The following is a 144,179-nucleotide window of genomic DNA, read 5'->3' as shown; positions in this document are numbered from 1 at the left end:
AATATTTTGATAAAAATATGCCTCTTTTGCTGGGATATAGTACATTTTCTGGGCATACCGAAAACATGCACAAGTGAAAATTGTCGAGTTTCGATTTATGACGTTCTTGAAAGGAGTGAGCGATATGTTTCAAGGCGACACAGATAATGATTATCTAATAAATGGAGAAATGACGGTCCACTGTGTCTGGACCTAGCTATACGAGATAAAGTTAATACTACCAGGAGATAAGGAGCGTCGGGAAGGCAGGATTACTGGCGCTGGGTCTTTGAAAATTACTTCTTAAAAGGAATTCTTACTTTAATACTATCATAAATCTTACGACAATCTCGACTAAGGACTCACTCGTATTTATGACTCCTTTCCCAAATGGATGTGATGTTTCTATGTTTCTCTGCTTAAATGGGACATTTTCTTATCTCAAAGATCCACACTTCTCCACATACAAAAAAATGCTTGTGGAGGTCCTCACCAAAAAGTCACAATTCCAATATTGCACAATATAATCGTTTTAATGTAAATCTGTTATGTTTACTGTATTATATTCGAAATTTTAATTAATGTTTCGACAAAACGTGACCAATCCTGTGTTAAACCAATATGAAATCATTAAATCGCACCAATATTTTATTTATTGTTTCAGCATTAACTTTGTGGTAAGACATGTTACAATGATGAAAGAAAACACTTCGTTTTTTACCACTTGAGTTTTATTATAGACTACATGTTTCAGAAGTTAAACTTCCATCATTCAGGTCTGTACAGACCTGAATGATGGAAGTTTAACTTCTGAAACATGTAGTCTATAATAAAACTCAAGTGGAAAAAAACGAAGTGTTTTCTTTCATCATTGTAAATCGCACCAAAACGTAACAATTTTACAAGCTAGAATTCCTGATAACTTAAAATCATTTATAATGGAAATGTAACGTTTCGGTGAGGACCTCCACATTTAGAAGCTTTGTGTTTTAAAATGACTTTTGAATCCTTTTTATTTCTATTGAAATTTCAATAAGAATACTTACTACCAATTGCCTTATATATTTTTTGTAATATAATGTATTTGTCTCTTCTTCATCCTTGCTCTATCTCAATTTATCGTCTTTGTAGACTGCTGGGGTCAGCTCTCCTCGTCCTCAGGTTGTAGGTCCTTCTGTCATAGACAACGTCACCTAGGCCATGCATCCAAATCATGTTATCTTACTGCAGCATCCATGAATTATTTGATCTTCCTCTAGATGTATTTCGAGGAAGATCCATCTAGCTCGCAGTATGATCAGATTCTCGAAATAAAAATCCACAAGTAAATTAGAAATTATTTTATATTTCGAATGGTACACAAAGTAAACGATTAATGATAAGAAAAGTGTCAAGGCTAAAGTGATTACAGTCATTAGAGATGTGACTCTAACTTTACCTCTCAGTTTTTCTTTATATTTTTTATTGGTTAAGTCGTAACATAATTTTCCCTAAATCCAGGAAACATTTTAAGTATTAAGAATTAACAATAAATATGGGAGTCGAACACTGCAAACACTCTAATAATGTCTTAATAAGACGAAACGCGTCACGTATTAACATATAAATGAAACCCTTATCCGCACCCCAATGGTGCATAGGGCACTGCGTCATATTAACGCAGTGTTATCTTAATCGTTTACACATGAAGGAAAGGTGATCAGCCCTCCGCTTCAGGTACCAGTCCATGGTAATATTGAATAAATGTGACAGTGAAAATATCACTTATATTTATATTACCCCCCTTGGAAATCGAACCCGGGACCTCCAGAACGGTAGCCGAGCGTGCTGACCATTACACTACGGTGGTGGACATTAACAAATACATAAATAAATGTAGAATTCAAATCCAATAAACCTTGTTTAATTTTGGATATATTACCCAACAAGGAATTATTCAAACAGGGATTTTAGAGTTGACGTTTTTTGCCAGTATACCCACGATATAATACTACTTCCAGTCTACAGCCTTCTTAAACCTCTTCTTCTTCTTAATATTCTTAAAATTCTAAACGCCATCCTCCTTAGTCTTCGGAAATGTCCAAGTATTGGGACAACTCCACGTCTATCCAGATTTCTTCCGTTTAAAAGACCGTGGTTGATATAACGACCGCGCAAAATACCCTAAAATACAAAAGAGGTAAAACACTCGTTTGAAAATGCCATAACTAGGCGAAACAATTGTCACGATATTAATTTTTATGTGTTTATAATAAAACACAACTTAGTAGAAAAAATAATTCATACATTAAATGAAAAAACACATTTTTTTAATATTTTTATATATCGCTCACTCCTTTCAAAAACGTCATAAATAAAAAAAAAAACTCTATTTTTCAGGAGAACGTTTTTAAACTTTAAAAAAATGATACAATGTATTAAAAATAAATATCAAGCCACTTGTTGAACTTTTTACCGTGCAACAGATCTTTTTAGGTAAAACCTGAAGGTTTTTTCTCCATTTGAAAAATAATTGGTATATTTAAAAAAATAATTAAACAAGTCCTTTCCTTCAAAATGCAAAAACAATACTTTCTGCCCTGTGCGGGTAAATATTAAGTTAAAAATATGCATCATTTGCTGGGATATAGTACAGTTTCTGGCATTCCGAAAACATGCTCAACTGAAAATTGACGATTTTTGATTTATGACGTTCTTGAAAGGAGTGAGCGATATGGACTATTTATTTATTTGAACTTCATGTACAGAAAATAAATAAGTACATTGGCGGGCTAATTGCTAAAAAGCAATATCTTCCAACGAAGCAAAAACAGACTAGTGATATTGATCAAAACGATTGATACCATATATAGCTGTTTGCAATCAGAGGGTAGATAGTACTTGAACATTTAAAAAAAACATAAATTACAAATTGACATTTAAAAAAACATAAATTACAAAAGATGATAATAAGGAGGGCAAAGGAAAAAGGGAGTTTAAGGAAGGAGGTAGAAGGAAAAACTAAGGGAGGAGGTTTGATGGACAGTTAGGATGCTAATGATAGATAGTAATGTCTCAGACGTTTCATAAATATTATTAGAGAAGGTGCATTTTTTACAAGGAGAGGTAACTAGAGGTTTACTAGAAAACATACTTCCCAGACATACGAAATCCTCTAGTTCCAAAATTTCCATATTTTGTACTTTTTTACACACTGATCTATTCGCTCATTCATCTGAGAGATCGTATTTCAACTGCACTCGGTCTACTGTTTAAAAATAGTTCATTCTTAAATGTGCATTCGATGTTAAATTTATAATTCAGTCATCAAAATGACTTCCGCAGAGTAAAAACAGGAAATGTGGCACGAAAATAATAAACACGCTGTTTTCCGTACATACAAGCATTTTGTGTAGCTAACAATATTATGAAAAGAATCGGGTGTTTAAAAACTGCGTATCAACAGGGCAAAAATAAATGAGAATAAAAGAGTTTTTTTTCAAATATGTATTACAATTATATCAATTTTCATTCATTGATTCGCCATTTACTTTGTGGTAATCTTTATGATTTTTCAAATAATTCAAATGTAACTTTGCTTTAAAATTAAAACAAAGTTACATTTTAGTTATAAAATGGAAAATCACAAAGTTATGATTATGATTTTTTTATTTAAATTTCAACTGATGATAATTATACCACTGCAGTGGGACCTCTCATAACGAGCATAATTCGTTCCAGAATCTTACTCGTTAAACGAAACATCTCTTGTTTTACTGGAGCGGAAGTGCCGGCTCACAAGTGAATGTCGTATAAAGGGAACTTGCCTTTTTCTGTAACTCGTTATGCGAAATGGCGCTCGTTAAGGCAGCATCTTTATCTTTTTTTGCTCGCTATGTGAATTACTTGTTATGAGAGGTTCCACTGTACATATCAAAATCTATTGCGACACGTGTTTCGATGAATATAGCATCATTATCAAACACTGTACAGTGGTCCCCATATGTCCCAATTAAGCGGATTTGATTAATTAACTAAGTAGTAGTTTGTTTTTTATAACCATCACACCAACCAGGGGTAGGCAGAGAGAATAGAACGCCACACAACTCTGTCTTTTCAATCATTAGTCGCCTCTTTCACATTCATGCATGTCCTCATATTCACGCTGATTATTTCCAGCGAATTCGACAGTAATTACAAAGCCATATATAGACAAATAAACAGTATTTTTAAAGATGGTTTGCGACAGGTCTCAATCCCTGGGATTCTCAGGTGTTACACAAATTTAACGTTGAATATTAAGGAGAATGTTATATTACCCATACCACAAAGTCAATAATGCTCTTAAAATACAAAATATTACAAAAATTACCTCTGAACTATCGACCACTGTGATCACTAATATTGCAACTATGAAACACAATTTTAAATTCATATTTTCTTCTTCAACCAATTACTTTTATATAATAAGCTTACAGTAAAACTGTCAACAGTCGCCAGAATATAACTGTAATATGGCGAAAAAAATTAAGATTTTATATATTTAAAAAAATAATAATGTAATAACTTTTATATTATATAAGAAATTCACAGTAAAACAGTTAACAGTCCGCAGAATATAACTGTAATGTTGCCGATTTTTTTTCGACGAGATTATATATGTATATATATTTTTTGAATAATCTATAAATCTATATCGCACTCTTGTGATAAGACACGATGGCTATGTGGACGATACGTCGGAAACACCCTGTACCGTCACGGAAAAGACGACAAGGTCGATCGAATTTTGCCCGAGTGACATTTTCGGGTGTGCAAAATGGAGTTATTTTGCCGACTGCATACATTTTTGGCTGTTATGCGTGATATATATTAAAAAGGCTGCTGCGATTCGTGCAGTTTCGGGGAACAGCTTCGGCGATAACGTCTGAAGATGTCGTTTATCAAGCTTGAAATTGTAATCATCGTTGTCCATCTGTTATCAGTAAGTGGTTGATTATTATATTTATCGCATGTCTGTCTGTCTGCTGTGCTGGTCGGGGTTGTGGGCGTCTGTGTACCGGCCAACGTCGAGTCGGAATCGGATCTAGCTGACTAATTGAACTACACTGCCTACACTGGGGTACTTCTAGAAAATTTGGTGATGGCCTTACAATCTTGTATCATTTAGATTGGCAGTGACAGGTATATTGAAACCTTTTAAATGTAAATTCACAGTAAAATCGGGATACAATTTTATATTGTTTCACATTTTCTATAAATTTCGCAACTTAGTTTTAAAAAAAATTGCTTAGCAAGAGCAGACCTGTCAGGAAGCCTAGATGCTTCTGTATCAGATCTGGGCATGCGATGGGACAGCTTTCATTATTATATCATTTCTTACACTTGTACGCCTCCAATGAGCATTGAAACACAGCATTAGCGCCACAGAAGGATGGATACAGTCCCCAGTGTACAACCAATGTGTGAGATCATTAATCCTGCTGCCTTCCTGCCTCCCACTGTTTTATTTTTTTACATATATTTATATATATATATATATATATATATATATATATATATATATATATATATATATATATATATATATATATATATATATATATATATATATATATATATATATATATATATATATATATATATATATATATTTAAATGAATATTTTTTTTTTCACTCTCTTATTTGTTTAATATTTTTAATTTCATTGTATAAAAAAAGTTGTAAAACATATCGCTCACTCCTTTCAAGAATGTCATAAATCAAAAAACTTGATTTTTCAGGAGAACGTTTTTAAAGTTTAAAAATATAATACAATGTGTTAAAAATAAATATCAAGCCACTTATTGAACTTTTTACTGTGCAACAGATCTTTTAAGTTAAAACCTGAAGGTTTTTTCTCCATTTGAAAAATATTCAGTATGTTTAATAAAATAATAAAACAATACCTTTTCTTTAAAATGCAAAAACAAAGCTTTTTGCCCTGCAGAGGGTAAATATTTAGTTAAAAATATGCCTCTTTTGCTGGGATATAGTACATTTTCTGGGCATTCCGAAAACATGCATAACTGAAAATTGACGATTTTTGCTTTATGACGTTCTTGAAAGGAGTGAGCAATATATGGCTGACTAAGTATTGCACCCACCACTTAGTCAAGCTGGAATAAAGAGCTATTATTATTATTATTATTATTATTATTATTATTATCATTATTATTATATTTATTTATTTATTTATCAAAGGAGTAACCCGCAAAGCGTCTATTTTAGATGCTTGTCTGCAGGTAGGACAGTAAGGATAGGGAAGGTAAATGTGAAAAATACATCACAAACACCCAGACTAATTGAGAATAAATCTTTCTTGAATTCATTTTGCAATTGGCGAGAATCGAACCCGCGCACAGTGCGTTATTTTGGCAATCTAGGGGTACTTTATTATTACGCTTAAAATATACCGGTTTTAGTAGGTTTTTGGATACTATCACTTATAAAATACATGATTGAGTGAACATTTTGTATTTATCTTATAGTATTTCTAGAAAGATATGATAAAATGGGTATTAAAACAACTTTCATGCTTTATGAAAAGAGGTCACAGTTAAATGTGTTTGTATTACACTTAAATGTTTTGGCAGATATTAATATTATTTAAATATTTGTTGTAGATGCATATATGCATAAAACGTCATCACCAATGTTTGTAAAAGAAAGGTATATATTCGTATATGAGGCCAGGAATTATTTGAAAATGGAGAATATTCAAGTTATGTTTTATTCAGAATCACTATTATTTAAATATTCTTCTGATTCATTAAACTCGTATTTTAAGTTCTGTTTGAATAGATAAACATGATCACATGACATCGGATACTTTACCGTCTATCATACAAAATTCATCGTAAGCTTCACGTGCATTTTTATTTCATTCACAAGTATTTTTGTTGGAGAAAGTGTCATAATTTCATCCAAATTTTTTTCTTTCATCAACTTCTGTAGTCATTGTGTTCACCGTTTCTTTAATAAAAACCAATTAAATGGGGTGCCAATATCTAGTCGACAATGGTGCACGATTTTGCCAAATATATTTTTTGTTGTGTTTAACAGTTCCACTCTAAGTATACATATTTGTATTGACATCATAGTAATACTAAACAATTTTTTGTCTGTATGATGGTCTTCTGAAAATTTTGTCGGTACCTATTTTGTCGGCACCATGACAGACCCACTTTAGAATTTTATTTTAACTAATGTTTTTCGAGTAACAAAGAGTTTCAAGCACTTCTTCTTGAACCTTGGATAATCGCGCCCCAGTATGATCGTTAAGTGACTAAAGCGGAATTTCAGCTGAAATTTCGTTGATGGTGATTGCTGGAGAATTTCACAGATTCTTTCGCTTAGTAAGGTGGATATTGTTTCCTATTTATATCTATCATTTGTTGCCTTATGATATCATACTGGTGGGTTTTTAGATTATTTTATAGGTAGTGCTTAATCCGCAGATAATTCGGCTTATTTTTTATTGAAATATTTTTTTATTGTTAGGAAGGCAGAAGATAACTCTCTGATGAAGGCGGCAGAATCTCTTTTTCCAGTTTTTCTCAGTTTGATTACTGTGGCCAAGGACAACTCTTGTTGGGTTGTTAATTTAACATGATTTTGTATTTTTCGTTTTTTGACCTTCGATGCACACGATTCAAAAACCTTTCAAGGCCTACAAGGCTTACAAATTGAGCTACTTTTCAAAGTACTTGATAGAACTTGAGTAAAAATATTAGAAAACATAAGATTCCCTTGAATAATCCATAAAGAATTTGAACTCAAGAATTGTTTTCGAGATCTACCCGATTTATTCCACTTTTGCCCAATTTTTTGACAAACACTTCTGATTTTTGTTTTAAAACTAGTCAAAATCTTAAATAACACTGAAAGCATATTAAATTGCTCCAAAATATATGCAATTATGGCTTCAACTCTCACGCGTTTCGAATCTACGACCCATATGTCAAAAATAGCCTGACGAGAAATTTACGTAGTCATTCTGAAATCGAGAAAAAATGTATGGGTAAGGCAAGTTAAGCAAAAAGTTATTATAAAAGCTAATAAGAATATACCGTACTATGACAGTATTTTTATAAGTTAAGCTTTTATAAAAATACTGTCATAGTACGGTATTTTAGGGTATGGCATACTAAAAGCCTAGTTATAATTGGAATAAACCAATTATAATTTATATTTACGAGCTATAAGTTCAACAAGACTTTGCAGGCTAATGAAATAATATTTACTCAAATAAAAACACGTACAGTATACCTTGATAAATAAATACTATGAAAATATAAACAAATTTTACACATACATAACACAAATTTATAATATGATGACTCAAGCGACTGATGCGCATTCGTTTAAAACCGCTCACCCCCAACGGCGCGCTGAAGCTCGGGTTTCCGATACGATTATGTATTTTTCGGAATGACTTAATTTAAAAATAATTAAACAGTTTTGTAAAATGGTTTGTTTTCTATTGGAATAAATTTTTTTTTTTTAAATATAAGCCATCGAAAAAAATAATAAAGTTCCGCTAGATTGCCAATATAACGCACCGTGCCGCGACGCCAGTTTCGCAGTCGAGCGTCAACTCAACCACGCCACGGCGCCTGCCTTTTATGTATGTGTGTATTTATGTATATCCATGTATATATATATTATAATTGTGTATTTGTATATACATACATATATATACAAACAAACACACACACATACGAGTATAAATGTATGTTTAAAAATAAAACATTTCGAGGCAGCAGGGTCTTAATGACCTCACCCATTGGTTTTACATTGGGGACTGTATCCATCCTGCTGCGGCTCTAATTTTCTTAATGCAGTACCCTTAGCATCATTGTCATCTTTATTTGAACTTTTTTTTGGCACATATCCACAGACAATCACTACATCGCTTTAACGCAATTTTTAGTTGGTCGTTAATTGTATGAAGGCTATGTGATCAGTTCTGCGCGTCAGGCAATATAAAATAACCATGAGAGAGAAAAATCTCTTACATTTTTTGAACCCCTTAGGATATTGAGCCCGAGAATTTTATTTTATTTGTACTTATTGTTATTTGATTATTTTCATGTATTTTTTTAGGTTTTCGGCACCAATGAAAGCTGTCAACTGAGAAGAGAAGCAAGGGGAGATCCGGGTGAGCCGCAAACGATCAAATTCTCCTTGGAATGTCCCAACCCTGAAGATCCTATGGTGGCCGAAGCTTCGGACAATGCTCCAGTTGCAGTGCAGTCTCCAGAAAACCCTTCAAGCCTGAGGAAGTTATTCCATAAGCTGCCGAGCCTGAGAAAAGCTGGCGACCCCGTGGCTAGCTCTGACCTTCTACCAATCAAACTGAAAGACGCTAAACTTCCTCTCGAGAAACTGCGATCGATTCTCAAGATGGCTCCGGCGAAGTCAATCATGGATTTGTCGCCAAACTCAAACAAAGGTTCGGTGATATCAGAACTCCTTAAAAAACGAGTCGATATCCCGAAGTTCAAGTCGCTAGATACAGCTTCATCGGTTGTAGATCCTGTTAAAAGCTCCGGTGGTCAAATTCCGAGAATTCCATCGCTAGTCAAAAAGTCGGCGTTGGATTCATTGGATCCACATCTGGGAACCCTCGACGAAGCGTTGAAAAACTCGCAGCTTCATCTGCCTAGAATTCTTTCTCAGCTTAAAATGCCTGAAAATCCTGTCCCAGCAGCATCAAATGCAGCCGAAAGCTCTCGAATGCCGACAAAGTTAAAATCGAATCTTCTGAAATTATCACCGATATTGAAAGCTCGAGATGGGATAAAGGATAATGTCTTAATGTCGCTGGTCAAACGAATGTCTGAAGATCCTTCCATGTCTTCTAGTTCATTAATAGAGAATATCGTAAAGCCTCCACAAAACTTTAACTTACCGCAAAATATTGAATCCCTCAGTTTACCAAAAATACCAAAACTTGATGTTTCTGAATTAAAGTCTAAACTGAGATCTCTCGTCAAAAGCCCAGCCGAAGACTCGATCGCGTTTCCCTCAAATGACGTCTTGGAAAAGCTTTCAGCTAAAAAACTACCATCGCTATCTAAACTCTTAAGAACTTCAGATGAACCAAACAACCCTCCATTGAAGATCGATGAACCGATTGTGTCGCCGTCCGAAGCGATTTCAAAACCATTAAAAATAGGCAAAGCTGAGGACTCTATCAAAGCATCACTTTCAGATGCAACTCAAAAAATAACAGATGCAGTTGAATCACACAAAAAACAGCTTGTCGACAAAATATCTCCTATAAAGGCGCGATTAGAAGAGAAGAAAGATCTATTTATGTCTCAATTACAGGATAAATTGTCTGAACTCAAAACAAACGCACGATCCTTGATCCAAAAACCGGTAGATCCAATTATGTCAGCCTCCAACGATGCTCCTGAAGTAATAGCAAAACCGCTTGAAGAAATAAAACTACCATCTCTCGTAGAACGATTGGCGAAGACAGCTGAAAATCCAATACCATCTATTACAGATGGTAAAATTTTTAATCCGCCACAAATACCAGAATTTATAACAAAACCACTCGAAAATTTAAGGCTACCTTCTCTTATAGATCGTTTGAGGAAGTCGTCAGAAGATCAGATAATGATGGGAAGTTCAAGTAGTGAAATTCTCAGTAAACCAGAGCTGATACAGAAACCGATTGAGAATTTCAAGCTCCCTTCTCTTAAAGAACTTTTGAGGAAAGCTCCGGAGAATCCAAACATACCAGCGAGTGATTTTTTTAATAACCCGGCAGCGCCAGGACTTGAAAAATTTAAGCTGCCATCTCTCAAAGAACTTTTGAGAAAAAAACCCGAAGATCAGAGTTTGGCAGCAATTTCAAATAACGATGTTCTGAATAAGCCGGAGGCACTAGAAAATTTTAAGTTGCCGTCTCTCAAAGAATTTTTGAGGAAAACTCCAGAAGATCAGAATTTGGCAGCAAGTTCAGATAACGACGTTCTTAATAAACCGGGGGCTCTAGAAAAATTAAAGCTGCCATCTCTCAAAGAACTTTTGAGAAAAACCCCTGAAGATCAGAGTTTGACACCAAATTTAGATAACGATGTTTTTAACAAACCGGGGGCACTAAACAAATTAAAGCTGCCATCTCTCAAAGAATTTTTGAGACAAACTCCAGCAGATCAGAGTTTGTCAGCAATTTCAAACAACGATGTTCTGAATAAACCGGAGGCAATAGAAAATTTTAAGCTGCCATCTCTCAAAGAACTTTTCAGAAAAACACCCGATGGTCAAAGTTTGGCAGCAAGTTCAGATAACGACGTGTTTAATAAACCGGGGGCTCTACAAAAATTCAAGCTGCCATCTCTCAAAGAACTTTTGAGAAAAACCCCTGAAGATCAGAGTTTGACAGCAAGCTCAGATAACGGTGTTTTTAATAAACCGGGGGCCCTAGACAAATTAAAGCTGCCATCTCTCAAGGAATTTTTGAGAAAAACTCCAGAAGATCAGAATTTGATAGCAAGTTCAGATAACGATGTTTTAAATAAACCGGGGGCACTAGAGAAATTTAAGCTGCCATCTCTTAAAGACCTTTTGAGAAAAACTCCCGAAGATCAGAGGTTGGCATCAAGTTCAGATAACAACGTTTTCAGTAAGCCGGAGGCACTAGAAAGACTTAAGCTGCCATCTCTCAAAGAACTTTTGAGCAAACACCCCGAAGATCAGAGCGTTGGAGAAAGTTCAGATAGCAACATTTTTAAGAAACTAGACGATAACTTAATGTCGCCTGGCTCTGACGCGAAAGTTGCAGAAACTCCAGATAAAATTTCAAAATTGAAGCTGCCAAAGAAATCGTTAATAGACATGGACAAACTGAAAGAAAATACGCAACAGCTTAGATCTGCACTGCTGAACAAATTTCCACCTCCTAATATAGAGGCGCCAAAGCCTAGATCGAAACTGCAGGCCACCGAAGATATGCAGAACTTGTTGGACAAAATTCGAAGCACGCTAAACGAAGCTGTTATAGATGGTAAAATGGACCCAGTAAAAGGAAAAACCCTGCTGTCCAGGTTATACGATGCTAAGGATCTAGAGGAAAGTGCTTCAAATATAAAAGCAAGAACTGCGGAAGACAATCTTCCAGAAGCATCCGATTTAGAACCAGTCCTGAGTCCCCCAGACGAGTATGACCTATCCCAAAAACAGATTAACTCAAAAAGCTGCGATCTTTGCGAGTGCTTCATGAAGGCGTTTCCAAAAAAGATTGAAGACAGCGCAAGAAGCAACGAAATAGACGAAAAGGTCCAAAATGCAAGACCAAAGCCACTGCTGCCTTCCAGAATATCAGGAAAGATCAAGGACATGCTTAGAGGAAGGGACGCCGACTCGGCGGTCGAAGGGGATGATCCAATTCCTTCCCTTGCTTTGCCCGACGTGCCTCAAGAGGAGATGCTGGAGCTGGAAAAGGTGCAGAGGATCCAGGAAGGCATCAAGAGGCTGATCAGCTTCGTGGAACTAGTTGGAGAGCTGGACCAATATGTCTCGCACAAAACCAAGAGTTTTATTACAAGAATGGCCAAACTGTACGACGGTGATGAGAGCCCTCAGATATTATAATTCTCAACTCTCAATTCGACACTGGGTTGTTCACCCTACGGATGATACGTCACTAGTATAAAGGCGGAGACTGACCGGAGCATTTCGTCGTAACGTATCACGTTACGATGCGAGCATTCAGGCAGTCAGTACAGCGAGCCGAGCGCTCCATCCATAGTTTCGGATGCTCGCTGATGCTCGCCGCGAGCGATGTTACGGCGTTATGTTACGACGAGATGCTCCGGTCAGTCTCCACCTTAAGTGTCTCAACAAGATATGAAATTTCATTAGTTGATTCGGCAGTCACTTTGTTGTAAAATCTACCTGTTTTTTACTTAGTAAATACCATTATTTCTTAAAATTTATCGTGACACGAGTTTCGATGCATTCCGCATCATTTTCATTCGAAATAACTATCTTTTTTTTATTTGAAAGAAGATGGATGTCTGAGTATCCCAGGGCTCATGACCTGGCATTTGTCTGACTTAAGTGAACACATTATACACATGTGTAATGTTCACCATTCTTATTGCATTAATTTTTGGAACTTGTATATATGCAATGGTATTGGATCCCTTCCACATGTGGGTAATAATTCAATGGATTTAGAAGATCAGTCGGGAAATTTGTAAAGTATACTATATACGCACGTAGCTTACTCCATCTCACTTTCATATAAAAAACCATCTCATCATTTTGAGACACCTATACTATTTATAATTCTAGTTAAATTATGTAACTTATTTATTTGTATTATAAAATAGAAATTAATTATTTATTAATATGTATTATTTTCCAATAAAAAAAAAATTCTTATTTTTTTCTTATCTTATTTTATTTTTTGTCTAAATTTTTCTTCACAAATACTGTATTTGCTAACTTACTAACTAACCATCTCGGCCCTCCCCGCAGGAGTAGGAAGAGAGGATAGAGCGCCACAACGATCTGTATTTGCAGACGCCTCTTTTGCATTAATGCATCTTCTCCTCATGCATCTTCTCACCCTTATCCGCACTCAATGGTGCATAGGTCACTGCATCGAATTGATGCAGTGTTGTCTTGATCGTTACTTACATGAAGGCAAGGTGATCACTCACGCGCTTCAGAGATAAGTCCAACGTAACATTAAATAAATATTAGAGTGTAAAATCACTAATATTTATTTTCACCTCCTCCTGAGAATCGAACCCGGGATCTCAAGCACCGTAGATAAACACGCTAACCATTACACCACGGAGACGGATGATTCATACTGATTCCCGGCCCAACCACTTTCAAGTACATATTTAAAATACTAGAAAAATCTTTGAATCATCTCTAGACCGCGAGACTTGTTTCAATGTACCCTAACACGTTGTTGTCGGACGGTTTTGTTCATCAACCTCGATCCTAATTATACTTTGCTTATCTGCCGACCGACCCTCAGTATACTAATGACAGGAAACCGCAACATCCAATTCCCATCTGTACAATGTTCTTTGGTATCTCTCACGCTCCATCAAAAGTAAGCAAATAGAACGCTTATAAGCGTCTCCCGCTCTCTAACAAACAGTATGTAAAAGACGCTTTCAAGCATTTCCCGCAAATGTGTTAACACACTAAGGACGGGTGTTTTTAACGTCTGCAGAATGCTGGCGACAGGAGTATATAACTGTGTACATATAGTTAAAACCTTAACAAAGAGATTACCCTAACACGTTGTCGGACGGTTTTGTTCATCAACCCCCATCCTAATTATACTTTGCTTATCTGCCGACCGACCCTCAGTATACTAATGACAGGAAACCGCAACATCCAATTCCCATCTGTACAATGTTCTTTGGTATCTTTCACGCTCCATCAAAAGTAAGCAAATAGAACGCTTATAAGCGTCTCCTGCTCTCTAACAAACAGTATGTAAAAGACTCTTTCAAGAGTTTCCCGCAAATTTGTTAACACACTAAGGACGGGTGTTTTTTACGCCTGCAGAATGCTGGCGATAGGATTATATAACTGTGTACATATAGTTAAAACCTTAACAAATAGATTGGTACATAATATTCATATAAAAACATTAAATAATTCCTTCTTTTGTGACTTTGAAGTGAAGATGGTGCAGAAGGTAAAAATACCCTTCCCGTCTTTAAGCATCATTGACTTAACGGGTAGAAATACCTTTCCCGTCCTTAGTGTGTTGATACTGGACTATCATAAAATGTATGATAAGAAAAACTCACATTTTATCAAAAACCTTTACGAAAAACATTTACCCTAGATAACTAAACTATATTTCGCGCACTCCTTTCAAGAACGTCATAAATCAAAATACTTGATTTTTCAGGAGAACGTTTTTAAAGTTTAAAAATATAATACAATGTATTAAAAATAAATATCAAGCCACTTTTTGAACTTTTTACTGTGCAACAGATCTTTTTAGATAAAATCTGAAGGTTTTTTCTCCATTTGAAAAATATTAAGTATATTTAAAAAAAATAACTAAACAATACATTTTATTCAAAATGCAAAAACAACACTTTCTGCCCTGAAGCGGGTAAATATTAAGTTAAAAATATGTCTCTTTTGCTGGGATATAGTATATTTTCTGAGCATTCCGAAAACATGCACAACTGAAAATTGACGAATTTTGATTTATGACGTTCTTGAAAGGAGTGAGCGACATGTGTTGCCTCAGTGCTGCTCACAGACTGGATGTCCATTGTAAATTTTACAAACATCCTGTAATCTAGGATTAAGTAATTTTTGTGAGGGTGAAATAAGTAAAACAATGCCAATAATTATTCTTTAAAAAATATTTATTTTTATTTAATAAAACTATAAAATTTAAAATTACATATTCTTAAATATATTTATTTATACAAGACATTCATCACCAACCCTCCTTCAAGACACTTTCAAGTGTTAAATATTATCCGTTACAGCGTACAAAAAAGATTCCATATAATTTTGCAGTCTTAAATACAGTCGAACTCAGTTATTACGAACATGGATATAGCGAGATTTCAGATATAACGAGGAAAAGTTCGTTGATATTTTTTAGTATGTGTTTTTGTCCGCCTCCGTAGTGTAATGGTCAGCACGTTTGGCTACCGTTGTGGAGGTCCCGGATTCGATTCCCAGTGGTGGGTCAAATAAATATAAGTGATTTTTTCACTCTAATATTTATTCAATATATTATATTTATTTTTCAATATATTTATTTATCCCTGGACTGGTACTTGAAGCCGAGGGCTGATCACCTTTCCTTCATGAGTTAACAATCAAGATAGCACTGCGTTTATATGATGCAGTGCCCTATGCACCATTGGGGTGCTGATAAGGGGTTTGAAGTGAGTTGTGAAGTTTTTTCAAACCATTTATTCACGGATATAACAAGCTACTTTTCGGGTATAACACGCAAAAATAGTCAAAAAAATCATTAAAACTGTTCATGTGTCGATTGAAAAACACACCATTTTCGACCCTGAGTAATAAAATCAAACTTTGCAGTTGATCAGATTACATTTATGACAATAGTTAAGTTACTAAGTACCTAATTGGTGTTTTTGCCGACAACATTAAAAAAGTATCTGCACATATCGCTCACTCCTTTCAAGAACGTCATAAATCAAAAATCGTCATTTTTCAGTTGTGCATGTTTTCGGAATGCCCAGAAAATGTACTATATCCCAGCAAAAGAGGCATATTTTTAACTTAATATTTACCCACTATAGAGCAGAAAGTGTTGTTTTTGCATTTTGAATAAAAGGTATTGTTTAATTATTTTTTTTAAATATACTAAATATTTTTCAAATGGAGAAAAAACCTTCAGATTGTACCTAAAAAGATTTATTGCACAGTAAAAAGTTACATAAGTGGCTTGATATTTATTTTTAATGCATTGTGTTATATTTTTAAACTCTAAAAACGTTCTCCTGAAATATCACGTTTTTTGATTTATGACGTTCTTGAAAGGAGTGAGCGATATGGTTGAAATTTCATGAAAAACATCCAAGCCTTGTAAAGATACCACTTCATTACAATAAACAACTTTTTTTTTACTTTATGAAAGTCACGCTTGTCTCAGGGATTTTTATGATAATTTGTATGTTCTATGATTACTATGGACAGTGCATAGTTAAAATTACAAGGTGGGAATTGCCGAGATCAATTCTAGAGCAGGTCAGTAAAAAACAAACCCTCGAACTGCTACCATGTCTATATGATGCTAGGGATATCCTGGAGAGACCACATCTCCAACGACGAGGTACTACGATTGATCAAGGAAAGGAAGCACCTACTCGCGACTATCTCCAAAAGACGCTCCGAATGGATCGGCCACGTGTTAAGACAAGAGGTTTCCTGCACCAAATAATAGAGAAGACGATCGAGGGAATAAACGCCAGAGGACGCCCATTCCGCCAATACCTAAGAACCTTATACGAAGACATGGGCTGCTCCACGTATGAGGAGCTGAAGAGGACTTCCGAAAATAGGCGAGAATGGCGAGAGAGACGTCATCTGTTGCTACAGACCAATCTGCAGGATTGAGACCAGAGAGAGATTGATAAGAGAAAGTGTTTTTCAATTCGTGAAAAGGTGGAAATTACTCATGAACGTGGCGTGAAAAATGTTGAAGTGTGTATGTAAAAAGTTTTCATCATTAACAGTGTGTTTTTATCTGCATTTGAAAAGAACATCACGGATCCGAAAAAAACTAGTAACTGTGATCGTACAAATGTTGATAAAACTTTGCAACAACGTTTTGTACCCAAAGAAGCGAGAATTCCAAATTTTAAATAACAAGTTGATCGACAGAAAAATATGACATGTGTGTTTCAAAATGTGATGTTGGAGGCGCATGCTCCGAATCCCATGGACAGCTAGACGCATCAACGAGTCCATTCGCCAGGAACTACACTTGGATGACTTGACTCTGGCCAATATCTGTACACGACGGATTCTCCAGTTCTTTGGACATGTTGCGTGTGGCAAGGAGGATAGCATCGAATGACTGGTTGTGATCGGTAGCCTGGAGGGGAAGAGAGGGAGAGAAAGATCCCCACACGATGGACCGATCAAGTTAAGGCAGCAGCAGGCACCTCGGTGGTTGGAGCGTAACGTGCAGCGCAGTCAAGGGATAACTGGAGAAGAGTCATTGCTTCCACAAGGGTCATAACCCTCAGTAATGAGGAATAACACAGAGAAGTGTAACAGGTAAATTGTGTATTTTTGTTTGAATTGCGGCTTATTTTGTTATGTGACCTTTCCAGATACTTCATGTGATGGGTATGTTCATACAAAATACCTATTCATGGATATAACGAGTAACGGTTATATATAACGATATAACAAATTTAGTCGGTCCCATCTTTCTCGTTATAACTGAGTTCGACTGTATATATACCGGGAAATGTAATATTAGAATGTTGGTAACAAACGCAACAATATAAAAAATTATTGTCGGGACAAGAAAATTTTAAATACAGCTGTTGAAATTAATGTACTTTTTTATGTAATGTGATAGCACCGTGTGATGAATAGTGGTGGGTACATGCAGTACATCCTACCACACGCCAGCAGATATGAATTTGAGGGCTTGTAACAAAATTACCACCCATCCCAGAGTTGAATTTGTTAAATCATCTTTGTAAAATTTAGAACAACAAAGTTACAATTCAATTTTTCACAATTTAATTTGATATAAAATAAATACAATAATAATATAGTAAATTGACAATGAAATCATTTCAAGTTTTTTTAAATAGCTGGCCATTAAAATATGCAAACCAATTTTATTATTAATTTTGCAATACAGATTTAAAAATTCGTAATAATTTATTAAAGGGTAAATGAAAATTATATTTAAAATTAAAAAAATTATATTAGCACGTGTTTCGACCGTAAAATGAACTAAGCTAAAATTGTATAACTTTCTTACAAAAATCATAAGAAATGTTTTGATTATTGGAATGGTAATCCGCGGATTAAGACCCTTTCAAAGGATAATATGAAAAGATCAAACTCCCTACAATGGCATGCCAAAAGTTCAATCTCATGAATGATTAATCACCTTGCGAATGATCAATCACCCGAAATATCTTGAAGATAAACTTTAAAAAGATTGATCTTCCAGAGAATGACCCCCAAAAGATTAATATCCTTTAGAATGGCAAACTAAACAGTCGATTTTGTAAGGCACCACCTCCCTAATGATTAATACCCCAAAGATTGACCTCTTAAAGGATCAAAATCCCAAAAAAATTGCTGTAAAAGATTCATATTCCAAAGAATAGGATACTAAAAGATCAATCTCATAAGGCATGACCTTCCAAATGATCAATCGCCGAAAGAATGACTTCCCAAAAGATTGATACCTCGATGAGTGACATCTTAAAAGATTAACATTCCAAAGTATGACATAATAAAAAATCAATCTTGCAAGGAATGACCTCCAGAATCAATCTACAAAGAATGGCTTCCCAAAAGAGCAATCTACCAAAGAGTGACCTCTTAAAAGATTAAATATTCCAAAAAATGACATATTAAAAGATCAATCTTGTAAGAAATGACCTTGCGAATGATCGATCCCCCAAAGACTCTTAAAAGATCAACACCCCAAAGAATGGCATACTAAAATATCAATCTTCTAAGAAACAAACTCATAACCAATTGATCCCCAAAAAATGACCTCTAAAAAGATTAATATTCTAAAGAGTGGCATACTAAAAGATTAATATTGTAAGAAACGACCTCCCGAATGACCGTTCCTGAAGAATGACCTCTTAAAAGATGTCATACTAAAAGATCAATCTCATAAAGAACGACCTCGCGAATGGTCAATCTCCCAAAAAATGACCACCCAAAACATTGATTCCTAATATATTATTAGATTAAAACCAATATTTTTAGCTTTTCCACTTTTTTTATTTGACCAGCGACCGGGTTTCGTCGTTACCGACATCATCAGACTGGTGGTTATGTCGGTAACGACGAAACCCGGTCGCTGGTCAAATAAAAAAAAAGTGGAAAAGCTAAAAATATTGTTTTTAATCTAATAATATATTAAAAATGCAATTCCATCACGAAGTGTCAGTGGATAATATAAATACATTGATTCCTTTATGGATTCTAGCAAATCAATATTTTGTATGAGGTCAATGTACAGGAAGGCCAAATAAACACGATAATTGGATGAAGTCAATGTACGGAAGGCCAAATAAACATGTTTATTTCAGAAAATAACGAATCCAATCTTGCTAGTCTCTCAGACGTTTCAAATCGCGCTCACTGCAGCCGAATATAATATAATTATAATTAAAATATAGTTAAGGGTATTGTAAAGGGAGGGGGGGAGCGCTAGTCCCCGTTCATGATGCAGGTGGGCAGTTTGACGTCGCTGAAGAACGGGTGTCTCTGGGCTTCCAGGGCGGAGATGCGACTCACCGGGTCGTAGATGAGCATCTTCTGCAGGAGCTCCATGCCCAGGGAGTCCATGTTGCGGACCTATGAATTCACAAAAGATACTTAAAGTTCAGCAAATTACAACTTGAGATAGTCAAACAACTTTATCGTAGTCGTACAGGAGAAAGTGACCAACTAACAAAACGTAAAATGTTCAGGAGGGCCATTTAAGTCACTTTTGCTTGGCAAAAAAATAAACATCAATCCAGTTAGTCATTTTAAACAAATCAATATATTATACTTCCAGGTTTAAAATCCTTTGGGATTTTTTCAGGGCAATATTAAGCTAAGTAAGATATCAAATAGTCAATAATCACATTTTTGTAAAAAATGCACTTGGTCACTTTCTCCTGTATGACTACGATATGCTAGACCAGTGGTCTCCAAACTCAATAAGGATGTGAGCTACTTTCAGAAATTGAACTTGTCTGGTAAACTACCAATACAAATTCCCTTTATACTTTTTTATCAACGGCCCTTATCGTGCCATAAATAATATTTTTATATCTGTTTAAATAAATTGTCCGCCTCCGTAGTGTAATGGTCAGCACGCTCGGCTACCGTTCTGGAGGTCTCGGGTTCGATTCCCAGGGGGGTCAAATAAATATTAGTGATTTTTTTCACTGTAATATTTATTCAATATTACCCTGGACTGGTACCTGAAGCGGAGGGCTGATCACCTTTCCTTCATGTGTAAACGATCAAGATAACACTGCGTTTATATGACGCAGTGCCCTATGCACCATTGGGTGCGGATAAGGGATTTTATTATATTATTATTAAATAAATTAAAACATCAGATTAACAATAAAACATAAATTGCGTTTATAATTTATATTTGAAGCACTAACTTTGTGATTTTCCATTTTATAATTAAAATGTAACTTTGTTTTAAAATCACCATAAATATTTTAACATAACATAATTATAATGTCTACCGGTTTCGAAGCTAACCGCTTCTTTATCAAGACTGATTAATACTAAAAAAAATTATTAATACTAAAATAGGTTTTTTTGTTAGTATGTACATATTAATCAGTCTTGAAAAGAAGCGGTTAGCTTCGAAACCGGTAGACATTTTACATAATTATGCTATAATAAAATATTTTAAAACAAAGTTACATTTTTATAATAAAATAAATTGCGTACTTTAAATATTTATTCATAAACATAATAATAAATTAAAAAATTTACAAGGCAAATTTAATATCCTAAGCGAGCCACCGAAAGAGCCTCGGAGAGCTACTGTGTGGCGATCACTGTACTAGCACATAGTGCGCTAGCTAGGACTTTTCACACTACCAGATTTTAGGTTCTGGTATTGCAATCTAAAGGATGAGAATATGTATTCTTACAACATTTTGAGTGTGTCCAAATACTTGTTCACAAAATCTGGATTATCTCCAATTGCAGGAGTTATTTTCATATTATTTTTTGACATCTCATCAAAGATGAAGAAGTATATGGAAGTCTGGGCATTTACGGGGCTGACGACCGTCATCGGCTGGTTTAAGTGATCACTTTACACACGTGTAACATTCACCAATTCTACCCATTATTGACAACCACACTACTCAAATTCTTGGAAGTTCTATATATATGAACCAATTTAGAAACCTTGTTCTTGAATCACTAGAACTTCACTAGAGTATATAAGAGTATATGTATATATAAGAGTTTCTGCTTAATAAAAAGCTTCTTTACATCTCACCAATAGATGTCTCTAGTGAAGTTCTAGTGATTCAAGAACAAGGTTTCTAAATTGGTTCATATATATAGAACTTCCAAGAATTTGAGTAGTGTGGTTGTCAATAATGGGTAGAATTGGTGAATGTTACACGTGTGTAAAGCGATCACTTAAACCAGCCGATGACGGTCGTCAGCCCCGTAAGTGCCCAGACTTCCATATACTTCTTCATCTTTGATGAGATGTCAAAAAATAATATGTATTCTTACATTATTTTCCAGGTTATTGGTCGTCCAGCACGGGAAGGTGGCCTTGTAGTCAGGAAGCGCCGTTACTCCCGGCCAGATCTCCTCCGTCGGGGTCTTGAGTACCCTGGAACACACGACACACACGTTTAGTCACGACTTGGCACGCGGACAAATCCGGAGACCGGAACGTATGACAACTATAGATTGTTTCCCATTCTTATATAGAGGACCAACCTGCTGATGGTTATGTCTGTAGGAAGAGCTATCGCTATGCTGAGAAATATCACGCTGGATATTGATCTGTTACACGTGTCTGGAGGGGCATTCCGAAGCGGGATTCTTCGTCATCTTTAACCGGATCCACGCGGCTCGCATAAGCGTATGTGTTTTTACAAGACATGCCCCATACGCGGCTGACATAAGCGTTTGTGTTTTCACTTTGCTCCAAGTTTCGAACCTCAGTTCAACTTGGAGGGATTTTTTCATGGTGTGGAACTTTGGATAAAATAATACGTCAATCCTCGGCCTTATGACATCTGTTGAAATATCTGACTAATAATTTGTAACATCACAAGGATAAATAAAACAACAGATCCCTGATTTTTCTTGCGGTCGGTAATTAGTCCGCGCCATAATCATGCCCTATATCTGTCTCACTCTCGACGCTACGCATCGCCAGTGGGTAAGAGTGACACACGATGCGTGCTTTGATTTATTTATGTTACAACCTAATTTGTTTATATTACGATATATTTCAAGAATAATGTGACACACGTGTATTATAGAGTACCAAAAAGGCACAATGAATCCCATTGAACGTTTTTGTTTAGGAAAATAAATCGTTTCATAACTAAATACATGATAAAAGTAATCATTTAAAAAATGGCGAAATACAGCCGCGCAGGTTATCTGCAGACGAGCGTCTCTTAGGAACAAAGTTAACGCGTTTAAAAGGTTAACAAGAGTCTTCTTGCTTACTTTTTAATTTATGTATTTAACGTATACGCTTTAAATGTTAGTTTATTTTGAAACTAACTAACTAACCATCACGCCGCTTCCCCGCAGGGGTAGGCAGAGAGAATAGAGCGCCACACCACTCTGTCCTTGCAAACATTCTTCGCCTCTTCCACGTTCATGCATCTCCTCATACATACCCGCCGATTGTTACGACTCCTAACCTGACCACTTCAAGTATTTGGCATACCTGATCGTGCCATGTTTTTCTCGGTCTTCCTCTGCTTCTTTTCCCGCTAACATTCGCCTCATAAATTTGTTTTACCGTTCTTTCCTCACTCATTCGTTCTACATGTCCAAACCATCTCAACACATCTTTCTTAATTTTATCGATAATGCTTATCTCAGCTTTGCATTCCTTCCTTATTTCACTATTCGCACATCTATCATACATCGTTTTGTTACACATTCTTCTAAGAGATCGCATTTTGACTGCATTCAGTCTACTTTCATCCTTCTTTTGCCAACTCCATGTTTCACTTCCATACATTAGAGTTGGAACCAGGACTCAGTTTATTTTGAATATATTAATTACTCTCCACACTCCACATTCCATTCATATGTGGAGATTCGGAGGAGGACAAGAGTCGGCGACATGGAAGTGTAATTTGCTAGGAGGAAATGGGAGTGGGATGGCCATGTGTCCATGTGTGCCAGATGAGAAGATGGAAGGAAAGTTATAGAGTGGCGACCGAGAACTGGACGCAGAAACGTAGACCGACAACCAGCTAGATGGACAGACGACATTGCCAAAATTGCCGGAATAGAGTGGTCAAAGAAGGCCCAAAGCCGCAAGGAGCGGCAGGCAGTGAAGGAGACCTTCACGCAGCAGTGGGTGGATGCGGGTTGAAGAATATATTTCAATTATTATTGAATAAATTGAAATTGAAATTGAAAGAATATAAAATTCTCACCTGAATATCCTGAAGAGCTGATCGATCTCCGAGTCTCCCTGGAAGAGCGGCTTCTTGGAGGCCAGCTCGGAGAATATGCAGCCCACCGACCACATGTCGATGGGACAGGAATATCTGGAAATATTTCAACAAGATCTCAGCAAATATTTTAGTGACGTTCCAAACTATGTTAGTTATTGCACTTGAAGTCTGAATAAAAAAGTAACATGTAATTCTTAAGGTAACTGTCCAGGCCTGGAAATGAACATGACTGGACTATGCTTGGTGGAGTCCAAGAGCTTTTCCACATATCGCTCACTCCTTTCAACAACGTCATAAATCAAAAATCGTAAATTTTCAGTTGTGCATGTTTTCGGAATGCCCAGAAAATGAACTATATCCCAGGAAAAGCGGCATATTTTTAACTTAATATTTACCCGCTACAGGGCAGAAAGTATTGTTTTTGCATTTTGAAGAAAAGGTATTGTTTAATTATTTTAAATACACTAAATATTTTTCAAATGGAGAAAAAACATTAAGGTTTTACCTAAAAAGATCTGTTGCACAGTAAAAAGTTCATTAAGTGGCTTGATATTTGTTTTAAATACATTTTATTATATTCTTAAACTTTAAAAACGATCTCCTGAAAAATCAAGTTTTTTTATATGTGACGTTGTTGAAAGGAGTGAGCGATATGTCAACCTGTATTTTTCTTCTTTTTCTTGACGTAGGCCTGTTTTTAAGAGTGATTAGCCTCCTGTGATGTCGATTCTCATCTGTCTATCCATCTCTTTGGTGGTCTGCCCGGGAGTTGGCCGTGCAGTGCAATGTGGGGCAGTCTGGATGGTCCCATTCTACTCACATGAACATACCATTGTATTCTTCATTGCCTTTCCTACCTAACAACATCTTCGATCTCGCATATTTCTCATAACCCAGTGTTCCTTATTCTACCTCGCATACTCTAGCCAGATATGCTACTTAGAGTCTTCATTTCTGTCACTCTTAGTGCGTTTTTTGTTACTGTACGCATAATGAAAATTAAGTCTAAGCCCCCCAAAATGTTGGATTTTTTGTTTATAAAATGTATGTTAAGGATACCTTGTACTTCCTAACAGAACTTCAGGCGCCCTGTACCACAGGGTCACCACTTCGTGTGTGTATACTCTCACGGGAACGCCGAATGCTCTGCCTAAACCAAAATCCGCTACCTGTTAAAAAAACTTAAATTTAATGTATGAAAAAGTAAAATAATGTATGAAAAAGAAAAAGTAAGTAATACGACTTTGCTCCCTTTTCAGCTTTCAAAGACAACAGCTGGAGGCGCGTTGCAGGAGCCTGGGTGAGGACCTATCCGACATCAGATCCGTGATAGTTCATAAGGAACGAGAAGTGGTATCATACATGATAAAACTAGTGAAGGACATTGGTGCCATAAACCAAGCTAGGACACAAAATGCCGAACCCTCTTCTAGTGGAACGGAAGGTCTGTTGACGACAGACTACAGTCCGCCTTCTCCTGAGGAGTTTTACGTGGTTTCCTCCCAGCAATGAGCAAATGCTGAGAAGTTCCTGATTGGCCCACACTAGATTATCCCTCCTGTTTCCAACACAGATGAACATAAAACATGATTTTAGCTAGAAGTAACAAAAATATATTGTAATTACGGTTTTCGGATAACATATTTTTAGAAAAACATCGACAGAATTTTAGAAAAACATTTTTAGAAAAAATTTGACAGTATCGTAAGACTGACCGGAGCATTTCGTCGCAACGTAACGTAGTAACATGGCTCGCAGCGAGCATCTGAAACTATGGATGAAATGCTCCACTCGCTGTACTGACTGCCGGAATGCTTGATCGTAACGTGTTACGTTATGACGAAATACTTTGGTCAGTCTCCACCTCGACACATTGTTTGCAGGAAATGCTTAAAAGAGTATTATACATACTGTTGGTAGAAAGCGGGAGACACTTGAAAGCGTTCTATTTGCTTACATTTAGTAGAGCGCAAAAGACGCCAAAAACATTGTACAAACATGCGCCTTCTCGCAGTTGGGTAGACGCCCGACTGCGAAACTGACATCGCGGGTTCGATTCCCGCCAAGTGCAAAATAAATTTGAGAAAGTTTTGTGATTTGTTTGTGATTTGTCTGTATATTTTTCACATTTATCTTCCCAATCCTTACGATCCTTCCTGCAGACAAGACTCTTCTATTCAAAAATCTTCAAACCCTTATCCGCACCCAATGGTGCATAGGGCACTGCATCATAAAAACGCAGTGTTATCTTGATCGTTAACACATGAAGGAAAGGTGATCAGCCCTCCGCATCAGGTCCAGGATATTATCGCATATATGTCAGAGTAAAAAAACACTTATTTTTATTTTACCCCTCCCTGGGAATCAAACCTCCTCCAGTGCGGTAGCCGAACGTGCTGACCATAACACTACGGAGGCAGTTACTTGTGATTAGTACAAGACCCTAATTAGTATACTAATAGTCGGTAGTTCTCGTCAGAACTTCGGGATGCGGATCTGACTTGGGAGGATGCAAGGGAGCTGGCAGCTGACAGAAAAGCCTGGAGAAAGTTTGTGGACTCCATATGCTCTACCTAGGGAGCGGATATGGTCTAATAATTAGGGTCGGAGTAGATGAAAATACCGCCCGACAACAATGCGTTAACCGGATCTACGCGGCTCGCATAACCGTATGCGTTTTCACAAAACATGCCCCATACGCGGCTGAAATAAGCGTATGTGTTTTTACTTTGCTCCAAGTTTCGAACCTCAGTTTAACTTGGAGGGATTTTTTCATGGTGTGGAGCTTTGGATAAAATAATACGTCAATTCTTGGCCTCATGACATCTGTTGAAATATCTGACTACATAATAATTTGTAACATCACAAGGATAAATAAAAGAACAGATCCCTGATTTTACATGAGGTCGGTAATTAGTCCGCGCTATAATCATGCCCTATATCTGTCTCACTCTCGACGCTACGCATCGCCAGTGGGTAAGAGTGACACGATGCGTGCTTTGATTTATTTATGTTACGATCTTATTTGTTTATATTACGATATATTTCAAGAATAACGTGACAAAAGTGTATTATAGAGTACTAAAAAGGCACAATGAATCCCATTGAACGTTTTTGCTTAGGAAAATAAATCGTTTCTTAACTAAATACATGATAAAAGTAATCATTAAAAAAACGGCGAAATACCGCCGCGCACGGGCGTCTCTCAGGAACAAAGTTAACGCGGTTAAAAGGTTAAATATCACGATGACCTTGATGACTCCGTTCTCGCTGATGAGCAGGTTCTGCGGCTTGAGGTCCCGGTGCAGGATGCGGCGCTTGTGGCAGAAGAGGATGGCGCTGTTGATCTGGTAGAGGTAGCTCTTGACGGTGGAGGGCTCCAGGAAGCGGTTGGAGCCCAGCGAGTCCATGTGCTTCTTGAGGTCCATGGACAGGAACTCGAAGATCAGGTACAGCCGCGCCTCCTCCATCAGCACGTCCTCCAGCTTGACTATGTTGGGGTGCTGCAGCTCCTTGAGCAGGGATATTTCCCTGAAAACAAACCCAGTCATTAACAATTGAACTAACATAATTTACTTACTTACTATTACTTATAACCCTTATCCGCACCCGATGGTGCATAGGGCACTGCATCGAATTGACGCAGTGTTATCTTGATCACTACTTACATGAAGGCAAGGTGATCACTCTTGCGCTTCAGGAACCAGTCCAGGGTAAGCCGTACTACAAGACTAACCCTACAGACCTACATATAAAATTATAATACATCCATCTCTTCTTTTTCTTACCCTTATCACAACCCAATGGTGCATAGAGCACTGCATCGTATTGACGCAGTCTTGATCGTGACATGCATGAAGGCAAAGTGATCACTCCTGCGCTTCAGGGACCAGTCCAGAGTAGTATTGAATAAATATTTCAGTGTAAAATCACTATTATTTATTTTCACCCCCCCTGGGAATCGAACCCGGGACTTCTAGCACGGAATCGTTTTAAATAAGTATTATAACAGTTTCAATTTTTTTTCAACTCGGCCACAAATGGTAATTTTTTAATTTACAAATTATAAATATTTGAAATGATCAAACTTCAGAAAGTTATGAATTTTAAAGATAACTAACACCATGTTTTAAATTGTACATCCAAGCAACCCAGACTGATCAATCTGTAGAAAGACTGGATCGAAATATTAAAATTGACCTTCCAGCCAAATATGTTTTATAAAACTTTACAGCAGTGCAGAGATGAAAATGAATAAAAAATATTTTAAATTGGAGGTTGTATTGGTTAATAATGATTTTACTTTAAAGTGTTTCATGATTTATAATCCACAATTGACCAATTCAAGAGTTCCCGAGCAAGATAAGCCGATAAACGTCAAATCTAGAGATGTTTATCTCGAGTGAAAATATGCCGTGTTTTGTTTGTATTCATAACCTAAAACATACCTTATGGCAGTGGACGGTACTCCTTCATCTTCTGACTCCAGCCTGATCTTCTTCATCGCCACAAGCTGACCGGTGATCTTATTTCTTCCTTTGTACACCACGCCGTAAGTTCCCTCTCCAATCTTCTCAATCTTCAAAAAGTCTTCCATGCTGGCGACTTCTGACGCTTGAAAACATAAAACTATCGGTTATAAACTAACGCAATAATAACACTGCAATTCAACGAAATTCGTAACACCTATGATGAAATAACTATAAATATTTTGCACCGTGTAGAACACTGTCGGCGAATGGCAGCTGCTATTCTCACATTTCCGGACGTTTCGTGACAGTTGTCACGCTTACTGGACACAAAACAAACGAAATAATAATATGTAAATATGCTATTTTGTAAAAACTTACGTTTTTCTCCTTGAGATTGACAGAATAATTGCACAAAATGAAAAAACGCGAAATGTTTCAACTATAAATAAACCGCCCCAACGTTTTTCGCGCTTTTGAAGTTTTATTTGAATGTGATTGGTGTGGCGAGTACCAAAAAATAAAACACCTCACTTGGCTAAACTAAATAGGGTATTTTTTTTTAAATAAATCGTATTTTTTTTAGATGGGAATTGCATTTATTATTTATATTGCTTATACTAGGTTAATAGATTATAAGGTGGAATTTTGTTTCTTCTAACTTATTAAAGATGTTTTATTTAAATTTGTGTTGGGAGCAGGAAGGATAATCTAGTGTTTGCCAATTAGGAACTTCTCAGCATTTGCTCATTGCTGGGAGGAAACCCCGTAAAATTCCTCGGGAGAAGACTGACTATGGACTGTCATCAACAGACCTTCCGTTCCACTAGAAAATAAATGGTATTGTGCAAGTTTTTAATTTTTTTTGATAGTCAATATGTCATTCCACAAAGGTAATGCCGAATCAATAAATAACATAAAGTAGGGTTTACTGTAAATAACACAAATTATTCATACGTAAAAAACATTTTTTTATTTATTAGCTACATAGGTAGATTGAAGATTTATCCTTATTCCATTTAGAAAAAATGCAAAACACATTTTCATAACCGATGCATCGGTTTTTAATCAAATATTTTTGAAATAATGAAAATTACTGTAGAAAAAGCTTTTTGAATTTATTTTTAATGGCCTATTGAAAATACACATATGAAGGAAAACACAAAAGCTGTAATATTAATAAATATATGTATAAATCTTTTTTTTAAATAATTAAACTTGTTTCATCCAAATTTTTGTTTTCCCTTGCGTTACAAGTATATATCGAATAATTCATAAAGTTTTCTTCTTTTTCCGCCCACGTATCTTGGTTTTGCCATCCGCTGTTTTTCTTCTATTGATCTTGTTGCCTTTTCGACGGCTCTTTCTACTCGTTCATGTAAACGATTGAGTACTTTTGTTACAAGGTCGTAAAACGATTTCCTTCCAGTTGAGAGAACTTCGTCGATTTTCGATTCTGACCTACAACAAAAAAAATATTTTAAGTATGGCAACCCTCATTATTGAGCCGCCAATTTTCAAATTATCGGAAGGCAAGCATATTTATTTGCAAAAATGTTATTGGCACAAAAAATTGTAAATGAAAAATAAAGAAAACACGTGGCGGGATGATGAAAAATTAATGGATCGCCCTAAAATAAATGGCTGGCGGGAAACACTATAGACAATACCAAAAGATATACACAGATTGTGTGCCATATCGCTCACTCCTTTCAACAACGTCATACATCAAAAATCGTCAATTTTAAGTTGTGCATGTTTTCGGAATGCCCAGAAAATGTACTATATCCCAGCAAAATCGGCATATTTTTTACTTAATATTTACACGCTACAGGGCAGAAAGTGTTGTTTTTGCATTTTTAAGAAAATGTATTGTTTAATTTTTTTTTAAATAAACTAAATATTTTTTAAATGGAGAAAAAACCTTCAGGTTTTACCTAAAAAGATCTGTTGCACAGTAAAAAGTTCAGTAAGTGGCTTGATATTTATTTTTAATACATTTCATTATATTCTTAAATTTAAAAAACGATCTCCTGAAAAATCAAGTTTTTTATATATGACGCTGTTGAAAGGAGTGAGCGATATGCATTTTTAACACATTTGCCTATATGTAGGAGCAATAAGATATTCGTATGAAATTTGTAGTGCCAATAACTTGTAGAGTTAGGTGCAGATAAACTTCGCGTTAACCCTGCATTCCTAATTATTTAATAATTAAGTTTAAATTTCCTTTTTACTGTATTTATTACGGGTAGGAACTTGTTTATTGCATTGTAAATTATGTTGACATACGTTGTTAGGTCATTTTCTTCGTCGTGGGATTCAGCTGCCCTTGCAATTTTGATTTGTGATGGATCGCAGTTTCCTACAGCGATAATGTAGGGCTGAGTATCTCTGCGATATCTAGTATTTAATGCAACAGCAGAAACGATTACAAACTGAAAAAAACATACACATTAAAAAACCACACACACATAATTAATATATACATTCCATATAGGCAGAAAAGCAGTGCCTATCCTAACTTACCCACGTGACAAATAAAAATGCAACCAGTACCTACTCTACCTTACTAAGTAGTACCTAGCTTACTTTACTACCTACCTCAACAGCGTACCGTAATTAATTATCAAGTTATATTAGAGGTCTCGTCAAAGTAAATAAATCAACTTCTTAGTCATTCTCTCGCCATCCATTCGCTCCACATGTCCATGCCACCTTAAAGCACTCTTCCTAATATTTTCAATTATTCCTTGTTCAGCCTTACATTCCTTTCTTATATCATCGTTTTTAACTCTGTCATACAATGATTTTCCACACATTCGTCTGAGGGAGCGCATTTCAATATCGTTTACTCTGCTTTCATCCATCCTTTGCCAGTTCCATGTTTTGCTCCAATGCATACTAATGCATGCGAACTATGTAAAATATGTCCATGGAAGCCAAGCTCGCTAGCTTGGCTTCCATGGACATTTTTCTATTTGCAATCACATATATATATATATATATATATATATATATATATATATATATATATATATATATATATATATATATATATATATATATATATATATATATATATATATATATATATATATATATATATATATATATATATATATATATATATATATATATATATATATATATATATATATATATATATATATATATATATATATATATTTATATATATATATATATATATATATATATATATATATATATATATATATATATATATATATATATATATATATATATATATAAATATATATATATTTATATATATATATATATATATATATATATATATATATATATATATATATATAAATATATATATATATATATATATATATATATATATATATATATATATATATATATATATATATATATATATATATATATATATATATATATTATATATATATATTTATTTATATATTCTTTATTCAAAATTATTAATATTTTAAATGGATAAACCCTGATATGAAGATCGGCAGCGAAATTAAAATATAACTTTTGTGCGATCATCATGACATATGGGATCAAATGCAGAGCTTACACCGCTGTAACAAAAAAACAAGCTAAGAGTGTCAGATATGAGGACTCTAAGGAGCATAACTGGCAAGAGTCTACGAGATAGAATAAGGAACACCAGGATAAGAGAAATATGAGAGATCCAATATGTCGTTAGGTGGGGAAGTGAACGAAGAAGGCAATGGTATGCGCATGTGAGGAGAATGGAACCATCCAGCTCCTTCACATTGCACTGCATGGCCAACTCCCGGTTAGACCACCAAAGAGATGGATTGACAGCTGGGAATCGACATCACAGGAGGCTAATCCCTCTTAAGAACAAGCCACAAGGCCTACAACAAGATGAAAAATATTATTTTATTACCTGTTTCACTATCATGGCAACAAAACAAATTGCCAAAAAAGATCTTAAGATTGCCATTTTAAAAATCACTATCTAATTTTTAAACGTATTTAAAAATTCATCACATCATTTTTGTATATTTACTATAAAACTTTTACTATGTAATTTTTACACACGACTCTTCAACAGGCACTCCGAAAACTAAATAATACTAAAAATTAAAACATTTGTTAGTTCCTGATTGAAGAAAAAACACAAAATATTTAAATATTTGATTCGTTATGTAAAAAGAGTAGGAAACAAAATGGCTACATAATCATTTTTTTTAAACTGTTGACACAACATGTACGCAAGTTATGTTTGATTTATCGTATACAGTGGACCCCGGAAATCCGAACTTATTGGGGCTTTGGCCTGTTCGGATTTGGAAAAGTTCGGATAAGCCGAGGAATTTGTAATACAATACATACTTATATGTTATAGTGTGTTTTTTCTTGCTCATTCATCTCAAATGATAATGAAGCACAGTAAACCCTCCTATTACGTTGAGATATGTACCGCATTATCATTATAGGGAATGATGTAGGGGAGAACCACCATGAAGAGAACAGTTGCATTTGCAAGAAAAGTAATAAACCTAGCGACACCCCGCACCCCATCACGTGATCACAGTGGTGTGATGACATCACGCGTTAAATTGGCGGGAATTTCATTCATTGTGCTTCGAAAAGTGGGAGAAAGAGGTTTTCGGACGTGGTAAAAAAATAAACTGTGCTAACTGCTTCTGTAAAAAGGGTTTACCCGTAATTTAACTTGATTATATAGTTTTTATGTGGTAAGGTTATATTGAATAATATTAAATCCATCTTGATAATTTCAATGTTTTTCAAAAATAAGCCCTAATTCCATGAAGAGAACACGCCGCAGTCCCATGAAGAGAACGTTCTCTTCATAGGCTTAGTGTTCTCTTCTTGAGTTTTTACTTGTGTTTTGTTTATTAAATAATATATCTATTACCCAATCATACATTGCCGAAAATAAATCGTAAGAAGGACGACGAATTCAAATATGTAATAGATGCCGTCATCGTACAAACGAAAAGCATTCGCAGTGTAGCTAAGGCGACAGGTACAGCAACAACATTATTGTGAAAAGTTATTAAACGATCGAAGCAGGCACAAGAAGCCGGGAAAATTTCGAAAAAAACGCAATATAGGTAATCGTAAAAATTTTAGTGTTTACCATGTTTCTAAAACCATATGCATATTTTATTCTTGTTTATCAATGTAACATGTTTTAATTAATTTTCATATATAAATTTTCCTGATATATAGTCGTATTTTCATTAAATTGTATTTTATTTTCAGAACCTATTAAATTAAGTAAAGATAGACAAATATAATTCCACATTACGATTAACGTTTGTGCTTGTTATTTTCATGGGAACCAGTGTTCTCTTCATAGTACACTACCCCTTGAAGTGAACGTTTTCCATTTTTTGTAAAATTGTCCATAACCTAGAATCTAACAGGAGAATTAAAAAATCACTTTAGTAATTATAGAAAAAATGAATACTCTACAAAACTTCATACTTTGTTTTTGAAACAGTGTATTGATTTTGTATTTACAGCAATTTGATAAAAAAATGTTCTCTTCATGGTGGTTCTCCCCTACATAAGTGATTAATGCTTTTAATTGTATTTTTACATTTAACGAAGATTACTGAAATGAGTAATTTCAAATTGAAATACAATTTAAAAACGTTAACATCCCTATAACGTCCCCTCCGATAACGCGGCACCTATCTAAACGTTATAGAGGGATTTACTGTACTATACTCGTATGTACATATGACGTTTTTCTTTTAAGGTATGTACATTATTTGCAACTTTTTACATTCCAATAAAGATGATTTTACAGTACTTTACATTACTGTATTCTTTATTAACTTTTCTATCATTTTAAAACAAAATTAGGCCATACTTAAATAATAATTATATGTAATAATAATTGCGTTGTTCAGTTTTTGTGTGTGTGTGTGTTTTTTTATGTTTTCCTGCAAATGTATTTAAATTTTCCGAGGTTCTAATATGCAACTAATATTTTGGTCTACCAATGCGTTACATTGGCGTCAAAAAATCAGTTTTGTTTCAAAAAACGTATTTAAGTACCAACTGTAAAAGTTATATTAAAACTTTTGAATTAAATTTGACTAACTAACCATCACGCCGCATGACCGCAGGGGTAGGCAGAGAGAATGGAACGCCACATCGATCTGTCTTTGCAATCTTCGAAATTCTTCAATTCTTTTTTGCAAAATTCTTTCACATTTATGTATCTCCTCAAACATACCCGCCAATTATTCCGACTCCTGACCTTACCTCATTCGAGTCTTTGAAATACTTGATGGTGACAAGTCTTCATCTGCTTCTGTTTCCAACTACATTGGCATAATAAATTAATATGAATATCACTTAGTAAATACCAATTTTTCTTAAAATGTATGTGTTGGCACTTGTCATTGGCTGGCTTAAATTATTAGATTACATACACACTGCGTAACATTTACCGTCCTGTGTATAAAGTAATCACTTAAGACAGCCAATGCCAGAACGATGTTATGTTATGTTATGTTATGTTATGTTATCTTATGTGATGTTATGTTATGTTGATCAAATTGATGTTATGTTATGTTGATCATTGATTAGATTGATCATTAATTATGTTGATCAAATTGATGTTATGTTATGTTGATCATTGATTAAGTTGATCATTAAATATGTTGATCAAATTGATGTTATATTATGTTGATCATTAATTATGTTGATCAAATTGATGTTTTGTTATGTTGATCATTAATTATGTTGATCAAATTGATGTTATGTTATGTTGATCATTGATTAAGTTGATCTTTAATTATGTTGATCAAATTGATGTTATGTTATGTTGATCATTGATTAAGTTGATCTTTAATTATGTTGATCAAATTGATGTTATGTTATGTTGATCATTGATTACGTTGATCATTAATTATGTTGATCAAATTGATGTTATGTTATATTGATCATCAATTATATGAAGGCAAGGTAAAAAATGTAAGTGTGTGTGTGTGTGTGTGTGTGTGTGTGTGTGTGTGTGTGTGTGTGTGTGTGAATGTGTGTGTACTCTGTGTGTCTTCTATACTGTTTGCAGTATGTGCTAATAAAACCAATAGTTAAACTCACGTTTCTTGAACAACCGAAAACGTACAAATATATTTTTATGTAAATTTTACTCGTTTTTTTTCTATGTAAGTACCTACGCACGCAATAATTCTGTTTTTTTATAAAATAAACGGGTCAATGATTTACAAGAAAAGATCTAGAACAAAGTAATTAGATTAAACACACTGGAATTGAATACAATTAATTTAAAGCAATTTACATCGTAATAATATATATTCAAGTTGATATTGCAGTTGAGCAATCTATTGCAATTTAAAGCAGTTAAGATTTAAAATACTGTCCGATAATAATAGTTTAAAACCCAACGGATTTACGTTGTGAATTACAAAAAAAAGTAAATCCTTTTGGTTGTGGGTTCGATTAAGTTGACTTGGTGTGATCTATTACCATCCCACGTCTGTCAACGTCACAAGCACTAACAAGGAGTATTTTTTTATTTTTTTTTTCTTAAATTAGCTAGCTCAAGTGATCGCTTTATACACTTGTGGAACGATCACCATTCTGCTCATTATTCACAATACATACATCCATTTTGCATTATTGAAAGACGTTTACACGCACTGTTGTTGGATTTTTTTGTTGTAATTCTGATATACTCGTATGTGGAATTTTGACAGTCAAGAATTTGTGAAGTAGTTGAGAATCAGTAGAGAATCCTCAGTTGAGAATTTGTGAAGTATAGCTTTCTCCAATTAAATATAGACGAGATTCGTTGGGAATTAGTTCACATGTATTATACTCAAGTGTACTGTATATAATACTCAAGTGGCAAAAAACATGTGTTTTATTTATAATTTCTATATGTATATAGAAAATAAAATTACCTCGAACGCGTCACGAGCGATCGTCGATTACCAAGAAACCGGTATGCTAATTTAAAAATTCTTCATTCGTTTACCATTTTAGCTTTGGGAGATTAATAATCGAATATGCTGAGATAACTGCTAACTTTTCTGGTAGTTACGTACGAACTGGGTGTATACTTTAAAAAAAAAACAAACTAATAAAATGATTTGAAAGAGATGCTGTTTACAAACAAGTTTGCAGGGGAAACCCATAATTTTCATGGTGCCTGCGCTCCTTCGCGCGCGTTTATAAGTAGGTACCTACCTACTGATTGTAATGGATCATTGGCTGATAAATTAATATGAAAAATCACAAGACTATCGGTGACATTCTTATTGAAATCTGTACGAGAGATTTGAAGGTTTAAACTTTAGATATTTTAATAAAACGAAAAACGGACACCGCTATGCGTCATCAAATTTTACGTCATCGGGTGTATTATGGGGCGAATCCCTGTTTGTATCTGCTTTATAGAGCTGTAATAGTAGTAGTGTGGATTCGTTTCTGTGACGTCATTCGTTACCAACTTACAAAAAAAACGTATTTACGAAGGCGAATTTTGCAAAAGAAAATGATGAATGAAAATATAGATTATATTGGCTGTTATAACACAAAACAAGTCTTACACAATCTTTATAGGTTGAGTATGTTATAACACAAAACAAGTCTTACACAATCTTTATAGGTTGAGCTGTTATAACACAAAACAAGTCTACACAACCTTTATAGGTTGAGTATGTTAAATTAGATATTCCTCCCGAGTGATAATACCCTATTCATCAGTGTCTGGAATCGTCACATTGGTCGACGTAAACCAAACTTAGCTAAATCCAGATGAATATACTAGATATTTTCTGATTATAACGATACTTTTTTCCAGTGTGGTATTTTTTGTACACCCAGTAGCTTGTTTTCATTTTACGCAAAATGAATCGATAGCTATTCATAACAAAAAGGCCAATGTTTCAAGTGGTTTTAAAATACGTTCTTTGAATTCATCCACTTTTCTAGTCCACTTTTCAGTCCGCCTCCGTAGTGTAATGGTCAGTACGCTCGGCTACCGTTCTGGAGGTCCCGGGTTCGATTCCCAAGGAGGGTAGAATAAATATAAGTGATTTTTTCACTGTAATATTTATTCAATATTACCATGGACTGGTACCTGAAGCAGAGGGCTGATCACCTTTCCTTCATGTGTAAACGATCAAGATAACACTGCGTTTATATGACACAGTGCCCTATGCACCATTGGGGTGCGGATAAGGGTTTTATTATTATTATTATCAACAAGTACGGAAATCATAACAGTTTGTTTACGGGTCGCAAGGCGTCATTACCGCTTAGCGAGAATCTGACTGAGTCACTCTTCAGGGAACCGCTTTCAATCGCGGCTGTTCGCAATATTCAGTTCAAATCAAAACCAATCACTATCATTATCTATTTATTTTTTTCTACAAAAATTTTATTTACTAATTTTTTAGCCATAATATGTCCAGGGCTGAGATTCTACACTAACTTTTTAAATTATAAATATATAATTTATTTACAACATTTTGAGTGTGTCCAAAATTACTCCTTCACAAAATCTGGATTATCTCCAATTACAGGAGCTATTTTCATATTATTTTTTGACATCTCATCAAAGATGAAGAAGAATATGGAAGTCTGGACATTTACGGGGCTGACGACTTTTTTAATGGGAATTGCATTTATTATTTGCTTATTGCTTATTATGTACAAGGTTTATAGATCATTTAGTGGATTTTGTTTCTTCTAGCTAATTAAATATGTTTTTATTTGAATCTGTGTTGGGAACAGGAGGGATAATCTAGTGTGGGCCAAACAGGAACTTCTCAGCATTTGCTCATTGCTGGGAAGAAACCACGTAAAACTCCTCAGGAGAAGCCGGACTGTTGACTGTCATCAGCAGACCTTCCGTTCCACTAGAAGAGGGTTCGGCATTTTGTGTCCTACTTTGAGTCAAAGTAGGAAGCGGAGGGCTGATCACCTTTCCTTCGTGTGTTAACGATCAAGATAACACTGTGTTTATATAATGCAGTGCCCTATGCACCATTGGGGTGCGGATAGAGTTTGAATGAATAATTGACATGGGCATTCCAGAGTGCGTTGTATTTTTTTAATAATCAGTATAATATTCTTCTTTTTTTATATTTGAGGAGAAAGAAAATTTGGTGGATAGAATGATATGACTTTTGCATCTTAGATATCTCTGTCATTTTTTAATGAATACGAAATTTTGGGATGCCATTTTGTTTATCGAGCTGTTGTTCTATTTGTTTTCACTATTTGTCACATGTCTCAGTACAATTTGAACCAATATTTATGTTATTTGTAATAATTCTTGCAAATTATGTGATGCGGGCTTCCGTTCAATGAGTGGCGAGACACCGCAAGAAAATAATGTAATGTGGATATTAGGTTTGTAGGGTTCAGAAAACAACTATGTAAAAATATATTTTTTAAACTTTTTAATTTAACTGAGAATACAGACAATATCGCTCACTCCTTTCAAGAACGTCATAAATCAAAAAACTTGATTTTTCAGGAGAACGTTTTTAAAGTTTAAAAATAATACAATGTATTAAAAATAAATATCAAGCCACTTATTCAACTTTTTACTGTGCAACAGATCTTTTTAGGTAAAACCTGAATGCTTTTTCTCCATTTAAAAAATATTTAGTTTATTTAAAAAAATAATTAAACAATTCGTTTTCTTCAAAATGCAAAAACAACACTTTCTGCCCTGTAGCGGATAAATATTAAGTTTAAAAAATGCCGCTTCTGCTGAGATATAGTACATTTTCTGGGCATTCCAAAAACATGCACAACTGATAATTGACGATTTTTGATAAATGACGTTGTTGAAAGGAGTGAGCGATGTCATTTTTCATAAAACAATGAGTAATATTTATGATATAATGAATTTCTAATAAAAACAAAGGTAATCTTTAATAATTTATGGACAATGGACAGCCCTGCATTCTTAATACGTACACTTTTCAACTTCCACTTATGACTAATAAAACTGCTGGTCAGGCTGGGGTGACCACAGCGTCAGTTACTTAGAAATTAATATTACAACTTCGTAATATTTTGACATCTCAACATTTTGTCCGCCTCCGTAGTGTAATGGTCAGCACACTCGCCTACCGTTCTGGAGGTGCCGGGTTCGATTCCCAGGGGGGGTAAAATAAATAGGAGTGATTTTTTCACTGTAATATTTATTCAATACTACCCTGAACTGGTACCTGAAGCGGAGGGGTGATCACCTTAATGTGTAAACGATCAAGATAATACTGTGTTTATATGACGCAGTGCCCTATGCACCATTGGGGTGCGGATAAGGGTTTTATTATTATTAATATTTTGACATTTCAACATAGTTGAAGAAGAATGTAGAAGTCTGTGTTTACAGGGCCTAGGACTAAAACTCACAAAAACTCGTACTCATTAAAAATGGCTGCCTTTTTCGAGGTACCTAATTCTACGGTGACACGGAAGAGAGGCACAAGTCTGTGGTATGTTACAGATATCTTTTCCGTTTTACCACAGAATTATCCAAGATAGAATGGTCAAAATCTTCCATATTTTATATGACTTTTAATATCACCGAAATATAATCATATCTTAATTATCAAAAATAGACTTACAACATATTGCAAGTGATCCCTTAACGATAAATCGCAACTTTAATTTTCTTTAAACCCTACATTTGACGTAATTAAATTTTTGCTTAAAATACCATTTTAAACTGAAAAAATTAAGTTTTTCTTCGAAATAAATATCTAAATGGTTTTGAAAATAAAAGAGTTATTGAACGGTAAAGAATTTAAAAAATTATAAAAAATATTTTTTTAAATTTCACTCACATATTCTAAAAAAAGGTCAACATTATTCTTTAAAAAAATTCATTGAGCGTGGAACTCGGCCTATCGCGTACTCATTTGAACGTTTGAGATCTCATCCTTAAATCAGTCAATGATTCAATTTTCAATTTCAATTTCAATTTATTCAACAAAAAAATAATATATACTTAACAAACAATATTCAAGGCGTATATATTAAAAGTAAGCAAGAAGACTTAAAGGTGTAGAAGAATCCCGCTTCGGAAAACTCCTTCGGACACATGGAACAGATCAATATCCAATGCGATATTGTTCAACATAGCGGTAACTCTTCCTACAGGCATAACCATCGGCAGGTTGGTCCTGTGTATAGGAATGTGAAACAATCTATGTCGACGCTGTCTTAGGCAACTATCGGGAACATACAGACCAATGTTCCGGATAATTTCAGATAGGATAGGTCGTAAGACCTTGAAATGTCCAGACTTCCATATTTTTCTCCATCTATGTTGATAAATCAATAAAAAATCTTGTTGAATAAGATTTTTATTCATTGCCCTAATTTGTATAATTTTTTTATCATTTCGTATGATATTGTAACACAGAAAGATGGTCACCCTAGGCCCGTCATTCTGGGATTAGTCAGAAGCCTGCATTATTTGATATTTAAGCGGTCAGGACGCAACCAACTGAACAATCTCTGTAAGTGTTTCCACCGACTGTGTCGTACAACAACAGTTTGAAGTACTCCGCGGCGGGCGACGGACGCGGAACGCGGTTTGACAGGTCAAAATTGAGACCATAGATAAATCGACACGTTCTGTTTTTATCTTGGTACCTACACAAAAATAATCATGTCGAATCTCGCGAGTGTGTTGTTTCTGATGTCTTTCGTTATTGCGTCGTCCTGGGGGCACACTTATCACTTGGGATCATGTCCGGTTGTGGAGCCAATGCAGGGGTTTGAAATGAACAAGGTAGGTACCATATTTTGTACACTGAGTGCAGTCGAACCGGGATGTAAGAAAACCCTTTTTTTACACTTTTGCCACCCCTGTCCTAGAATGACAAGGTTCCAACTTGAGATAATTTGCATTAAGATTCAATTTGGCAATTGACATCTCAACATAGACGAAGAAGAATATAGAAGTCTGGGTATTAACAGGACTTACGACTGTCTTAGGCCGGTTAATACACATAAATGCATATATTTATATATATATATATATATATATATATATATATATATATATATATATATATATATATATATATATATATATATATATATATATATATATATATATATATATATATATATATATATATATATATATATATATATATATATATATATATATATATATATATATATATATATATATATATATATATATATATATATATATATATATATATATATATATATATATATATATATATATATATATATATATATATATATGTATGTATATATATATATATATATATATATATATATATATATATATATATATATATATATATTTATATACATATATATATAAATATATATATATATATATATATATATATATATATATATATATATATATATATATATATATACATATATATATATATATATATATACATATATATATATATATATATATATATATATATATATATATATATATATATATATATATATATATATATATAAATACATATATGTAAATATAAACACATATACAATGTATATTTAAACTTTGAGCAATTACGTGCTAAATGAATATATATATATATATATATATATATATATATATATATATATATATATATATATATATATATATATATATATATATAGAAGCCTTTTTTATGAATTTTCAGGTAATTAAACATCGTTAATATAAATAATGTAGTAAAAAAAAAAAAATTTTTTATTATTGGCATCTCTCAAACAGTAATAAATCAGAAAGAATGTCGCACATAAATTTGGAAAGCCAAATTTACATAAGTATAAAAATACTACCTTCGACTTTGGGTTTATAATTCTGTTTCGCTTCGAATGCAGGGTGCATTTGAGGGGTGCATTTGTAGTGCATTTGAAGCGAATGAGTAATAAAAAGTGCAATGAAAACATTTTAATGGCTCGATTTTGACCAGAGTGTGTTTACCTTTCCAGCGTCGATAACTAAATTGTTACCAGTTACCTTGAGTTATTGAATGGCGTTTAAAATAGGTTTGTTCGTTTGTTATTTATAATATATATGTTATTGTGTTTCAAATCATTTATACAATAAACTATTGTATTTTATAATAATAAGGAACAATGTGTTTGGCTTTTTCTAGTATAAATGTATATATTTTGACTATTCATATATGTAAATGATGCAATATCTTACACAAACAGTACGCCAATATTGGCTTGACATTCAATTAACACTTGTCTTTGTGTATTCATGTATTTAACAGCACAAATGTAGGCATCAGGGGCATGGGATAATCAATTAAAGAAAGGAAGCTTACATTTCTTAAGATGTTGGTCCACAGAATTCCCCTTTTATACGAATTCGAAATAACACGGTGCTATCGAAAAAAAATTGCCACCATTCTTGATGTGTTTTACATCATAAATCATGTATAAATTTGGGTGAGTTGTCTTCGGGTATTATCTTTAGCTCTACCCGATCGAGTTTCTCCAGGGTATGCTTGGCTACAATAGTTTAGAGACTAGAAGGAATGTGTATTTATTTGATAAAGCATTTTTATCGATTGTTGCGCGGTATGATCGACAATCCTGAAATTATCCGGAACATTGGTCTGTATGTTCCCGATAGTTACCTAAGACAGCGTCGGCATAGATTGTTTCACATTCCTAAATACAGGACCAACCTGCCGATGGTTATGCCTGTAGGAAGAGCTACCGCTATGCTGAACAATATCACGCTGTACATTGATCTGTTCCATGTATCTGAGGGGCTATTCCGAAACGAAATATTTTTCAAGTTAAAAGGAAAGAGCGTTAATTTAAAGCCCTGTATTGTGTTTCTACGACTAATTAAATAGTTAACGAGAGTTCGTTTTAAATACTGTTTTTTTTTCAAAATTATTAAACTTAAAAACAGGAACAAATTTTATTGTTGCCAAATTAATATTTTATTTGAAAATTTCTGCATATGTCCAATAGTAGTTTTAGTAGTCTGCCTAAACAGACCTTATAGATTATTTACCGTTCTTTAGTAGAATCCATATTAAGATATGGAATTAAGTCTTGGGGACATTCGACGAAAACAAATTTAAAAATTGTTCAAAATCTGCTATATTTAATAATAATAAAAAAATGTACCCAGTCATATAAATAATCAAAGGGACAATCCAATCTTGATATATAAACTTTTAAAATTACTGCCGGTACGTGGAATATTGTGGATGAGTATCATCGTTGAACAACAAACTAGACAAAAATATCGAAATCTTCTAGTACACAACCATGATACACGATTTACACACAACGAAGGTTTGATAGTCCCAAGAATTAACAATAAATATGGGAGTCGAACACTGCAATATATTGTTCCGAACATTTTTAATTTGTTGCCGACGGATGTTAGAGGTCAAAATAAAATATGGAACAAAAGCAAAATAAAGGAATGGGTAAATGATCAAGAGTTAATTTTATGAAAAATGTAAAATGTTCTCTCTTGTTGTGTGTATATTAGGTTACAATCGTTAAAAAAAATGTATTAAAAAAAGAACTCCACCTACAAGACACACAAGGTGGCTTGGTGGGTCTCTGCAAAAAAATCTTTTAAATATGTTTAAAATTGTGATTTAAATAAATGTATACAATTTATGTTAATAAAAAAATTAAGTATTAATAAATAATATTTTTGACATTCAACTGAGAAAAAAATAATTTAATTTAATTGGATTGAATTATGTTCACAGATGCTGGGAATTTGGTACGTGATTCAGAAGACGTCCACAGCATCCCACTGCCTGACGTACAACATTACCAGGGGCGAAGAGCCGGGAGAATATGAACTGGAGCAGGTATCGCAGCACTTCATCCTGGGACTGACCCCTCTCAAACACGACTACAGGTATACCGGAGTGCTGACCATGAACGATGCGGGAACTCCGGCCAAGATGAGAATCAGGTTTCCCTTAAGTAAGTGTTTCTTTATTATATAAATAAAATATGTACAAAAATGTATGCTGCATCGTACACGTGATATATGTAAGTGAACATCAGAGAGAGAGCGTGACAAAAGAAATATTTTTATTTACGGTTAATGCCCTTAACATAATATTCTGGGCGACTCTTTTAAATTAAATTGCTTTTGTATATGTATATATATATATATATATATATATATATATATATATATATATATATATATATATATATATATATATATATATATATATATATATATATATCTCCCCCTCTGGGAATCTAACCCGGGACCTCCAGTACGGTGACCGAGCGTGCCGACCATTACTCTACAAAGGTGGACACATAATTTCAATTTACTAATTAAAATAATCTGCCCTTACTGAGATTTCCCGTGCCGAGAGCACATTTTACAATATTTATATATAAAACCATAAAAAAGAAAAAAAATTATGACATTAATCAAATTACGACATTGCCGAATGATGCGATCTTTTTCAAATTTGCTCACTTCCATTATCCATTTATGAATAGCTCTTTATACTTAGTTCCCTTTTTTAATGACTATGAATAATAAAACCGGTTTTGTTCTTTATTGCATAACAATCAAAGTTTTTGTCCAGAAGGGGTATGTGTTAGGTTTTGTTTGATGTGTTTCTGTGCATCGAGTCTTATTTATTTATTTATTAAACGGCTAATGCCTTTGACATAATACATTTTTACAGTATCTAATATAACAATACAATAATGAATACACCAATAGAGAAACAAAAAGTCTTAAACATAAAATAATAATAAAATTACAAATAGTAAGCACTGGTAAATACACGTCTCCATCACACACTATATATATATATATATATATATATATATATATATATATATATATATATATATATATATATATATATATATATATATATATATATATATATATTTATAATATATAACCAGGTCTACCACAATATTAAAGATTATTCGTGAATTTTGGACACCCTGCAGAATGTAATAATGAAAAAAATAAAATTGTTTGAATCTCTTATTTAATGCATTGTAATATTATATCTGCTTGAATGTACTATTAAATCAGCAAAACGGATTTTCCAGTATCATAAAACTCCAACGGTTTACCGCAATATCCTTGTCCGATAACAAGCAATGGTTTGTCTTTTGTAGATAATACAAATAAACAAATATCTCTCCCTATAAAATATATACAAATCCTGTTGTAGACCACGAAACCACTTCTTGCATTTAATCCTTTGACTTCCATAGTCCAGACGAATTAAGTTTATTATTTTCTGACATCTCATTAAAGATGAAGAAGAATATGAAAGTCTGGGCATTTTCGGGGCTGAAGACCGTCATAGGCTGGTTTAAGTGATCACTTTACACACGTGTAACATTCACCAATTCTACCCATTATTAACAACCACACTCTCAAATTCTTGGAAGTTCTATATATATGAACCAATTTAGAAACCTTATTCTTGAATCACTAGAACTTCACTAGAGACATCTATTGGTGAGATGTAAAGAAGCTTTTTACCAAGCAGAAACTCTTATATTAGTATGTGAGGTCCGAATCCTGGATTATAATCACACACATGAGAAACGCCAGAAAATACCATTTTCATTTTTATTATCTAAGCTTATAATTTGACCAGATAATTTATTTACAACATTTGAGTGTGTCCAAATACTTGTACACAAAATCTGGATTATCTCCAATTACAGGAGTTATTTTCACATTATTTTATGACATCTCATCAAAGATGAAGAAGATAATCCAGATTTTGTGAACAAGTATTAGGACACACTCAAAATGTTGTGAATTAAGTATAGTTTACTTGAATATAAAGTTATCACTTAACCAGCCTTTGACAGGTCCTAAGCCCTGTAAATACCCAGACTTCCATATTCTTCTTCATCTATGTTGATATGTCAAAATGTAGGAATAGTACCGATTGTCTCGTATTTTTATTAAAGAGAAATACTTGTGTTTTTATTATTTACACAAATATTTCGATTTCGTACTATTTCTGTGAGCCTAAGCGGCTCATTATCAGAAATACGTATCAAATTGTGGAAGAGTGGGTTCGAACCGAGGATCTCTGACTCAAAAGACTCAGTGACACTAGCCACGGGACCACAACCCTTATTATTTTTATATGTTTATATCTAGTTTAATTTGTCAACATATCGAAAATAAATTTTAATATTTAAAATACTAAATTAGCGAGCTGGTATACGAGTATAGTGCTAGCTCGCTCATCCGAACGTAAATCGTGCAGCGGGTTCGGATTCGGATTACTGAGTGTTTTGAGAAAAAATGCGAGAAAAAAAGAAACCTCGGTTTATGAAAATGCTCTTCACTTTATATTTATATTTAGGTACTGAATAAATCATTTAAAAATTTAACATTATTAATTAAGCTTTAAAAAATCAGATATTTTATTTTGTACCAACGAACCTAACTGGTGTTCAAGGGCTAACTCACGCATTCGTCTCAAAATCTTCAATCCCTCAGTGTTCTGGACGACTTCTTCAGCCTAGTTGATGGCCATGCTGAAAGCTTTCACGGATTCAAAAGGTGGAATTTGTGAAACTGGCACCAGCTGCTCGCCGTCATGGAGCCGCAAATCGTTCGGATCGCAACGCTTTTCGGATTACGGAGCGTTCGGATTAGAGAGCTTGCACTGTAAATTCAAAATATATGTTTTAAAAATCTTTTAATCTTTCCAGGTGTTGGGGGCTCCGCCAGTTACACCGTGATGATGACTGACTACGAAAACTACGCCGCTATTTTCACATGCCAGAAGCTGACTTTTGCCCACAGACAGTCAGCTTCCATCCTCTCCAGAAGACGCGATCTGGACAAGTTATATCTCGACAAGGTTAGTTGCTCTCACACCTATCAATAAATATTTTGTCGGAGTTTTATTTGCTCGATCAAACACTGGATTTTCAAATTATATTTTTTAAAACATTTTGAGTGAGTCCAAATACTTGTTCACAAAATCTGGATTATCTCCAATTACAGGAGTTATTTTCATATTATTTTTTGACATCTCATCAAAGATGAAGAAGAATATGGAAGTCTGGGCCTTTACGGGACTGACGACCCCATGATGTGTGTGATTATAATCCAGGATTCGGACCTCACATACTAATAAAAGAGTTTCTGCTTAGTAAAATGCTTCTTTACATCTCACCAATAGATGTCTCTAGTGAAGTTCTAGTGATTCAAGAGCAAGGTTTCTAAATTGGTTCATATGTATAGAACTTCCAAGAATTTGAGTAGTGTGGTTGTCAATAACGGGTGAATGTTACACGTGTGTGATTACTTAAACCAGCCTATGACGGTTTTCAGCCCCATAAATTCCCATATTCTTCTTCATCTTTGATGAGAAATCAAAAATAATATGATCGCTTCATACACTTTGGTAACGTTCTGCCCATTACTGAACATGTGTATTGCATTAATTTTTGAAACCTGTATATGATATTTACCTGTATTTTTGTTAAGGTAAAATAATAATTAAATTTATGTCTGTATATATATATATATATATCCGCCTAAGTAGTGTAATGGTCAGCATGCTTGGCTACCGTTCTGGAGGTCCCGGGTTCGATTCCCAGGGGGGTTTAATAAATATAAGTGATTTTTTCACTCTAATATTTATTCAATATTGTAATATTAATATTATACTGGACTGGTACCTGAAGTGGAGGGCTGATCACCTTTCCTTCATGTGTAAATCGATCGAGATAACACTGCGTTTATATGAAGCAGTGCCCTATGCACCATTGGGGTGCGGTAAGGGTTTTATTATTTATTATATATATGCAATACAATTCAATACAATAAAACCCGTTTTTGATGAACGGTGATAGATTTGTTGTTTTTTTTTAAAGCATATCATTTTGTTGTTTTCCTTTCCCGCTTTGTATATTTAATATGTAAACATCTCAGGGAATATCAATTGGTTATTGCAGATTCGTTCTCGGCTGTCAGCATCCGGCGTGGACCCCTATGACCTCTCGATCATCTCCCAGAAAGAGTGCCCAAAGCACCCTAACGGAACTGCCAACGGGGTGAACATCGACATCGATCCCGACACCTTCTCCGCCCACAACATCGCGGGTGTGGTCAAAAAGGCAGGAGAAAAAATCGGTGAGTCTCGGACATAGAAAATTTTAAACTTGGTTATGTTTTTAATTTTTTTTTCTTTAAAAAAAATATGTATTTATTTTTATTTCATCATACACATAATTCTTCTTCTTCTCAAAACCCTTATCCACACCCGAAGGTGCATAGGGCACTGTATCATATAAACGCAGTGTTATCTTGATCGTTAACACATGAAGGAAAATTGATCAACCTACCGCTTCAGGTACCGTCCAGTGTAATACTGAATAAATATTGGAGTGAAAAATCACTTATATTTATTTGAACCCTCCCCCTCTGGGAATCTAACCCGGGACCTCCAGTACGGTTACTGAGCGTGCCGACCATTACGCTACGGAGGTGGACACATAATTTCAATTTACTAATTAAAATAATCTGCCCTTACTGAGATTTCCCGTGCCGAGGGCACATTTTACAATATTTATATATAAAACCTTAAAAAAGAAAAAAATTTATGACATTAATCAAATTACGACATTGCCGAATGATGCGATCTTTTTCAAATTTGCTCACTTCCATTATCCATTTATGAATAGCTCTTTATACTTAGTTCCCTTTTTTAATGACTTTGAATAATAAAACAGGTTTTGTTCTTTATTGCATAACAATCAAAGTTTTTTGTCCAGAAGGGGTATGTGTTAGGTTTTGTTTGATGTGTTTCTGTGTATCGAGTCTTATTTATTTATTTATTAAACGGCTAATGCCTTTAACATAATACATTTACAATATATAGTATCTAATATAACAATACACTAATGAATACACCAATAGAGAAACCAAAAGTCTTAAACATAAAATAATAATAAAATAACAAATAGTAAGCATTGGTAAATACACGTCTCCATCACACACTATCTGCGAGCAGCGAGAGAGAGTGAAACACAACGTTTAAATTTATTCATTATAACATGGAGAAGAAATGCTGAGAATGTACAGACTTCAAGGTGGATAACAATATATTAAATAAATCCATACTTTCAAAAGCATTGGCTGACATGTGAAGCCGCGGAATCGGAGGGAACATGGCATAGTTTGCATTTTGTAAAAATACTGCGAATAACTATTTTGCCTAGTACCTCTTCGACGCACGCTGAGCTTTATTTGATTTAGGAGGTCAGGGCTGTGCAAAAAATTGATAAGAATTTTATATAACAAGACCAAATCAGTAATTACCCTTCTATCACTTAGATTTATTAATTTTATGGTTCTATGCATGTTTCCATAAAGTATGCTAATTATGATTTGGTGTTGACTGGGAGTTGCTTTTTTTTGCTATGTGTAATTCTTAAATGCATATGTACGGATTTTTTGGATGTAGAGTTAAGTTGAGTAATGACTCCATTTTAAATATCTCTTTTATATTTAGTTTCTTTTTTTTTTTAAAATGACTTTATGGGTAATGGAAGCAGGTTTTATAACTGTATTGAATAATAATCAAAGAAATTTTGTCCAAAAGAGGTATGTGTTAGGTTTATTTGATATGTTTCTTTGTTTTAGATCTTGCAATTTTATGTTCTACATTACATTAACTAACTTCAGAAATGTGGTTTTGTTTGATGTTATATTAACATGTTTTATTATATTGTAATATTTTTCCAGGTGATGGAATTGAGTACGTAGCTGGAGCTGGCAAAAAGGTCTACAACAAACTAGCACATAGTGATGATGAGACATCTGCAGATATCAGGAAGGAACGAGAAAGCGAAGAAGCCGCAGATGTGAGAGTTTACGGAAGAAATGGACCTGACTCTGATGCCGAATGGCTTCCGTGAAGCTATCAAAGCAAGAACCAACTCCAAAGAACAAAACTGTAGAACAAAATCTACCAAAAATCAGTAGATGTACAAGAACGCTTAGTTATCTCAAAATGTGCCAAGTTTTGAACTGGTGTTATCGCTCTCTCACCTTCAATTTAAGCAGATTTTAGAACATAAAACATCATACAAATTGCCAAATATTTACATACATAAAATTCAACATCATACAAATATTTTTTTATAATTTTAGAATAAGGACCCATTCACGAACCTTGAGGTACCCCAACATAAAATGCCATGATTTTTTAGTATTTTTTTTACGTATCACGTACATATTTAAGACAAGATTTTCGATCAATTATATAATTAAAAATATCATCTATTGTAGATTACATAATATACCTTTTGTGTATAATTTTATTTTTATTATACTTATATGTGTATATGTGTGTAGATGAAAGACTCTCTAATATAATTTGTGTGCGTATGTTATGCTCATGGAATGCTCAATAAATAAAATAAAATAAATATGTTTTATTCTCTTATGGCGTCCTTTTTATTAATTTTTTTTTAATTTTATTTATTCCATTACAGACACCGTATTTTTACCCTGCGAATGATATATCAAGATCTATATAATAACGTGTCACAACCGAGGCAAACATCTGTTCTTTTTATACGAATAGAAGATGGAAGTGTGAGCGTTTCACTATCTGGCACTGGCTGGGTTAAGTGATCACTTTATACATTTGTGTAGCGTTCAACATCCTGCACATTTTTAAACATCCATATTGCATTAATTTTCGGAAGTTGTATATATGCACTGTTGTAAGATCCTTCCTCATGTTGGTTGGAAATTTAATAGATGTGGAATTCGATAGATGGTGCTGACATGTTTCATTATTTTTACATAATAATATAATATTTTTTGCAACCTTAAACGGGTTTAATACTCACCAATTGATACACATCAAATTGGACTTTTTACAAATCGAATTGGACGCTTTGTTGTATTTCATAAAAAAGTTACAATTTTTTAAAATATATTCATGTTAGTAATACATATATCGTCAGTGTAAATGCCTGCCCAAATCTTTCATTTTTAAGTCTGTGAGCGCGATGTGCACTCAAGTTTTCAGACAAGATATTCAATACTACTTTGATAATGAGTACTATGTACTTTGATTATATATTTTTTTTTAAATCAAACTTTTTTACAAAATACATTAAATACAACGTCAAATTTGTTTATGAAAACGTGCAATTTCATTAGTAAGGTATCCAATGGTTTGTAGTGCGTCCAATTTGGTTTGTAAAATGTCAAATTTAAGTGAAAAACCTGTACTTTATTGAACTTGATAGTTCAATTATTTATTTGTTTTTTTTTTAAAAGAAGTATTTGTGTTTTTATTATTCACACAAATATTTCAATTTCATACTATTTTCATTAATTGATTCGGCAGTCACTTTGTGGTAAAATCTATCCATCTTTAATAAATGTTTTACTTAGTAAATACCACTTTTTCTTAAAATCTACTATGACACGTGTTTCCATGCATTCCGCATCATTTTCAAACACCGTTAAAAAAACACCATTTTAAAACATTAATCAAAAATTCATACTATATCTGTGAGCCTAAACGGCTCATTATTAGAAATAGGCATCAAATTGTGGTAGAGTGGGTTCGAACCGAGACACTCTGACTCAAGAGTCCGCGACACTAACCACGGGACCACAACCCGACAAATTCTCATAAATTCTCAGCGACATCTGTGATAAACGCGTCGAGGCATTTTATTAAGCTTTATTTTAACACTGTCATTTCTTACTGACCATTTTAAAGTTCTGCAGCGGAGATGTCGCCAATATATAAAATATATGCTGCAGTATTAGAATCTATCCTCATCCGCACCAAACGGTGCATAGGGCACTGCATCGCATTGATGCAATGGTAGCTTGATCGTTTGTTGTATGAAGGCAAGGTGGTCCAAGGTTATATGAAATATACAATATAAGAGTAAAAAACCTATATTTACTTTGACCCCCTTCGAACCGAAACCTCCAACATGGTAGCCAAACGTGGTAACCACCACACTATGGAGGCGTCATATAACAGGCGACATACAAAAATATCTATGTAGGTAGGTACCTACACTTCGAATCATTGTATTTTAAGTAAAATAAGTATTTTAAGTAAAATTTTGTCCGCCTCCGTAGTGTAATGGTCAGCGCGCTCGGCTACCGTTCTGGAGGTCCCGGGCACGATTCCCAGAGGGGGATCTAATAAATATAGGTTATTTTTCACTCTAATATTTATTAAATATTACCCTGGACTGCTACCTGAAGCGGAGGGCTGATCACCTTTCCTTCGTGTGTTAACGATCAAGATAACATTGCGTTTATATGATGCAGTGCCCTATGCACTATTGGGGTGCGGATGAGGGGTTGAATGAACGAATGAATGAATTTTAAAACTTTTAATAGGTTTTCTACCTACCTACATTTCGAAATAAAGGACATATTTAGAATTTCAAAGTATTGATATTTCAAAACCCTTAATAGGTTACCTACCTTACTTTAGGTACCTACCTACAGTTCGAAATACAAAAACTCAAAGCTTTCGAATTCAAAAACGCGCAATTGACAGTCGCATGCGCAATTCGGCGGGAAAGACGTCAAAATGACGTCGCACGCCGGAAGTACTGCCCACTTGGCGGGCCGGATGTCATTAATCTTGCGCTGCCGATGATCACAGCAAAGTGCACTTGCATCCTCAATGTCGAATCCATAAGGATTAAAAACCTTTAATGGAGAGACCTTTAAATAGTAATCATCACCTCATATGGGTAGGCACTCGTCGCGTATTCGCAATGGACGATGTTGGTTTATTAGCTAATAAATTAATATGAAAAACCACAAGACTATCGGTAACATTCTTGTTGAAATCTGTAGAGAACCATGGGAGATATGAAGGGTAATAAAACGAAAAACGGACACCGCTATACGCGAGTGTTTTTTGCCTAGAATTTTCACTCATAAATTACATGAAATTATAGTAACTTTAAACATAAAGAGTAAATCTACTCACGAGAAGGCATAGGCTATGAAACTTAAAAAGTTGAAGCCTGAGTAAGGCCATGAAAAGCGGTGTTGCATAAGCCGTAGCTTTCTTTCAGAGTCACTTGGACATTAGGTAATTAAAAAATGTTGTTATTTATTTAGCCGTAGTTAGATTTCAGAGTCACTTGGACGTTAGGTAATTCAACAAAAAAAAGGCACCGCTATACGTCATCAAATTTTACGTCATCGGATGCGCTATGGGGCGTATTCATAGATCTGCTTTATAGAGCTGTAATAGTAGTAGTGTGGATAAGTTTATGTGACGTCATCCGTTACCAACTTACGAAAACAACGTTTTTACGAAGGCGAATTTTGCTAAAGAAAATGATGAATGAAAATATTGATTGTATCGGCTGTTATAAACACAAAACGAGTCTTACACAATCCTTTATAGGTTGAGTGTGTTAAATTATATTGGGTTGATGCAAAAGTTTTGACCGTTTTTTACATATTTATTATATTTATTATATGTATTATTTATTTAATAAATTATTTGATTTTCATCAGTTCTTATAACGTTCTCCCATCTTTCTATCAGCTTATTAATACCAGTAGTAAAAAAATTCCGTGGATTTTGATGCGAAAAATGAAGTAAGGGATGTTTTTACCTGCTCTATTGTATAATTTTTTTCATCAATTAATTTTTTTGCAGTGATCGGAATAAATAAAAATGAGAAAGAGCAAGATCTGGAGAATACGGTGGATGCTTGATAACATCCCAATTTAACTCATTTAGCTTGTGTTGGATCATCATAGCCACATGTGGTCGCGCGTTGTCGTGATGAAACACTACCCCTTTTCTTTTTACCAATTCTGGTCTATCCTTTTGAAGGTCCATGTTCAATTTGGATAATTGCCGACAATATCATTCTGTTGTACTTGTCTGATCGTGTTCCAAGAGTTCAAAATACACAATACCCTTATCATCCCACCAAACATAAAGTTTAACTTTTTTTATGGATTTCGGCCTTCGAAGTTGTTAATGGGGCTTGTCCAGGTATAGCCCAATGACTTTTTCTTATCACGTTGTTGTACACGACCCACTTCTCATCTCCCGTCACCAAACGATGCAAAAAAGGTTCATGTTTTTGTCTCGCACTCAAAGCAACGCACGTTGAAACACGATCCAATAAATTGGCAGCCGACAATTGATGAGGTATCCAAACGTTGTACCGCGAAACCATTTCCATACGCTTCAAATGTCTTAATACGGTTGTTTGGTTGACTCCCATCATTGACACAATCTCCCTGATGATTAGACGTGGATTAGTGTCAATTATGACTTTTAACTTGTCGTCATCAGACTTCAATGGCCGCCCGGTACGTGGTTTATCAATGAGTGAAAAATCTCCAGATCGGAATTTTGCAAAACATCTTCGTACCTGTCGAACTTTGATGACATCTGCCCCATACACTTCACAAATGTTTTTGGTTGCAACACTCGCGGTATTGTCTTTACGGAATTCATAAAGTAAACAATGACGAAAATGCACTTTATCGAGCGACATTTTGAAAAAATACAAGGGGTCATTACTGTACTCTGGCTAGGCCAAAACTGAATAGAAAGTAGAGGAAAAGCATCCTTTATACAATGGGATAATAAAAAAGAAGTTATTTTTCATAATTTAAGACATTTTTTTTTATCTGGGATCATAAAAAACGGTCATAACTTTTGCATCAACCCAATATATTCCTCCCGAGTGATAATACCCTTTTTTACCTTAAAAATTTTACCTTGAAACGTAAAGTCCATCAATCCTCACCTCCTGTAAACTACCTTCATCTATTTATTTATTTTTTCTCATATGCATACTTAAAAATTCCAATTTACAAGAATGTGCCTCCATTTATTATTAATTATTAGGTTTTCCAGTGCCAAAGGCACATTTTACAATACTTAGTTACTGTTTAAAATAAAATATGGAAAAAAGGCAAAATAAAGGATTGGGTAAATGATGAAGAGTTAATTGTATGAAAATTGTAAAATAGTTTAAAATTGTAAAATTTTTCTTTCTTTTTTGAGTGTATATTAGGTTAAAATAGATAAAAACAATAAAAAATGTATATAAAAAAAAAAACAAGGTGGTTTGGTGGGTCTCAGCAAAAAAAAATTAATATATTTATAATTTTTTAAAATAAATGTAAACAGAATATGTAAAAATAAAAGCTAACTATACTAACTAACCATCATACCGCTTCCCTGAAGGGGTAGGCAGAAAGAATGGAATGCCACACTACTCTGTCTTTGCGAATATTCAACGCCTCTTCTACATTCATGCATCTCCTCATACGTAGCCGCCGATTATTTCAACTCCTGACCTGACCACGCCCAAGTATACGAAATACTTGATCATGCCAAGTTTTCCTCGGTCTTACTTTGTTACTATTTTCAACTACATTCGCCCCATAAATTTATTTTACTGCTTATTCTTCATTCATTCGCTCCATATGCCCAAACCATCTTAACACAACTTTCTTAATTTTATCAATAATGCTTATCTCAGCCTTACATTCTTTCCTTATATCACCATTACAACATCCGAAAGAACAGTAAAACTTTATGAGGAGAATGTTATTGGTAATAGAAGCACCGTAAGACCGAGGAAAACTTGGCGTGATTAAGTGTTTCGAATATCGCTCACTTCTTTCAAGAACGTCATAAATCAAAAAACTTGATTTTTCAGGAGAACGTTTTCAAAGTTTAAAAATATAATACAATGTATTAAAAATAAATATCAAGCCACTTATTGAACTTTTTATTGTGCAACACATCTTTTTAGGTAAAACCTGAAGGTTTTTTCTCCATTTGAAAAATATTAAGTTTATTAAAAAAAAAAATAAACAATACCTTTTCTTCAAAATGCAAAAACAACACTTTCTGCCCTGTAGCGGGTAAATATTAAGTTAAAAATATGCCTCTTTTGCTGGGATATACAATAGTACATTTTCTGGGCATTCCGAAAACATGCACAACTGAAAATTGTCGATTTTTTATTTATGACGTTCTTGAAAGGAGTGAGCGATATGTCCTTGGTCGTGGTATATATAATATAAATAATCGGCGGGTATATATGAGGACATCCATAAATGTGGAAAAATGATAAAGATGCAAAAATTGTTTGCAAAGTCAGATTGGTGTGGCGTTCCATTCTCTCTGCCTACCCCTGCGGTGAAGTGGTTGGTTGGATGGTTAATTCGTTAGTTTTATATAATTGCTAAAGCAAACATACCAATCGCTCTGCAGTGTACATCTCCACTTCCTAAGGGCCCTGTTTTCATTATTGTAACATGTTTATTAATATTTTCTCCGCTTCCGTAGTGTGATGGTCAGCACGTTCGGCTGCCATGCTGGAGGTCCCGGGCTCGTTTCCCAGGGGGGTCAAATAAATATATGTGATTTTATCACTCTAATATTTATTCAATATTACCCTGGACTGGTACCTGAAGCGGGGAGCTGATCACCTTTCCTTTATGTGTTAACGACCAAGATAACATTGTGTTTATATAATGCAGTGCCTTATGCACCATCGGGTGGGGATAAGGGTTTTGAAGAAGATTTATATTATTTTTAGTATGTTAAAAGCATGGTAGGTATGTTAAAAGCATGCACCCAGGAAGACCACCTAAACGATGGAGGGATAGCTGGTCTTCCACCTCCCAGGAGCGGACCGGAGAATGACAGGACTAAGTCCTAAAAAGAAGAAGAAGAAGAAAATCATGAATAACTTTGCAGTATGGTAAAAAAAATACAAATGTCAAATCGTAATAATTTTATTTTAATGACCTGATGATGGAATGATTTTCCGAAACCGGTAGTCACGAATAAGTGTTTATAAAAGTGGAATTACACAAAGTGAACAATGGATAACAAGGAGAAGATTTATATTTACTATAGATAAACTGTTAGAAATCCTTTCGATTTCTTGCCATGTCCATCCTAGACACGAGGTATTCCCGTGGTATTTCTCTCCGCATGCCCCTTCGGAGAGGTGATTTACGGCCGGCAATCAAGAAACCCGTGGCATTGCGACCCAAAAATGACCGCAGCATTAAAAAGTAATAAATCACTCTGGAAGAGCTAACGGAAAATTACGTACAGTACCGCGTAATCAAATCATGGACTTTGCTTTGCTGCGAAGCGTGGCTGGCCAGTTTGTCGAAAATGCGTACACAGAAATTTCTAACTAACTAACCATTACCGCTGTTATATTACCATACCACAAAGTCAACAATGCTTTTAATACCTTATGTACAGATAATTAAGATAATCATTGAAGTTAACTTGATCTAAATGCATATTATGGGCGTTTGTGCACTACGCGGAATTACACGGAATTTTACCGTCCGGCACGTCAGTTAGCGTTTTAAAACGATTATTGGCTTGGATTAACTTGTGCTTTTGTCCATATTTCTTCGGATCAGTGCTCTTGATCGGTGCGTGAACACGTTGCGCGTAAATTCGATCACGCTAAACTGTCGTTGTCGCTTTCATTTTTCAAAACCGGACTGCCGGACGGTAAAATTCCGTGTAGTGCACAAACGCCCTAAGTATAATGAAATATATCGGAGGGCATGTAGTACTAGATGTATGGATGTGAAGGAGGCGAGGAGTGTATGTCAGGGACATAAGAGTGCGGCGTTCCATCCTTTCTGCCTACCCCTGAGGAGATACGTCGTGATGGTAGTAGTAATTTGAGTAGTGTGGTTGTCAATAATAGGTAGAATTGGTGAATGTTACAAGTGTGTAAGGTGATTTACTAAACGAGCCTATAACGGTCGTCAGCCCCGTAAATGCCCAGACTTCTATATTCTTCTTCATCTTTGATGAGATGTCAAAAAATATTACGCATAATGCATTCCTTACACATATAGAGTTTTTTAAAGAATGCCGACTTAAATGTAGGTAAGTACTTTGTGCCTAAGCTTTACCATGCTTATTATAAACATTTTTAATGATTAATTTATCATTAAAATTAAGAGCATTATGTTTTTTTTCATTCATCCTTTCAAGAGATATATTTCGTTTGATAAAACTGGACTTATAAGTACGTCGCTGTGGTCTCTGAGACTTTTATACTATCTTTATATTACCAGTATAATATTGTAATCGCCTTTACAATTGAAATCCGCGCATCGTTCGCCATTCATAGCTGAATTAAAATCTTATTTAGCTAGTTGCTTCAACTTAGCGCTATAGAGCGGTCGTCCGCTGTCAGCTGTCACTCTTGCCGCCAAAAACAATTTAGCCATTTTCGAAAAATAGGCTATCGCGTTCCAAAATTGCCAGCCAGCCGATCATTTTGAGAATGTGAAGCCGTTCTTATTTTCAAATTTGAAAACAAAACGGGTTTTAAAAGAGAGTTTCAAATTTATTGGATCTTGAAAATGTAAGTGTTTTTTGTTGCAATTATTCATTTATATGCGCCTGTATTAGAGATATTTATTTATTTTACATTTAAAAAATAATTAAATTATAATTTTTCAAATAATTACGTGGGCTAGTACTGCAATTAAATTCAGTTAATCGTCGGGTAAGTCTCATATAAAGTAAAATAATATTTGGGAGAAACCGAAGAAAGAAAATCGTTTTAAGCTTTTTTTAATAAAAATTCACAACGTTTTTAGTGTGTCCAAATACTTGTCCATAAATTTGGATTTTCTCCCCTAAGGAGTTATTTTTACATTTTGAAATTATAACGAACTACCTAACCATAACGCCGCTTCCCTGTAGGGACAGGCGTAGAGAATAGAACGCCACACCAATCTGTTTTTGCAAAAAATCTTCGCTTCTTCTACATTCATGCATCTCTTCATACATACCCAATTATTCCGACTCCTGACCTGACCACGCCTACGTAATTGAAATTCTTAATCATGTCAAGTTTTCTTTGGTCTTTTTCTGCTTCTATTACACCAACCCCATTCACCTCATAAATTGGTTTTACTATTCTCTCTTCTCTCTCATTGTGAAATAGAATTAATAAATATATTTTTCTGACGACATGTCAAATATGTGTCATATACCAGAACAAAATTATAATGTAGTTGTAAATAGAATCAGAGGAAGGCCGAAGAAAACTTGACATGAAATTCAAATACTCAATAGCAGTCGGGTCAGGAGTGGAAATGATTATTCCTTGCTTGTATTACTAACCATATTCACCTCATAAACTTATTTTACTGTTTTTTCTTCACTCATTCGATTCACACGCCCAAACCATCTCAACACACCTTTCTTAATTTTACCGATAATGCCTAAATTATAACAAATGAATAAACGTGCTTATTTATCACGATACGTTTTTATTTATTTAAAAACTATATCTAGTTTAAATATTTTACCAGCAGATATTTCTAGATTTGTGTCACATTCGTCGTGAACTATATTTAAAGGTCATATGGAGTAAACATGATATTATTTTGATAAAATAAATTACTAACTTTTAAACACACACGTGCATACAACGTGCCTAGGCCACACCGAAATTTTCCACAAGACTAAGTGGCAATACTGGAATATTTAAATTTAGAATTTACGCGCAAAAAATCATCGAATTTCATTCGGCGGGAAAATAATCTATGGATATGCACAATATTATATTTTTATGGCTAATGAATTAAATCTTACCTATCAAACTCAAGACGAAATTAATGTGTAGGTACTTAAAGATTTGAGTAAGTACTTAAATGCATCGCGGGAGTTAAGTGATCATGTTACTCTGAACGATGATGTTCGTAAGAACCTAACATGACACACTCAATAACTCGACACTGGCTATAACACCCAAGATGGGTGAAAAGCCATTAAAAAGAAGAAGAAGAAGAAGACATGACACACACACACACACACACAGAAGAAAAGTTCTTTCTTCAGTCATTCATTCACATGCCCAAACCATCTCAACACACCTTTCTTAATTTTATCCATAATGCTTATCTCAGGCTTGCATGCTTTCCTTATATCACCATTCGAATATCTAATAATAATAATAATTTGGGATGATTAATACTATATTTTTAGTAAATCACTACCTCGAATATACTTAAAAAAAAATTTATTGGGGACAGTAAAATTATGAAAATGATTTAGCAAACACATGCGTTTTACTTTTTACTAAGGATCATCTTACTCTTACTGTTTCTAACTACTGGTGGAATAACATCCCATGCCATCAGGACCGCAAGAGCAAAGACACGCTCACCAAATTAAGTGTGCTGATTGCAGTCTGGTAAGAATACTTTACCCAAGGCAGTTATAGCCGATCAAAGCCCTATCTACCAATGTGTCGGGAATGCACAGCTCTTTTAAATACTCTGGAGTCGTATTATTGCATTGGTTTATACATAATCAAACACAGTTTTTACTTAAATTTTTCGTGCGTTATCATGTAATTACCGGTGAAGATCACACATCATCAATCAAATATAGCACCCTTTATACGCCATTTGGTGGAAAAACAGATTGAAATAATAATTAAATTCGTGATATGCTGAATATGACGAATTTCTTTAACGTAATAACCGATCGACCGAAGGGCATCCATCACAAGGATGTATATTTTTCAATTCATTGCTACATTTAAATTAATAGTTTGCCACTTTTATACAGAATAGGCCCGATCGAAGAGTTAAAAACCGGGGATAGTTGTATTATCTTACAATAAATGAAAGGTACATTTTTTAAATTGTAGTCTATTCTCTAATATAATGAAAAACTGACCCACAATACGTAAGAACTAAGTTCTTGGTGTGTATGTAATGTAATGATCTTGGTACATGAACTTGTTCGAAAGTAAAAGCTGTTCTGTACTCTGTAAGAGTGAGTACTTAGAGTAATATGTAGGTATCTAGTATCTACATAATACATGGAAATGCAACTGAGATTGTATCAATACGTATAGCAATAAAAGAGAAAATAAATTTACTTTTATTACAATATTATGACCACTTATTTAAATTTATTAAAAGATCAATTTATGTCGAATATCAATCGAAGTTGTATGTATCAGACTCATTTATTGAATTGCCTAACGCCTAAGTTATATTGAAACCTAGCTACGGCTTATTCAGCACCGCTTATCCCATGAACATTAGTGTTTATTAAATATGGTATTATGTCCACCTCCGTGGTAAGGTCAGCGTGTTAAGCTATCGTGCTGGAGGTCCCGGATTCGATTCCCAGGGGGAGGTGGTCAAAATTAATATGAGTGATTTTACACTCTAAACATTTATTTAATATAACCTTCGACTGGCCCCTCGCCTTGCCTTCATGTAAGTTACGATCAATAAAACACTGTATCAATACGATGCAGTACCCTATGCACCATTGGGTGCGGATAAGGGTTTGAAGATGATCCTGAGCTGCCAACCGAAACGATTTATAAATCACTTTACTTTCGAGTGATTACCATTTAATATCACACTGCATCAATCGAATGTAGTGTCTTTTACATAATTTGATAGAAAAATGCAGTCACTGGAAAAAATATTTTACTTAAACGTCATATCACCCATTCGAAGATAAAACTGAGGTATAAAAAAAGTCCCTTTGAATGCTAAATGTTGATTAAAAGTACCTACCTACCTTTAAGCCGGCATTCCTTTAAAAAAATGTATATGTGTAAGGAATGCATTACAAATAATATGCATTTAAGGTCATGTTATCTTAATTATACATAAGATTAATGCTGCATTCCTTTTACCACAAAGATTTTTCCGACGCGAGGCAGATTGGGCTGGCGCCATAACGGTTCACATTTCAAAAAATAACAAAATATATACTACTGTTGGTACCACTGTTCCATTTTCGTAATGAGCATACTGTAGGACCTAGAGAACGCAGCTGTCGAAATAATTACGCAGAGTACCTACTTCGCCAGTTGAAAGTCTATCCCAATTTTCGCTATGGTCGAGCAATCGCAATTTTATCTTGAAAAATATCTTTTAGAAACTTGTGTTCTTAATGGATTCTAAATTTGTTGATTTCGATCGATTTTCTTCTTTTATCACTTCATCTTTCCGGTGAATATATAATATAGGGACTAGTTTTTTTTTAAATAAACTACTTCAATTAAAAAATTAATGTTAGTTTGTTTTAAATTTTATATAGTTATTTAATATATAAAAATAAATATGTCCGCCTCCGTAGTGTAATGGTAAGCATGCTCGGCTACTGTTCTGCAGGTCCCGGGTTCGATTCCCAGGGGGGTTCAATAAATAAAAGTGATTTTTTCACTCTAATATTTATTCAATATTACACTGGACTGGTACCTGAAGTGGAGGGCTGATCACCTTTCCTTCATGTGTAATCGATCGAGATAACACTGCGTTTATATGAAGCAGTGCCCTATGCACCATTGGAGTGCGGTAAGGGTTTTATTATTTTATTATTTAATATATTAAATGTTAAAATCAAGCACTGATTTTTTTAGTCTAAGTTGTATTTTTTTTAAACACAGAAAAATTATTTTTCTGACAACTGTTTCGCTTTGTTATGTCATTTTCAAACGAATGTCATTCATTTGAAATTCGTTTCGTCACAAATTTTATTTTGTTGACTCTAAAAATCAGTGTTTGATTTTAAAATTTAATATATAAATTAAAACGAAATTCTACAAATTAACTATCCGTACAAAAAAATACCTCGCCTAAAATATTTATTATTACAAAATATCTCATAAACCATTTATTTTGACCCTCTTCGGTATCGAGCCCGGGACTTTCAGCGTGGTAACCAAGCGTAGTAACCACTACACTATGGAGACGGACATGTAAATAATCTCAAATCTAAACTAATTTAACGATTCCTTTAATTTTGTAATTAAACTGCCATAGATTTATTTATTTATTTATTTATTTGAACTTTTTGTACAATATGTGTGTACATTGGCGGGCTTATTGCTGTAAAGCAATATTTTCCAGCCAACCAAAAAAAACAGACTAGTGTGAACGATCTAGGCTTGTACCTTTTGATGTCTGTTAGAAATTAGTGGGGAGATAATGCTTGAACGGGTTAAGACAAGGATAAGACAAAAGAAAAACAAAGAAACATAAGAGAGCATAATTACAAATTTAAATTAAGAATTTAAACAGGGTAACATGAATAGAAAAACAAAATGACGATAGAGTAAGGAAGGCATGGGAAAAGGGAATCAGGTAGAAAGTTTAAGGAAGAGAGGAGGGATCAGGGGAGGAGGAGATGGACAGTTAGGGTTCTAAGGTAAGATAATGATGTTTCAGGCGTTTTTTGAACATTAAAATAGAAGGTGCATTTTTTACTTGTAGAGGTAGTTCATTCCAGAGTCTAGAATTATAAAACGGATTTTTTTATAAATGGCGATTGATTTAATATTCAATTCTCAATATTATTATTACAATTACATACAAGGCTGGTATTTTGCGTTATGTCAAAAAGAATTGCTAATCATTTTTATAGAATGGTGAAAACTGAAACTGTTTTTTTCTGTCAGAATATTTTCTTGCCAGATGTATTTTAAAACAACCCAGAATCAATTAAAATATAATAGTATGTAAATGCGTTACCTATAACTGGTAATGTATTATGTTAGCCTGTAACATTAATCAAAGCAATCGAAGTTTTCACATCATATAAATTTGTTTTGGTTACATAAAGCGATATTAAATTATTAATGTCAGTATGTATTTATGTAAGATATCACCTTGTAGTCGATATTTTTATTACTGTCATTAAAATTGATTTCCTCGTTTCAATTATCCACTTTTCATAACTTAACCAGTTGTGAAAAATAAGTATAACATATTGTAAGCAGAGGCACGCTATACTATACATGCTATACTATATGCTATACTATATGCTATACTATACTCCTCCGCCTTCGTAGTGTAATGGTCAGCACGCTCTGCTACCGTTCTGGAGGTCCCGGGTTCGATTCCCAAGGGGGGTAAAATAAATATAAGTGATTTTTTCACTGTAATATTTATTCAATATTACCATGGACTGGTATCTGAAGTGGAGGGCTGATCACCCTTCCTTCACGTGTAAACGATCAAGAAAACACTGCGTTTATATGACACAGTGCCCTATGCACCATTGGGGTGCGGATAAGGGTTTTATTATTATTATTATACTATAATATATGTATAGTCACAACAAGAGCGTAGGCTCTTTTTAATGTGATAAGCCAGAGTAGTCAAGTGGCTTATCACGTTTTCTTCTCTAATTCTTCTTCTTCCTGGCTCCATCCCAACATATCGTCTTTGTCTCCTCTCTCAGCTCTCCTCGTCTTCAGGTTGTAGACCCTTCTATCATGGACGTCTCTAGGCCATGCCTTCGAATCATGTCATCTTTCTGTAGCATCCGTGAATTTTTCAGTCTTCCTCTAGAGGTTTTTCGAGGATATCCATGGCGATCGCCTGGTTCGCAATATGTTCAGGCTCTCTGCGTCATATGTGGCCATACCATCTCAATTGACTTTCCTCTATCTTATTATTGATGTCTGTCACACCCAGGCTTTTACGAATGTGTGAACTCTTTATTTTGTCTCTAAGGGACACTCCAGCTGACCACCTAAGCATTCGCATTTCACCAGTTTCTAGTTGCCTAGAGTAGGTGTTATACATCGTCCAGCATTTAGGTGTACATACATATATACATATATACTATATATGTATATCGGTAGTGTACTGGCAAAGGGGTATATCTGTCAAATTTTGCATTTTCTTAGTTTGTTCCACAAAATGTCTAAAATAGTGTATTCCATAATCTGGCAAAAGGATATAGCTGAAGTTGCAATACCTATTTAGTTAGGATATGTACATATAAAAATACATAAAACAAATGAGTTATTTAATTTCACGAGTTTGTTTTTGCTCTCCTGTAAAATTTGGTCTGAGACAGATATACCCCTTTGCCTTTACACTAGCGATATATATATATATATATATATATATATATATATATATATATATATATATATATATATATATATATATATATATATATATATATATATATATATATATATATATAAATATATATATATATATATATACATATAAATATATATATATATATACATATAACTGGTCAATTACCAGTTAAACTAACCAAGCAGATTTGGAAATAGTATTATTTATAGGTCACATTTTGAAACTAGACACGGTCTTGAAATTCAACGGTTTAATTTTTAATTTATTCAATAATGTCTAAATATGAAGACTCATGCTCCAATTTTTCAACGTATTTGTGAAATAATTCTTACAATAAATTAAATTGCTGTGATGCAACTACTCACATATACAAAATATTATGTTATTTTAAAATATGTGGTTTAAAATGCAGTTAGAAGGCATATTTATACGATAATATTGCATTTGGGTGCATTTAGCGAAAGTTAGACTAATCAACGAGAAGTCCATACAGTCTAATAGGATTTGATATGACATACATTCAACTACAATCCTACACACATTTAAAATAATTCAGATTTGTGAACACGTGAATACGTGTTCACAAATGGACACACTCAAAATGTTGTACATACAAAATCCATTCAAACTTTGATTTGAACAAAACGCTCATTCCTTTCAACAACGTCATATTTCAAAAAACTTGATTTTTCGGCAGATCGTTTTTAAAGTTTAAGAATGTAATAAAATATATTGAAAATAAATATATATTGAAAATAAATATCAAAATAAATATAAGAGTTTCTGCTTAATAAAAAGCTTCTTTACATCTCACCAATAGATGTCTCTAGTGAAGTTCTAGTGATTCATGAACAAGGTTTCTATATTGGTTCATATAAATAGAACTTCCAAGAATTTGAGTAGTGTGGTTGTCAATAATGGGTAGAATTGGTGAATGTTACACGTGTGTAAAGTGTTCACTTAAACCAGCCTATGACGGTCGTAAGCCCCGTAAATGCCCAGACTTCCATATTCTTCTTCATCTTTGATGAGATGTCAAAAAATAATATGAAAATATCAAGCCACTTATTGAACATTTTACTGTGCAACAGATCTTTTTAGGTAAAACCTGAATGTTTTTTCTCCATTTGAAAAATATTTAGTATTTTTTTTTAAATAAATAAACAATATCTTTTCTTCAAAATGCAAGAACAACACTTTCTGCCCTGTATCGGGTAAATATTAAGTCATAAATATGCCGCTTTTTCCGAGATATAGTACATTTTCTGCACATTTCGAAAACATGCGCAAATGAAAATTTACGATTTTTGATATTGTATATGTTGTTGAAAGGAGTGAATTTTTGATGTTGTATATATTTTGTATATGTTGTTGAAAGTAAAATTGTGAGGCATCCAATCTTCGTATGCCATCACGGCTCAACAAAATTTTGTCATTTATCTATGGAGATATACGATTGAAAATCGTCCGCCTACCACATGTTACGACTACGAATTAATTTAACCGTCGAATTCATTAATTTTATGACATAATTTTAAGAGTAAGCGCCTGTACAAAATTTCTAAATAATTACATTGCAAGTAAATTATTTACTAGCTGGGTAGGTACTCGAACAAGCACGTGCGAGAAAGGTGTTCTTTTAGTAAAAAACAAGTACTTAACTAGATAATGCAGTACCTACGTACTAAACGAAAATCGTCATTTTTTAAATAAGAAAATGGTTGATGAGATGCCTGAATGTATGAAGAATGAAAAGAGTCTGAAAGAATTTAAAAAGAAATGTTTTGTTTACTGTAAGGAAATGTAAATATATTTATACAGATGATGTAAATTAAGTGTAAATAACAGTTTATGTTTTTTTTTTGACATCTCATCAAAGATGAAGAAGCATATGATGATGAGATGTCAAAAAAAAATAGTATAAAAATAACTCCTGTAATTGGAGACAATCCAGATTTTGTGAACAAGTATTTGGACACACTCAAAAGGTTGTAAACAGTTTATGTTAGTGTAATTAGCTAATTAAAGAAATAAATTATATATTAGAGATAATTTACTTCTTTAATTAGCTAAGGGATATTTATTATTAAATTGTATATAGAAATAAAATATATGTTAAAAAAATATTCGCATATTAATTTTACTTGTATTTGTTTCGTACCTACTGTGGTGAGGTGCGTGAAAAAAATTATATCCTCGGATAGTATTTTTTCATATTATTTTTTGACATCTCATCAAAGATGAAGAAGAATATGGAAGTCTGGGCATTTACGGGGCTTACGACCGTCATAGGCTGGTTTAAGTAATCACTTTACACATGTGTAACATTCACCAATTCTACCCATTATTGACAATTACACTACTCAAATTCTTGGAAGTTCTATATATATGAACCAATTTAGAAACCTTGTTCATGAATCACTAGAACTTCACTAGAGACATCTATTGGTGAGATGTAAAGAAGCTTTTTATTAAGCAGAAACTCTTATATTAGAATGTATATTAGTATTTTTTCACTTAAATATTAATTTAACCAAACATTTTAATGACTTAAATCGTATTCTGTGATAAGGTAGCTGGATTTTTATTATTAAGTACAATTTTTTAGCACTTGTCTATTACTACTATTATATGCAGTAAACACCCCGTATAACGTTGAGATAAATACCGCATTATCGGAGGAAATATTGTGGGGGTTCAATTTTTAAATTCTATTTTAAGTTTAAATGACTCACTTCAGTTATTTCTGCTGGTTGATATGTAGAAATACGATTTAAAACATAATGTTACCCATTTTAATGTTCCCTGCGATAACGTAGTATATATCTCAGCGTTATAAGGGGGTTAACTGTATATATATATATTTATATATATATATATATATATATATATATATATATATATATATATATATATATATATATATATATATATATATATATATATATATGTATGTAATGGTCAGCATACTCGGCTACCGTTCTGGAGGTCCCGGGTTCGATTCCCAGGGGGGTTTAATAAATATAAGTGATTTTTTCACTCTAATATTTATTAACTATTACACTGGACTGGTACCTGAAGTGGAGGGCTGATCACCTTTCCATCATGTGTAAACGATCGAGATAACACTGCGTTTATATGAAGCAGTGTCCTATGCACCATTGGGGTGCGGTAAGGGTTTTATTATTTATTATATATGTATATATATATATATATATATATATATATATATATATATATATATATATATATATATATATATAAGCTCTAGGTTATATATTTTTTCCTTACAAGGTCGAATATTAACGGGATTTATGAATACGAGTATATGTAGGTTCACACTAGTACATTATAATACTTTTTTGCATAATCTCCAAGATTTTATGCAAATGTTTACATGCGTAATTTACGACTAAATTATCCAAGTGGAAATTACACTCGGATGTAACATAATATATCACATTTTATAGCTATTAGTTACATATGTGTTACATAAATACCTAGAAGCTTGTTTTGGGCATGTAGGTACATATATCGCTCACTCCTTTCAAGAACGTCATAAATCAAAATTCGTCAATTTTCAGTTGTGCATGTTTTCACAACTGAAATGCCCAGAAATGCCCAGAAATGCCCAGAAAATGTACTATATCCCAGCAAAAGAGGCATATTTTTAACTTAATATTTACCTGCTACAGGGCAAAAAGTGTTGCTTTTGCATTTTGAAGAGAATGTATCGTTTAATTATTTTTTTGAATTTATCAAATATTTTTCAAATGGAGAAAAAACAATCAGGTTTTACCTAAAAAGATCTGTTGCACAGTAAAAAGTTTAATAAGTGGCTTGATATTTATTTTCAATACATTTTATTATATTTTTAGACTTTAAATACGGTCTCCTGAAAAATCAAGTTTTTTGATATATGACGTTGTTAAAAGGAGTGAGCGATATATGTAAGTTATAATTAATTTGATATTATTACTTTTGTACATCGATCGGAAAAATAACACTTTTTATTGGTACGGTGTTGTGAAATATCTAACAGATTTGTACACGGAAAATAATAATAGTAAAAATAATGCTCGTGTAATATATTTATATCATTCTCAATATTATTAAATATAGCAGCAAGATCAAGATATACAAAACTTGTGTCCGACCCATCATGACGTATGGAATCGAAAGTAGAGCAGACACCGCTGCCACAAAAAACAAGCTTAGAGTGTCAGAAATGAAGACTCTGAGAAGCATAACAGGCAAGAGTCTTCGAGATAGACTGAGAAATGCCAAGATCAGGGAAATATGCGAGATCGAAGATGTCGTTAGGTGGGGAAGGCAACGAAGAAGACAATGGTATGCGCGTGTGAGGAGAATGGAACCATCCAGACTCCCCCACATCGCATTGTACGGCCAACCCCATGGTAGACGACTCCCGGGCAGACCACCAAAGAGATGGGCCGATAGCTGGGAATCGACGTCGCAGGAGGCTAATTAATCCCTCTTAAAAACAGGCCGTAAGGCCTACAATAAGAAGAAGAAGAAGAAGAATATTATTAATATTTAAAGCATTTACTTTGTGGTTAGTCATTTTTACTTTTTTATTTTTTTACTAAAATGTTAATAATATATTTCTTTGTATATATTTATATGTACACACTATATACTGTATATACTCCGTGGCCAGGTCAATGATTTTTTAAATATAAGAAATTCAAACATAGACCTCTTAAAATAAATAATTAAAACGGGAAATAGATAGGGTGTTTCCTTCAGAGTTCATGACAACCGGAAACTCCGCCCCTTTAGGGCCCGTTTCGCAATTCAATTTTAGACCTTTTTTTAAACCTCCACTTTTACGAGTGATTTTAGCTCTAATAAACCAAATACATTGTTATAACGATAAATAAATGATATATTTTTTATGCACATATAACATGATACTACATATAAACAAAAAAAGAAGAAAAAGTCCGTCTCCAAGCACAGGAGTTCAGTCTCTTTTTTGGAGAGGCAAGCGCAACTAAAATAGTTAGATTGTATTAAGTAGAAATGTATAGAATTGGTATAAAATTGTATATAAAAAAAATAATTATATTAATAATAAAATAATAATAAACCCTTATCCGCATCCCAATGGTGCATAGGGCACTGCGTAATACAAACGCAGTGTTATCTTGATCGTTTACACATGAAGGAAAGGTGATCAGCCCTCCGCATTAGGTACCAGTCCAGGGTAATATTGAATAAATAGTGCAGTGAAAAAATCACTTATATTTATTTTACCCCCCCCCCTGGGAATCGAACCCGGGACCTCCAGAACGGTAGCCTAGCGTGCTGACCATTACACTACGGAGATGGACCTTCGAGTTAAGCTTAGACTATGATGTTCTCTGCGTAAATCTAACCATGATGTTTGTGTAAAAGCAATAAAATAAAGAATTGATATGAAGTCAAGGTCCCGTAATTATATTAAATACATAAAAATAATAATAATAAATTAAAATTAGAGGAGATAGAGATAGGAGCGAAAATAAAATTCCAATAATTATAATAATTAACTGACTTCAAGGAAAAAATTTAATAAACTATTCGATCTACAATAAATCACACTAAAATGTAGACAGTAAAAATTACTGTTACCTAAAAAAAATATCTTTTATATAAATATTACATTTTTGATATTATATAAAATTAAGAAAACCTCTTTTTGTCACTCGAATATTATGTAGACTAGTTTGGGAACCTACAGATGCTTCCATCTACGTGGTTGAATAAAGTTCCGAAACTAGTCGTAACAATATAATACTCAAGTATAATACTCCGCTCCCATTTCTGACTATAGTGTCGGGTTGTGGTCCCGTGGTTAGTGTCGCGGACTCTTAAGTCAAAGTTTCTCGGTTCGAACCCCTCTACCGCAATTTGATACCTATTTTTAATAATGAACCGCTTAAGCTCACAGAAATAGTGTGAAATTGAAATATTTGTGTAAATAATAAAAACACAAATATTTCTCTATTTAAAAAAAAATGAAGTAAACATTTATGAGGTGAACTCATAAATGTGTTTTATCATTATTTTTTCTCTCATTCGTTCAATTGCCCAAACCATCTCAACACGCCTTTGTTAATTGTATCGATAATGCTTATCTCAGCCCAGCATTCCTTTCCTCATTTCACCATTATCTAATACACATCGTATTACCGCACATTCGTCTGAGAGATTGCATTTTGACTGCATTCAGTCTACTTTTATACTTATTTTACTCCATTGTTCACTTCCAAACATTAGCGTTGTACCAGGACTCCGTTTAGTACTGCCAGTTTGGGTTTATAAAAATTATCGCAAACTATTGTTGATAAACCTGACTTTCTTGTGTAATCACATAACCTACTCGGAAGAAGGAATACGACACTGTCACGAAACGACAGTAATAATACCTGTGCCGCACCTGAATTATTCTATAATTTAATAATAAATAGGCACAACTTGTCAGGTCCGAATGGGAGATTTTATGTACAAGTTCGGACGAAATCCGCTAGATGTCCGAAGAATTCCGGAACTAGTGTCAAATTTGACGGAATATCGCCATCCGGCCGCGGGATGGGCCGCATCATGAATTAGAACTAACTCACTATCCCGCCGCTTACCGTAGAAATAGGCAGAGAGGATATAACGCCACACTAATCTGTCGGCAAGCAATCTTCGCCTTTCCCCATTCATACATCATCTCATACATTATTCTTCTTTTAACCCTTACCACACCCTATGGTGCATAGGGCACTGCATCGTATTGAGTGTAAAATCACTAATATTTATTTTCACCCCCCCCCCTCTCTGGGAATCGAACCCGTGACCTCCAGCACGGTAGCTAAACATGCTAACCATTACACTACGGAGGCGGACAATACATACCCGCCGATTATTCCGGCTTCTGACCTTACCACGCGTAAGTGTTAGAAATACTTAGAACATGCCAAGTTTTCTTTGGTCTTCCTCTGTTACCACACTTACTACCAACCACATTCGCCTCATAAATTTATTTTATTCATTATTCACTCACTATGAATTAGATTTTTCAAATATTATTTTCTGACCATATATCAAAAATATGTTGTATAAATATACCAATACTATTTTATGAAGCGAATGTACTTGGAGATAGAAGCAAAGGAAGACCGAGGAAAAACTGGCATGATCATTTCAAATATTTGAACATGGTCATGTCAGAAGTCTGAATAATCGGCGAGTATGTACGAGGAGGTAGCGGAGCATGTTGACCATTACACTGCGGAGGCGGACAAAACCTACCGTTCTGGAGGTCCCGGGTTAGATTCCCAGGGGCAGTCAAATAAATATAAGTGAATTTTTCACTCCAATATTTATTCAATATTACCCTAGAATATTCAATATATTCTATCTGAAGCGGAGGGCCGATCACCTTTCCTTCGTGTGTTAACGATCAAGATAACACTGCGTTTATATAATGCAGTGCCCTATGCACCATTGGGGTGTGGATAAGGGTTTGAAATTAATGTACAAGGAGACGCATGAATATGGAAGCGGTCAAGATTGTTTGCACAGACGAATAGGTGTGGCATTGAATTCTCACTGCCTACCCCTGCAAGAATGCGGCGTGGTATTAAGTATGATGATGTGGTTGTATCGATTCGATCAAAAGACAATATTTATGATAGAGTACTTTTATGGTAACCCTATACTTAACACACGCACACTTGACCCTATTATGCACGCAATCTACGACCGGCAAAGTTTACCTGCCTTTATTTGTGTGTCAATGATATTTTTTATGTAATAGGTAAATATTACATTATTTTCTTGTTGAGTTGAGTACTCCACACACTTGACCTAGCCACTCCATTGTAATGCAGTTCCCCTTGATCAGGGCTGGCCACACTTTTGATCATTTTCACATATCAATCAGCGGCAACAATCACAGAAATAAATCCACTCATTCTGAAAACTCCCAAAATGTGGAATAAATTATTACAATCTTGAAAAAAGATACTGTAGAACGGGGCTACTTGAACTTTGATGTGTTATTTGAGCCCAGTACAAAAAAATATTTAGATTATGGTATCGATCGAAGTATCGTGACAATAAGTGCCACCTGTCAGGGAAACAATGAATCATGTCGATACGTTCATTATTGTAGACCAAATACATAATAATCTTTTTTTGTACTGGGCTCAAGTAACACATCAAAGTTCAAGTAGCCCCATTCTGCGGTACCTGTTTTTTAATTATATGTTCAAACATCGTATCAGTTAAGTTATTATAAGAAAAGAAAGTTATTAAACGCCAAAAATATAATTAAATTTTAAATAAACAAAGATAATTTTACAATTTGAGTATGTCCAAATACTTAACAAATCTGGACTTTCAACAATCTCAATCCAACATAAATCGGCTCTTTTGAACTCATGTACAGCCTCATAAGATAAATGATATCGTTCACTCCTTTCAACAACGTCATATGTATATCAAAAATCGTCAATTTCCAGTTGTGCATGATTTCAAAATGCACAGAAAATGTACTACATCCCAGCAAAAGCGGCATATTTTTAACTTAATATTTACTCGCTATGGGGCAGAAAATGTTGTTTTGGCATTTTTAATAAAAAGGTATCGTTTAATTATTTTTTCAAATATACTCAATATTTTTCAAATGGAGAAAAAACATTCAGGTTTTACCTAAAAAGATCTGTTCCACGGTAAAAAGTTGATAAGTGGCTAGATATTTATATTTAAATACATTTTATTACATTTTTAAACTTTAAAAACGATCTCCTGAAAAAATCATGTTTTTTTATTTATGGCGTTGTTGAAAGGAGTGAGCGATATATGTAATAAAACCTCGATATAACAGACCACTATATACAACGAATTTCAGATATAACGGACAAAAAATTCAGGTAAATGTAAAAAACGCCCTGTTAATATTATATATGCTTAAATTTAAGTGTCATCGTATGTAAACAATTTTTAGAGGCCATGATAATCACAAATTATGCCTCAAAACTTCAAAAGTGCAAATAAAACATGATTCCTTTTTCAAAGCCAAAAGCAAGCGCGTCAATATCAAACAGCAACGTCACTTTACGACGAGTGTCCTAAGACAATGAATAGAATGTTGTCTGTATTTTGAATTTTTTTATTTATATATTAATACAGAATTCATATGTTCAAAAAAGTTTTTTGATTTATTTTAAACAAATTTTTATAAAACGGACTTTCGGCTTTAACGGACACTCCCTCCCCCTCAATTGGTGGAAGGGATACTAATTAGTCCGTTGTATTGAAGTTTTCCTGTAATTTTAATTTAAATCTTATCACTCAGGATGGGCAAACTTCTCACACATCTTAATCAAACATCAGAAATATTAGGCATTTGTTTTATTATTGCAGACAGAGAAGATGTTTCTTCAGACAGAGCTATGTTCCTTGTTGGTGCTTGTGACGCTACAAGGCGCCTTCAGTGGGGTGCTGGTGGCAGATCACACCATGTCCAGGATGATAGAACTGACTTCCAAAACGCCGTATTGCAAACTCCACAGTGACAGGTGAAACTCCATCATGGATTTTGTTTTATTTAGGAATTTAACAAATCAGCAACCGCAAGTTATGCACTTATACGAGTATAACAAAACAAGTAATAAATAATTAATTTAATTTAAAAAAAGAGAAATATTTGTGTTTTTATTGTTTTCACAAATATTTCAATTTCATACTATTTCTGTCAGCCTAAGCTGCTCATTATTAGAAATAGGTATGAAATTGTGGTGGAGTGGGTTATAACCCAGAAACTTTGATTTAAGAGTTTCTAGGTTCGAACCCACTCAACCACAACCTGACACATAATATAAAACAAGTACTTGTATTATTCTTTCGGGTTTTTTTAGATGGGAGTTGCATTTATTATTTACCTTGTTTATTATGTACAAAGTTTATAGATTAATTAGTAGATTTCTGTTTCTTCCAGCAAAAAACATGTTTTATTTTAATTTGTGTTGAGAACAGGAAGGATAAACTAGTGTGAGCCACTCAGGTACTTCTCAGCATTTGCAATGATACTGAGAGGAAACCACGTTAAACTCTTCAGGAGAAGCCGAACTGTTAGCTGTCGTCAACAGTCGTTCCGTTCCACTAGAAGAGGGTTCGGTATTTTGTATCCTAGCTTGGTCTATAGTACCAGTGTCTTTCACTAGTTTTATCATGTATGATACCACCTCTCGTGAGGAGAGTTCCTTATGAACTAACATGGATCTCATGCTGGATAGGTCCTTACCCAGGCTCCTACAATGTGCCTCCAGCTGTTGTATTTGAAGGCTATTTTGTCTTGTCTTTGACACTATTTTTATCATATATGATACCAAAAATCAGAATGGAATTAAATGAAGGTTAAACTAAAATAACGATCGTTTGTTTTCCTAGGGGTGTGATCCAGAAAATGGTGCTGAGTTCCGACGCAAGGAAGGTCCGTTTGATGTCCAATGGTGCCATCACTGCTCTGGAAACAGCTTGCAGAGACAAAACACTCCTGTCTCCTCATCAAGGAGGATTTGTATATCCTGGCACCAAGTGGTGTGGACCAGGTAAGACTATTTATCTATTCACCACATCTTGAGTGTGTTCAAATTGTCATTTGCAAATCTGGATTTTTCCACATAGAAGTTATTCTTACTTTTTGACATCTCAACATAGATAAAGAAGAATATGGATGTCTGGGTATTAATAAGGCACTTCATTTTCATGCAGGGTATTTCTGGGTATTTACAAAAATCAAAGGGTGTCTGATAAACAAAGCTTTCTTAAACCAACCAAGATGGCTCCAGTGAACTCAAACATAAAGCATCATGAGATTTATTATATACCCGTCCGTAGGAGTTTGAGTAGTGCGGTTGTCAATCATGGGTAGAATGGTGAATGTTATCACTTAACCAGCCTATGACAGATCATAAGCCCTGTAAATGTCCTCTAAATATTTACCTACAGCAAGCCCTGGGGTGGCCGAGCTTAAGTTTAGCCACTCTCTCTGTCTTACATTGAATTTCATCGCCTATTTTTATCTATATCATTATCTTAATCTACATTTATATCAAGTGGTTCAAATGGTTAGGAAATACAATAGGTCATCAACCCACAGCGAGCTCTGGCTAGTGAAGGTTTAGAGCAACTCTCTGTCTTTTTGCTTGAATTTTATCCATGTTCAGGAAACAGAAGCTCAGGATGGTCGAGGTTTTAGATTAGCCACTCTATGTGTTTTTGGCTTGATTTTCATCACCTGTCTGTATCATTTGTAAAGGAGTTTGAATGTTCAGGTAACAGGGCATCAGCCTACAACGAGCTCGGACTGCACTCAGCCGAGGACCGGTGCTGCAGGGAGCACGACCACTGTCCCTCGGCCCTCGCGCCGGGAGAGTGCCGCCGGAGCGTGTGCAACCTCGGCCGGTACACGCGCTCCCACTGCGACTGCGACGCTCGCTTCCGACGCTGCCTTCAAGCACTCAATACAGGTCAAACAACTACATAATGCTTCTGTGCATCCAATGAGGGAGTCGTGTTGAATAAGAATGAGGATTTCTAGGCAGTTTAATGTTTTGTAAACTCAAAGGAATTCACTTACTTGGCCTGTTCAATTAATACGTAGACTGACTTTATAAAACAAAATGAAACTTTATTTAGAAGTTACATAGCTGGGTCTTCAAAGTCCTTCAAAGTCTTTTATCATTTACAATGACTCTTTACTAAACGAGATCTTAGGCTAGATCAGTGTCCTTCTGTGTTTATACATGTGTTTATGCACACATTTCATTTACATCTATCCTCTGTTTTCTGACACAGATTTCCTTGTCATACGCACATCTCAAAATGTTATTTTTTTCCACAGAAACTGCAAACACACTCGGTGCGGTATTCTTCAATGTTGTGCAAGTGACATGCTTTAAGGAAAGAAGGCCGTGTTCCCAATGGCAAAGGTAATATTAATACTTAACAATAAAAATATATTTTTTATAAAGGATGTCTGTTTTTATATGCTTGTCTGCAGGTAGGATAGTACGGATAGGGAATATATATTTAAAACAAGGATAAACTAGTGTGGGCCAATCAGGAAGTTCTCAGCATTTGCTCAGTACTGGGAAGATACCACATAAAACTCCCCAGGAGAAGCCGGACTGTTGACTGTCATCAACAGGCCTTCTATTCTTCCGTTCCGCTAGAGGGTTCGGCATTTTGTGTTGTGCTTGGTTTATGGTACCAATGTACGTATTGCACTATTTTTATCATCTAAGATACCACGTCTTGTGGGTGTTTCTTATGAACTAGCACGGATCCGATGTTGGATAGGTCCTCAACCAGGCTCCTGCAACACACCTCCTGCAATCTGTATGAGGAAATGCACGAATGTGGAAGGGGCGAAGATTATTTGCAAAGACAGATTGGTGTGGCGTTCAAGCTCTTGCTACTCTTGCTCTTCGGATCAAGAATGGGAAGACAGTTGTGGAGGTCCTTACCAAAAAGTTACATTTCCAATATTGCACAAAAAAAACTTTAAATGCAAATCTGTTCTGTTTACTGTATTCTATCGAAATCTTAATTAAAGTTGCAACAAAACGTGACCAATCCTGTTTTAAACCAATATGAAATAATTAAATTGCACCAAAACGTAACAAAACGTAACAATTTAATTTTAGAATTCCTGATTACTTAAAATCATTTATAATGGAAATGTAACATTTTAGTGAGGACCTCCACCTTTGTAGGTTGTAGACAAATGTGACCATTCTCGTGTTGATTGTACGCTCTTCAAATCCAGCGCCAAGAAGCAGCGGTGTGACCCCACTCCGGTGTTTGTGAAGATGCCGAGGTATCGAGATTACAGGAACCCGTACTCGCTGAAGAACCTCCTGCTCCTGGGTGACAACCAGGTGGCCAGGTTCAACCAAGGAGTCACAGTGGCTCTCGGCTCGGCCATCAAAAGCATCACAGAACTCTTTGACAAAAAATAGACGCTATAACATTAGATAGGGTAGCGTATGATAGACCTACATAAACCGGAAAGGCGAAGGAGGAGTCATTTGGTGCTGCAAACCAGTCCACAAGATTGAGACCACAGAAGAAAAAGTATTAGGTTGCCAGGATGTTTCTGCATCTAAATACAAGATGGAACTTTTTTTTTGTGTAACTGCAGACAGTTGGTAGAATACCATTTTAAATTTTTGGGTAATATATCCAAAATTAAACAAGGTTATTGGATTGAATTATACTTTTATTTACATATATGATAATATGTGACACGTTTCGTCATATTAAGACATAATCAAACACAAATTTGATAATATCTTAATAAGACGAAATGCGTCACATATCGCTCACTCCTTTCAAGAACGTCATAAATCAAAAATCGTCAATTTTCAGTTGTGCATGTTTTTGGAATGCCTAGAAAATGTACTATATCCCAGCAAAAGAGGCATATTTTTAACTTAATATTTACCCGCTACAGGGCAGAAAGTGTTGTTTTTGCATTTTGAAGAAAGGGTATTGTTTAATTATTTATATTAATTTACTAAATATTTTTCTAATGGAGGAAAAACCTTCAGGTTTTATCTAAAAAGATCTGTTGCACAGTAAAAAGTTCAATAAGTGGCTTGATATTTATTTTTAAAACATTGTATTATATTTTTAAACTTTAAAAACGTTCTCCTGAAAAATCAAGTTTTTTTATTTATGACGTTCTTGAAAGGAGTGAGCGATATATCATCCTCCTTTCCATGTCATATATCAAAAAACTAGATTTTCCGGGAGATCGTTTGAGAATATAATGAAATGTATTAAAAATAAATATCATGCCACTTATTGAACTTTTTACTGTGCGACAGATCTTTTCAACGGGTTTTTTTTTTCATTTCAAAAATATTTTTGATATTTAAAAAAATAATAAAACAATACCTTTTCTTCAAAATGCAAAAACAACACTTTCTGCCCTGTAGCGGGTAAATATTAACTTAGAAATATGCCGCTTTTGCTTGGGATATAGTACATTTTCTGGACATTCCGAAAACATGCACAACTGAAAATTGTCGATTTTTGATATATGACGTTGTTGAAAGAAGTGAGCGATATATGTATATGTAAATAAAAGTAGAATACAATTCAATAACCTTGTTTAGTTTTAGTTGTATTACCCAAAAATTTGGAACAATATTAATCACCCTATTGGAATTTTTTTTCATAAGGCGTTGTACGTCAATCATATTTGACATTTGTGAACTAGACGCTTTAGGAGAGAAAATGGAGAATGGAAAAATAAGGTATATGGATAGAGCGCTCGGGGTAGCATACCTTTACTTGTACACTAACTTGTGTAAGGTGTACACTGCTAAAGAGTCCCTTGAGCTGTATGACCAATGTAAACGTATGCACAACTTTCCTGACAACCCATTTGAAAAAAGAAAACAAATTGATTGACAGTATTTTAAATCAAATTATATTTATTTCCTATGTACCTGATTAGTTTAAGTTTATAAGTAGGTGTCTTAGCAAATGTTAATTTAAGTATTGAATTTCTCTTCCATGTATATATGTGTACACATCGCTCACTCCTTTCAAGAACGTCATAAATCAAAAAACTTGTTTTTTCAGGAGAACGTTTTTAAAGTTTAAAAATAAAACACAATGTATTAAAAATAAATATCTAGACACTTATTGAACTTTTTACTGTGCAACAGATCTTTTTAGGTAAAACCCGATGGTTTTTTCTCCATTTGAAAAATATTTAGTATATTTAAAAAAATAATTGAACAATACCTTTTCTTCAAAATGAAAAACAACACTTTCTGCCCTGTAGCGGGTAAATATTAAGTTTAAAATATGCCTCTTTTGCTGGGATATAGTACATTTTCTGGGCATTCTGAAAACATGCACAACTAAAAATTGTCGATTTTTGATTTATGACGTTCTTGAAAGGAGTGAGCGACATGTCATCTACTAAATGCAGAAATATCCTAACTGTATATAAATAAATTTTACGTGGGAGATCATTAAACTTTATAAATTAAGATTTTGACAGTCTTTTCAATCGTTTCAACAGTATTTCTTTTTAATATTTAGATTTATGTTTAAATAGCTATTTTACTTAGTAAGAACATTCATATATTTCAATACTTTCTTCAACCCTGACCCAATTAGTATACTTATTAGGGTCGTATACTGATCAGAAGTAACCGCAAACTTAACTCCAGTCTGTACAATGTTTTTCGGCGTCTCGCGCTGTACCAAAAATGAGCAAAAAGAACGCTTATAAGCGTGTCCCGCTCTCTACCAACAGTATGTGAAAGACTCTTTTAAGCGTTTCAGTGTGTTGTGTGTTAATATTACTTACGGCGGACAACGTAGTTCTTGACAGCTACTGTTGCTAAGCATTTTAATCGCTTTCCATTGCATTGTTGTTTTATAGATTTTGAATATTTTCTCAAGCATTGTGAAATTACACATATCGCTCACTCCTTTCAATAACGTCATAAATCAAAAATCGTCAATTTTCAGTTGTACATGTTTTCGGAATGTCCAGAAAATGTACTATATCCCAGCAAAAGCGGCATATTTTTAACTTAATATTTACCCGTTACATGGCAGAAAGTGTTGTTTTTGCATTTTGAAGAAAAGGTATTGTTTAATTTTTTTTTCAAATATACTAAATATTTTTCAAATGGAGAAAAAACCTTCAGCTTTTACCTAAAAAGATCTGTTGCACAATAAAATGATCAAAAAGTGGCTTCATATTTATTTTTAATATATTGTATTATAATATTTAACATTAAAAACGCTCTCCTGAAAAATCTGGTATTTTGATTTATGACGTTCTTGAAAGGAGTGAGCGATATTAGAAATGTGTGCTTTATATTTCCTTTCTTAAATTTTACTGGACTGAGTTACCACACTGATGTCTCACACATTTGTAAAGCGAAAAAACAAGTACCACCTGTTCAACGGTACAACATATATTCCAGGACGTTTCTATACATCTTACCCATACTCAATTCTGTTTACATTTGCCGTATATATATCGCTCACTCCTTTCAAGAACGTCATAAATCAAAAAACGTCAATTTTCAGTTGTGCATGTTTTCGGAATGCCCAGAAAATGTACTATATCCCAGCAAAAGAGGCATATTTTAAACTTAATATTTACCCGCTACAGGGCAAAAAATGTATATTTTGCATTTTGAAGAAAATGTATTGTTTAATTATTTTTATAAATAAATCAAATATTATTCAAATGTAGAAAAAACCTCCAGGTTTAACTAAAAAGATCTGTTGCACAGTAAAAAAATCAATAAGTGGCTTGATATTTATTTTTAATACATTGTGTTATATTTTTAAACTTTAAAATCGTTCTCCTGAAAAATCAAGTATTTTGATTTATGACGTTCTTGAAAGGAGTGAGCGATATGTCATGCTCAATTAACAGGTTACGGATCACACATAACACATACTAATCTTGGTGGTGGTTTAATACTAACTGATTAATTATTTCTTCCTCAGGAATGGATACAATGAAGAGGAAACCAAGGAGCTCTGTTCCCAGTGGAAGTTCAGACCATCGGACAAATATGTTCCACTCATGCCGCTACCGTCACAGTACTTCTAACCTTTTTTTTCTTTTTTTTCTTTTGCGTGGGAAGAGGAAAATCTTTTATAAGACGCCAGGTGACATCCGGGTCACTAGACTGGCAGTGTGGGAATCTCCCTGCTGAGAGCCTACCCACTAAAAACCTCTCCCGTGCAAGCATCTACCACACTCCGGAACCGCCGTTAGGCATTACTTCAGAGTGTGGCATTGTCAAGATCTACTGATCTAACTACAATCTACATCTACTTGTGTGGTCATGTACAGTACTTCTAACCTAACATGACCCAACCCAACCTAACCTAACCTAACGCATAAATATCTGTGGCTATCAACAGACCTTTCACTAAGTCCTTTTCAATTATTAAAAGTAACGGTCTAAAATATATTACATTCAGTATTATCATCACCAATAACATATCATCGACTTACACACATAGGTTTCTCAATCTACATTTTACTGTCAATATTTTGAGTGTGTCCTTAGATATTTTTTATTTATTTATCAATTAATTTATATTACATTTCGTGGGTATACTGCCAAAAAACGTTAACTCTATAATTCCTATTATTTAAGCTTATAATTTGACCGGATAATTTATTTACAACATTTTGAGTGTGTCCAAATACTTGTTCACAAAATCTGGATTATCTCCAATTACAGGAGTTATTTTCATATTATTTTTTGACATCTCATCAAAGATGAAGATGAATATGGAAGTCTGGGCATTTACGGGGCTGACGACCGTCATCGGCTGGTTTAAGTGATCACTTTACACACATGTAACATTCACCAATTCTACCCATTATTGACAACCACACTACTCAATTGATGAGATGTCAAAAAATAATATGAAAATAACTCCTGTAATTGGAGATAATCCAGATTTTGTGAACAAGTATTTGGACACACTCAAAATGTTGTCTATAATTCCTGTTTGAATAATCCGTCATTTAAAGATTTTAGCCTGAATACAATACGCGCTATTGAACTTAAAGGTGAATTTACTTGTAAAACCACATATATATCAGATTTCAAACTACTTAGTGTATTTAGCTAGTTTGTAAAACGTTGAAAACTTTAGAATATTCATCATTAAGTCAAAATTGCATATTTTTGAGTTAACGTTTTTTGCCAGTACACTCACAATTTAATACAAACTATTGTTTACACTTAATCATACATATCGCTCACTCCTTTCAAGAACGTCATTAATCAAAAAACTTGATTTTTCAAGGGAACGTTTTTATAGTTTAAAAATACAAAACAATGTATTAAAAATAAATATCAAGCTACTTATTGAACTTTTTACTGTGCAATAGATCTTTTTAGGTAAAACCTAAGGTTTTTTCTCCATTTGAAAAATAAGAAGTTTATTTAGAAAAATAATTTAACAAAATCTTTTCTTCAAAATGCAAAAACTACACTTTCTGCCCTGTAGCGGGTAAATATTAAGTTAAAAATATGCCGCTTTTGCTGGGATATGGTACATTTTCTGGGCATTCCGAAAACATGCACAACTGGAAATTGACGACTTTTGATTTATGACGTTCTTGAAAGGAGTGAGCGATATATATGTATTTACATGTTTTTACACAGTACACATAAAATTAATTTTTAAATTCTTCCAGACTCTTTTCATTCTTCAAACATTTAGGCATCTCATCATACATTTTTAAACTCTTATAAACAATACAATTTTGCAATACTGTTTTTTCATTAATGGCAGTATTATTCCATCTTTATTTCTTGTTATATGTTTGTGAATTTTTTTATTTTAAAACTTGTTTATTCTTAAAATATTTGGACATAAAATCTTTTTTTTTTAAATAATAAAAATATGAAGCTTTAAAATATCCAAATATTATAAATACACAGTTTTTTCACTCTTTTTACTGATTAATTAACTCAATATTAGCCTAGACTGGTACCTGAAATGTAGGATTGATCACCTTGCTTTCATGTAAGTAACAATCAAGATAACGCTGCTTCAATATGATGCAGAGTCCTATGCATCATTAGGTACAGATAAGGGTAAAAAGAAGAAGACTCTAAAACATATTATCTGAAATATTGCCTTGAAATACCAAACAAATATTTAAAATTATTCTTTATTTACACAAACTTACCACATTAATTTCATTGAATTAGAGATTTTTAAGCAAAAAATGTTTCTGTATTTTATATTATAGTTAGAGCGTTTGTGCACTACAGGAATTTTACCTTCCGGCAGTCCGGTTTCCGCATTGTGATCACGCACCAATCCGAAGAAAGACTGCCAAAAACCAATCCGATCCGTTTTATCATGCTAACCGGACTGCCGGACGGTAAAATTCCTGTAGTGCGCAAGCGCCCTTAGGGTGTTTGTCCACTACATGGAATTTTACCATCCGGCAGTCCGGTTAGCATGATAAAACAGATGATTGGCTTGTGCTTTTGTCCATCTTTCTACGGATCGGAGCTCTTGGTCGGTGCGCGAACACGTTGCGCGTCAACCACGTTAAACTTCGTAGTCACTTTTATTTTTCAAAACCGGACTGCCGGACGGTAAAATTCCGGGCAGTGGAAAAGCCCCCTTAGACTAATTTTTATACCAGATGTTTTTGATATGTTGATAAATGATCTTTAATAAATGTTTTTATAAAACTTTATATTGTTTATTTTTTTAATCCCCAAATTTCTTCTTCTTCTTCCGCATCGCTTTCCTTCTTGCTATTGTTTACATAATTACAAATTACCATATTTTGTCCTCACTGAGTATTCTCGTGCCGAGGGCACATTTAACAATATTTATTGAAAAAAATTATGTTTGTTTAAATTGGATAAATTTTATATAAAATCCTGCTTAAAACCCTTACCATACTTTATATGAAGTAATTATTATAATACGCTACTTAAATTCATATTATATTTGCGACAGGTAAAAACATATATGTCCAGACTTCCATATTCTTCTTCATCTTTGATGAGATGTCAAAAATAATGGGTAAAAACATGTTATTTAAAAAATCTTTTTACCCTAATGACAGCGCCATCTGTTGAACATAACAGCAACAATGCTAAACATTACCCATGCTGGACAGTGTGGTTCATTACACTGTTGTCACCTGGTTACATTTTCAACATTTTAGATTGCATTTTTAATATTTTCATTGCTTCATTATGAAATTATATATACATTAGAAATGTGTGCCGTCCATTTCCTTTCTCTTCCATTTAAGCAGGATGAGCCACAGCAACACGTGATCAGGTACAGATAGTCAGCAATAAAATGGGATTCGTAAAAAAATCAGGGGTTTGTAAAAATAACAACAGTACTTTTTTGATCAAAATTTATTTAATCCTAAAACATAAATAATAATTCACATCGTTCATTACAAATTTTGTAATAAATTTGACTTGATAAATCAAAATAATACGCTCACTTTTTCACATAAACCAAATATTGATTTAGTTCTATCACCAGTACACATAATGTATGTGTCAACATAATCCAAGGCATCGGGAAGAAACATACTAACCTTTAAACCTCAAATACTAACCCTTCCCAACCACAAATACAAATAAGGATTTGTATTTGTGGTTAGGAAAGAAGGCCTAACCTCAAATACAAATCCTTCCTAATCACAAATACAAATAAGGATTTTTATCTGTGGTTAGGAAAGAAGGCCTAACCTCAAATACAAATCCGTTCCTAACCACAAATACAAATAAGGATTTTTATCTGCGGTTAGGAAAGAAGGCCTAACCTCAAATATAAATCCTTCCTAACCACAAATTAGAAAGGAAGGCCTAACCTCAAATACAAATCCTTCCTAACCACAAATACAAATAAGGATTTTTATCTGTGGTTAGGAAAGACGGCCTAACCTCAAATACAAATCCTTCCTAACCACAAATTAGGAAGGAAGGCCTAACCTCAAATACAAATCCTTTCTAACCTCAAATAATATGAATACTACTTTGCAGTGAAATTAATTGTAAAATGGATTTTATTACATTATATTTGCCGGAGGTTGGCTCACCTATATTAGATAGGGACATAATAAATGCCAAAAATATCGTAACACTTAAAAGTTGATATGTTTCCTTACGATTCCTTCGCTTCTTTTGTACATTTGTTTTTACAGAAAAATAAATCTAGACTAACTAATTAATACAAAAATATATATAAAAATAAACAAGGAACACAGTGTGAATAAAGATTATAACAATCTTAGAGTGATGGGTCTGCCTCTTATGAACTGCTGGTCCAGCTGCTTCTGGGCTTTCTGAGCATCGGAGGGCGTGCGGAAGGAGACACGTGCATCTCCCGTCGGATGGCCATTCTCATTAAACCTCCTGATGACATCAGATTGAGAAATGCTGTACCCGCCAAAGAACTTCAAAATCTCGTCGATCCCGGATCGAAACGGGACGTTTTCTAGGCTCAAGATGCATCCCGGAGTCCCAAACCCTTCCGGGCCTTGCGGGTTTTCACTGTTGTGCATCGGGTTGGGCGGTCCGTTGAAGCGACCCCCTCTGCCGGAGAAATCTCCCCTTCCGGAGAAATCTCCCCTTCCCCCGCGCATCCCCCTTCCGCGACCCCTCGGGATGAACCCCCCCCGGCCTCCCCGGAAGCCCCGCATCGGTGGCCCGAAGTTCTGGTTCTCGGAGGGGCCGGCCAGGGCTTCGTGCACGACAGACCTCGGCACAAGTTCCACCGTGATTGTGTTGGTCCCGATGGCGGATTTGTTCTTGCTGATGGCTGCCAAGGCGTCTTCCGCTTCGAGGAATTCGCAGAAACAGTCTCCCGACGGCTGGCCTTGCACCGTCAGCATCAGGTGTATCTGAGACGGGATGATTCCGATGTCGGAAAAGAAGTCTAAGATGTCGCGATCGGTCGTGCGATGGGGCAGACCTTTGAGAAAGGCGCAATCCATTTTTGGATCGTTGAATCTTTTATTTCTGTCGAAGTCGTTGTGTCCCATAGGAGGCATTCCTCTCATGGGCATGCCCATCTGGTTCCCGGGCGGGTGGGACATGTTGTTCCTCCACTGCATGCGCGGGTTCATGTTGGGCATTCCAGGGTTGGGGTAGGGGCCGCCGTTATTGTTAAACGGGGCGTTGTTATCCGGCCGGGTGTCGAAGCGCCTCTGCCTCGGGTCCCGCGCCGGTGGGATGGGCGGCTGCTCCACATCCGCGACGGGCTCAGCATCCAACTCCGCATCATCGGGCTCCTCCGCATTGGATACATCTTTAGCCTGCTCGTAGGACTCCTCGGAGCACGGAGACACCTTGATGATCTTGTGTCCGATGATGTGCTTGGCCCTGTTGTTGAGGGCGGCCTTCGCATCATCGGCGTTGACAAACTGCACATAAGCGATGTACTGTTTCCGGAAATCCTTGGTGGAAGTCAGCAGAATGGAGAGGAGGGAGTAATCCGAGAACATCTTCATGATGTCTTGTTCTTTAGCGAACGGCGGGAGGTCTTCCAAGAACAGGATCTTGAAGGAATGATCGGCTTTGTCGTCATTCTCCACTATGACCAGACTCTTCTGGGACTCGGCGTCATCTTCGATGGACTCCACGGAGCTGTCCGCCTTAGCCGTGTTGTTTCCCATGGGATGGTAGGCATCGACGGCGTTCTCAAACTCCTCGTCTTCTATGTGAGAGATGGTGACGTACTCTCCCTTCAAATTGCCGCCGTTCTTCTTCATGGCTTCCTGCTTGCAATCCGGTTTGACGAACCTGACCAACGCTACGCCGGTGCGCCTTCCATTGTCGTCATTTATCATCTTCAACCCCGCGCCGGGAATGAACTGGCCGTTGAAGAATCTCCGCACGTCTCCGTAGCCAGTATGCGCGGCCAGGTTGGACACCTTGACGCAGACACCTTTGGACATGAACCTTTTCCTGGAGTCCAAAAACGGTTGTTCGTGATCGTTGTAATTATTCTGATACTGAGGTCTGTTGTTCTTGTGGAAGTTCATATCGTAGGTGTTGTGTCTCTGCCTGGGATCCGGTACGGGCATGCTCCGGTTGGGCACGGGGTCCGAGTTCTGGAAGGCGTTGGGGTTTCTCCTCTCACCCAGCTCCTGCAGCCTGTGCAGCTCGTCGCCATTGTTCATCTTGGGAGGCTGGCTGTACATGTTGATGGCGCTGGTGTCGGGAATGGGCATGCGGGGGTTCATGGCGCCGGGGAGCGCCATGCGAGGGTTCGGCTCCTGGACCCACCCCATGGGCTGCATTATGTTCGCAGCCGGGTTCATGAAGGGGCGATGGATTCCGGGCATATTCTGCATCGGGCCTACTCCAAATGGGCGGCGGGGATCTCCGGTAGTCATCATGTTCGCGACGGGTCTGATTCCGAGGAGAGGGATATTCGGCTTCATGATGTTGTAAGGCTCCGGTTTTTGTAAGAGTGGCGTGTTAGGTTTGGGCAAGTCTGCGGATTTCTTTTCTTCGTTTCTGAAAGAGCTCCTGGAGTCGCTCTTTTCCTTGCTGCGCTCCCGATCTCTACTGCGGTCCTTCCTGTCTCTCTTGCGGTCCCTTCTCTCACGGCTGCGGCTGCGATCCCTCCTCCTGCGGTCCCTCTCCCGGGATCGGTCTCTAGACCTGGACCTATCTCTCTTATCCTTCTTGTCCCTTCCTCTGTCCTTCTTGGTCCTGTCTCTGGAGACGGACCTGGATCTCTGCTTGCGGTCGCTGCCCTTGGACTCTCGGTTTCTCTTGGAGTCTTTGGCGTCTAGAAGCTGGACGTCCGCCTTGTCGGAGGGGTCCACGGGGTTGGGCACGGGCAGGCTGGGCGGGAGGCCCATGCCCTTGATGTTCTGCGCCAGCAGGCCGGACAGAGCCGCCGGCAGGCCGGAGTTCTGGGTGAGGGTGGGCTGCGCGGGCAGGGCGGGCTGCGTGGCCAGCTGCATGAAGGAGACGGCCTGCCGGGCGCTCTCGATGACCTTGTGCATCTCGGAGCGGGAGCTCAGGAGCAGCTTGACTTGGACCTCTTTGATCCGCCCTCCGTCGTTCATCATGCCCTGTCTGGCATCTTCGTCAGTACTGTAACCAAAAATAACTCTGAATTGGTTGACGAAGACTTTTGATATTTTGCAACGACACATTTAGAAAAAGGTTTTAGACTATTCATATTCATTGTGCGCCGCAAATGTGACAAAAGTATGTGCAAAATTTTGATCATCCACCTCGATATGAATCAACAAGTTACTTGGATACTCAAACAGAATCTACTCTGTGTTCCTTCCTTACTCTACCATCCATGATTTACGAAACTAGTTGTGTCCACATTAATAAACTCAAAAGTGGTATTATACAAGTGTTTTGGTTTTATATTTAAACAATCATTTCATTCTATCCACAAAGTTAATAAATAAAAATTACTACTTTCTTGAATGGTTTTCGCAGATACTTTGTGGCACATTTTATAAACTTTATAAAATAAAACAACTTTGTTTTTAACCACTTTTCACTAACTAACTATGAATATTTCAATGTTTTAGAACTAGTACATGTTAAACCCTGATGATGACAAGCTTCTTGTCGAAACCTGTTGGAGAAAAAATATACCAATTAAAAAGTGGTCAAAAACAAAGTTGTTTTATTTTATACAGTTTAAAAATTACTACAATTATTTTTATGTAGTGCATTGCTCTAATTATATGAGATAAAAATTGGCAAATTAAAGATTCCCAATCTATTCTATATTTCCCAAGAATTTTTGCTATTTTTTTTTAATCTCTAAAAAAAAACACTCAATATCTCAAATTGCGACATTATGTCATTGTGCCATGTAACTTGTTATCATTGTAATATAATGTTATTTTAATTTGATATCATTGTAACTTGATGTCATTGTAACTTGGTATCATTGTAAATTGAGGTCATTGTAACTTGGTATCATTGTAACTTGATGTCATTGTAACATGGTATCATTGTAACTTAATGTCATTGAAACATCTCATTACATGATGACATTGTAACACAATGACATTGTAAAGTGATTTCATTGTAACATGGCATTGAAAGATGTTATTACATCATTATATGACATTGTAACGTGATATTGTGACATGTCATTGTACCGTGATTTCATTGTAACTTGATGTCATTGTAACATGATTTCATTGTAATTGATATCATTGTAACATGTCATTATATGACGACGTTGTAACATGTCATCATATCGCTCACTCCTTTCAACAACGTCATATATCAAAAATCGTAAATTTTCAATTGAGCATGTTTTACGAATGCCCAGAAAATGTACTATATCCCAGCAATGACGGCATATTTTTAACTTAATATTTACCCGCTACAGGGCAGAAAATGTTGTTTTTACGTTTTGAAGAAAACTTATTGTTTAATTATTTTTTTAAATATACTTAATACTTTTAAAATGGAGAAAAACCTTCAGGTTTTACCTAAAACGATCTGTTGCACAGTAAAAAGTTCAATAAGTGGCTTGATTTTTTTTTTTAATACATTTTATTTTATTCTTAAACTTTAAAAACAATCTCCTGAAAAATCAAGTGTTTTTTATTTATGATGTTGTTGAAAGCAGTGGAGGAAAGGAGTCGATATGACATTCATTACAAGATTACATTGTAACTCGCTGACAATTAAACATGATATGTACATAGAAGCTTGACCATTTGATGTGTTTATACTTGTAACCTCTTACAGAATGATGCGAGTAGAGCATTTATCTTATACCTGAAGGCTATAAAGGCATCTCCCTGCTCGCCCCCCACAATGTGCACTCCGCCCTCGGGAATGGAGAGCCCCCGGAAGAAGGCCCGGATGTCGGCTGCGTTGGCCGACCACGGCAGGTTCTGCAGTCTGATTATAACACTCATGGCGACTTCTTCTTCTTCACACTAATCCCTATAACCAAGGAAAACGTCTTTCGATATCGCTGTTCGAGGGTCTCATCCTGACAACACAGTTCAAAATAAATGTGGCAGCTCCAGGATCCTTTTTAACGCATGGGTTTATTTTCAAAACTAAGTGTAGGTTTTCAGAACAGTATTAGTCTATTTTTTATTATTATTATATGTCATATTTGTTGTATGTTATATCGTGGGTGTACTGGCAAAAAACGTTAACTCGAAAATATACAATTTTGGCTTAATGATGCATAGTATAAAATTTTCAACGATCTATAAACTTATTCATTGATTTGGCGTTTAATTTGTAGAACTCCATTTTAATTTATGTATTAATTTTAAATCAAACACAGATTTTTAGAGTCTACTAAGTTGTATTTCATTAACAAAAAACACATAAAAAAATTATATTGTGACAATTGTTTCGCCTTGTTACACATTCGTTTGATAATGCCCTAACAAGGCGAAACAATTGTCACAGTAAAATTTTTATGTGTTTGTTAATAAAATACAACTTAGTAGACTCAAAAAATCTGTGTTTCATTTAAAATTAATACATAAATCTATAAACTTGCAAAATACAGTAAGTAGTTTCAAATGTCATATTTATGTGGTTTTACAAGTAAATTCAACTTTAAGTTTAATAGTGGGTTAAAAGTTCAAATTTAAATTCAGGTTAAAAGCTTTAAAGAACAGGGATTATGCAAACAGGGATTTTAGAGGTAACGTTTTTAGCAAGTATACCCAAGATATAATGTGCATACCAGAGGTTCCCAATCTTTTTGGTTTACAGCTCCCTTGATACATAATAATAATAAAAACCCTTATCCGCACCCCAATGGTGCATAGGGCACTGCTTCATATAAATGCAGTGTTATCTTGATCGATTACGCATGAAGGAAAGGTGATCAGCCCTCCGCTTCAGGTACCAGACCAGGGTAATATTGAATAAATATTACGGTGAAAGAATCACTTATATTTATTTGACCCCCCCTGGGAATCGAACCCGGGACCTCCGGAACGGTAGCCGAGCGTGCTGACCATTACAATACGGAGGCGGACATAAAATAAGACAAATATTTCATAAAATAAGACAAATACAACTTCATAAAATAAGACAAATATTTTTGCAAAAAAATACATTATATTTAACCTATGAGCTTTACCTATGAGTTTTTATTAAAAAATGGGTTAAAAATTTGCTTTGGTTCTTTTTCATAAGAATCCTAAGTAACAATACTTATTTACAATGTATCAGACATTTTTTTACTCAATAGACTCATTTCTATGTCCGCCCCCGTAGTGTAATGGTCAGCACGCTCGGCTACCGTTCTGGAGGTCCCAGGTTCGATTCCCAAGGAAGGTAAAATAAATATATAAGTAATTTTTTCACTGTAATATTTATTCAATATTACCCTGGACTGGTATCTGAAGCGGAAGGCTGATCACCTTTCCTTTTCTTTCATGTGTAAACGACCAAGATAACACTGCGTTTATATGACGCAGTGCCCTATGCACCATTGGGTGCATAAGGGTTTTTTTTTTTTATATTCATTTATGACCCTTTTCATATCCTTTGCAAGTCAAAGGTTCTCAACATAAGATGTCGCTGGACAATTTTTGTAATAATTTTTATAATATATTTTGTATTTTTAGAAATATATTTTGCATTTAATATGTCAATCAACATAATCTCGGCATATTCTACAAATGAGGTAGTCAGATATATTGTCCTAAAAATACTTAAGGCCCGGTATTCGATAAATCGCAACCTAATTTCTTTAAACCCAGGCAACATTTGGCGTAATTAATATTTTTTTCATAAAACACCGTTTTTGTATTGAAAACATAAGTTTTTCTGCCAAATAACTATATGGTTTTGGAATGAAAGGAGTTATAGTAAGGTAAGGAGTTAAAAAAATGTATATTTAAAAAAAATTCAAATTCCTTTTTTTTTAAATCCTACATATCCCTCACTCCTTTCAAGAACGTCATAAATCAAAAAACTTGATATTTCAGGAGAACGTTTTGAAAGTTTAAAAATATAATACAATGTATTAAAAATAAATATCAAGCCACTTATTAAAATTTTTACTGTGCAACAGATCTTTTTAGGTAAAACCTGAAGGTTTTTTCTCCATTTGAAAAATATTTAGTAGATTTAAAAAAATAATTAAACAATACCTTTTCTTCAAAATGCAAAAACGCCACTTTCTGCCCTGTAGCGGGTGAATATTAAGTTAAAAATATGTCGCTTTTGCTGGGATATAGTACATTTTCTGGGCATTCCGAAAACATGCACAACTGAAAATTGTCGATTTTAGATTTATGACGTTCTTGAGTGAGCGATATGTGTATGCCGTAAACAATGTGTGGGCAACAAGGAGTGAGCGATATATCCTAAAACAAAAATAGGCATGAAGTGACGTCCGACTCTCAGCGCTGCTGGACGCTTACTGAATTCTATTAATACGAGTAAGGCATAAACATGCCGTATGACGTATTTGTGTGCATAGGGTGGGTAGGAACATTTGACGTATTGGGAGAGTTTCTGCGTTTGCAGGTATACTTTTTTGTACCTGATCATTTGGGATATGGCTCGTTGGAGCAATAGCGGACATATCAAGTATGTTTGTATAGTAAAGCGGTAAAAGAATCAAACCTCTTTGGCGAAACAGATAAATATATATGGGTAAAATGAAATCTTGAGTCGTAACAATCGGCGGGTATGTATGAGGAGATGCATGAACGTGGAAGAGGCTAAGAATGTTTGCAAGGACAGAGTGGTGTGGCGCTCTATTCTCTCTGCCTACCCCTGCGGTGAAGCGGCGTGATGGTTAGTTAGTTAGTAAGTTTTGGAAATCTTGAATAAACTGCGCTATATTAGGTGTTTTTTTTTTATATATATACAGGATGGGGCGCGTTCACTACCTTTTTTTTAAACTCTCGCCTCAAAACGACAATTACTTTTCTGCTCTTTTTTTGCGTAAAATACAAAACATTCTGAAATCGCATTTATTAGTTTTTTTTTTGTTTTTTTTTACAAAATTTCGTGTAATATTACGCAAGTAAAATAAATTTAGGCAAATTCCTATCACCAAATTTTAACTTTATCACTTACCATATAAAACAAAAGTTCAACGACATTTGAAAATAAGATTCAGCATGCCTGTGGCGTTAGCTCGTCAGGATTAAAAATATATAGATAGATATCATTACAGAATGGCGATCATGACTTAATTAAGGGCTTAAGACCCGTCATAGGCCGGTTTAAGCAATCACTCTATACACATTGTGATGAGATGTCAAAATGTAAATATAACTCCTAAGATTTGTGAACTAGGATTTTGACACAGACAAAATGTTGTGAATATGAAAATCTAGATTTAATCCGATTACTATGGATCAGAGATCAGGAAAAGATGGATCTCAGATGAGAGTTTAGATGGAAACTCACCAGAATTTGGGATTGATGTCAGATTCGCGGGTAAATTATTCCACGGCAGCAGCGAAGCCCCTATCGCCGAAATTTGTATTGGGACAACGTTTGGTCTCCAATAGTCTGCCGATAGCTGATGTGCTTGATGATGGAAGAGTTGCCTATCTTCAGTTGATAGTCTCAGGATAAGCTTTGAGATATACACCAATGCCATTTCGTAAATTGCCCTATACACCATCCAGCAAAGTTTAAACGTTATTCATTCCAGACACCTCAACCAGCAAAGTTCCCTTAGATGTATGAACATTCTGGTATTTCGGTTATCAATTATATTTCAATTCAGTTATCAAGAGATAAGTCGTAGGAAGCAGCAAATCTTGGTCATGTATCGCTAGCTCCTTTCAAGAACGTCATAAATCAAAAAAACTTAATTTTTCAGGAGAACGTTTTTAAAGTTTAAAAATATAACGCAATGTGTTAAAAATAAATATCAAGCCACTTATTGAACTTTTTACTGTGCAACAAATCTTTTTATGTAAAACCAGAAGGTTTTTTCTCCATTTGTAAAATATTTAGTTTATTTAAAAAAAATAATTAAACAATACCTTTTCTTCAAAATGCAAAAACAACATTTTCTGCCCTGTAGTGAGTAAATATTAAGTTAAAAATATGTCTCTTTTGATGGGATATAGTACATTTTCTGGGCATTCGGAAAACATGCACAACTGAAAATTGACCATTTTTTATTTATAACGTTCTTGAAAGGAGTGAGCGATATGTCTTCAAGAAAAGGTGATTCAGTTGTCTTGGTCATGTACGAGAGCCGCCATAAAGCTTGCCTCTTTTACAAGGCATCAGGTTCGCGCCGCCCAGGACGACCACTGCCGACAATTCGTCGGCAGTTCTCGTCAGAACTTCGGGACACAGACCTGACTTGGGAGGATGCAAGGGAGCTGGCAGCCGACAGAATAGCTTGGAGACAGTTTATGGACTCTATATGCTCCACATACGGAACGGATATGGTTTAATACCAATTCAGTTATCAATCTTCAGCAAAAAATATTGCTTGGACGCAATTAAATTCGGTTTCAACTAATAAGTTGGGGCAATGCAAGAATTAATTTTATATATGATTAGGTGGAAAACAAACATGGCTCATTCCATTTCAAGAAGCCCTCATCAATCAACCGTGTTTTTTATTTTTGTTTCGGAATTCACTTTGTGGTAATACATGATTAAAATATACTTGTTTTTTACCGCTTGAGTTAAATTACTACAACTAGTTTCGGAAGCTTTAAATTCTTCCATCTAAAGGTTGAACCCGTAGTTGGAAGCATCTGTAGCTTCTGAAACTAGTTGTCAGTATAATACTCAAGTTGTAAAAAACAAGTGTTTTACTTATAATTTAACCTTATTTTTAGTCTATAAAATGCAACCATTTTTTTAAAAGTTGGCTGTGGAGTTGGTAACGTTCGATTCACACCTTTTTATTATGTTCAAATTTATGTAATTGTTACGGCGTAATATTTGTAGCAACATGAACTATGACCCCAAGCGCCTGCTAGGGGCAGGGCGGGGTGTACGCGGGGAATGTTTACGTTATATCCCTTATGAGACGAATGCAGCATCCCCTGCACACACTTGTCATTGTACTGTCATGGCAACCTGTTGAATAAACCGATTGCATCCTAATTACGAGTTATTATTACCTACACCCGAGCCCCGTAATATTTTTTTTTTTTTTTTTTTATTTATTTCTTAAGTTAGCTTATATTAAAACTAATATAAACTATTATATACATTTACATCATCTTTATATATTTACATTTCCTTACAGTAACTTAGACATTTATTTTTAAATTCTTTCAGACACTTTTCATTCTTCATACATTCAGGCATCTCATCATACATTTTTAAACCCTTATACATCAAGCAATTTTGCGACTCAGCTCTTTTCAATAATGGTAGTCTTATTTTATCCTTTTGTCTAGTAGCATATTCATGACAATTTTTGTTTAAGACAACTTTATCCTTAAAATATTTTGGCAACTTATCGTGAAAAAATTTATGTACAAATATCAACATATTAAATTTAAGTCTTCTTCTTACAGATAACCATTTTAGTTCATCTCTCATTCCTTTTACATTGCTATATTTATTCTTCCCAAGAACTATTCTCATCGCCCTATTTTGTGCAATTTCTAGTTTATTTAGATTTCCTTCGTTTGCTAAAAATAACACTGTTGAGCAGTAATCTATATGTGGAAGAATGATTGTTTTGTAAATTAGTTCTGCAGTATCTTTATTTAATTTATTCCTTAATCTACTAAGGAAAAATATTTTTTTTTGATATTTTTTTATTAACGTGTTCAAAATTTGCATTTAATGTCAATTTTGAATCTAGTATTATGCCCAAATATTTCATTTCATCAACCTTTTCTATGGTTTCATTATCAATATATATATTCATCCTTGGGTTTGGCTTTCTTCTTCCTAACTCCATGTATTTTGTTTTCCCAACATTAAGCTTAAGTTTATTAATTTTGAGCCACTCGGATATTCTGTTTAAGTCCTCGTTTAATTTTTGTATGGTCTCTGTATAATTTTCTCCCGCTATATATATTAATGTATCATCGGCAAATAATTGTAGTTTGCAGTGTTTTATTATATTAGTGATGTCGTTTATATATATTATAAATAAAATTGGTCCTAGAACTGATCCTTGGGGAACTCCTAAATTATTCTCCAAAGGTTCAGATATTTTGTTTTCTATTTTAGTTACTTGTTTTCTTCCTTGAAGATATTCTTTGAATAAATTGAGGGCCTCATTTGAGAGTCCTATTATTTCAAGTTTTTGTAGTAATTTTTTTCGATCTATTGTTTCAAACGCCCTTTTGAAGTCCAAAAACACAGCTAAAACATACATATTTTTATCCATTTCCCTTTTCCAAGTATCAATGACAATATTAATTGCAGATTCACACGAGTTGTTGTTTCTAAAACCTGATTGTTCCTGACAAAGTAATTTATTTTTTTCTAAATATTCAATCAATTGTATTTTTATTACTATTTCCAAAATTTGTTCATATTTCGGTAACATGTTAATTGGCCTAAATTCTTCACACTTTTTTGTATTCACCACTTTTGGTATAGGGATTACCATCGATGTTTTCCATGTGTTTGGGAATTTCCCTTTTAGTAACGATTCGTTTATTATGTTAAGTAGATGCTTTCCAATTTTCGGTAATATGTCTCTTATTATTTTAATTGTTAATCCATCCGGACTTGATTTTGATATTGTATTTTTTAGTACTAGCTTAAGGTGTGTCATATCAATTTCTTTAAATACCATTTTATTTTTTATATCCTGAATATTTTTTACTGTTGTTTCATTAATTAGTGGAATACTTTTGTTTATATCTTTGATGCTTTCTATAAAGTATTTATTAAAGCATGTTTGTGTATTTCCTTTTATTTCTTTCGGGAATTCAACCGTGTTTTTCCTCACCTCCTCTTTACTGTGTATTAGTCTTTTGATTGTTTGCCACATTTTTTTGGGATTTCCTTTTTCGTCTTGTAATTTTCTTTTAAAATACTCATTTTTGCTGTTTTTTAATAATTTAGAGTACTTGTTTCTTATCATTTTAAAAGTCACCCAATCTTGTGTTGTTCTTGTAATTTTTGCTATTTTATATGCTCTATCTCTATCATATTGAAGTGATTGTAGTTCTCTGTTATACCATTTATTTGTTCCTTGTATTTTTACCGACTGAATCGGAATCATAATATTGATTGCTTCCGTGATACAATTTACAAGTGCTTCTGCTTTTTCATTATATTCCATGAGATTGATTTTATCTATATTACCAATAAGGTTTGTTAATGTTTCAATGTCATACTTTTTTAGATTTCTGTATTGCATTTCATTGATTAACTTTTTTGAGTACCTGGTGTTTTTTAGATTATCCGATATGTGGATAATATTGTGATCGGTAATTTTTGGTTCATCTTTCACTTTCACTTCAATATTGCATGTGTTGGATATTACTAGATCAATTAAAGTTCTCGATTTGTCTGTTATTCTAGTTTCAGTTTTTACTAATTGTTTCATACCATTCGCTTGGATAATTGCTTTTAGTTTTTTAGTATATGTGTCTTTTAAATTTAACATATTTATATTGAAGTCTCCCGTAATAATGTTATGCTCATTATCATTTAAATTTTCACTGCACCAGTTCTCAATAAATGTCAGAAAATCTTTGGTACTTGCATTCGGAGAGCGATACACTATTCCGTATACCCCTTTTTTGTATCCTTCATTTATCCTAATTGCTAAGATCCAGTAGTTTTTTTCCAGTTGAGTTCTATTGATAATTTCATAGGAAATGTTATTTTTTATTATAATTATTACTCCTCCTGTATGTCTACTATCTGAATCACATCGTATTGATGTATAACCTTGAAAACTAATTTCACTATCTTCAATTTCGGCTGTTACATGAGTTTCACTTAACATTACAATTCTCGGTTCGTTTTGTTCAATTAGTACTTGAATTTCTTCGTGGTGTGCAATTAGACTTTGTATATTTAAATAAATTATTTGGTTTAGTTTATTACTTTTCAAAAAAATGTTACTTTATTCTTTTCCATTTCCAGTTTCCTTTTGTATACTGGGCAGTTGTAACTCCATGCTGGATGTCCCGCGTCTAAGTTTAATTTTAGTTTGTTTTTAGTATTTACGCAATTTATACATATTTCTTCACCTTTTTTTATGTGACATTCGTCACATGCGTGATTTTTTGTACATTTTGGGCATATTTGTTTTTCATTCGTGCACTCTGATATTTTGTGATTAAAACCATAGCATTTGTAACATCTTTTTACATTTAGCGCATCGTAAATTTTTACCCTTTCCCATCCAATATTTATTTTTTCCATTTTCAGCATTTCGTCATGAGTTTTCGAGTCGACTTCTAGATATATTATATATTCCTCACCTGTGGTAAGTTTTTTATTTCGAACTGCTCCAACATGCATTGATTTTGGTTGTTCTATGAAATCGTTCTGTATTTTAATATTTGTAACGATTTCCTCGTTCGACATTTTATGTGAGACTCCCACAATTTTAATGCATGGCATCCTTTTTTTTTGAACATTAGTTTGGTATTTGTCTGGAAATTTGTTTTCTATTTCTTTTTGCAATCTTTCTGACGCTTCATTGTTTTTGCAGGTTAATATTACTTTTCCGTCTTTTGCATTTTTCAAATTAGTGATTCTATTTTCTATCGGACTAATGTTTTTTTTTTATGTCTTCTTCTGTTTTTTCGGTAGTCTGTTTTTCTTTCGGTGATATTACTATTATTTCTCCTATATTTTTGTTTAATTTTGGATTTCCTTTATACACCATTTCTTTTAACATTTTATTTTCGGTGACTATTTCTAATATAATGTTTAGTGTCATGAAATAAGGTGTTTTTACAACAAGGAATAATGTTTTTAACACATTATTTGCGGGAAAACGATTAAAAGCGTCTTTTACATACTGTTGGTAGAGAATGGGAGGCACTTAAAAGCTTTCTATTTGCTTACTTTTGGTAGAGCGCGAGAGACGCCTGCAAACATTGTACAGATGGAAATCGGGTTTGCGGTTACTTGCGATTAGTATAGTGAGGGCCGGGCGGCAGACTGTCCGATAATAATTAGGGTTGGGATTCATAATAAAAACAAGACAACAATGCGTTCGTTACGGCGCAATAATTCCAACAACCTGAACTATGACCCCAAGCGCCCGCTAGGGACACAGGGCAGGGGTGTCCGCGGGGAATGTTTATGTTATAAGACGCAATCTTAAACACTTGTCCTTGTACTGTCATAGCGACCTGTTGAATAAACCGATTGCATCCTAATTACGAGTTATAATTACCAATAGCCGAGCCCCGTAATATCGCTCACTCCTTTCAAGAACGTCATAAATCAAAATTCGTCAATCTTCAGTTGTGCACATTTTCGGAATGCCCAGAAAATGTACTATATCCCAGCAAAAGCGGCATATTTTTAACTTAATATTTACCCACTACATGCCAGAAAGTGTTGTTTTTGCATTTTGAAGAAAAGGTATTGTTTAATTATTTTTTCTAAATATAATAAATATTTTTCAAATGGAGAAAAAACCTTCAGGTTTCATCTCAAAAGATCTGTTGCACAGTAATAAGCTTAATAAGTGGCTTGATATTTATTTTTAATACATTGCATTATATTTTTAAACTTTGAAAACGTTCTCCTGAAAAATCATGTTTTTTGATTTATGACGTTCTTGAAAGGAGTGAGCGATATGTTAGTACATTTCATAATTAAGACATATTTTTTAAATTACAATGATGTTACTATTATGTACTATGCTTACTTTAATTTTTTTTTAAATAGATGTCTTCTATCATATGCATACAACAAAAAATGTCCCAAGATTTTGTTTTTTCAACACACCTTTTGTTTATGGTCACCTCTCATCATCCGTGGCAATTATCGTTAATTCATTTGGCAGGATAGTGGTACTACAAACGCTGCAGAATGCTAGGGACATATTTATAATACTGTGGACTACATAAAAGGGACATATTTGTATTATTCTGAGAACTATTACATAAAAAGTTAACGCATAATTTTGAGAACATGATTTTAAGTCTACTATATTATTGTTTAGCGGAGGGCTAATCACCTTTCCATTATGTGTCAACGATCAAGATGACACTGCTTTTATATATGATGCAGTGCCCTATGCACCATTTGGTGCGGATGAGGGTTAGAAAAATATTATAACAAAACCACTTTTTCAGTTTATTTAATTTTGAAATCTTCACCTAATCAACTTAAAAACTTTTAATCCAAAAAGGAGTGAAAATTACTTCAAATTCTATATAGATTACATGTTTGATCAGTGAAATACAGTCCTAACAAGCTTTCCTAAAACGGTTTAGGAAATGCTTCTTAGGGTCATTTTAATAGCTCAGGTTCGCTTGGTGTTCCTCCTCAGGACTTTGGGTTTGGGGGTGGGTATAGAGCACAGGAGGTTGGCCTATCGGTGCAGGTGGTTTCCTAATGGGGCTAGGGTTCCCTAGTAGAGTTACTAACTTTCCTGGAGCTGTCACCCTGGCCATTAGAACATGGTGGTGGATTAACTTACATGCCCCGTTGACAGTGATAGGGACTTTGAAAGCATTTAGTAATAATTTTTATTTATTGACTTGGCGTTTAATTTGTAGAACTCCATTTTAATTTATGTATTTATTTTAAATTAAACACAGATTTTTTGAGTCTACTAAGTTGTATTTTATTAACAAAAAACACATAAAAAATTAAATTGTGACAATTGTTTCGCCTTGTTAGGGCATTATCAAACGAATGTCCTTTGATAATGTCCTTTGACATTCGTTTGATAATGCCCTAACAAGGCGAAACAATTGTCACAATTTAATTTTTTATGTGTTTTTTGTTAATAAAATACAACTTAGTAGACTCAAAAAATCTGTGTTTGATTTAAAATAAATACATAAAATAATTTTTATATTCTCAATATTATTAATATTTAAATCATACTTTGTGGTTAGTCGTTTTTACTTTAATATTTATAAAAAAGTAAAAATGACTAACCGCAAAGTAAATCCTTTAAATATTAATAATATTGAGAATAAATAGTGTTATGGTAGTGACGGGTAGTATTGTTTGCATGCTGCGGTAGTGATTGTCCTGACGAACAGATGGGTATGTCTCGAAACCGGTAGACATAAAAATCTCGGTGAGTGGTTATATACTAATACTACTAACATTTTTGTAAAAAATTTTTTGATCGTGAAAAACTTTGCATGATCGATTAAATAATATAAGATAAAAAATGGTAACTTTTTTTTTAATAGATGGGTCTGAATTTATAAACCGGAGTTTCGTGTCGGGTTGTGGTCCCGTGGTTAGTATCGCAGACTCTTAAGTCAGAGTTTCTCGGTTCGAACCCACTCTACTACAATTTGATACTATTTTTAATAATGAGCCGCTTAGGCTCACAGAAATAGTATGAAATTAAAATATGTGTGTAAATATTAAAAACACAAATATTTCTCTTTTGAAAAAAAAATATTTATATATACTGGACCCGGGAATGTGGCGATAGCCATATTTAAAAAAATAGCCAATTAAAAAGATGATATGGAATCCATAAACTAGCTCCAAGCTCCACTGTCAGCTGCCAGCTCCTTTGCATCTTCCTTTGCATCAGGTCTTCAAGTAGCATAAGAAGACTGGCGACAAACTGTCAGCAATGGTATCACAGGCGAATCTTTCACAAGGCATCTTTCACAAGGCGCATCGAGTCAGGTTGTGGTCCCGCGGTTAGTGTCGCAGACTCAAGAATTTCTAGGTTCGAGCCTGCTCTACTGACTAATTCAAATTATGTAAATAAATGTTTTACGTTCTGGTTTTGCCTAATTGGGTATTCATTTAAAAAAAATTATAATATGTAAAATATGAAAATAAATAAAAACATAATTCAATTCCTATTTTTCTTCAACTCTTTTGTGCGGAGTATGTGCATTGTTTTAGCGTTTGAGCTTTTATTATTTTTATTGCTATTGATTGATGATTGATTTATTCCATTGTTCCGCGAAGTATGTGCCGGGCACACTGGTATACAGTGTGGATTAGTTGGTGTGCCGCGAAAAAAAGTATTTTTGTGAAAATAACACAATTGCTTTTGTTGCCTGTGCTCAGTTACGTAGGCTCACATTTCACATTAAACATATCGCTCACTCCTTTCAAGAACGTCATAAATCAAAATACTTGATTTTTCAGGAGAACGTTTTTAAAGTTAAAAAATACAATACAATGTATTAATAATAAATATCAAGCCACTTACTGAACTTTTTACTGTGCAACAGAACTTTTTAGTTAAAACCTGAAGGTTTTTTCTCCATTTGAAAAATATTTAGTACATTTCAAAAAAATATTATACAATACCTTTTCTTCAAAATGCAAAAACAATACTTTCTGCCCTGAAGCGGGTAAATATCAAGTTAAAAATATACCGCTTTTGCTGGGATATAGTACATTTTCTGGGCATTCCGAAAACATGCACAACTGAAAATTGACGATTTTTGATTTATGACGTTCTTGAAAGGAGTGAGCGATATGTTAAATATGTTACCATAATATGGTAAATATGCACCTCTGAAATTTCTTAATTTGGTAGGTGTAATTGTAACCTTTAATAGAAAAAGTTTGCGGAACACTTGATTTATTCCTTTCAAATAATATACTTGATATATTGGATAAATGAATACATATGGGGCCCTTGAGGTAATATATATGGGGCCCTTGAGGTAGTATTTTACGAAATACTACCTCAAGGGCCGCTATATAAATTATCAAAATTTATTATTATTATTATCATACGTCGTATCGTTTTTCTTAATATCGTACAATTAGTCAGGTGTGTGTTTTGACCTCCGCCGAACCCGGGAGTCTGACTCATCGAACCCCTGGGGTTCAAAACACCCAGGTTAAGAACCACTGCACTAGTGTTTATGCATGTGTAGGTGACACCGATTAGGTTGCATTTTTCCTACAGTTAGTTATTCACCGATTGCCATGAAATTTTGACATCACGTTGCGTTCATGCAAAAACATGTTAAAAAAACAGTTTTTTTACTGCAATTGCAGCGTCATCCGTTGATCGTAATAAGCAACACACGCAATAGTAAACTTTGGAAACGCCAAATAAAATTGATATTCTTCTATCTAAATTGCGTCTGGTAAGTATAAAAACACTTTTTTTCACTGTAATATTTATTTATTACCATGGACTGGTACCTGAAGCGGAGGGCTGATCACCTTTCCTTCATGTGTAAAACGATCATGATAACACTGCGTTTATAAGACACAGTGCCCTATGCACCATTGGGGTGCGGATAAGGGTTTTATTATTTATTAAGTATAAAAACAAGATGGTGTTACTTAGAAAAATAAAACCGATGGGGACGAAATTAGGTTGGGGGACAAAATTTGGCGACTGTACCTTATTATTTTTGAGTAATGCTCATTTTAATATACAAATTACATACTTTTTTTAGTAAGTTTTCTTCTTAGAAAGTTGTATTCTTCAGTGAGAATCAAAGACAGTTATTATGTATTTACGTTTTCACGCCATCCTTTGAGGGATTAGTTAAGTATTTATTAAATTTATTCCTTTTGAACACGGGTGAGATTCATACATTAAAATAGACATCTCATCCGTAGGGTGAATAATCCATTATCCGATATAAAAAATAATATTAAGATAATTCAATCGGCAAAAAAACAATTTTTGATCGATCAGTGTAATATTGAAAAGGCATAGGGATGAATTTTCTCACCAAAATTCAACTGGTCAAGTGCTGAAGTTCATAGAAACGCAGCAAGGTTAATTTGCCAAATTTGCTCAGGGTAAAAATTATACATAGAAGTTAGTTTTCAACTCTTATCCATAATTTATGTCGCCATTGCGTGTAAATTCAATCAGTATGACAAAACGCTTAGATAAACAACACCAGCGACTCGACCTAATTGATTAAAATTTGTGTTTAATACATCTTATTAAGATACATATACTTTTAAAAAACATTGTAAATATCGCTCACTCCTTTCAAGAACTAAATCAAAATACTTGATTTTTCAGGAGAAAAATATAATACAATGTATTAAAAATAAATATCAAGCCACTTATTGCACTTTTTACTGTGCAACAGATCTTTTTAGGTAAAACCTGAAGGTTTTTTCTCCATTTGAAAAATAACTACTTTATTTAAAAAAAATAATTAAACAATACCTTTTCTTCAAAATGCAACAACAACACTTTCTGCCCTGTAGCGGGTAAATATTAAGTTTAAAATATGCCTCTTTTGCTGGGATATAGTACATTTTCTGGGCATTCCGAAAACATGCACAACTGAAAATTGACAATTTTTGATTTATGACGTTCTTGAAAGGAGTGAGCGATATGATAATCAATTATTTTTAATTGAAATTTTACTTGGTAAATTTTACTTGAAATCTATTGATACGTGCTTCGACATTTTCAAACACCGTATGTAGAGCTGTCTAAATTTTAGAGTTGTGTCCTTGGGACGTTGAAGGATGGGAGCTGTTTCTAATTTCTATTTATTTACTATTTTTTTATTCTTGGGAACAGACAATAAGGGGGAACCTTTAGTCATTGTCATTATTATTAGTCTAGTCTTTTATTTGCAAATCTGGGAGGATTCCGGGGCCCCGGAATACCGCTGACGACCATTCACCGACTATACTCAGCGGAACGTCGGGATGCCGGACTGACCTGGGAGGAAGCCGAGGAGATGGCGCCTGACAGAGTGATTAGGAAACGTCTCGTGTTAGCCATATGCTCCACCTAGGGAGCGAACATGGAAAAGAAGAAGAATATTTACAAATAGCTTGAATATTAAAGTATTTTTTATTTTAAAAAATTTATTATAAATTTCTGCCTTAAGTCAGCAGTTTTTTTTTGTGGAGCTGCCAAGTTGCGAATACTGTGAATGTTGCGAATGTTGACTCATATTTGCCAGGATTTCATTGAGAACAATACATAAACCAACCACGATATGTTGTAGGTTACAACATAACAATGTTAGACGCAATTCGCTTTGGGCTAATCAATCTGCAAAATCAAAAATCCAGATAATACCATAATATGGTAAATATGCACCTCTGAAACTTATTAATTTGGTACGTGTACCTTGAATAGAAAACGTTTGCATAACACTGATTTATTCCTTTCAAATAGTATACTAGATATATTGGATAAATGAATACATCACGGCGCCCTTGAGGTAGTATTTTACGAAAATGGCGCTATATAAACTATACAAATTTATTATTATTACTATCATACGTCGTATCGTTTTTCTTAATATCATGTGCCCGGATAATTGATGTTCTACTGAATATCTAAATGTACAGAACTCTGTATAAACATTGTTTGCGGGAAAGATTTTATTTGGAAAAACAGTAACTTTTTTTTATATTTCTGATAACGAAATAATGCATTATTGCAAGCCATTAAATAACAATATTTTCCCGTTTTCATGATTTTTTCTTCATGTTTTTATTGAATGTTTTATGTAAGATAATTTTCAACTACTCTTATCTTAGATACACACAGGTTTTCCATCTGGTTTTCATTTTGAATAAGAAAAAATATTTATAATGGTTTTATGGACCATAACAAATTATTTTTCATATTTATTGAATAGCAAATAAACCGACAATAGGGAACAGAGTCCACTATTATGGTCCATACACGCAGAGACACCCAGCAAGAATACATTCACTGCCTCGTAAAATATACAGTAAAAGCTATTTTTTTGCAGGGATGAGTCCGCAAAGGCCCATTTTTTTGCCAAATCGCTCACTCCTTTCAACGCCATATTTTAAAAATCGACAATTTTCAGTTGTGCATGTTTTCGGAATGCCCAGAAAATGTACTATATCCCAGCAAAAGCGACATATTTTTAACTTAATATTTACCCGTACAGGGCAGAAAGTGGTGTTTTTGCATTTTGAAGAAAAGGTATTGTTCAATTACTTTTTTAAATCTACTAAATATTTTTAAAATGGAGAAAAAACATTCAAGTTTTACCTAAAAGGATCTGTTACACAGTAAAAAGTTCAATAAGTGACTTGATATTTATTTTATTGTTTTATTTACTTTAAAAACGATCTCCTAAAAAATCAGTTTTTTTTATATATGACGTTGTTGAAAGGAGTGAGCGATGTAACATCCTTAACACACAGGTTTTCAAACAAAGTATTCCTTCAATTTGGGAAACAAAATTGTCAGAATGTCTTGTTATATTAAGGGTGGAGGATTACAAATATACCGCCCACTTCCCAGCACTCCATTCTGTGTCCTAGGGCCTATAGTATACCGCAAAATATCTCTCCAGTGCCCACTGGGGGATCTTACTGGTATATCACATTTAAAAAAATGACAAGATCAGGAATTCATAAGAATCAGCTAAACCGTAATATTAAATAATGGATAATATGAGGAGATGCATGAATGTAGAAGAGGCGAAGAATGTTTGCAAAGACAGAGTGGTGTGGCGTTCGATTCTTTCTGCCTACCCCTGCGGGGAAGCGGCGTGATGGCTTTCACAATGTGTTAGTTACTTAGTTTTAATATTGATATAATTAATTTATTAATTAAATTAAACCATATCCGCTCCCTAGGTGGGGCTATGGAGTCTACAAACTGTCTCCAGGCTTTTCTGTCGGCTGCCAGCTCCCTTGCATCCTCTTAAGTCAGATCCGCGTCCCGAAGTTCTGACGAGAACTACCGACGAATTGTCAGCAGTGGTCGTCCTGGGCGGCGCGAACCTGATGCCTTGTAAAAGAGACAAGCTTGATGGCGGCTCTCAGGAGGCATGCAGAGTACACGGCCAAGCCAACTGAATCGCCTTTTCTTGACGACAGTTGTGACCAAGATTTGCTGCATCCTACGCCTTATCTCTTCATTCTTCACAAAGTCAAACCACCGTACGCCTAAAATTCTCCGCAGACACCTCTTCTCAAAGCATTATTTAAATTTTTAATTAATGTTTTAATTAATGTAAGTTTAAAATTGTTATTTCGTCAACAATTTATTATTATTTATTCAGATACTGGGTTATTATCAGACACGTGGGATAAGGAAAGCTTTTATTTTATGGCTATTGTGAACTCGCGCTTACTGTGTTACGAGTTTGATCAATATATCTAGAAGTTTAAAAACATTGAGCAGTGCGGTTGTCAACCATGGGTAGAATTGGTGAAAGTTACATGTGCGTAAAGTGATCACTTATGCCAAGCCTACGACAGTCATGAGCCCTTTAAATGCCCAGACTTCCATATTCTTTACAACAAAATTTGAGTGTTAAACTAGCCTATGACGGTCGTCAGCCCCGTAAATGCCCAGACTTCCATATTCTTCTTCATCTTTGATGATGTCAAAAAATAATATTCCTTATTCTTCTTCATCTACGTTAAGATGTCAAAAAAAATGTACAAATAACTCCTAATTGGAGATAACCCAGATTTGTGAACGAATTCGGTGTGGTTGAACGAATTGGTTGGTGTGTGTGCAAATATTGCTCTTCAATGGGAACCAGATTGGTATTTACACATTATTTGAAAGAACCTTAAAAGCCGGAACTAATGTGGCCCAGTTACAACTAAATTAATTTTCGATATAGTCCTGTCCTTGATTCAATTTGTGTATAAAGCGGTAAGTGTCCCTCCTTTTGCAGACACCCTCAGGTCATGTTGGCCTCCGGACAAAATAACAACGCGAGTATTTTGTGTAGGCAATTACAATTTACAATCGAGTATTTTGATGAATAGTATTTTGATGTAGAGCAGTGCTCCGCAAGCGGTGTGCCGTGAGCCGGATACAGGAGCGCCGTGGTCAAATTCAATGTATTTGACATTTTACATCCTGTATTATACACAATGACAAATTATTTCATGAAATTGTCTATTATTTTAAATATACTACAGAAGGAAGGCAGTGGTCCTGGCGTACGACAAATATCTTAGACAATATATCGGTAGTGTAAAGGCAAAGGGGTGTATCTGTCAAATTTTTCATTTTCTAAGTTTGTTCCACAAAATGTCTAAAATAGTGTATTTCACAATCTGGCAAAAGAATATGGCTGTAGTAGCATTACTTATTTAGTTATTTTAAGATATGTACATAAAAAAAATACATGAAAGAAATGAGTTATTTAATTTCACAAGTTTGTTTTTGCTCTCCTGTAAAATTTGGTCTGAGACAGATATACCTTTTGCCTTTATACTACCGATATCTGCGCAATATAAGAGATTGGACCGGGATGAGAAGTATGCGGGAGCTGTTCCGGGTCGCGCAAGATAGAGAAGCCTTCGCCAGAGTGATTGCCAACGTTGGGGGGACCTTACACGGCCCAGGAAGAAGAAAAAGAAGTAAAGAATAAGTAAATAATTTTTCAATGGTCTATATATTTTAGCTTTTGGAGTGCCGCGGAATTTTAGGAAGAATTTTGGTGTGTCGTAGGTGAGAAAAGGTTGCGGAGCACTGGGGTGGAGTATTGTTAGCATGCTAATGTGGTGATTTTCCCGCTGCAAATATCTTTCCATTCTGCGTCCTACGGTCTCTAGCATCCCGTAGAGTATCTCACCAGCGCGCATCGGAGGGCGGTATCGCCCCCTTTGAGAATCTGCGTGTTAGAGTGATCCATTTTGAAGCATGACTATGCGGGATGCGCTGATAGGTCAGTTATCTCTCTCACTCCGTTTCGTGAGATGCTGACAAAATGGCAATTTTTTAAAACGCTAAAACTATAGTATAAATATGATGTAAGATTTTTTGTAGATACTAGTACACACTGTTCTCTTTGTGTATAGCAGGCCTGGTCAACCCAAATAGCATCCCGGGTCGCATCGAAGAAAGAAATAATTTATTTTGCAAGTAAACTGGTTTCATGCGATGGGCTTTTATATATTTCGTTGTTTTTTTTATAGCTCTGGGAAAAAGAGCTAGCTAAAACTGCCCAAGCTTGGGCCGACCAGTGCGATTTTGGACATGACGCTTGTCGACTGGACCGTAAGATTTTTTCGATCATTTTGGGTTACTCTACACAAGGCCTGGCCAACCCAAATAGCATCCCGGGTCGCATCGATGACTTAAAATTTTCCCAAGGGCCGCATGACATTAGATTTTTTTTATAACAATGAATTTCATACTTTTTGATTTTTTATAAGTACATATTGAAAATAATTTGAATGCGGAGGTAATCAGAAAGTAAAATGGTAATTGTGAAGAAAGAAAAAATTACTACGACCAGAAGTGAGTAGAAAACATACAATGAACCGACAAAAAATGTATTGGTATAGTAATAAACATTTTGAAAAATTTTAACAATCAATATTATTAATATAATAATAATAATAAAACCCTTAACGCACCCCAATGGTGCATAGGGCACTGCTTCATATAAACGCAGTGTTATCTCGATCGTTTACACATGAAGGAAAGGCGATCAGCCCTCCACTTCAGGTACCAGTTCAGTGTAATATTGAATAAATATTAGAGTGAAAAAAATCACTTATATTTATTAAACCCCCCTGGGAATCGAACCCGGGACCTCCAGAATGGTAGCCGAGCATGCTGACCATTACACTACGGAGGCGGACAAAATTATTAATAAGTACACATAAATCAAACAATATTAACATTTTTCTTTTAATAAAAACCAATTTATAAATGACCACTCAGTTTGAGATTTGAGTTTCTCTTCGCTTACTTAATTTTTCCAAATCTATTTCAATAGGTGAAGTTGCACACTTTAACTGGTTTTCGAGATTTTTTGAGATTGCGTTAAATTGGCAATGCAGAAGAGCGTGCAAACGGATATTGTTCACTGTTTTTATAACAACATGCACGACTTGGCTGATAGAATACTTGAGGGCATAAATTTTGTTGATGCATCAAACTGTGTATCACAAATATATCACTGGTTTAAACTAAAAATATATTCTTTATACATGGCCGCGGGCCGCGGGTTGGCCACCCGTGGTGTATAGCATTCGCACGTGGCTTAAGCTTATACTCGCTTTGAGACAAGCAAGTATAAGCATGAGTTGTCAAGAGGTTTAAAGCTGAAATTAGACATTTATATTCTTTTTTTTTCAATTACACTGGCAAAAAAAAATGGCATGACTGTAAGGATATATTTTCCATCATGCAATTATAGTTTTAAGCCTTTTGACTCGATTATCAGGCGCACCTAGCTAGTATTCCGCACCAGGTAAATGCTAACTGCACGCGCCTGGTGTGTACACCGCACCCGTTTTTTATTATATTTGAATTTTTATCAATGTCAGATTTAAGAGAGTCACAATTATATTTTATCATTACTTTTCACTTTAGGTACCGCACACTTCATTTTAAAGGACATCCAGCGCAGTTAAAACCATGATATAAACCACTCTAAATGTAATATACAGGAGTACCTTAGAACGGGGCTACTTGAACTTTGATGTGTTACTTGAGCCCAGTACAAAAAAGATATTTAAATCTGTATTTGGTCTACAATAATGAATGTATCGTGACAATAAGTGTCACCTGTCAGGGAAACCATGAACCATGTCGATACGGTCATTATTGTAGACCAAATACAGATCTAAATATTTTTTTGTACTGGGCTCAAGTAACGCATCAATCTTCAAGTAGCCCCGTTTTACGGTATGTTTTATGTGCCGAGAGTGTAAGAATACTAAGCAATCTTCATTTTAGCTAATTGCCTTTGAGGTTCGATCCGCAAAAGGCCAACATAAAAGTGATCTACATTATATTGTGAAAAAGCAGAGTGTAAACGGACAACACTCCGCTCTCCACTCGCAAAGACACGATTCCAGTTTGCTTTTGGCGCCTTCTCTTCAGTCAGCTTTCATTCAGGCGTTTGAAATTTGAACTATTGAATATGATTATATTACATTTGCCGTCTGTTTTCGATTGCTACAAATTGCACATCGACTGTCTTGCTATAACACGAGTCACCGACCAGCCAATGAGGAGCAATTCGTAATGATCGTAAACAGAGAGCAGGATAGAACACTACCAGTTGACAATGGTCTTGATGCCGACTGCAGGCCTAACCCGAGTCGAATATGGGTTCCACAACACCCCACGGCAAACGAAGGTTAAAACGAAAAAAGATATGTATTTATTACATTTTTACAGTTGTTCTGACGCCGAGAGCACCATTATAATATGGTGTCATTACAACTTCGGACCATGCAGCCGGACCCAGTGGTATCACCATCAAATGAAGCATAGTTTAGTTAACGATTTGTTAAAATATATAGGGTGGCACAACGGGCATTAACGGTTTTCAGAGTGTTATTACTAATGTGCTACTAAAACAACCAAGGTAAAAAAACATCTATTTTTATGACACATATAATGCAGTTTCACAAAAAAAAACACCTTCAACACAATTAAAATTATTTGTAAAATTATATCCCATGATTTAGCAGCACAAATACAATTTTTTTTAGAACATTTCTTGTTGTATTGAACCCAAATATTTAGAATCATTCAATAATGTGTGGCGAGATTCATTTCTGCTTATCAGAATACACAAATCAGCAAAATTGTGGGTACTGGACTAAACAATAACAACGAATTAACCAACAACCTCTCCTACTCGGCTGTCCAAACTTAAAACACAGTAAGGGACATTTTTTTTGTAGTACGTTTTTTGCATTTTTGGACTGTGTAGAATCTACTTAGTCCAAAAATGCAAAAAAAAATGTCCCTTACTGTGTTTTGAGTTTGGACAGCCGTACTATGTACTACCATTAAGCTGTTTGCAGGAGTAGGCAGAGAGATGGAATGCCACACTCCTCCGTCCTGAGATACACTTCTAGCTTCCTTCACATCTATACATCTAGTCATCCATGCCCTCCTCTGCATACCGCAAAACGTACTGCATGGTGTGGTAAAGGCTGCATTTGGGATTGTAGCCCCGTACTTTTACAACGATGATGAATGTACATTAACCGTAACTTTTGAAATATTTTTTGATGTGTAGCTGCATTATGTGTAGTAAAAATAGATGTTATTGGCCTTGGTTGTTTCATTAGTATAAAAATAATAATACTCTAAAATCTGTCAATATCCATCTACAAAATATACATACAGTAAAAATACAATACCCTATATAAGAAAATTGTATATGTTTTTAGTTTAATACTTTTATTTTTTATATATTAACACACTGTTTGCGGGAAACGCTTAAAAGCGTCTTTTACATTCTGTTGGTAGAGGGCGGCAGACGCTTATAAGCGTTCTATTTGCTTACTTTTGGTAGAGCGCAAGACACCAAAAAGCATTGTACAGATCGGACTTGGATTTGCTGTTACTTGTGACTAGTATACAACCCTAATTAGTATACTAATTAGGGTTGCGGTTGATGAAAAAACCGCCCGACAACAATGTGTTAATTCACCGTGAATTATTTTTTATATTTGATCATTTAGATATTACATCAGTGGGTAAAGATTATTCACACATATGTATGTTTCTAGTTCCCTCGTACATATGAGCATGTGACCGACCACCTTACTCACGTATGATGCTTGTATCGAAGTCGCGTTCGTCATTCTATTCCATACATCAATGTAATTCAAGTATACAGTGAAACTCCAGAAATCTGAACTTATTAAGATGTGGCCTGTTTGGATTTGGAACAGTTCGGATAGGCCGAGAAATTTGACGCCCTATGCCGCCTAATATTCAAAATACGCTCCACATACGAAGTCATTAAAGACTTGCGAGTCTTTCTTAGCAACTTTTTACATTTCAATATAATATTACCGTACAGTAAACCCTCCTATAACGTTGAGATAGATCCAGCACTATCGCAGGGAACATTATACGGGGTTAATGTTTTGAATTGTATTTTTACATTTCAACCGGCAGAAATAACTTAAATGAGATGTTCAACACTAGATAACTAAATAAATATAAGTGAATTATTCACTGTCATATTTAGTCAATATTACCCTGGACTCGTGGTACCTGAAGCGGAGGGCTGATCACCTTTCCTTCATGTGTAAACGATCAAGATAACACTGCGTTTATATGACGCAGTGCCCTATGCACCATTGGGGTGCGGATAAGGGTTTTATTATTATTATTATTAGATAACTAAACATTAGTCCACGCGACGACGCCCTTCTCCGTAAAAGACAAGTGCACCTACTTCCCTGCACCCCGCACCCGCCAGGCTTTGTTTACGGAATACTGATTTATTGTTAAATGCCTCTTACATTCATTCCTAATAAACCTTAATAATATTAATTAATAAAACTTAAGTATCATGTAACCAGTTTCTATAATTAATGAATACATTTGATAATTTTCACGTTTTTAATTGCGTAGTCCGCCTGACGAATGTTTAGTTACTACGTATCTACAAACATAGTTTAGTTATCTAGGGTTGACTGCTGACAATTCGTCAGCAGTTCTCGTCAGAACTCCGGGACGCGGATCTGACTTGGGAGGATGCAAGGGAGCTGGCAGCTGACAGAAAAGCCTGGAGACCGTTTGTGGACTGCATATGCTCCACCTAGGGAGCGGGTATGGTGTAATAATAATAATAATATATTAAAATACAACTTAAAAACATTAACCTCCTACAATGTTCCCTTCGATAATGCGGTACCTATCTTAACTTTATAGAAGGGTTTACTGTAATTGAGTAGTAATACGGGTATGATACTGTATACTTTATTGACATTTCAATATTTTTTAAAGAAAATAAGTTAAATATATTTAATTTTATGTAACAATAAATCGCTCACTCCTTTCAAGAACGTCATAAATCAAAAATCGTCAATTTTCATTTGTGCATGTTTTCGGAATGCACAGAAAATGTACTATATCCCAGCAAAAGCGGCATATTTTTAACTTAATATTTACCCGCTACAGGGCAGAAAGTGTTGTTTTTGCATTTTGAAGAAAAGGTATTGTTTAATTACTTTTTTTGAACATACTAAATAATTTTTAAATGGAGAAAAAACCTCCAGGTTTTACCTAAAAAATCTGTTGCACAGTAAAAAGTTCAATAAGTGGCTTGATATTTATTTTTAATACATTGTATTATATTTTTAAACTTTAAAAACGTTCTCCTGAAAAATCAAGTTTTTTGATTTATGACGTTCTTGAAAGGAGTGAGCGAAATGTGTTCTTCACTGTTTTTTTTTTAATGTTTTCCTACAAATGTCTTTCTTCAAAATCTCGTTCGGATTTCAGGGTTCCAATTTATATATAATTTTTTTTTAATGTATTAAGATTTAAGCACTTCACATTTTTTAAGGTAATATTTACCTAATTTATTAAAGGTGATGATATTCTAGGAAAAGAAGAAAACACCATTTTCGAAAATATCAAGGACAACGATGTTATTTATGAAAAACAAATGCTACGTAAAATATATCGTAATGATATCAATCATAATATAACTCAACTAGATTAACAGCTTATGTATCAGCAACCATAAAATTCGTTTAGAATGTACATTTCCCCTGACACTTTTATATAACAGGCATTTTCGCTGGGATTAAAAGCGGGAATTGAAAAAATATTCATTTGCCGTCGACATTCAGTAATATAAATTTTTAAAAAAGGACATTACAAAACAAATTTTAAATACATTTTTTTTTAAACATGACGTTTGCAGAAGTACAGGTATTATTACTATTACAAAACATTTTAGAAAGCGTCATGGGTACCGCCATTTTTTATTTATAAAATTGACAACTTAAAATCTTCACCAACCTCCCTCTGCCTCGATCGACTGGATATTTTTAATCAAAAATTATATACATACTTGTGAAGGAAAAACAATTCCACCTACTTTGTAAAACAAATGAGGTAATTCTTCGCGAAGGGCAAGTCTTCAAAGAAATATTATTTTACACGGCAAACAGCGCTGGAACCATCTTGTCAGCCGTGGAGAAGTCAGCTTTAAACTTAAATAATCCTAGTTTTTCTTAAGTTTCCTTATGAAGAACTCACCTATCACAACTTTTTCATGGATATGGTGTGTCTCAATGATGAATTTATCCCTTTTAGTTTGTATTTTTCCAGTAGAAGTGTAAAGAAATTCTGACTAACAAATACGCGTCACCTATGTACCAAATCACATTCGGATATAAAAATGGCGGACGCAAACGGGAATGCATGGGGTTGCCATAAGATTAGTGATACCAATATAAGGACATAAAAGTACCTACTCAAATTTCCTTTGTTGGTAGACGATCGCGTAACAAAGTACCGCGAATTTTGTATTTAAAAATTCCATCAAAACTCACTGTGATGTTTTCGCATAGGATCTACGAAACTTCTCTGAGTTTTCTTGTCAATCGATGTTTGGTTTCTAATTTCCCTTAAATCGTCATTAAACCTAATTTTCATTTGCGTAAATCTCTTTTAATAGGTATAATCTCAATTAGTATTCTCTCATTATAAATTCCGCTAACTACGGATATTACCAGATAAGTTGTGTCGCTGATAAATGCACCATGTGGATTCACCTACTTACTAGAATAATTGAAGAAAATTTAATCATTTGACAGATACATGCTTGTGAAAATTAATTTGCAGTTTCATCGGGTTCCCAAACTTTGCAACAATTTTAAAAATATTTTAATAATATATATTTTCAAGAATAAGTTTACCTCGTTGGTTATATTGAAATATGGTAACGAAGAGGAAAATGAAGGAGGAATAATAAGTACAAAATACCAATAATTATGATCATATTTGGTTGGGTTAGCTTATCTTTATTGGTTCATAAATAGGCAGATATATTTTTTTGTTTATTTTATAGTTCATTTGTTATGTGATATGTTTGGTATACGAGACACGTAGATCTGTTCAAACCAATACATATTATCACCATTGATTTTTAGAAAATACATTATTTATTGGGTATTCGGAGATCTTATAAATACGATACCTTTTCTTTATTCCAATTCGTGCAAACTATGCCTTCGTTATTTTTGGCCACTATATAGATATACAAATAATTTTAAAAATCATCAATTTTTAATGTTTTTAACAATTTTTATTCCAAACGTTCTTTTGTTAGAATATTATATTTATGGGGAAGGTGGTTTTTGACTTTTTTAAATACAATATAGAATTAATAATTCTGTCTTGAAATTACATTATAAAAAAGAGATGTTATTTTACTGCTTCAATTTGTTGGACGCCTTTGTGGCAAAATCCCGATAATTGTCATTAATAAATAAATAAAATATCAAGAATTAGTTAATTAGAAGTCCTAGCTTTCCACTAAATGAGAAAAGGGTCTTTCTTCGATTTTTTACATAACCATTTGAGAACCAGCTAAACTAATTGTATAAACAATTAATCGTAGTATAAAACCATCGTTCACCAAAAAACACATATTATTTACTTGGCTGGATAAAACATTACATCCAGTCACCTTTCAAATTCATAGTTCAATTTGAATTTTTGAATTATGGCCCTAAACGCGGTGTTGTCCGCAGACAAAATTGCGCTAGGGCTATTAATTCAAGCCAGTGTTGCACACTGCTGGTTCTTTAACAGTGTTTACACCCGAAAGGATAAAAACTTAGGGGACTGGAATTCCGACGAGGGGGTCTACCCAATTCCTTACGAGTCCCCAGAGGATAATGAGATTAATGAGGATAATCCTCCAGAACCTCCCAGAGAAAGAATCATTATGACGTTTCCAGGTCGGTTCAAAAATATTAATACCTACCTATCGTTATTTTTATATTTGTATTTATTGCAAAAGATTCTCAAAATTATGACTTATAATATAGGCGTACTAAAAATAAAAGAGACAGCGATTATATCAGAGTCCCACAGTAGCTAGGGGTGTCATAATCAACTTTTTTATATATAAATTTTTATGTTTTATATAGAAGGACCTCATTTTAAAAAGCCAGGGGCCTAAGATTTATGAAATTCAAGTTTTAAGTACTTGATCTTGTTTTTTTTTTTAAAATACATAACTTGTATTACTAATACGTTAAAACATTGTCAATAACGCCACTCATCTTAAAGTGTTCAAGTGTTTTCATAATCCGTTTTGCACTGTATTGATCCTTTTTACCATTTTTTACTGAAGACTCCTTCATTGCTTAGCGTGAAAAACGTACAACCAGTTAAAAATACGCACATAAATGTTTAAATGCTATTGACTCTCCTCTGCTGAGCCGACAAATAAACAAAGATAATATATTCAAATTTAATCAAGCTGGCAGAAGTTTTGTACAAATAGCCTCTGGTGCTAGCAAGTTGACTTAGTTCTTGGGATTTTTGTACATACAGCCTTCTTAGTGCTAGCAAGTTGACTTAGTTCTTAGGATGTTTGTACATATAACCTCTGAAGTGCTAGCAAGTTGACTTAGTTCTTAGGATGTTTGTACATACAGCCTCTGGAGTCCTAGCAAGTTGACTTAGTTCTTGGGATTTTTGTACATATAGCCTCTGGAGTGCTAGCAAGTTGACTTAGTTCTTGGGATTTTTGTACATATAGCCTCTGGAGTGCTAGCAAGTTGACTTAGTTCTTAGGATTTTTATACATATACCCTCTGGAGTGCTAGCAAGTTGACTTAGTTCTTGGGATTTTTTTACATATAGCATCTGAAATCTTAGAAAATAGATTTAGTAGATAGGATTTTAGTACATATAGCCTCTGGAGAGCTAGCAAGTTGACTTAGTTCTTGGGATTTTTGTACATATAGCCTCTGAAGTTCTAGCAAGTTGACTTAGTTCTTGGGATTTTTTTACATATAGCATCTGAAATCTTAGAAAATTGATTTAGTCGATAGGATTTTAGTACATCTAGCCTCTGGAGAGCTATCAAGTTGACTTAGTTCTTGGGATTTTTGTACATATAGCCTCTGGAGTGCTAGCAAGTTGACTTAGTTCTTAGGATTTTTGTACATTCAGCCTCTGTTGCAAGCTGACTTAGTTTTTTGTATATTTCTTCGCCAGGAACAAAGTGGTGCGGACCAGGAAACGTTGCATTCAACTACCATGATGTGGGTGTCTTCAACGAAACAGACAAGTGCTGCAGAGCTCATGATTATTGCTCCGACATCATACCCGCCGGCCATACTGCCCACGACCTCAACAATGATGACTTCTATACCAAGTTAGTATGGGAACCTACCCAGATTCCTGGTACCTTTCTACAATGCGACGCATCTAAATGTAGTCGTTTAGTTAATTTAATTAGAAAATATAATAAAACTTCTTGTTGAAATGAAATAAATGTAGCTTACCAAAAAATTCCAGATTAAACTGCAAGTGTGATGAGAAGTTCCACATGTGTTTGCACGCGTCGAAAGACGGGATTGGAAAGAATATTGGAGTCATATACTTCGACGTCATTGGTACTCAATGCTTTCGTCTTGAGCATCCGATCGTCAGATGTCTTAAAACAAGAGGGTACTTTTTTTTACATATATATCGTAGTCATACAGGAGAAAGTGGCCAAGTCCATTTCTTACAAAAACGCTATCATTGACTATTTGATATCTTACTAGCTTATATTACCCTGGAAAAAATCCTTAAGGATTTTAAACTTCGAAGTATAATATACTGACCTGTTAAAAATGACTGACTGCATTGATGTTTATTTTCTTGCCAAGCAAAAGTGACTTAAATGGCCCTCCTGAATATTTTACGTTTTGTTAGTTGGTCACTTTCCCCTGTACGACTACGATATGTACATATATTTTGATAATATTACTGACCCAAATACGCGATTTTTTCCTTAAACTAATTTAAGAAAATGTCTTTTCAGAATACTGAGGAAAAAATGCTTGGAATATGAACTTGACAGGAGGAAACCTAAAGTTTACCAGTGGTTCGATGTGCCTCCGTATAACTAATCATAACATATCGCTCACTCCTTTCAACAACCTCATAAATAAAAAATCGACAATTTTCACTTGTGCATGTTTTCGGAATGTCCAGAAAATGTACTATATTCCAGCAAAAGCGGCATATTTTAACTTAATATTTACCGGCTACAGGGGAGAAAGTGTTGTTTTTGAATTTTGAAGAAATGGTATTGTTCAATTATTTTTTTAAATATATTTGAAATGAAGAAAACACCTTTAGGTTTTACCTAAAAAGATCTGTTGTACAGTAAAAAGTTCAATGAGTGGCTTGATATTTATTTTTAATACATTTTATTATATTCTTAAACTTTAGAAACGATCTCCTGAAAAATCATGTTTTTTTATATATGACGTTGAAAGGAGTGAGCGATATACCTAAATTATTTGACATTTCAACAAAGATGAAGAAGAATATGAAAGTCTGGGTATTTACTGGGCTTATGACCATGTACCATATGCCGTATACAACGTGTAACATTCACCATTTTCTACCCATGATCGACTACCACACAACCCAAATTCAAACCCTCATCCGCACCCGATGATATTGCTAGGAAGATATTGCTTTTTAGCTTTAAGCCCGCCAATGTACTTATTTATTTTCTGTACATAAAGTTTAAATAAATATTTCTGCCAGACGTCCTGGTTTTCAGACGGAATCCTTGTCACTTGGCATTTTCTATGTTTTCTATTGCATTGTCGTTCCATGGATATTCCACTAGCATTGTGAAATTCCATACTTGTAAGTTCATTTACCTCGTTAGATAATCACATTTAGTTACAAAAGAGATAATAGCACTAATGGAAATTATAATTTGGATAACGGTTCACATTTTTGCATCAATTTCGAAGTGAATAAATACACTAGAGCAATAGTAATTAAGAACATTTAAGACAACGTCATTAATTTACACCTCAATTATACAAAACAAACAAGGTTTGGAATAAAGATTAATAAAAATATTTTTGTGTATGTGTGTATGTGTGTGTAAATACATATGTACATACACACATATATAATAAATAATAATAAAGCCCCTATCCGCACCCCAATGGTGCATAAGGCACGGTGTCATATTAACGCAGTGTTATCTTGATCGTTTACATATGAAGGAAAGGTGATCAGGCCTCCTCTTCAGGTACCAGTCCATGGTAGTATTGAATAAATATTACAGTGAATAAATCACTTATATTTATTTCATCCTCGTTGGCAATCGAACCCGGGAACCAGAACGGTAGCCGAGCGTGCTGACCATTACACTACGGAGCCGAACAAAACAAAAAAACAAAACAAAAAAAAAAACAAAAAAAAAATTTAAAGAATAATAATAAAAAAATAAATAAAATATATAAATATATTTATATATATATATATGTATATATATATATATATATATATATATATATATATATATATATATATATATATGTACATATATATATATATATATATATATATATATATATATATATATATATATATATATATATATATATATATATATATATATATATATATATATATACACCATTCACTCTCCTTTCTACATTTTTATCAATAATCTTTTCATCCCTGGAAAACATTTTTTTTATTAATAAATAAATGTCTCATTTTTTTAAATCGTATTTATTATTTCACAAACGCTGATACTTTATAATACAAACATATATACAATAATATGTATTTAAAACAAAAATTATACAATACAATATTTTATGAACCATTTTTTTTAATTGATAGTTTGCCGTCAATTTGGTGACATTTCACAAAGGGTAAAAAATATGTAATGGAAAAAAGCCACACATCACTCAATTTTTTTTGAAGTAGGCCTACGATGGAATAAAAAAAAATGTTATTATCTGCTGCTTCTTCTGTTAAATCGACTTTTTAAAAGTGTAGTCACTACATTTTTTTATGAATATTACATCTAGTTGCTACTTGTCTGCTTGTATTTTGGGCGCGGGGCATTCCTAGAAGAGGCAGGTTAAGAGAGCGTCCACTGTACGTAAAAATCAATCAAAAAAACTTATTTTCATTCATATATATTTAGACTAGAACTTTCAAGATCAAATTATATTACAATCTTCTTAATTAAACCTTTCCCTTCCGATGCTAAAATAAAAACGCGCGTCCCGGTGTTGGGTAGTCACTACACAATAAAAATTAGCGATTTTAAATCGGAAAAATATGGACATTCATAGCTAATCCCCTTAATTAACTACAAATGAAGTAAAAATTATAATAATTAAGATTTATTTGCTGAAAACATTAAAAAAAACCATCTGGCAACGCTCACGGAACAAGCATAGGTCCACTCTTGTATGAAACCCAAGAGCTACTGCCACTAGCCCGCTAGCCGCTGACCAGAGAACATTGAGCTTTGAGCTGCTTACACAGTGAAAATATGCAAAAGTGAGATGTGAATATAGTGTCGCGGTTCCCGCACACTCTTCACGCGCTGTTTATACGTGAATTTGTTTCCGATATTCACAAAATACCTCCGATGTACCCGATAAATTCTGATTATTATCAATGCGTAAATATGTTATGGATGATTACCAAAAATCTTAGCCTTTTTTATATGTATAGAGATATTGATGGTTATTAGAAGCAATGTGTACTAGGTACACAACACCGGGAAGGGAGGCTTAATGAAAGGCAGTAGTAACAAATATAAAAAATATGGATACGTTTATCATATCGCTCACTCCTTTCAAGAACGTCATAAATCAAAAAACTTGTTTTTTCAGGAGAACGTTTTAAAGTTTAAAAATGTAATAAAATGTATTAAAAATAAATATCAAGCCACTTATTGAACTTTTTACTGTACAACAGATCTTTTTAGGTAAAACCTGAAGGTTTTTTCTCCATTTGAAAAATATTCAGAATGTTTAAAAAAATAATTAAACAATACCTTTTCTTCAAAATGAAAAAACAACACTTTCTGCCCTGTAGCGGGTAAATATTAAGTTAAAAATATGCCTCTTTTGCTGGGATATAGTACATTTTCTAGGCATTCCGAAAACATGCACAACTGAAAATTGACAATTTTTGATTTATGACGTTCTTATAGGAGTGAGCGATATCTTACATAACTATTTATGTATACATTATATTACATTACATTCTAAAATTTATTTACGAGCATTAAAATCACTCATTATCAGTAAGAGGGTCCGTGATAGTACAATAAAAATCAGCTTACACAAAGTCATTAACTTTTTCACATCTCAACGCAGATGAAGAAGAATATGAAAGTATTTATAGGGGTTTTACACCGAGATTTTAGTCTGCCAGTTTCGAGACGTACCCGTCTCTTCGTCAGGACAATCACTACACCAGCGTAGAAATAATAACTATACGTCATCGCATATTAGGTGCATTTGTCAGAATCCTTGGTCACACTTCTCCACTTGGGAATTATCCTTACATTTAACATCTCAATATAGATGAGAAGAATATGGATGTCTGAGTATTTACAAGGCTTACGACCTGTCTTAGGCTGGTTTAAACAAGTGATCACTCAATCCACGTGTAACATTCACCATTGACAAACAAATTACTTAACATTTTGGAACTCTTACATATGTCAATAATCTCATGGCACTGTACTTGTGAGTGCACTAGAGCCATCTATGTTGGATTGAGAAAGCTTCATAAATAATATGTTTGACGTCTTAAATCTAGATTCGATACATATGTACAGGATGATCCATATAAGTACTTCGTCATTCGTCCTTCTTTTTATTACAAAAATTCAACTTTTGAAAGCAACGTGAATTTTTCGTTCTCTAATTTTTTTATCCTTGCGACACAAGAATGTGCTATGTTCTGTCTCCAAATTTCGGATCGATGTTGGGTTCAATTCTTGAAGATGACTGATAGAATTGGATCATTTTCTCTGTCTAGTCCGTCGTAGTACGATACCGTCAGGGGATCTGAAAATAAAAAGTAAACATACAGTCGAACTCGGTTATTACGAGAACTTATATAGCGAGAAAAAAATAAGAAGTCATATGGTCTTACCATTGCAAAGTCCACCATAAGGGCACTTGTTCTCTCCCCTGGTGTACATCCTTGCTCCCGGCCAAAGCCCAGTCGGTCCATAATTGCACACGTAATACTCAAACACTTGACCCGAAACAATTGATCCGTCTGTCTCAAACCCATATCCCTTTGGTATATACGGGTTCAACTTCTTAGTCTTCGCTATCTTGTCTTTGAGTTTTTGATCGTGGTATAAAACCCTGTTGTAAACTTTCTCCAGGAATTGGTGCTTCTTCTTTAGTTCGTAAAAGAGCTTCGATTTTGATTCGTAGCTGAGATATGGAGAATCCAACTGCTTCATTTGGTCAACATAACTCTTGTAGAACTGCATTTGCTTCTTGTGAAAGCTGGACGATTGTAATTTAACAATTGGTGGTCCATACGTTGTGTCATTGTATTGATATTGTTGGCTATTATCATGATTATCATTGTACCGAGTGTCTTGATAGGAGTCAGTCTGTTGATTGTTGCCATTACTGTTATAATACTGGTGTTTATATTTACCAGTATCCTGGTTACCTCTTGAGTTGGCCTGGTAATAGTCAATTCTTCTGGCTTGTCTCAGGTTTTCGCTTTGCGACTCTTGGAAGTGTTCGTCTAGTGGAGGACTGCCTCCTTCTGCGTGCGTTGTATCTCTTTTGTAATATCGTTTTGGTTTTTGGGGATACGTTCGCTTGCCACAGCCGACGTAACGCGTGTTCCCCCAAACCATTTGGGCGTAATGACCAGTCACTTCGTCGAATCTGTAATAAAACATATGCTTGAATTGGCTCAAAATGTAAAACCTGTACGATCAGGTGAATCGAAACTTGATAACAACATTTTGAGTGTGTCTCAATACTTGTTCACTAATCTGGGTTTCTATTTTAACATCTGTATTTATGTAGATTTTGTCCGCCTCCGTAGTGTAATGGTCAGCATGCTCGGCTACCGTTCTGTAATAAATATAAGTGATTTTTTCACTCTAATATTTATTCAATATTACACTGGACTGGTACCTGAAGTGGAGGGCTGATCACCTTTCCTTCAAGTGTAATCGATCGAGATAACACTGCGTTTATATGAAGCAGTGCCCTATGCACCATTGGGGTGCGGTAAGGGTTTTATTATCATTATTATATATGTAGATTAAGGAAAGTAAAGAATCTTCCATATCTTGCTTCATCTATGCTGAGATATAAAAAAATGAGTTAACTCCTAAGTAGAGATCTCCCAGATTTGTGAAAAAGTTTTATATTTCGACACTCAAATGCTGTAAATAAAATAATCAGGTCAAATTATAAGATGCGTAAAATATTGAAAATCATATTATCAGGCATTTCCTAGTATGTAAAATTAATCCGGAGGTTCGGATCTTGCACACATCGAAAAGGGGTATCTCATAAATAAAATTATTATTGATCCAACATAGATGGCTCTTGTGTACTAATATGTACAGCGTCATGAAATTAATGAAATATATAAAAGTTCAAAAATTTGAGAAGTGTGGCTGCCAATCATGAATGGTGAATGTTGCACGTATGTAAAGTGTTCACTTTACCATTCTATGATTGGTCATGAACCCTGTTATGACCCGGACGTCCATATTGTTCTTAATCTATGTCAACATGTCAAAAAATTTACAAATAAATAAATAAACTCACATGAAATTGTCCACATTGGCGTTATCCATGAATTCCACCTCGCTATACCAGGAGAGGAGAGCTTGTTCCCACGGGACCCCTCCTTCGGAGAGGAATACATTCTGTCCGACTGTGAATCGCGCTGAAAGAACAATAATAAACATATCAGCCATACTTGATTATTGTAACCTAAAATGTAGAGTGTAGAGCACGGGTGGCCAACCCGCGGCCATGTCGCTCACTCCTTTCAAGAACGTCATAAATCAAAAATCGTCAATTTCCAGTTGTGCATGTTTTCGGAATGCCCAGAAAATGTACTATATCCCAGAAAAAGAGGCATATTTTTAACTTAATATTTACCCGCTACAGGGCAGAAAGCGATGTTTTTGTAATAGATTTATATTATCCACTGACACTTCGTGATGGAATTGCATTTTTAATATATTATTATATTAAAACCAATATTTTTAGCTTTTCCACTTTTTTATTTGACCAGCGACCGGGTTTCGTCGTTACCGACATCATCAGACTGGTAATAGATGTTTTTGTATTTTGAAGAAAAGGTATTGTTTTATTATTTTTTTAAATAAACTTAATATTTTTCAAATGGAGAAAAAACCTTCAGGTTTTACCTAAATAGATCTGTTGCACAGTAAAAATTTCAGTAAGTGGCTTGATATACATTTTATTATACTTTTAAACTTTAAAAACGTTCTCCTGAAAAATCAAGTTTTTTTATTTATGACGTTCTTGAAAGGAGTGAACGATGTATGAAGAATATATATTTAAACCAGTGATATATTTGTGATACACGGTTTGATGCATCAACGAAATTTATGCCCTCAAGTATTCTATCAGCCAAGTCGTGCATGTTGTTATAAAAACAGTGAACAATATCCGTTTGCACGCTCTTCAGCATTGCCAATTTAACGCAATCTCAAAAAATCTCAAAAACCAGTTAAAGTGTGCAACTCCAACTATTGAAATAGATTTAGAAAAATTAAGTAAGCGAAGAGAAACTCAAATCTCAAACTGAGTGGTCATTTATAAATTGGTTTTTATTAAAATAAAAATATTTGGACACTCTCAAAATGTTGTAAATAAATTATCTGGTCAAATTATAAGCTTAATGATAAAAATGAAAATGGTATTTTCTGGCGTTTCTCATGTGTGTGATTATAATCCAGGATTCGGATCTCACATACTAATATAAGAGTTTCTGCTTAATAAAAAGCTTCTTTACATCTCACCAATAGATGTCTCTAGTGAAGTTCTAGTGATTCAAGAACAAGGTTTCTAAATTGGTTCATATATATAGAACTTCCAAGAATTTGAGTAGTGTGGTTGTCAATAATGGGTAGAATTGGTGAATGTTACACGTGTGTAAAGTGATCACTTAAACCAGCCTATGACGGTCGTCAGCCCCGTACATGCCCAGACTTCCATATTCTCCTTCATCTTTGATGAGATGTCAAAAAAATTATATAAAATAAAAATGTTAATATTGTTTGATTTATGTGTCCTAATTTAAAACATTGATTGTTAAAAATTTTCAAAATGTTTATTACTACTCCAATAAATTTTTCATTGGTTCATTGTATGTTTTCTACTCACTTCTGGCCGTAGAAGTGTTTTCTTTCTTCACAAATACCATGATTTTACTTTCTGATTACATCCGCATTCAAATTATTCATAATATGTTTTTTTTTTCAAACCCTTATCCACACCCAATGGTGCATAGGGCACTGCGTCATATAAACGCAGTGTTATCTTGATCGTTTACACATGAAGGAAAGGTGATCAGCCTTCCGCTTCAGGTACCAGTCCAGGGTAATATTGAATAAATATTACAGTGAAAAAATCACTTATATTTATTTTACCCCCCTTGGGAATCGAACCCGGGACCTCCAGAACGGTAGCCGAGCGTGCTGACCATTACACTACGGAGGCGGACATAATATGTACTTAGAAAAAATCAATAAGTATGAAATTCGTTGTTATAAAAAAATGTAATGTCTGTATGCAGCCCTTGGGAAAATTTTCAGTCATCAATGCGGCCCGGGATGCTATTTGGGTTGGCCAGGCCTGGTGTAGAGTAACCCAAAATGATTGAAAAAATCTTACGGTCCAGTCGACAAGCGTCATGTCCAAAATCGCACTGGTCTGCCCAAGCTTGGGCAGTTTTAGCAAGCTCTTCATCCCAGTGCTATAAAATAAAACAACGAAATAAATAAAAGCCAATCTCATGAAACCAGTTTGCTTGCAAAATAAATTATTTCTTTCTTTCATCAAAATTAAATATGTTTCAAAACCTTTTGAGAACACTCACCAAATACTGCATGTCTGTGGCGGAAGGTTGAGGACCAGGGTACCCCCTGCCTTCCCCTCCTCTCGCGACTAGAGCTCTCAAACTGTTGTGCGTGTCGACTATAATTTTCTTTTCTTCTTCGGACAAGGTTCCTCCAACCGAAGTGTATCCGCACTTGTTGCCCAGTCCCTGCGAAATTTAAAAGGATAACGTGAATATTTGTGCACAAATTGTCGGTTCTGTCAAAATACCATGGTAAATCAATGTAAATCGATATGAATCGATGTAAATCGATGTGATTCGATGTAAATCGATGTAATTCGATGTAAATCGATGTAAATCGATGTGAGTCGATGTAAATCGAAGTAAATCGATGTAAATCGAGGTAAATCAATGTTAATCGATGTAAAGTGGTATCTTCATCCGTATTCAAAATTGGTGTACACGAAAGTTTGCTGTAAGTGTCGTGGAATATCTAAATTTTCTAAATTCAACTCGTGTTGGAAGCAGAGGCGTGCATTCCATATAGGCAGAAAAGCAGCGCCTACCCTGGATTACTCGTGTTCCATATAGAAACATGTCCAGTGCTTACCCAGATTAAATACTCTCTTCTGATTAAACACATGGCGTGATGGCGTGCACAAAGTGCATCATGCATTGATGATGGCGGACAGATGTCACTAAGCATGTTCAATGGTTTTGTTATTGTTTCATAGATTTTGTAATATTTTCATCGCATTGTGAAATTAAACAAAGTTGAGATGTCACTCACTCCTTTCAAAAACGATATATATCAAAAACATGTTTTTTTTATATCGTTTTTAAAGTTTAAAAATATTATAAAATGTATAAAAAATAAATATCAAGCCACTCATTGAGCTTTTTACTGTGCAACACTGTAAAATATTAAGTTAAAAATAAGTACATTTTCTGGATATTCCGAAAACATGCACAACTGAAAATCGATGATTTTTTATATATGACGTTGTTGAAATGAGTGAGGGATGTGTGCTACATATTTTCTTTCTTTTTCATTTTACTTAAATCGCCGACCTCAACATGTTGACAGGTAAAGCTAGTGTCATGTAAAAAATGGTTTAATAAAATCCAGAAGACTTGATGGTAATCCCATTCACTGCATTCTCAATGGAGCGAGCACGAATAAATATGAATAAATATGTAAATCACTTCCTATTATTCTCCTGAAATACACATAAAGGTCAATGGTGACATGGGCTGAAATAATACATTGTTTAAATGTTTCGTATTGTCACATTTGTAATGTGGAGGCTTTGTTAGTCAATCGATGTAAGTCGCGTTTTTTTCATAAAAAGATATATTATCCTGTGAGTTGAAAGGGTTCTTTTTACCCTAGATTAATAAACTACCTACGAGTGACGTTTTTACTAAATTATCGTAAAAAATACCTCATAGAAATAAAATAATCAACTATTTGATTTGATTTTTTTTATTTATTTGGCAGTCACCCAGTGAAAGAATGTTTCTGCCAGTGTCAAGTATTATTTTTATTTACAAACAAAAAAAATAATAGAAAATAATAATAACAATTAATACAAAATTTCATAGTTTAAATATAAATGCGTTTAGCTTTATCATTTTAGAAATTATGCCCGCAATTCTAGAATTAGGTTTAGAAAGAAGGGTGGTTACTTAGGTGGGGAGTTAGATTATTATTTTAGAATGGAACGAAGAGAACATTGTTTTTTCCATGAATCGTCCATTTTGCCGTCGTAATTTTTACGATAATTTAGTATTCCAGGGTTAATATTCCACTTACGCGTATTGATCGAATCCTCAAACGCAATTAAGGCTTCTTATAGGTGGAGACTGACCGGAGCATTTCGTAATAACGTAACACGTTACGATGCGAGCATTCGTATAGTCAGTACAGCGAGCCGAGCGCTCCATCCATAGTTTCGGATGCTCGCTGATGCTCGCCGCGAGAGATATTACGACGAAATGCTGCGGTCAGTCTTCACCTTAATAATCCGCATCCAATACTGCATAGGCCACTGCGTCGCATCGATACAGTGTTATCTTGGTCGTTAATTACGTGGACAATGTGAACAATCTCTCGACACAAAAATTTGTCGACCTCAACCCTCTTCCACAATTTGATACCTATTGCTAATAATGAGCCGCCCAGGCTCACATAAATAGTATGTAATTGAAGAAAATAATTTAAAAATTAAAAAACAAATATTTATCTTCAAAAAAATGTTTATTAACAATTTCGTACACACTCCATCAATCACCGTTTTTTTTCATTTTAAATTAGTAATTGAAAATTAATTATATAATTTTTTGTCCACCTCCGTAGTGTAATGGTCAGCACATTCGGCTACTGTTTTGGAGGTCCCGGGTTCGATTCCCAGGGGGGTCAAATAAATATATAATAATTATAATAAAACCCTTCTCCGCACCCCAATGGTGCATAGGGCACTATGTCTTATAAACGCAGTGTTATCATGATCGTTTTACTTATGAAGGAAAGGTGATCAGCCCTCCGCTTCAAGTACCAGTCCATGGTAATATTGAATAAATATTATAGTGAAAAAATCACTTATATTTATTTTTACCCCCCTTGGGAATCGAACCCGGGACTTCCAGAACGGTAGACTAGCGTGCTGACCATTACACTACGGAGGCGGACAGATATAAGTGATTTTTTCACTCTAATATTTATTTCATATTATCCTGGACTGGTACCTTAAACCGAGGGCTGATCACCTTTCATTCATGTGTTAACGATCAAAATAACACTGCGTTTGTATGATGCCGTGCCCTATGCACCATTGAGTGCGGATAAGGGTTTGAATGAATGAATTATATAAATAATTAAGTTTTACTTGGTAAATACCTCTATTTCTTAAAATCTATTATGTATAAGTATCTGCGATATTTTGTAAAAACCAAATTATTATGAAATAGAGTCTCTGCTCAGTATTTCGCGGACTTACACCGATTGACCGACGAACCCTCCGTGAACAAGATTGTCTAATGTCACTGGCTACAAATAAAGGATTGATCTGTGGAATCTTAAGTTTTGTAACGCGTCTTAGTGAACGGGAGATCGGGTTTTAATATGCATTAATTGATTTTAACTATTATTTTTCCCCGTGAGTCCGAATATCGTTTTCTTGACAGCTTATCGTAAACTCACATTATTTCAACGAATCGCGTCGCTCCATATTGACCATAGATAAATCCCAGATGTCAAAAAGCGAGCCGCCAAGTTCGCGTCGATAAAATTAGTCAATGAAAAGTGACACAGTGTTAGTGCGTTTGTGAGAATCTATATAAACATTGGCTTGGTGTATTGGTGGTGCAATGGTGATCTTCTCTGGTAAGCAAATCATAATTAATCTTCATTTACCAGTGTGACGTCATTTTGACGTCTTTTTACACAGTTGTCGATTGCGCAATTTGTTGAAATGCGTCACAAAACATGCGAACGCTTTGTTATTGCGCGGTTACATGATAAGATTGCAGCTGTACTTGTAAGAACGTATTCGAGCGAAAATTTTATCTTCCTAATCATGTCATACTCTGAAATATTCTCCTAGATACTATAGTATCTGTAAATATAGGCATACATGCCCTCCGGTTACGTAGAAGTTTGTCGTACACTTCTTGTCTTGGCAGTCCGTACCTTTCTGCATACAGTGATTATCTCATTTCTTTGTGTTTCCTCCATAAAACGCATTAAAATACAGATAATTGAAAATAACAAATAAAGCTTAATTTAAAATAATAATAATTCTAAGTTATATGTAAAATTAAAACGTAAATAAAAATCTAATAACGAAATATTTGCCTTTGTGGTACGGGAACAAAAAATGCACGGGCGCGATAGTTCCCGCGTCGCTGGGTAGATGGCAGCACATTCGTTCGCAATGCGCTTGTGTTTGGGCGCTATCTCTCGCTTATATAGGCCGGCGATCGTATGCACAAGCATACTTACCTGGCGTAGGGGATACCGTGATCAACAAGGCGGTTCCCCCAGGGCGAGGCTCTTCCATTGCACTACGGTTGGGCTGACCCTTGCGATTATCCCTAATGCGGATAACTCGGGCGCGTAATTTTTGGTAGTCGGGACTGCGTACGCGCTGCTCCCGCTCTAATCTTTGAGAAATCTTCCTGGACTAAAAACTGTCGGACCCTTATATCTACGGTGTCGGTTAGTTTGAAGTTACTAACTAATGTACGTGTCTTCCATGACTTGACCCCTTAATAGTCCAATGGCGAATCTCATTCGACATCGATATTTTGATCACATCGCTCACTCCTTTCAAGAACGTCATAAATCAAAGATGGTCAATTTTCAGTTGTGCCTGCTTCCGGAAGGCCCAGAAAATGTACTGTATCCCAACAAAAGCGGCATATTTTTAACTTAATATTTACCCGCCACAGGGTAGAAACTGTTGTTTTTGCATTTTGAAGAAAAGGTATTGTTTAATTGTTTTTACAAAAATACTAAATATTTTTCAAATGGAGAAAAAACCTTCAGGTTTTACCTAAAAAATCTGTTGAACAGTAAAAAGTTCAATAAGTTGCTTGATATTTATTTTTAATACGTTGTATTATAATATTCATTCACAGTGAAGCGCCCTTGAGGTATTTTTTTACGAAAATGGCGCTATATAAGTTATCCAAATTTATTATTATTATTATTAAACATTAAAAACGCTCTCCTGAAAAATCAAGTTTTTTTATTTATGTCGTTCTTGAAAGGAGTGAGCGACATGTCAGATGTTATTTGACATTTATTCATTATTAAGTATTATTTATTTAAATACCAAGTTTACATTTTGGTTACTCGTATCTATTGCCACAATATGTAGCAGAGGAACGAAAGATTTTCCAATTGGAATGTAACTGTCTACCTACATTTTTTTTTTAATATCGGGGGACCGGAAAGGGTTAAGGGCGCTTGTCCACTACCCGAAATTTTACCGTCCGTCCGGCAGCCCGGTTTTGAAAAATGAAAGCGACTACGACAGTTTAGCGTGATCGAATTTACGCGCAACGCATTCACGCTCCGATCCAAAGAATGATGGACAAGCCAATAATCGTTTTAAAATGCTAACTGACGTGCCGGACGGTAAAATTCCGTGAAGCGCACGCCCTTAAGCCAGTGCTCCGCTACCGGTGTCCGCGGTCAAATTAATGTATTTGACATTTAATGATTATTCATCATATGTTTAATATACAATGACAAATTAATTTTGTCTATTTTTCGAAATGAAGTAAAGAATTATTATAACAAAATAATTGCCCAATTGTCTTAGATTATAAGAACATTTATATTTTTATTCATATAGATAACTTGATTATATATAAAAATTTTAATGTGTATTTTTTCTTATTAGTTTTTTATTATTATTATCAGTGGTCAAGTAATCAAGGACCCTAAACCGGAGATATTTTGATTATTCGATTAGCATAACAGCTGAGATGGAAATAAAAAAAACCTGTCGCCAAAAATCATTTCAAACCTGATATTCGTGATCCACAATGACTCAACTGAAATACGGACAGTTTTTTTTTAAATCTAACAAATCACTACATATCATTGTAACATTCTGTCCACCATTGTCTTAATTTCTCTCGGATTATCCCTGATAATTGGACCGCCCAGTTTCTCACGGTAAATCTAATTTTTAATCCTTCAGGACCTTCTCGCTTGACCTAGCTCTAGGATGCAGTAATTTTTGAAAACAAAAGTTTTCATATTATTTTTTGAAATCTTAACATAAGCCATCTTAACATAACCTAAGCCTTACCTGAAAATGTATTGAATTGATTTTTTCACAAGAACACATTTTTTTTTTTAAAAGGTTAAACTTTTATTCTGTTTTAACTACAGTTTCAATCGAAGTTTACGCTATACCTGTTTCAATAAAATTTAACGTAAAAATTAGCAAACACTAAGGGTTTACTATTTAATGACGCTTAGGACTGATCACATTGCCTTTGTGTAATTTACGATCAAAATAACTTTGCGTTAATACGATTCGGTGCCCTATATATATACCATAATGTGCGGATAAGGGTTAGAAGAACAAGAAGACGTTTAAAACAAAATAAATTATATTTGTATATGTTATAAATAACTTACATATACATAATATAACAATATATACATATGTATCTATACTATGCATTTGTATGCTATTTATTGTTTCAGCATTCACTTTGTGGTAAGACATTATTAAATTATAATTAAACACTTGTTTTTTTTACCACTTGAGGCATCTGTAGCTGCCAAAACTAGTCGAAAATAAATAATACTCAAGTAGCAAAAAACAAGTGTTTTAAATATAATGTATATATAACTGTTCGTTCATTGTAATGTAAAATCATGAAATATATCATTGAATATTTTGTAACTTTAATTTTATTTTAAATATTAATTTCCCAAACTTCATAAATTCACTAACAACATAATCGAAAAAACTATATACTCCAGCTCGTAATTTTTATTCTTTATATCAGAAATTCCGAGGATGATATTGTACATAGATGTGAAATCTAAACTAAAAATGCGCCAAATTACTTGAACTGTCTGTCGCAAGTAACATCGTAAATCATTTTGATATTCCGTTATCATTAATAATTAAACGATATTGTGTGAAATTTCATTAAATTAATCCTTTATTTATATTTTAAACTAGACTTACCCTATATATGCATCTCGTGTGGTTACTGCATAGCGAGCAATAATCTGTATATTGTGATCCAACCTGCCCCAGAATAAACACGGCAAGAACAAAACCTATCCCAATTTTTTGCATCGTGATGACCTGGCTATAAAATTTTGAATTTGAATAACCGCGCTGCACTATTTTTACTCTTTGCAAATTATGACGTTCCTGTCAAAACACGCGAAGGAAAGTAAAATCTACAGGGTTTTTCGCTCAACGTCCTCTCGCTAGGAGATCTCTGCTTGAATTAATACTACAGCGGAAGGTTGTTGGGCTTTTAAATAAAGATGAGGATATCTTTGTTGTTTGTGAGGTGTGTAAACATATCGTTGAGGATAGGATAATATACCGGTTAATGACAACGACCTCATCACGTTTACCCGAAAACATGTGGAATGTTTACGTAAATACTTTGACGGAGATCCTTAAAGAGAGCTTAGTTTATTGTATTTTATATAGGAAACTTCGCAAATTCATTTTTCAAACACGGGCGCCGTGGCGTGGTTAGGTAGGCGCTTAAATTTGCGAAAAGACGTCGCGGATTCGATTCTCGCCGATTGTAAAATAAATTTAAGAAATATTTATTTTCAATTGGTCTGGGTGTTGGCGATATATTTTTCGCATCTACCTTCCCTATCCTACCTGCAGACAAACCTCTAAAAAAAGATACTCTCTTCCTTTAAAAAAAAAAAAACAATGTTTAATGTACGAGTGTATACAATGGGGAAGGCAATTTCGTCATAGTAATCAGATATCCTTCCATTCCCTCTCCATTTCCTTTCCAATATGACAGTAATGTCTTTCAACTTCCTTCCTTAACAATCGTTATATGTATCCAAACAAACATATTCCGCTTCTTAATCCAAGAATCTGGAGTAGTGGACTGGTCACCGTGCCTACATATGAATAATGATCAATTTAACACCGCGTTGATCCGATCCGGTGCCCTATGCACTATCTGAGTTCAGATAGGAATAGGTCATTCAAAAGTAATGCCTCCTACTACAACAATTTGTATTCAACAATCGAAATCCATTTGGCTTTCAGTGCTGCCATACCCCAAACCAAAAAATCTAGATAACACAGTCTAGACATCTGTAAAGAATCAATAATCCAAAATCTGTACGAAATCTGTAAAACAAAAGTTTTAGAACCAATAAATTACGGTAGTTTATTGAAAAATAAACCTATTTAGAAAATAAATCACGCAGTACACTGCGTAAATTGCGGAATGTTGCCACGACAAGAGAAAATAGTACCCTACCCAATAAAAAAACGCACTCCAATACAATACGAATACTCACCGTATTATCAAATAATAATCATACTAGAATCTATACATGTTTTTCATTATTCTGTTTTTTTTCATTCTATTCCAAAAAATCTGTATAAAACTAGAGTAAAATCTGTCATCTGTAACGGCAGCCTAAAATTTGTATCGATACAGATAAATCCATTTATATGGCAACACTGTTGGCTTTAGCAAGAAAAGTTTTGGTCATAGATTATATGGACAGAATTTTATCACACAGAATTTTGGAATTGATGCAATTTGGAAATGCGCACCTATTGAATATGCACACCAATTGAATATGCGCACATTTGGAACATGCGACCATTTGGAACATGCTCGTATTTAGAAAATGCGCACATGGCGGGTTTTTACGGCACCTGCTGACTTAGATGACAAAAATGTTGAGAATTCAACATAAAAAAAGTAATGATATTATTATTGCATATTTTACTAAGTAAATAAACGCTAAGTCAATATTTTGATGTATTACCATTATAGTGAATTACTGTGACGCAGGATAAAATAAATAAATGAGAATTGAACTTTTTCATATTCCAGTTTTATTAGCTCTGAGTGTGATGTTCAATGTTTTATCGATGGTTAAGTGATTAAGAAGAGAGTCGATTCATTTTCAGATTCGAAGTGCTTTTGCCTTGAATTCTCGCTCATGTGAAATATATCGCTCACTCCTTTCAACAACATCATATATCAAAAATCGATAATTTTCAGTTGTGCATGTTTTCGGAATGCCCAGAAAATGTACTATATCCCAGCAAAAGCGGCATATCTTTAACATAATAAGTATATACACGCTACAGGGCAGAAAGTGTTGTTTTTGCATTTCGAAAAAAAGTTATTTTTTAATAAAATAAATATTTTTTAAATGAAGAAAAACATTCAGGTTTTACCTAAAAAGATATGTTGCACAGTAAAAAGTTCAAAAAGTGGCTTGATATTTATTTTTAATACATTTTATTACATTTTTAAACTTTAAACGATCTCCCGAAAATCAAGCATTTTTTTTATATATGACGTTATTGAAAGGAGTGAGCGATATCATGAAATCATATATCATTAAAAAAAACCACCTCATACAGGAACATACAATAAAAATACTAAAAAAATACCTCCAAGAAGCTAGAATAAGGAGTCGCTGAAATTTTAAGTAATCACAAATAATTTGGGGTGAGGATATTATACGATGATCCGTGAATACCTCGCTTTTTGGTAGTGAAAAGAGATCGATGTATGAGGAGATGCATGAACGTGGAAGAGGCGAAGAACGTTTGCAAAGACAGAGTGGTGTAGCGTTCTATTCTCTGTGCCTACCCCTGCTGGGAAGCGGCGTGATGGTTAGTTAGTTAGTTTTAAAAGAGATGGATTGCATTTGTGTAAGGGCTTTTATAGCCTAACTATTTTTAGCCTAACTTTTTATCGCTAACTCACTGTTGCCAACTTGACAGCTTGACAGGTCCGCCGTCCGTTTATGGACCTACCCGAGTCACCACAAATTCAATAAAACGTCAATACTTTGTGTATTTATTAACGAATACTAGTACATATCGTCTATTATTCTTAACAATTCATTTTTTATTAGAACGCTAAATACTAAAAAAAACTATACCTACATACATATATTTGTCATGCTTCTTAAATATGTAATTTTCCGTTAATTTTCGCTATTTTTAGTTTAGAATTCCCGCGTGTTTTCTAGAAATGTGACATTTCTCTTCGATTACCCGATTGGGATGATATTCGTCACTTTTTCTCGGCTTATATTTACTTCCATCTTAAGTTTTTTTTTATATAAAATTGTCAAATATCATATATTACGATCTAGTAGGTACTCAATACGTAATCTAACTTGTGTACTGATTAGCATCATTGGCTTAAAATGATCGGAAATTGAACTAAATAATGACCTGTTTTAAAGAAGTCGTTTTTTCATTCGTAAAATGTAAATACAAAGTAGTATTTTTTTGTAAAACTGACGTTTCTGGAATGAACGCACCATAGAGAAAGTGCAAAGTTTTTCTAAAATTCTTTCTTAGTGTCGTTGGAAATTTCGTTGAATAAAAAAAATCAGTTTGCGTGTGTGTGTGTGTAACACGTGGTTACAGAGCGATGATAATTTACAAAAAAAAAGATTTTAAATAGATGAGGGTAGTTCACACAGAAGGTGATCTAATTCATCTGTTTTTTTTTTATGGACTTTTCGTACTGTATCGCTGAATATATATGGGGATTATTTAGACAGATCTTACGTCACGAGTGTTTTTGCCTAGAATTTTCACTCATGAATTACATGAAATTATAGTAACTTTAAACATAAAGAGTAAATCCACTCACAAGTATGCATAGGCTATGAAACATATAAAGTTGAAGCCTGAGTAGGGACATGATAAGCGGTGTTGCATAAGCCGTAGCTAGATTTTAGAGTCACTTAAACGTTAGGTAATTAAAAAAAAGATCTTTACGTCCTCTAACACCCTGCTTTTGTTGAACCTCGATCGATAAAACACCCTGTATATGTCTTAACAAAACGAAACATAAAAAAAAGCTTTGAAAACACTTAAAATAAATCATATAATATTCTTGAACTTGAAGCCGGATTTGATGTATTGTGCTGTAACGTGTTAATCACTATTGTATAGGTCAGATGTTTCCAAACTTTTTGGCCACATACGCGCTTATAAGATATTATTTATTTCAATCGTCACTTTTTGAAAATCGCTTGAAAAAAAAATTGCCTCAAAAATAGTTGTTTTCTCAAATTTTCACTTATTTTTCCGAAATCCCCCGGCGGCTTTTATTTTACGAAAACCTCGCTTAAATATGTCTCACATAAAATCATATAAAATAAAATTGCCCTTCAAAGGGCTATAAGCTGTTGATCAGCCCCCAAGCGACATTAATTGCCTAGTGAGGGGATAAATGAATATTAAAAAATCACTGATTCAGGTTTTTTTTACTTCAAATTGACATTTTACTAACCAAAATGGACGCCTACAAATCAAATTGAACGTTTTATATAACGAATTGGGTGTTTTATTGAATTTTATTTAAAAAAAAATACATATATTCTTATTAGTACTTATACGGTCAGTGTATAAGTACCTATCTACATATTTTATTCTCAAAACTAGCAAGTTGGCAAGCCTGCGCGGCTCGCTGTCATAGTCTGTGCGCGCGATGTGTACTCAAGTTTTCAGACAAGATTTCCAATACTACTTTGAATCATGATTACTGCTTGAAATATATTTTTAGAAAATTCTTACATTTTTATAAAATACAATACAAGGTCCAATTTGTTTTTTAAAACGACCAATTTGATTTTTTAAGGCTTTTAATTTGGTTACTAAAATGTCCAATTTGAAGGGGAAAACTTGTATAGAAGTAGTATCTACTTATGATTGCTATGACTCCCCTCTTAAAGATACTCCGAAGCTCGTTTTAAATTTACCAATATACAAATATTATATGAATATTTAATTTTGCTAACCTAAATGCAAGAGAACATGAAAAATAATCTGTTTTTTTTTTCATGTCATTTGACGTAATTAATATTACTAGAAAAACTTGGACAAAAATAATTAGAACCTTTTTTGAAATTCAGAAAATCAATTATCGTAAACCTAATGTCACCAGACAAATATTTTCACTCCACCAACTTTGGCAGTAAAAACAAATTAAAATAAATATTTTAGTCATCTAATGATTGCAACAAGGTTATATTTCGCTCACTCCTTTCAACAGCGTCATAAATCAAAAATCGTCATTTTCAGTTGTGCATTTTTATCGGAATGCCCAAAAAATGTACTATATCTCAAAAAAAGCGGCATATTTTTAACTTAATATTTACCCGCTACAGGGCATAAAGTGTCGTTTTTGAATTTTGAAGAAAAGGTATTGTTTGATTATTTTTTTAAACGTACTAAATATTTTTGAAATGGAGAAAAAACCTTCTGGTTTTACCTAAAAAGATATGTTGCACAGTAAAAAGTTTAATAAGTGGCTTGATATTTATTTTTAATACATTTCATTCTATTTTTAAACTTAAAAAACGATCTCCTGAAAAATCAAGTTTTTTGATTTATGACGTTCTTGAAAGGAGTGAGTGATTTGTGATAGAACGTTTTGCATTGTATTTTTTTTTAATAATTTTGAAAAATCTGAAGGTAATAATGTTCTATCTGAACTTTTTTTACTCAAAAATTATTTATTATTCCAATTTTTTTAAACGAAAGTTGAACTAAATTTGCTTTTCGGTTTGATTTAATCATATTATTGAAACAATAAATAAGTATTTATTTAGAAGATTAGAGAAAACATTATCTAAATTTTCAACCTTTCATATCTCAAAATAATAAGGAATCCACATAGAACCGTGTTTCCCCAACGCGACGATATTGCTAATAAGCTTCGCTTGTACTGTATACGGTGTATTGGTGTGGCGTCCTATTCTCTCTGCCTACCCCTGCGGGAAGCGGTGTGATTATTAGTTAGTTGATTTATTACGCCTTGATCTTACAGTAGGTGGTTCTGTAAATATTTTTTTAATGCTTTTCTATAAAAATACGAGGAAAAAATGTTTGTAAATAAATTCAAAATATTTTTGTTTACTTAGGGAGCAAATAGTGAGAAATTTCTTATTATTGGCTAATGCACTACACTTTTTTTATGATAAGTCAATGATAACATGTTGAGGGTGATGAATCACCGGTGGTTCAGCACGAGGTATATCAAGAATTCAAAATGGATCTTTATCAGACGGGAGGAATATCTAATTTAACATACTCAACCTATAAAGGATTGTATTAGAGTCGTGAAGTGTTTATAATAATAATAATAATACAACCCATATCCGCACCCCAATGGTGCATAGGGCACTGCTTCATATGAACACAGTGTTATCTTGATCGTTTACACACGAAGGAAAGGTGATCAGCCCTCCGCTTCAGGTACCAGTCCAGGGTAATATTGAATAAATATTACAGTGAAAAAATCACTTATATTTATTTGACCCCCCTGGGAATCGAACCCGGGACCTCCAGAACGGTAGCCGAGCGTGCTGACCATTACACTACAGAGGCGGACAAATTTATAATAGTTAATATAATAGTTAATAGTTTATAATAGCCGATATAATTAATATTTTCATTCATCATTTTCTTTTGGAAAATTAGCCTTCGAAAAAACGTTATTTTCGTAAGTTGGCAATGAATGACGTCACAGAAACGATGGAGTTATTTTAATATTGGTAACATTGCTAAATTATCGGCGGCTCTATTTGTTGATGTCTATGGTCTTTAGTTTTGGTGTACCGCGATTTTTCCTTACGATCAAAAGTGAGGGAGTCACTTCAAAAAGGTTCAGAACCACTGCTGTAGGGCAAAGGACGAGTCCTCTGACCAGTGAGCGATTCTCAAAGCCTTCAATCAATGTAAACCCTTTCGGACATATTTTTTTAACTAAGTAAAAAAAAACTCACGATATAATTTATGTAGATATGTAATTACATATATTGACGCAGTAGAAAAACATGTTTAATTCTTAGGTATTTATTTTTATGAATTTTAATAGGGCCTCATATGAGTCTTATTTGTATTTATTATTCTTCTTCTTTATCTAGGACTGTGTCCTGTTATCCTCGGAATCAACTCCTGGGAGGTGGAAGACCAGCTGTCTCTCCATCGTTTAGGTGGTCTTCCTGGGGGCCTGTTAGCTCTTATGCTGCTGTCTGCTGCTATCCCCACCACGCGATCCGAACTTGCGCTTCCTACATGATTTCTCCAGAATCGACTTCTTACTCTTCCCCATCGCACAACATCTTCGACATCGCAGATTCTTCTCATTTCAGAGTTTCACACTCTTATTTGTATTTGAGAGACCATAATATGGATTTTTGCTGTCGGAGCTGAGGACTGAACGCATGATGTCATTTTTACATTATAGGCGAGCTTTCATTAGTAATTGTTTTATTTTTATTTTTAAAATATATAAAACGCCATACGTTGATGGTAAAAATATGTACATAAATTAATTCATTTAGTCACACTCATATAAAAGATAAAATAATACTCCTAAGGCACGTCGTTCTAACATCGAGCATTGTGACAAAAAAATCCCAACCCAAGATACCGTTGAAATTCTGCTAAAATTTCTCGTAATATAAACGTAATATATTTTATTTATAGATTTGGCGTTTAATTTTTGAATTTTATTAAGCAGAGATATTTTTTAATTGATGCAAGATTCTTTACGAATTATTTCACATACTAGAAGACGCCTGAAAACATGATAATTTTTTGAAGCTTGTAATTCTTTATCTATGCTGAGATGTCAAATATAAAATAACTCCTTAGTGGAGAAGGATTTTTGAACAAGGATTTGGACACATCCAAAATGTTGTATATCTAAATTATTATTCTGAATTTGTTTGAATCCTCCAGGGCAGCGGTCGGGGAACCGGGTTAAATTACCCCAAATGGGGTAAAAATGAATTTTTCAGGGTAATAAGGATTTTTTTCTAGTTTAAATATTTCACAAACGTGTTTGTATTTTTACAAATTTAAACAATTCAGAAATCATATATTATTTCGAGAAATAAAAATACTTTGTGTTCTGATCCACTCACATTTTTATTAACCAACTAGTTTCGGCAACAACCTGTTGCCCTCTTCAGGGTTTCATTTATTACTGAAACTTTATACTTTATACATTTATTATAAACCCTGAAGAGGCCAACAGGTTGTTGCCGAAACTAGTTGGTTAATAAAAATGTGAGTGGATCAGAAGACAAAGTATTTTTATTTCTCGAAATAATATATCAATATGATCCACAAAGTTAATGCTTTCAATATTCAAAACATAATTCAGAAATCGATTAAACGCTGAAGACTATTTAAATTGCTCTTACATCTAAAAGTAACAATTTTTAAGTAATTATATCAAACATGAAACAACAACATTTCTCCAAAAACTGAAAAGGAAACCTGAAAACCTGAATTTTCGTTTGATACAATTTGAGAATATATTTTGTTTATTACATACTTACTATTTTAATGTATTTTTTTTATATTTCGTATAAATTAATTCAATAAAAAGTTTTATTTTAAATATACATTGATTGTCTTCTTCTCAAAATGGGGGGAGAGGGTAATATCGACTTACGCAATAATATTTTGGGGTAATGGTTAAAAAGTTCTCCGACCGCTGTTCCAGGGTAAAGCTTTTTTAAAGTTCGATATAAGGGACCCGTACCACGGTCAAATTTATGACGTATTTTGAATAATTGACAATAGATGAAGGTATAATATTGTTGTTTTTACGATTCCCATATGAATAGTTCCCATATTATAAGCATGTAGAAGCTTATTATATTATTTTATATTGCCTTATTAATAATTTAAAACTTCCAACCGAAGAACGCATCAAACGCGCATTAAAATTTACATAAAAATATAAATAATAATTAAATTAATTCTATGTGAAAGATGTTCACATCCAATAACGAAAATTAAGCAGTAATAATAATTCTTCTTCTAACCCTTATCCGCACCCAATGGCATAGGGCACTGCATGTTGTTGTCGCAGTGTTATCTTGATCGTTACTTACATGAAGGCAAGGTGATCATTAAATAAGCATTAGAGTGTAATAATAATTATAAAACTATTATTTTTTGACATCTCATCAAAGTGATAACTTAAACTAGCCATTGACGGTCGTAAGCCCCGTAAATGCCCAGACTTCGATATTCTTCTTCGTCTATGTTGAGATGTCAAAAAATATAATTATTATTTGGTATTTTATTGCATAATATGATTTTTTAAACTGAATTTTGTCAACAATTTACATTAAAATTCAGTCACTTTGAAGTTTTCCCTTCAACTGGTAGTTTTACGACAGCTTTACGACAGTTATATGTTAGGTGTGCCTGAGATATCGCTCACTCCTTTCAAGAACGTCATAAATCAAAAAACTTGATTTTTCAGGAGAACGTTTTTAAAGTTTAAAAATATAATACAATGAATTAAAAATAAATATCAAGCCATTTATTGAACTTTTTACTGTGCAACATATATTTTTCGGTAAAACCTGAAGGTTTTTTCTCCATTCGAAAAATATTTAGTATATTAAAAAAAAAAACAATTAAACGATACCTTTTCTTCAAAATGCAAAAACAATACTTTCTGCCGTGCAGCGGGTAAATATTAAGTTTAAAATATGCCGCTTTTGCTGGGATAAAGTACATTTTATGGGCAATTCGAAGACATGCATAACTGAAAATTTACGATTTTTGATTTATGACGTTCTTGAAAGGAGT

General features: G+C 34.3%; 8 protein-coding genes, 1 long non-coding RNA gene and 1 other non-coding gene across 13 annotated transcripts; 5 read left to right on the top strand and 5 right to left on the bottom strand.

Moving 5' to 3' along the window:
• The first annotated feature begins 4,338 nt into the window (after positions 1-4,338).
• On the top strand, positions 4,339-12,610 carry LOC148304635 (uncharacterized). The gene is made up of 2 exons (XM_088267969.1): positions 4,339-4,942; positions 9,107-12,610. The coding sequence occupies exons 1-2, from the start codon at positions 4,892-4,894 to the stop codon at positions 12,608-12,610; spliced, it is 3,555 nt and encodes a 1,184-aa protein (XP_088124095.1). The 5' UTR covers positions 4,339-4,891.
• A 7,145-nt stretch (positions 12,611-19,755) lies between these two features.
• On the bottom strand, positions 19,756-28,886 carry Cdk1 (Cyclin-dependent kinase 1). The gene is made up of 7 exons (XM_088267940.1): positions 28,764-28,886; positions 28,362-28,527; positions 27,165-27,444; positions 24,973-25,082; positions 23,893-24,006; positions 21,986-22,088; positions 19,756-20,071 (listed from the first exon to the last, which is right to left on the bottom strand). The coding sequence occupies exons 2-7, from the start codon at positions 28,508-28,510 to the stop codon at positions 19,925-19,927; spliced, it is 903 nt and encodes a 300-aa protein (XP_088124066.1). The 5' UTR covers positions 28,511-28,527; positions 28,764-28,886; the 3' UTR covers positions 19,756-19,924.
• A 450-nt stretch (positions 28,887-29,336) lies between these two features.
• LOC148304633 (uncharacterized) lies at positions 29,337-30,820 on the bottom strand. The gene is made up of 2 exons (XR_015838312.1): positions 30,675-30,820; positions 29,337-29,843 (listed from the first exon to the last, which is right to left on the bottom strand). It is a non-coding gene; the product is annotated as an uncharacterized LOC148304633 (long non-coding RNA).
• Positions 30,821-40,898: 10,078 nt separating this feature from the next.
• Positions 40,899-50,863, top strand: LOC148304632 (apolipoprotein D-like). The gene is made up of 5 exons (XM_088267939.1): positions 40,899-41,184; positions 44,144-44,366; positions 47,118-47,269; positions 48,372-48,549; positions 50,164-50,863. The coding sequence occupies exons 1-5, from the start codon at positions 41,062-41,064 to the stop codon at positions 50,334-50,336; spliced, it is 849 nt and encodes a 282-aa protein (XP_088124065.1). The 5' UTR covers positions 40,899-41,061; the 3' UTR covers positions 50,337-50,863.
• Positions 50,864-58,615: 7,752 nt separating this feature from the next.
• LOC148304631 (acidic phospholipase A2 PA4) lies at positions 58,616-82,233 on the top strand. The gene is made up of 6 exons (XM_088267953.1): positions 58,616-58,829; positions 74,776-74,930; positions 75,802-75,962; positions 76,689-76,883; positions 77,258-77,345; positions 81,913-82,233. Exons 2-6 carry the CDS (start codon positions 74,785-74,787, stop codon positions 82,016-82,018), a joined length of 696 nt encoding a protein of 231 aa, XP_088124079.1. The 5' UTR covers positions 58,616-58,829; positions 74,776-74,784; the 3' UTR covers positions 82,019-82,233.
• A 3,083-nt stretch (positions 82,234-85,316) lies between these two features.
• LOC148304629 (uncharacterized) lies at positions 85,317-116,097 on the bottom strand. 4 transcript variants are annotated; one of them, XR_015838315.1, is made up of 4 exons: positions 115,799-116,097; positions 90,708-90,878; positions 85,748-89,036; positions 85,317-85,673 (listed from the first exon to the last, which is right to left on the bottom strand). XR_015838315.1 is itself a non-coding variant. In XM_088267961.1 (3 exons), the coding sequence occupies exons 2-3, from the start codon at positions 90,848-90,850 to the stop codon at positions 86,204-86,206; spliced, it is 2,976 nt and encodes a 991-aa protein (XP_088124087.1). In that variant the 5' UTR covers positions 90,851-90,878; positions 115,799-116,097; the 3' UTR covers positions 85,317-86,203. The 4 variants fall into 4 exon arrangements, 2 of the variants coding, with proteins under 2 accessions (XP_088124087.1, XP_088124088.1); XR_015838314.1 differs by having other exon boundaries at positions 85,317-85,747; positions 85,796-89,036; XM_088267961.1 differs by having other exon boundaries at positions 85,317-89,036.
• Positions 96,059-99,584, bottom strand: LOC148304630 (uncharacterized). The gene has a single exon (XM_088267956.1). The coding sequence runs from the start codon at positions 98,833-98,835 to the stop codon at positions 96,646-96,648; it is 2,190 nt and encodes a 729-aa protein (XP_088124082.1). The 5' UTR covers positions 98,836-99,584; the 3' UTR covers positions 96,059-96,645.
• Positions 109,229-119,840, top strand: LOC148304628 (phospholipase A2-like). Its single transcript, XM_088267968.1, has 6 exons — positions 109,229-109,285; positions 109,896-109,977; positions 117,459-117,660; positions 118,916-119,098; positions 119,242-119,394; positions 119,753-119,840. The coding sequence occupies exons 1-6, from the start codon at positions 109,229-109,231 to the stop codon at positions 119,838-119,840; spliced, it is 765 nt and encodes a 254-aa protein (XP_088124094.1).
• A 2,042-nt stretch (positions 119,841-121,882) lies between these two features.
• LOC148304626 (uncharacterized) lies at positions 121,883-134,813 on the bottom strand. The gene is made up of 6 exons (XM_088268013.1): positions 134,535-134,813; positions 127,852-128,019; positions 127,647-127,728; positions 125,544-125,664; positions 123,880-124,643; positions 121,883-123,791 (listed from the first exon to the last, which is right to left on the bottom strand). The coding sequence occupies exons 1-6, from the start codon at positions 134,646-134,648 to the stop codon at positions 123,715-123,717; spliced, it is 1,326 nt and encodes a 441-aa protein (XP_088124139.1). The 5' UTR covers positions 134,649-134,813; the 3' UTR covers positions 121,883-123,714.
• Positions 131,808-131,970, top strand: LOC148304627 (U1 spliceosomal RNA). Its single transcript, XR_015838320.1, has one exon. It is a non-coding gene; the product is annotated as a U1 spliceosomal RNA (small nuclear RNA).
• Positions 134,814-144,179: the final 9,366 nt, after the last annotated feature.

The sequence above is a fragment of the Brachycentrus maculatus genome, unplaced genomic scaffold (assembly GCF_059751285.1).
Source record: "Brachycentrus maculatus isolate JH-2025_06_01 unplaced genomic scaffold, ASM5975128v1 h1tg000310l, whole genome shotgun sequence".
Lineage (NCBI taxonomy): Eukaryota > Metazoa > Arthropoda > Insecta > Trichoptera > Brachycentridae > Brachycentrus > Brachycentrus maculatus.
The sequence above is the reverse complement of the archived record's forward strand: the minus strand, read 5'-3'. Positions and strand labels throughout refer to the sequence as shown.

What these genes read in the sequence shown, in the direction of transcription:
- LOC148304635 (XM_088267969.1), top strand. Translation starts at nt 4,892, where the DNA reads ATGTCGTTTATCAAGCTTGAAATTGTAATCATCGTTGTCCATCTGTTA. An exon ending in TCGTTGTCCATCTGTTATCA is followed by an intron (nt 4,943 to 9,106) that starts GTAAGTGGTTGA and finishes GTATTTTTTTAG; the next exon opens with GTTTTCGGCACCAATGAAAG.
- Cdk1 (XM_088267940.1), bottom strand. Translation starts at nt 28,510, where the DNA reads ATGGAAGACTTTTTGAAGATTGAGAAGATTGGAGAGGGAACTTACGGC. An exon ending in GTTCTGTTAGGAAGTACAAG is followed by an intron (nt 24,007 to 24,972) that starts GTATCCTTAACA and finishes AAATATTTCCAG; the next exon opens with ATATTCCTGTCCCATCGACA. An exon ending in CAGCTCTTCAGGATATTCAG is followed by an intron (nt 22,089 to 23,892) that starts GTGAGAATTTTA and finishes CGTGTGTTCCAG; the next exon opens with GGTACTCAAGACCCCGACGG.
- LOC148304632 (XM_088267939.1), top strand. Translation starts at nt 41,062, where the DNA reads ATGTCGAATCTCGCGAGTGTGTTGTTTCTGATGTCTTTCGTTATTGCG. An exon ending in AGGGGTTTGAAATGAACAAG is followed by an intron (nt 41,185 to 44,143) that starts GTAGGTACCATA and finishes TTATGTTCACAG; the next exon opens with ATGCTGGGAATTTGGTACGT. An exon ending in ACAAGTTATATCTCGACAAG is followed by an intron (nt 47,270 to 48,371) that starts GTTAGTTGCTCT and finishes TGGTTATTGCAG; the next exon opens with ATTCGTTCTCGGCTGTCAGC.
- LOC148304631 (XM_088267953.1), top strand. Translation starts at nt 74,785, where the DNA reads ATGTTTCTTCAGACAGAGCTATGTTCCTTGTTGGTGCTTGTGACGCTA. An exon ending in TGCAAACTCCACAGTGACAG is followed by an intron (nt 74,931 to 75,801) that starts GTGAAACTCCAT and finishes TTGTTTTCCTAG; the next exon opens with GGGTGTGATCCAGAAAATGG. An exon ending in CCGTGTTCCCAATGGCAAAG is followed by an intron (nt 77,346 to 81,912) that starts GTAATATTAATA and finishes TTTCTTCCTCAG; the next exon opens with GAATGGATACAATGAAGAGG.
- LOC148304629 (XM_088267961.1), bottom strand. Translation starts at nt 90,850, where the DNA reads ATGAGTGTTATAATCAGACTGCAGAACCTGCCGTGGTCGGCCAACGCA. An exon ending in GATGCCTTTATAGCCTTCAG is followed by an intron (nt 89,037 to 90,707) that starts GTATAAGATAAA and finishes TTTTGGTTACAG; the next exon opens with TACTGACGAAGATGCCAGAC.
- LOC148304630 (XM_088267956.1), bottom strand. Translation starts at nt 98,835, where the DNA reads ATGTTAAGTGAAACTCATGTAACAGCCGAAATTGAAGATAGTGAAATT.
- LOC148304628 (XM_088267968.1), top strand. Translation starts at nt 109,229, where the DNA reads ATGAGAAGTATGCGGGAGCTGTTCCGGGTCGCGCAAGATAGAGAAGCC. An exon ending in AGAGAAAGAATCATTATGAC is followed by an intron (nt 117,661 to 118,915) that starts GTTTCCAGGTCG and finishes AAGCTGACTTAG; the next exon opens with TTTTTTGTATATTTCTTCGC. An exon ending in AATGATGACTTCTATACCAA is followed by an intron (nt 119,099 to 119,241) that starts GTTAGTATGGGA and finishes AAAAAATTCCAG; the next exon opens with ATTAAACTGCAAGTGTGATG.
- LOC148304626 (XM_088268013.1), bottom strand. Translation starts at nt 134,648, where the DNA reads ATGCAAAAAATTGGGATAGGTTTTGTTCTTGCCGTGTTTATTCTGGGG. An exon ending in CCACAGACATGCAGTATTTG is followed by an intron (nt 127,729 to 127,851) that starts GTGAGTGTTCTC and finishes TTTATTTTATAG; the next exon opens with CACTGGGATGAAGAGCTTGC. An exon ending in TGACGCTTGTCGACTGGACC is followed by an intron (nt 125,665 to 127,646) that starts GTAAGATTTTTT and finishes TTGTTCTTTCAG; the next exon opens with CGCGATTCACAGTCGGACAG.